This window comes from Pristiophorus japonicus, chromosome 1 (assembly GCF_044704955.1).
Source record: "Pristiophorus japonicus isolate sPriJap1 chromosome 1, sPriJap1.hap1, whole genome shotgun sequence".
Taxonomy (NCBI): Eukaryota; Metazoa; Chordata; class Chondrichthyes; family Pristiophoridae; genus Pristiophorus; species Pristiophorus japonicus.
This window is the reverse complement of record NC_091977.1, coordinates 377458740-377602918: the sequence shown is the minus strand read 5'-3', so window position 1 is coordinate 377602918 and position 144179 is coordinate 377458740. Positions and strand designations below refer to the sequence as shown.

Genomic DNA, 144179 nt, shown 5'->3' with positions numbered 1-144179 from the left:
GCAGAGACGGGATAGGGAAAGCCAATTCCAGTGGTACCCTACTCCTGACAAAATGTCTAGAACATGAACTTGTCATCACCAACATCTTGTTCTGCCAGAGGGACAAATACAGGGCATCGTGGCAACACCCTCGCTCCAAGCACTGGCATCTGCTTGATTATGTCATCGTCCGAGCCAGGGATCGCAAGGATGTGTGCATCACCCGCACCATGACAGGAGTTGACGACTGCTGGATGGACCACCGCCTAATCCAATCTATCATTGGCATCAACATAGCCCCAAAGCGGCAAGGGCAGCAGAAGCAGTGCCACAAAAAAGTCAATGCCAGGGCACTCAAAGACCCAGCGAAGAGAGCCCTATACAGTCAGCACCTCACAGCTAACCTGGTATGTCTTGATGACCGTGAAACGCAGAATGCCCATAGTGCTTGGTCTGCCCTCCTGCCTCTATAACCAGTGCCTGCGAAGAGATGCTCAGTCACTCAACCAGGAAACATCAGGACTGGTTTGATAAGAATGACCAGGAGATCCAAGAGCTAATAGATCGCAAATGCAGGGCATTTCTGAGCCTTAAACAACAACCCAACTCGGGACCAGCAAGGCAGCATTACAGACGACCTAAGGCCGAGGTCCAACAAAAAACTCAGGACCTTAAGAACAGGTGGTGGATGGAGAAAGTACAGGAGATACAGCAGCTGGCCGACAGCCATGATGTGTGAGGATTCTTCATCGCAGTCAAGGCCACCTATAGTCCAAACACCCAAGGCCCCACCCCACTGCTGGCCAAGAACAATGAAACACTCATCAAGGACACCAAGACAATCAAGGCCTGCTGGAAGGAGCACTTCGAAGATCTCCACAATCGAGACTCTGCCTTTGACTTGAGTGTTCTCGACTCCATCCCGCAGCATGCTACCTGCCACCACCTCAGTAAAACCCCAGCACTGCATGAGGTAGAAAAAGCCATAAGACAGCTTTAGAACAACAAGGCTACGAGAGTGGATGGAATCCCCGCTGAGTCACTGAAGTATGGCAGAGAGGCACTGTTGGCGCGAATACACGACCTCATCTCCCTCACCTGGAGGGAGGAGAGTATGCCAGGAGATCTCAGAGATGCAGTAATAATGACCATCTTTAAAAAAGGGGACAAGTCCGACTGCAGCAACTACAGAGCAATCTCCCTGTTATCAACCACTGGGAAAGCCGTCGCTAGAGTCCTCCTCAACCGTCTTCTCCCTGTAGCTGAGGAGCTCCTCCCGGAGTCACAGTGTGGATTTTGTCCCCTACAGGTCACAACGGACTGAATTTTACAGCGCGATAACTGCAGGAAAAATGCAGGGAACAGCACCAACCCTTATACATGGCCTTCTTTGACCGTACAAAGGCCTTTGACACTGTCAACCGTGAGGATCTATGGAGCGTCCTCCTCCGTTTCGGATGCTCCCAAAATTCCATCACCATCCTCCGCCTGCTCCACGACAACATACAGGCCATATTCCTTACCAACGGATCCATTACAGAACCAATCCATGTCCAGACTGGGATCAAACAAGATTGCGTCATCGCCCCAACCCTCTTCTCAATCTTCCTCACTGCCATGCTCCACCTCACAGTCAACAAGCTCCCTGCTGGAGTGGAACCAAACTACAGAACCCATGGGAACCTGTTCAACCTTCAGCGTCTCCAGGCAAGGTCCAGGACCTCTGTCATCGAGCAACAGTATGCGGATGACGCCTGTGTCTGCGCTCATACAGAGGCTCAACTCCAAGTCATAGTCAACGTATTTACTGAGGCGTACGAAAGCATGGGCCTTACGCTGTACATCCGTAAGAAAAAGGGGACCATTTCCCATACCTCGGGAGCCTTTTATCAACAAGAGCAGACATTGACGATGAGATTCAGCACCGCCTTCAGTGCACCAGCGCAGCCTTCGGCCACCTAAGGAAAAGAATGTTTGAAGACCAGGCTCTCAAATCTCACCAAGCTCATGGTCCACAAGTCTGTAATAATACCCGCCCTCCTGTACGACTCAGAGACATGGACCATGTACAGTAGACACCTCAAGTCACTGGAGAAACACCACCAACAATGTCTCTGCAAGATCCTGTAAATCCCCTGGGAGGACAGACGCACCAACATTAGTGTTATGTATGTTAACTGGGTTTTACCTGCCACCAGAGGGTGTGACTGTCGGAGTCCTAATGGTCACTGGCAGACACGTGCAAGCTGTGTATATAATGTTGGCAGCCATGTTGAATCCTCACTTTGAGAATAAATAAACTGGAGTAAGGTCATGCCTGAACTAGCTCACCATACTTAGCCTCGTGGAGTAATTCGACAATTAACAATTGGCGACGAGTTAAAAATACGAACTTTCATGCAACCATGTCTGTTGGAATTTTGGAGAGATTCATGGAAGGGGAAGACTGGGAGGATTTCACTGATCGCCTCGACCAATACTTCATAGCCAACGGATTGGAAGGAACCGATAACGTAATTAAGCACAGGGTGGTTCTCCTCACTGTTTGTGGGTCAAAAATGTATGGACTTATCAAGAATCTACTCTCAGCGACTCGACCAATGGATAAGACACTGATGAATTGTGTACGCTGGTTCGGAACCACTTTAAACCGAAGGAAAGTGTTATGTATATAAACATTGTAACTGTGTAAGACTTTCCACCAGAGGGCGCAACTGTTGGAGGCCCAGGGATCACCTGCACACCTCGTGCAAGGGAGTATAAAAGGTTGTCTGCCATGCTGCTAAGGCACTCTGGAATTGTATTAAAGAGACTAAGGTCACATCAGTTTTAGTTCACAGTACTCAGTCTTGTGGAGTTTTTCCATGCTTAACAGAAAGCATCATCATGGCGAGGTATCGTTTCTATACGCACAATCGCTCCGAGGGCCAGGATGTGGCGGAATTTGTCGCTGACCTGAGACGTCTCGCTGGACCGTGCAACTTCGGAGCTGTGTTGGAGGAAATGCTGCAGGACTTTTTCGTGTTTGGCATTGGCCACGAGGTCATCCTTCGAAAGCTGCTGGCTGCTGAATCTCTAGACCTGAGCAGGGCCATCACAGTCGCCCAGGCATGCATGTCCACAGACGAAAACTCGAAACGGATATTTTCCCAGCATCGAAACTCACCGGCAAGTACTGCGCATAAAATAATATCATCGGCAGGCAGAGCTGCACTTGGTAGGAACTTCTCGTCTGAGTATGTACAAAGTGTAATAAAAAGGCAAGCATGAAAGCTCAGTGCCTCAATGCGAGGAGTATTCGGAACCCAGGAGAGGGCTCTGAGCTAGTTAGAGTGGGTGAGAGCTCAGATGAACAGGACCCCAAGAAAGAATGCAAAAGGCAGGAGGCAACAGAGCAGAGTAGCACTGGGGTAAGTGTAAACCACAAGGTAATAGGAAGGGACAATATGTATGAATATAAAGGGGCTCAGGAAGGGTCAAAACTAAAAATCATGATTTAAAAACTAGTATTAAAACACTCTACCTAAACGCACGCAACATTCGAAATAAAGTAAATGAGTTGACGGCACAAATCATTACAAATGGATATGATTTGGTGACCATTACAGAAACGTGGTTGCAGGGTGGCCAAGACTGAGAATTAAACAAACAGGGGTATCTGACAATTCAGATAGATAGACAAGAAGGGAAAGGAGGTGGGGTAGCTCTGTTAATAAAGGATGATATCAGGGCAGTTGTGAGAGATGATATTGGCACTAATGAACAAAATGTTGAATCATTGTGGGTGGAGATTAGAGATACTAAGGGGAAAAAGTCACTGGTGGGCGTAGTTTATAGGCCCCCAAATAATAATTTCATGGAGGGGCGGACAATAATCAAGGGAATAATGGAGGCATGTGAAAAAGGAACGGCAGTAATCATGGGGGATTTTAACCTATATATCGATTGGTCAAATCAAATCGCACGGGGTAGCCTTGAGGAGGAATTCATAGAATGCATACGGGATTATTTCTTAGAACAGTATGTTACAGAACCTACAAGGGAGCAAGCTATCTTAGATCTGGTCCTGTGTACTAAGACAGGAATAATAAACGATCTCCGAGTAAAAGATCCTCTCGGAATGAGTGATCACAGTATGGTTGAATTTGTAATACAGATTGAGGGTGAGGAATTAGTGTCTCAAACGAGCATACTATGCTTAAACAAAGGGGACTACAGTGGGATGAGGGCAGAGTTGGCTAAAGTAGACTGGAAACACAGACTAAATGGTGGCACAATTGAGGAACAGTGGAGGACTTTTAAGGAGCTCTTTCATAGAGCTCAACAAAAATATATTCCAGTGAAAAAGAAGGGCGGTAAGAGAAGGGATAACTAGCCGTGGATAACCAAGGAAATAAAGGAGAGTATCAAATTAAAAACCAATGCGTATAAGGTGGCCAAGTTAGTGGGAAACTAGAAGATTGGGAAAATTTTAAATGACAGCAAAGAATGACTAAGAAAGCAATAAAGAAAGGAAAGATAGATTACGAAAGTAAACTTGCGCAAAACATAAAAACGGATAGTAAAAGCTTTTACCGATATATAAAACGGAAGAGAGTGACGAAAGTAAATGTTGGTCCCTTAGAAGATAGGAAGGGGGATTTAATAATGGGAAATGTGGAAATAGCTGAGACCTTAAACAATTATTTTGCTTCGGTCTTCACAGTGGAAGACACAAAAACCATGCCAAAAATTGCTGGTCACGAGAATGTGGGAAGGGAGGACCTTGAGATAATCACTAAAACTAGTGGGGTAGTGCTGGACAGGCTAATGGGACTCAAGGTAGGCAAGTCCCCTGGTCCTGATGAAATGCATCCCAGGGTATTAAAAGAGATGGCGGAAGTTATAGCAGATGCATTCATTATAATCTACCAAAATTCTCTGGACTCTGGGGAGGTACCCGCGGATTGGAAAGAAGCTAATGTAACGCCTCTGTTTAAAAAAGGGGGCAGACAAAAGGCAGGTAACTATAGGCCGGTTAGTTTAACATCTGTAGTGGGGAAAATGCTTGAAGCTATCATTAAGGAAGAAATAGCGGGACATCTAGATAGGAATAGTGCAATCAAGCAGACGCAACATGGATTCATGAAGGGGAAATCATGTTTAACTACTTTACTGGAATTCTTTGAGGATATAATGAGCATGGTGGATAGAGGTGTACCAATGGATGTGTGTATTTAGATTTCCAAAAGGCATTTGATAAGGTGCCACACAAAAGGTTACTGCAGAAGATAAAGGTACGCGGAGTCAGAGGAAATGTATTAGCATGGATAGAGAATTGGCTGGCTAACAGAAAGCAGAGAGTCGGGATAAATGGGTCCTTTTCGGGTTGGAAATCAGTGGTTAGTGGTGTGCCACAGGAGTCGGTGCTGGGACCAAAACTGTTTACAATATACATAGATGACCTGGAAGAGGGGACAGAGTGTAGTGTAACAAAATTTGCAGATGACACAAAGATTAGTGGGAAAGCGGGTTGTGTAGAGGACACAGAGAGGCTGCAAAGAGATTTAGATAGGTTAAGCGAATGGGCTAAGGTTTGGCAGATGGAATACAATGTCGGAAAATGTGAGGTCATCCACCTTGGAAAAAAAAACAGTAAAAGGGAATATTATTTGAATGGGGAGAAATTACAACATGCTGTGGTGCAGAGGGACCTGGGGGTCCTTGTGCATGAAACTCTTTTAGAAAATCCCAAAAAGTTAGTTTGCAGGTGCAGCAGGTAATCAGGAAGGCGAATGGAATGTTGGCCTTTATTGCAAGAGGATTGGAGTACAAAAGCAGGGCGGTCCTGCTGCAACTGTACAGGGTATTGGTGAGGCCGCACCTGGAGTACTGCGTGCAGTTTTGGTCACCTTACTTAAAGAAGGATATACTAGCTTTGGAGGGGGTACAGAAACGATTCACTAGGCTGATTCCGGAGATGAGGGGGTTACCTTATGATGATAGATTGAGTAGACTGGGTCTTTATTCATTGGAGTTCAGAAGGATGAGGGGTGATCTTATAGAAACTTTTAAAATAATGAAAGGGATAGACAAGATAGAGGCAGAGAGGTTGTTTCCACTGGTCGGGGAGACTAGAACTAGGGGGCACAGCCTCAAAATACGGGGGAGCCAATTTAAAACCGAGTTGAGAAGGAATTTCTTCTCCCAGAGGGTTGTGAATCTGTGGAATTCTCTGCCCAAGGAAGCAGTTGAGGCTAGCTCATTGAATGTATTCAAGTCACAGATAGATAGATTTTTAACCAATAAGGGAATTAAGGGTTATGGGGAGCGGGCGGGTAAGTGGAGCTGAGTCCACGGCCAGATCAGCTATGATCTTATTGAATGGAGGAGCAGGCTCTAGGGGCTAGATGACCTACTCCTGTTCCTAATTCTTATGTTCTTATGTTCTTATGTTCTTATGACCTGTAACTGCTCAAACTCCGCCATAGAGGTAAATCAAATCTCACCTTGTTGGCATTGCGGGGGCTATCATCGGGCCCATCAATGCCGATTCAAGCAATACGTGTGCAACAATGGGGCACCTTCAGCGAATGTGTCCGCAACCAAGCAAGTGTGCTGCGACACACCACATGGCCGAGAATGATCGATCCAGCATGGATCAAGCGGCACAGGCAACTCAACCCGAGGTACAGGAAGAAGAAGTGTAAGGGGTACATTCTTTAAGCAAAAGTCCTCCGATAATTTTGGAAGTTAAATTAAATGGGGTTCCAGTATCCATGGAATTGGACACGGGTGCGAGTCAGTCAATATTGAGCCAGAGGGCTTTTGAAAAGCTCCGGGACACTAAGGCAAAAAGACCCAAACTGAGCCCAATCAATGCGAAGCCGTGCACCTACACCAAAGTGCTCATACCAGTCATTGGCAGCGCGGCAGTAAAGGTATCGTACGATGGAGCTGTGCATAATTTATCATTGTGGATCATTCCAGGCAATGGCCCAACGTTGTTCGGCAGGAGTTGGCTTGAGAAAATTTAATGGAACTGGTACGATATTAAAGCCTTATCATCAGTGGATGATGCATCATGTGCTCAAGTGCTGAACAAGTTTCCCTCGTTGTTCGAACCAGGCATCGGCAACTTCACAGGAGCCAAGGTGCAGATACACCTCGGCCCGGATGCAAGACCCATCCATCACAAGGCTCGGGCGGTTCCATAAATGATGAGGGAGAAAGTCGAGATCGAACTGGACAGACTTCAATGGGAAGGAATCATATCACCGGTCGAGTTCAGTGAATGGGCCAGTCCAATTGTCCCGGTGTTGGAAAGTGATGTCACGGCCAGGATCTGTGGTGACTTGAAAGTAACTATCAACCGAGTCTCGATAAAGGATCAGTACCTGTTACCCAAGGCTGACGACCTGTTTGCAACGTTAGTGGGGGGGAAGTCATTCACCAAATTGGACCTGACCTCCGTTTACATGACAGAGGAATCTTCGAAAAAGCTGACGTGCATCAACACGCACTAAGGACTGTTTATATGCCACAGATGCCCTTTCGGAATTCGCTCGGCGGCAGCCATATTTCAGAGAAACATGGAGAGTTTGCTGACGTCCGTCCCGAGAACCGTCATGTTCCAAGATGACATCCTGATCACAGGTCGCGATGTCACTGAACACCTGCACAACCTGGAAGAGGTTTTACATCGTCTGGACAGAGTGGGACTCAGGCTAAAACACTCCAAGTGTGTTTTCATGGCACCAGATGTCAAAGTACTGGGGAGAAAGATTGCATCAGATGGCATCAGGCCTATGGGCTCAAAGACAGAGGCCATCAAGAATGCACCCAGACCCCAGAGTGTGACGGAGCTGTGCTCGTTCCTGGGTCTTCTCAACTATTTCGGAAACTTTCTACCTAGTTTGAGCACATTGCTAGAGCCCTTGCACATGTTGCTGAGAAAGGGTAATGACTGGGTTTGGGGAAAATCTCAAGACAGAGCCTTTGAGAAGGCCAGGAGCCTGCTATGTTCCAATAAATTACTGGTACACTATGACCCATGTAAGCAGTTAGTGCTGGCCTTCGATGCCTCATCATATTGGGTCGGTTGTGTGCTCCAGCAAGCCAATGTATCAGGCAAACTCCAACCAGTTGCATACGCATTCAGAAGTCTGTCTAAGGCTGAAAGAACCTATTGTATGGTCGAGAAAGAGGCTTTAGCATGCGTATATGGGGTTTGGAAAATGCACCAATACCTATTTGGGCCTCGGTTTGAGCTTGAAACAGACCACAAGCCACTCATTTAATCGTTTTCTGAGAATAAAGGTATAAACACCAATGCGTCGTCCCGCATCCAAAGATGGGCACTGACATTATCCGCTTATGATTATGTCATCCGCCACAGACCAGGCACTGAAAACTGTGCTGATGCGCTTAGCCGTCTACCATTGCCCACAACCGGGGTGGAAATGCCGCAGCCCGCAGCCTTGCTGCTGGTCATGAATGCATTCAAGAGTGAGGGGTCACCCGTCATGGCACGCCAAATTAGGACCTGAACCAGCCAGGATCCTGCACTGTCAAGCGTAAAAAGGTGTGTCCTAAATGGAAATTGGTCTGCCATTCCCAGGGAAATGCAAGATGAAATTAAGCCTTATAGCCGCCGCAAAGATGAATTGTCTATTCAGTCTGATTGTCTGTTATGGGGTAATCGTGTTGTTATGCCAAAAAAAGGCAAGGAAACTTTTGTGTGAGATTTACACAGTACCCACCCAGGCATTGTCATGATGAAGGCCATTGCCAGGTCTCACATTTGAACCGGCATTGACTCTGTCATGTTTGTAACCTTCACATAACTGTAACCAATATGTAACAACACTGTACACTGTATACAACTGTGAAATACACACCTTGATCACAGGGGGTGAACTTGTGGGAGACACTCCTCACCTGGTCAGCCAGGTACTTAAAGGGAGGTTCCACGCAGGCTCAGCTCTCCTTGGTCCTGGGAATAAAGGTGTAGGTCATGAGTGACCTTGTCTGCAGTATATGCCTCGTGTGACTTTATAATAGTGCAGAGACACTACATTTGGCGACGGGAAACGGGAATCAACGACTCACGAGAATGGCCACCGTTAGCACAGATGAAAGGTACTGTGTTGGTGAGGACTGGGACGATTTCGTTGAGAGGCTCCAGCAGAGCTTTGTCATGAAGGACTGGCTGAGAGAGGCAGCAGCCGACAAGCGAAGGGCGCACCTGCTGACCAGCTGTGGGCCTAAGACGTACGTGCTGATGAAAGACCTGCTCGCACCTGAGAAGCCAGTGGACAAAACCTTTGAGGAGCTCAGTAAACTGATCGGTGAGCACCTCAAACCGGCGACACCGATTCTATTCACACAGACGTCGGGAGGGACAAAGCATACCGGACTTCGTTGCGGACCTTCGGCGTTTGGCCAGCCTCTGTAAATTCACAGATGCCTGCAGGGGGGAGATGTTAAGGAATTTCTTCATTGAGGGCATTGGTCATGCCGGGATTTTCAGGAAGCTTATTGAGACCAAGGAAGCTTATTGAGACTTTGGAAAGGGCAGCTTTGATAGCTCAGACCTTCTTGGCAGGGGAAGAGGAGACCAAGATAATTTACGCACGCAGCCCTGGTTTCAACGTGGTGATGAACCAGGGAGTTAATGTTGTAAAAGCGATACAGAATCCCGCAGGCAGGCAAGGGCAATTCGACACCGCCCAGGCAGCAACAGGTTCCAGGGTGGGCCAGCAACAGAGACAATGGCAGGAGGATCGGCAATTCACACCATCACAAGGGACAATGCGTCCCGGGATGGGACCATTGACACACAGCAACAGAGTGCTCAGGAGTAATCAAATAGACAATCAGAGAGGAATGCCTGCTAACAGTCCCTTTGTCTACAACATTCTCAGCTCATGCTGGAGATGCGGGCGCAGACACAATGCGAAAGCCTGCAGGGTTCAACAATTTATCTGCAGAACCTACCATTTCAAGGGACATTTGGCCAGAATATGCATAAAACCCATAGCGAGGTTAATTTACGAGGCAGAGGAACCAGACGAAGAGTCTGCAAGGCAGTTGGATGCTTGGGCACAGCCATGGACGCTAAAGTCCAACGGGTTCACGTGGCAGACATCCACAGTTCATACATTAAAACGTCGCCTATGATGATGCAAGTTCCATTAAATGGCATCCCGGTACGCATGGTGCTGGACACAGGAGCTAACCAGTCACTTATGAGTGTCCAACAAATCAAAAGACTATGGCCACTCAAAGCTAGCAGACCCAAACTAGAACGCATTGAGACGCAATTTCAAACGTACACCAAAGAGATCATCCCAGTGCTCGGCAGTGCAAATTTGGTGGTCACACATAATGGATCAGAGAACTGGCTGTCACTCTGGATTGTCCCAGGGAATGGTCCCGTGCTTTTGGGGAGGAGCTGGCTAGCCGAGATGAACTGGAAATGGGGGGATGTGCACGCCATTTCATCTGTGGAGTGAAGTTCATGCTCACAGGTCCTACAGAAATTCGAATCACTATTTCAACCTGGGGTCAGGACTTTCAAGGGCACCAAAGTAGTGATACGCATCACCCCGGATGCCAGACCAGTGCACAACAAAGCCAGAGCCATGCCGTATGTGATGTGTGAGAAAATTGAGAGTAAGTTAGACAGGCTGCTAAGAGAGGGCATAATATTGCCTGTTGAATTCAGTGACTGGGTAAGCCCCATCGTTCCTGTCCTTAAAGCGGATGGCTCGGTCAGGATTTGTGTCGACTACAACCGAGTGTCACTACAGGACCAATACCCGCTTCCGAGAGCGGAGGACCTTTTTGCCACGCTGGCAGGTGGCAAGCTGTTCACCAAGTTGGACCTCACTTCGGCCTACATGACCCAGGAACTGGCCGAAGAATCCAAGCTACTAACCACCATCACTACATACAAGGGGCTATTTGTTTACAACAGGTGTCCGTTTGGCATTCGTTCAGCGGCCACTATCTTCCAGAGGAACATGGAAAGCTTGCTTAAATCCATTCCTGGCACAATCGTATTCCAAGATGACATCCTAATCGGGGGTCGAGACACCGAGGAACACCTCCACAACCTGGAGGAGATGTTATGCCGACTGGACCCAGTAGGCTTGCGACTAAAGAAGCCCAAGTGTGTGTTTTTGGCCCCAGAGGTTGAGTTTTTGGGCAGGAGAGTTGCCGCAGACGGGATCCGGCCTACCGAATCCAAAACTGAGGCGATCCGTTGTGCACCCCGGCCCGGCAACACATCGGAGTTGTGGTCATTCCTGGGACTCTTAAACTACTTCAGGAACTTTCTGCCGAACTTAAGTACATTGTTGGAGCCACTACACGTGCTCTTGCATAAGGGTTGTGAATGGTTTTGGGGGACTGTCAAGAACGGGCTTTCAATCAGGTGCGGAACCTGCTTTGTTCTAATAAGCTGTTGACCTTGTACAACCCCTGTAAGAAATTGGTTTTAACATGTGATGCATCATCCTATGGGGTTGGGTGTGTGTTGCAGCAGAGTACTGATGAGGGCCAACTTCAACCTGTGGCCTATACCTCCAGGTCGCTCTCCCTGAGAACGGGGATATGGGATGGTTGAAAAGGAAGCACTCGCATGTGTCTATGGGGTAAAAAAGATGCACCAGCACCTTTTTGGCAGAAGGTTTGAGTTAGAAACGGACCACAAGCGTTAACATCCATGTTGTCCGACAGCAAGGCTGTCAATGCCAATGCGTCAGCTCGCATACAGCGATGGGCTCTTACGCTGGCTGCGTACCATACGGCACCGGCCAGGCACCGAAAATTGCTCTCCCTTGTACACCCAGATCTCAATGATCACATCGAAACCACGAGGCAACGGCAGCAATGGTACGACGATCACATGGCCGTATCATGTGACATTGCTGTTCATGACCCTGTGTTTGTCCTGAATTATGGTCATGGTCCAAAGTGGGATGCTGGCACGGTTTTGGTCAAGAAGGGGAACAGGGTGTTTGTCGTCAAACTGTTAAATGGCCACATGTGCAAGAAGCACATCGACCAACCAAACTGCGATTCGCAGACAACCCAGAATAAATTGAAGATTACATCATCATCGACCAACCAACACACATCCAACCATCAGTTGACCTGCGTGTCATTCACGAAGACGAACCTACGGTCCTGTCAGACCGACTGCTCCGCAATGCAGCAATGGTCGTACTAACTCACCCAAGCTTGGGTTTGAACTGAGAAGATCAACCAGGGAGCGGAAGGCCCCGGACCGTCTTAACTTGTAAATACAACCTATACCAAGGAATTTTGGGGGGAATGATGTTATGTATGTTAACTGGGTTTTACCTGCCGCCGGAGGGCGCAACTGTTGGAGTCCTAATGATCACTGGCAGACACGTGCAAGCCATGTATATATAATGTTGGCAGCCATGTTGAATCCTCACTTTGAGAATAAATAAACTGGAGTAAGGTCATGCCTGAACTAGCTCACCGTACTTAGCCTCGTGGAGTTAATCGATATTTAACAGTTAGCGTCCTTGACCAGGCCAACATTCTCAGCATTGAAGCATTGTCCACACTTAATCAGCTCTGCTGGGCAGGTCACACTGTTCGCATGCCAGACACAAGACTCCCTGAGCAAGCGCTCTACTTGGAACTCCTTCATGGCAAATGAACCAAAGGTAGGCAGAGAAAACATTACAAGGACACCCTCAAAGCCTCCCTGATAAAGTGCAACATCCCCACTGACACCTGGGAGTCCCTGACCAAAGATCTCCCTAAGTGGAGGAAGTGCATCCAGGAGCACCTTGAGTCTCATCGCCGAGAGCATGCAGAAATCAAGCGCGGGCAGCGGAAAGAGCGTGCGGCAAACCTGTCCCACCCACCCCTTCCCTCAAAGACTATCTGTCCCACCTGTGACAGGGACTATGGTTCTCGTATTGGACTGTTCAGCCACCTAAGGACTCATTTTTAGAGTGGAAGCAAGTCTTCCTCGATTCCGAGGGACTGCCTATGATGATGATAAATAAATCAGTTTGTTGAGTTACATTAACGCTTTTTGTGCTAATGTGTTAATCAGTTCATCTTTCAGCAGATTGGAGGCACGTGTGAGATTACAGTATTCAGTTAGTATGATTAGGGGTTTTCATTTTTACAACCCCCTGGTTATGAGCAGATATTGCGAAGTAAAAGTAAACTCCTGATCATACAGGACGTGGGATCCACTTATCGGAGACTGAAGAGGCTGAATATCTATGTAGACTAATTAGTTGGGGGGGAGTGGGGGAGAGTTCAGTTGAGCGAAAATTTAAAAAGTTGAAGAATAAGGAGAAGACAAAAGAGCAGGGTAGCACTGGGGGAAATGAAAACCAGAGCGTGCCAGGAAGGGACAGAACGTATAAACATAAAGGTGAATCAGAATGTGGGGTCAACGCAGGAAAAAATGGTAAAATAATAAATTTAAAAGCTTTTTATCTGAATGCACGCAGCATTCGTAATGAAATAGATGAGTTGATGGCACAAATAACTACAAATGAGTATGATCTGATAGCCATTACAGAGACGTGGTTGCAAGGTGACCAAGACTGGGAGCTAAATATTCAGGATTATTTGACAATTCGGAAGGGAAGACAGAAACGAAAAGGAGGTGGGGTACCACTGTTAATAAAGGATGAGATCAGTGCATTAATGAGAAACGATATTGGCTTAGAGGATCAAGATGTTGAATCAGTTTGGGTAGAAATAAGGAATAATAAAGAGAAAAAGTCGCTGGTGGGCGCAGTCTATAGGCCCCCTAACAAAAGCTGCACTGCTGGATGGAGTATAAATCAAGAAATAATGGAGGCTTGTGAAAGGATTCAAAATTCACAAGAAACCCCCCCCCCCAGTGTTTGGGCTCATTCGAAAGGAAATTTAACTTGGGACCATCTACCGGAAAGTTTGGAACTCTAAAGTGCTTATGGAAGAAACTACGAACTTTAATCGAATTTTGGACTTTTAAAACACAAATTCAAGGCTGTGGGGGGGCCTAGAAACATAGACACACAGAAACATAGAAAATAGGTGCAGGAGTAGGCCATTCGGTCCTTCGAGCCTGCACCACCATTTCAATACGATTATGGCTGATCATTCCCTCAGTACCCCTAAAGAACTAACAGGAGACAACTTGATTATTGAGGCTGTCTGGGTGTTGGGACTAACGTAACTTGTCTGAAGAAATGGGTATTCGAGAATCCTTCTCCAGAAGAGACATTAACATTACAACAAATAACCCAGAGATAGCCAACCATCAACCTGAATCTGGAAAACCGTTTCAGCATATTCATCACAAAGAGGCCCAATCCAGCCTGTATGCGAAAAACTAAGCACAAAAGAACATTGCGATTACCAAGTTAATATTTCCATCAGGAAACAGTTTTCAAAAATAAACCCACCCAAATATATCAACTTTTAACGAGCCTGCCAAAATATTACAAAGAGAAGTCAAGTCCGCCAAACAAAGAATCCTGAGCTGATTTGGCGCAAAGATTAGAACAGCTTAAACCGTATAACTGGCCCCTGTTTTTAACAGAGGTTAGGTTGCTAGGTAGCTACAAGGTTGCTACCATCTCAGGTGACATACTTTGCCATACAACCGAGACCAAGCTTGTGTCATCAAGAACGGAGAGATACCAACACGACAGTTGTAAACCAACTTCTCCAGTCTCGAAGTCCTGAAGTGCTGAAGGAAGGAAGAACATCACCATTGTGGCAGCAACCAACCACTACCAATGTGGTACCAACGAAAAACCACCGCGATCGACCAAACTCGAAACAAAACTTCCAACAGGAAGAAACCAAAGAATCGAAAAGTTTCCACTCTACAATCTAAGGCCTGACTACCAACAGGTGAAAACGTTACCTAAAGAGACTTTGAACCTATTTCTAACAAAGAAAACCGGGTACTTACCCCATAGATCCAAAACGCGCCTTACCACATCAGCGGACTCAACCCAACTGAAGGTTGCGCAGCTAGAAGTCTTCTCCGACGTTCGGGGTACGGCAAGGAGAACCTACAGATTTCAACGAATCCCGAAATTGCGAACAACTGCTAACTGACCAGAAAGGATTGGTAAGCATAGTCCCTGTCTGCCCTGGAGTCTAACCTAGCTAGAATTAGGTATTGGGAGATGGGAGGTGTAATTTTTACTGTAACCCCCTTTGAATGTGTAATGTATTCTTTATTAGAGTGATTATAAGTTTTGACATTATATTTTCTTGTCTTTAATAAAATCAAAGTTCTTTTGCACCAAACTAGTTGTCCTTTGCACTTTATCACATCCCCCAAATAAACCCAGAATCCAGAACCCAAGGGAGTGGGAGCGATTCGAACCGCTCACGTAGGTCAGAGGTGAACCTGACCCCGGGACCACCACTCCCTTACATTTGTAAAAAAAGGAACGCCGATAATCATGGGCGATTTTAACCTTCATTTTGATTGGACAAAGCAAATTGGCAGGGTAGCCTTGAGGAAGAGTTCATAGAGTGTGTCCTGAATTGTTTCCTTGAACATACGTTGCGGAATCAACCAGGCAGCAGGCTATCTTAGATTTAGTACTGTGTAATGAGACAGGATTAATAAACGATCTCCTAGTAAAGGATCCTCTAGGAATGAGTGACCATAGCATGGTTGAATTTCAAATTCAGTTGGAGGGTGAGAAAGTTGGATCTCAAACCAGTGTCCGAAGCTTAAATAAAGGAGACTACAAAGATTTGAAGGCAGAGTTGGCTAAAGTGGCCTCGGAAAATAGAATAAAGTGTGGAACGATTGATGAGCAGTAGCAAACATTTAAGGAGCATTTTCATAACTTTCAACTAAAATACGAAAGGACCATGGGTGGGGTGCTCAATAGAGCACAGTTACGGGGGGGGGGGGGGCAAGAAACCATTGGCTCAGGACTCTCATTGGCAAACAGTTTGCCACGAATAAGGGTAAAAGCGGAGGCCTGGTTTGACTCTGAGGACCTCGCGAATATAGAGGCCGGAGTGCTCCATCACCTGAGCCTGGCCTTTAAAACCGGCTCAGAAGTCAAACCAAGTAAGGGCAAGGTACATGAAATGAAGGCCAGTGAGGCTAGTAAAAAGGAATGGCATCAGGAAGGGTTTAGCGCAGGGAAGGCTAGGACGTGTTTCGGGTGTGGGAAGACAGGACACTAGAGGAAAGACTGCCCGGCCTCGAGGAGGGGGCAAGGTAAAGGGGATCCTCCAGTGCCTAAGACAAAACCTGTCGAGGCGAAGGGACCGATCGCGGAACAATTTGATGTTCTGGTGGCTGCCTTTCGGATAGTTTTTGTGCCAGAGCAGGGAAGGGTAGACGTTGTCGTGAGCAGGGAAATCCCGACTGCTCCCGTAATCCCACCACCCTGACTACCACGTACCCAGCCTGAGTACCTGTGTTCGCTCACGTATGATGAATGGAGTAGAGCATGTGTGAGGATGGAAGTGGAGAAGGTAGAGGAGAAGTACTTGGTGGACATTGGGGCTTCGAGCATGGTGATCCATGCGAGTAACCCGACCGATTCACCTTGGTCCAGCAAGGTTCCATTCAGTCTAGTGGGGTTCACCGGGAACGAGCAGGCGGGGGCAATGTCCAGGCCGTTAGCCATAGATTTAGGATCCCTCCACACCAGGTGGAAATGCGTCCTAATAAAGTGGGAACTGCCACGGTCAGAAGTCCTAGGGGCCGACTTTATGTTAGCCCACAGGATTATAGTGGATTTGAGGAATCATTACCTTTGGGGAGCAGTGGCTTCCGATAAGGAGAGAGAAGTTGTAGTGATCCCAAGGAAAGAGGAAGGAAAAGGCAACATGTGTACCATGAAGCCGAATGGGAGTTACGACCTAGAGCAATTGGTCAATACTACACCGGCCGAGTACCAAGCGTACATGCGGGACAACCTCGCATCGTTCGCCACACACAATCACGACTGTGGTAAGGTGACAGGGGTGGAAGTCCGAGTACAGTGTGGACCCCATGTCACTGCCACAGAAGCAGTACAGTTTCCCCAGAGAGGCAGAGGCTGACTTGGAGACGGCACTGGGATCCCTTGTAGCACAGGAAGTGTTGAGGCCCATAGCCACACACGTGAACTCACCACTTTGGCCAGTTAGGAAGCCGGACCAGTCGTAGAGAGCCACTGTAGACTATCGGGTGCTCAACAAAAACATCTCAGCCTGCGCGCCCACTGTCATGGCTGTAGCCGATCTGATGAACCTGTGGAATTCTCTACCACAGAAAGTTGTTGAGGCCAATTCACTAAATATATTCAAAAAGGAGTTAGATGAGGTCCTTACTGCTAGGGGGATCAAGGGGTATGGCGAGAAAGCAGGAATGGGGTACTGAAGTTGAATGTTCAGCCATGAACTCATTGAATGGCGGTGCAGGCTAGAAGGGCCGAATGGCCTACTCCTGCACCTATTTTCTATGTTTCTATGTTTCTATTCCAGCAACCGCAACCACATTTACGGTGCTACGGGGACTCCGGGAAGTCATTACATTCACAAAGTAAAGGCTCACTCTAAGACAAAGCCCAGAGGGGAAGGCAACCAATGGTCAGATGAATTAGCAAAAGAGGGAGCCAGGGAAGGAGCTTTTTGGGATCCACACGGGCCCAGCCCATTAGCAGCGATCCGGGACACAAGGGTGTGCAGGGGTAGAATAGGCTCCGGACTTGAGGCAAGTCCAGGCACAGGATCCCGTCCTCAAGGTCGTCCTGGAGCAGCTAGCTAAGGGCGAGAAGGTAGAAGGTCCGTTCGGTGTAGCGGGCATCACCGTAAAGGAGGGGATGCTCTTTAAGGGGGAATCGGTGGATAGTTCCTGACGTGCAGCAGAGGGAATTCCTCCAGTTCGCCCATGGGGGCCCAAGAGCAGGACACCCAGGGCCGGAGACTACCTGGCAAAGGGTAGGACAGGCAGGGTGGTGGCCGCAACTGAGGGAGGATGTCCGCGATTTTTGCGCGGACTGTCTGGTGTGTGTGCTGAACAACCCCGATCTGCAATGTAGGAAGGTTCCCATGGGGCACACGAGAAGGGTAGGGGGACCATGGCAGTCGGAATAGATCGGTTACATCGGGCCATTGCCCACCACAAAGTGGGGTTACAAGTACTGTTTGTTCCTGTAGGCGTGTTCTCCAAGTGGGTGGAAGCCTTCCCTTGCCGATCAGCCACAGCTTTGGCGATGGCAAGGATTTTGGTAAGGGAAGTATTGTCCAGGTGGGAACTGCCACAGATCATGGAGTCCGACCAAGGGAGCCACTTCATGGGGCAAGTCATGCAGGCCACCTTGAAGGTTCTGGGGATAGAGGGTAAATGGCATGTGGCTCACAACCCACAGTCATCGGGAGTTGTGGAGCGACTTAATCGGACCATCAAAGAGAGGCTGCAGAAGGAAACAGGGCCATCCCTGAAAAAGTGGGATGAGGTCCTGCCGTTAGTTTTGAAGGGGATCCGAGCCAGCCTCTCCTGGAGCACAGGGTATTCCCCGCATGGGCTCATGACCGGGATGATCATGCGTACCCACCCATGTTCTGGCACCAGTTCTCACCGAAGGTCAAGTGAGAGAAGTAAACCGGGATAAGTTTGTCAAGAATCTGTACGAGAAGTTGAAGCAGATTCATTGGCAGGCAGCCAGTAACATGGGGAAGCAGCACCGGAGTAATCGGTTGCTGCACAAGCCCCAAGAGAATGCATGAGTGGAAGGTAAGGGACCAGGTGATGGTACGAAACTACGCTTGTGTAGGGACGTTTGAGCCACTGTATATGGGACCTTACAGTATAATGGATAAGGCAAGCCCCATGGTTTACGCGGTTAAACTTCCAAGACGCACAAAGTAGTTCCACGTGAACCAGTATAAGTTGTTTAACACGCGGGAAAGGGTAAGGAAAGAAACACCAAGGCTCTGTAAACAGCATGGTGGATATAGTGTCCCCTGCACCTTACTACAGACTCACACGAGGCATGGATATATCAGACACAGTCACTCTGTGACCTTCATCTTTATTGCCAGGACCAAGGAGTGCTGACCTTAGGTGGAAACTCCCCTTTTATACCTGGAAACCCAGGTGAGGAGTGTCTACCGCAAGTTCACCCCCTGTGGTCAGGGTGTGCATTTCTAGGGTACAGGTACAGTGTACATGAGTTACAGTTACATGACTATGTCATTGCAAGATGGTTAAATACATGACATCACCTCCCCCCTTAAGTCTTTTTGTTTCAGAGGTTAAGTCTGTCAAGTGGTCGACACTCTCTCGTGGAGCGCTGCAGTTGTGGCTCTGGTGGCTGAGCCTCGGCACGCGTCTCTGTCACTTGAGGTGATTCCGGCCTGCCCGGGCTGGCCGCAGGGACTGTGCATACTGAGGGCTGTCTTTGTTGCTCGTCCGCTGGCAGTGGTGTGGGTGCCATCTCATGCTCTTCTTCAGGTTCCTCCGTGTCTATGATGAACCTTTTCTTTACTTGGTCTAAGTGTTTGCGGAATATCTGCCCATTGTTTAGTCGGACCACCATGACTTTATTTCCTTCTTTGCCAATTACGGTACTTGGGTCCCAAAGCATGGTTAAGAACAAATACCGGGCCAGCTATTTCTATACACCTCCCCCTTGAATTTCGATCATGGAGCTCGGTTTGGGACTGGCACTTGCCCTCAACAATGTCTGCCAGGGCTGGGTGAATGAGGGACAGCCGCGTCTTGAGCGTGCGTTTCATGAGGAGTTCCGCTGGCGGGACTCCCGTGTGCGAGTGCGGCCGGGACCTGTAGGCCAGCAGGAGGCGCAATAGGCAGTACTGAAGGGAGGGTCCTTGGATGCGTAGCATGCCCTGTTTTATGACTTGGACCGCCCGTTCTGCCTGGCCATTGGAGGCCGGCTTCAACGGCGCTGTCCGGACGTGCGTGATCCCATTGCCCGACATAAACTCTTGGAATTCATGGCTGGTGAAACACGGGCCATTGTCGCTGATCAGGATGTCCGGCAATCCATGGGTCGCGAAAATCGTACGCAGACTCTCCACGGTGATGGATGTCGTGCACGAGTTCAATATGATGCACCCGATCCACTTCGAGTATGCATCGACAATGATCAGGAACATTTTCCCCATGAACGGGCCGGCATAGTCTACATGAATACGTGACCATGGTCTGGTGGGCCAGGGCCACTGGCTGAGCGGGGCCTCCCTGGGGGCATTGCCCAGCTGCGCACACGTCGTGCACCTGCGAACCCAGTGTTCCAGGTCTGAGTCAATCCCCGGCCACCATACATGTGACCGGGCAATGGCCTTCATTAACACGATGCCAGTGTGCTCGTTCTGGAGTTCCCTGATGAACGCTTCCCTTCCTTTCTGAGGCATGACTACCCAGCTGCCCCATAGCAGGCAGTCGGCTTGGATGGAGAGCTCATCCATCCGTCTCTGAAACAGTCTGACTTCCTCGGGGCACGCCCTGTGTGCGGGCACCCAATCCCCAGTCAGGACACATTTCTTTAGCATGGATAGGAGGGGGTCCCTGTTGGTCCAGAGTTTGATCTGGTGGGCTGTGATGGGGGAGCCCGCAATGTCAAAAGCCTCAACGGCCATGATCATCTCGGCGCTCTGCTCCGACGTCCCCACGGTGGTGTCCAGTGGGAGTCTGCTGAGCACGTCAGCGCAATTTTCAGTGCCTGGCCGGTGCCGTATGATGTAGTCATACGCAGCCAGCGTGAGGGCCCAGCGCTGTATGCGAGCTGACGCATTGGGATTGACAGCCTTGCTGTCGGACAACAAGGACGTTAACGGCTTGTGGTCCGTCTCTAGCTCGAATTGTCTACCAAAAAGGTACTGGTGCATCTTTTTCACACCGTAAACACACGCGAGTGCTCCCTTCTCGACCATGCCGTATCCACGCTCTGCCTGGGAGAGCGACCTGGAGGCATAAGCAACCGGTTGGAGTCAGCCGTCATCATTACCCTGCTGCAACACACACCCAATCCCGTAGGATGACGCATCGCATGTTAAGACCAGTTTTTTTTACAGGGGTCATACAAAGTCAACAGTTTGTTGGAACACAACAGGTTCCTCGCCTTATTGAAAGCCCGTTCTTGACAGTCCCCCCAGACCATTCACAACCTTTACGGAGGAGCATGTGTAACAGCTCCAACAATGTGCTTAAGTTCGGCAGAAAGTTCCCAAAATAGTTCAAAAGTCCCAGGAATGATCACAACTCCGACGTGTTGTCCGGCCTGGGCGCCCGGCGGATTGCCTCAGTTTTTGATTCAATGGTCCGAATCCTGTCTGCGGCAACCCTCCTGCCCAAAAACTCGACCTCTGGGGCCAAAAACACACACTTGGCCTTTTTCAGCCGCAGGCCTACCCAACCCAATCGGCGTAGCACCGCCTCCAGGTTATGGAGTTGTTCTTCGGTGTCTCGACCCGTTATGAGAATGTCATCTTGGAACACGATCGTTCCAGGAATGGATTTGAGCAAGCTTTCCATGTTCCTCTGAAAGATAGCTGCTGCCGAACGAATGCCGAACGGACACCTGTTGTAGATAAATAATCCTTTGTGCGTCGTGATGGTGGTCAGAAACTTGGATTCTTCAGCCAGTTCCTGAGTCGTGTAGGCCGAAGTGAGGTCCAACTTCGTGAACAGCTTGCCACCTGCCAGCGTGGCAAAAAGGTCCTCCGCTCTCGGGAGCAGGTATTGGTCTTGCAGCGATACTCGGTTGATGGTGGTTTTGTAGTCGCCACAAATCCTAACCGAGCCATCTGCTTTGAGGACAGGAACAATGGGACTTGCCCAGTCGCTGAATTCAACGGGTGAAATTATGCCCTCTCTGAGCAACCTGTCCAGTTCACTTTCAATTTTCTCATGCATCACATATGGCACCGCTCTGGCTTTGTGGTGCACTGGTCTGGCGTCCGGAGTGATACGTATCACTACTTTAGTGCCCATGAACGTTCCGACTCCAGGTTGAAACAGTGACCCGAATTTTTGCAATATCTGCGAGCGTGAACTTCGCTCCACGGATGAAATGGCGTGCACATCCCTCCATTTCCAATTCATCTCAGCTAGCCAACTCCTCCCCAAAAGCGTGGGGCCATTTCCCGGAACGATCCAGAGTGGCAGCCGGTTCTGTGATCCATTATGTGTTACCACCAAATTTGCACTGCCCTGCACTGGGATGATCTCTTTGGTGTACGTCCGTAGCTGCGTCTCAATGCATTCCAGTTTGGGCCTGCTAGCTCTGTGTGGCCATAGTCTCTCAAATTGTTGGGCGCTCATGAGTGACTGGCGAGCTCCCATATCCAGCTCCATGTGCACAGGGATGCCATTCAGTAAGACTTTCATCATCATGGGTGGCGTTTTAGTGTATGAGCTGTGGACGTCAGCTACATGAACCTGCTGAACTTCAGCATCCATGGCTTTTCCCCAGGCCTCATCCTGCATTGCAGACCCCTCATCTGGTTCCTCTGTCTCGCAGATTGGCCTCGCTACTGCCTTTTTGCACATCCTGGTCAAGTGTCCACTGACATTACAAATCCTACAGGTATATTGCTGGAACCTGCAGCTTTTCGCAGTGTGTCTACCCCCCCACCTCCAGCATGAGCTGAGATTGAGATTGCTGTTAACAAAAGGACTATTACCAGGCATTCCTCTCTGATTGCCCATTTGGCTGTTTCTAAGCACTCTGATGGCGAGTGTTAATGGTCCCATCGCGGGACGCATTGTTCCTCGAGATGGCGTGAATTGCCAATCCCCTTTCCATTGTCCTTGTTGCGGGCCCACCCTAGAGCCTGTTGCTGCCTGGGTGGTTTCAAAATGCCCTTGCCTGCCTGCGGGGTCCTGAGCCGCGTTCACCATGTTAACTCCCTGGTCCATCGCCACGTTTGGACCAGGGCTGCGCGTGTAAATTAGCTTGGTCTCCTCTTCCCCTGCCATAAAGGTCTGACCTATCAATGCCGCCCCTTCTAAAGTCAAATCCTTAGTCTTTATGAGCTTCCTGAAAATGCCGGCATGATTAATGTACTCGATGAAAAAGTCCCTTAACATTTCCCCCCTGCAGGCGTCTGTGAACTTACAGAGACTGGCCAAATGCCGCAGTTCCACCACGAAGTCCGAGACGTTTTGTCCCTCCCGACGCCGGTGAGAGTAGAACCGGTGCCGGGCTATGTGTACGCTACTCGCCGGCTTGAGATGCTCACTGATCAGCTGGCTGAGCTCTTCAAAGGACTTGCCCGCCGGCTTTTGGGGTGCGAGCAGGTCTTTCATCAGCGCATACATCTGTGGACCACAGCTGGTCAGTAGATGCGCCCTCCGCTTGTCAGCCGCTGCCACTCCCAGCCAGTCATTTGTGACAAAGCTCTGCTGGAGTCTTTCCACGAAGTCGTCCCAGTCCTCACCCACACAATAACGTTCCTCTGTGCCACCGGTGGCCATCCTCGTGGTTCATTGATTCCCGTTTCTCATCGCCAAATGTAGTGTCCCTGCACCTTACTACAAACTCACACGAGGCATAGATATATCAGACATGGTCACTCTATGATCTTCACCTTTATCGCCAGGACCAAGGAGTGCTGACCCTAGGTGGGACCTCCCCTTTTATACCTGGAAACCCAGATGAGGACTGTCTCCCGCAAGTTCACCCCCTGTGGTCAGGGTATGCATTTCTAGGGTACAGGTACAGTGTACATGAGTTACAGTTACATGACTATGTCATTGCAAGATGGTTAAATACATGACATCACATTGCAAGATGGTTAAATACATGACAGTGGATGTGGGTCTTTCTCCCATAGTTTGGGACAGCGAGGATCCCGTGGTGGGGAATGTAAGAAGGAGCAGCCAGGATCCCATGGCCAAGGGCAGCTCCTTACACACCGACCAGGAGCCGTAAAAGGCCCAGGCAAGAGGCGCCCTAGCGGGGCCACCCGGCAGCATGGGTGGTATTGTACATAATTTTCTTTTAAAGTGTTTTGGTTAGTTGTAATGAAGCCAGACCTATGGAGGTAGACCCTCTCACAGCAAGGTGCTTGTTAGTTTTGTTTTGCAGGAAGCCGAGGACGGAATGGAGACAGCCCTGAGACTGAGCCTGATTTGGATGCTGGCCAGAATGGGACACAGCAGGAGAGGAGACACTGAGTTGTCCTTCCTCTACCACTGTACTGGGGGGAACAGACCCACCATGGCACAGGGGGGTAAGACAGGGGACACGGATGGGATGGCAGCCTACTTCCACGTGGGAAGGTGGCCAGGGTGGCTGGGGTCAATTCGACGAAATACTCCAGCCACGCCGGGTTCACATACGGGGAGGCTTCCATACCATGTCCCAGACTGAAGGTCACAGTCATATGGGTTAGGGTGACTGAGGGCAAGCGTATGTGTTTGAAGTGCAAGGGACACATTCCCCTGGGACGTTGGTGGTGGCTCAGGAAATTGAGTCAGTACACGGGGAACCAGACAGCAGAATAGATAGACTAGGGAACGATACGTACTGACAGATTACCGGACACAGGGGGGAGTGGAAGTCTGCTGGGACAAGTGGTGGAAGAAGGAACAGGGAATTTATGTGTGTATGTGGGGGTCTGCCCATCGGGTGTGTCGATTGCCTTTTCATGGCAATGGCAGGACGCCGGGGCTGGGATCAGATGGGATCGGAGTATGGACTCCTGCATGATCCCAAACCCCCCCAATACAATAACTTCCACGGAGCTTGTAGCACACAAGAGAAAGCCCCTGCCCACAGCCCCACTGGTACAGTCGACAGAAGTTAGGTGTCTCGCCACCACACCAGGCCCAGGGAATGGTTTAGTTTTAGTCCCGACCGGGAAAGTTTTATTCCAGGGGCTGCATTACGCGGTCGCGTCGGTCATTTTAAACTTGACCGGGATACATCTGCCCGAGTGGTGTCCAAAAGAAACTGAGCAGCTGTATGACGCCCACATTAAAGAAATGTTCCTCCAGTCCTTTGAACTCAGTTACGGGGATGTGAGTCAGGTAAAGTTGTACGACATGGGAGCGTACGATAACGTTGGTCCGGGGAGGCAGAGGCGTTTAGTGCGGGTACATCTCTCGTCAATAGTATGGACGACGTGCAGCTGCAGATGCAGGTTCGTGGTTTAAAGGACCAGCAGCGGAGGATCCTGGGGGAAGGGAATGAAGTGGTAGGGTCGGAGCTAAAGGAGGACCAGGCGAATACTAGTCACTTAAAGGAGGTGATCGCGGAGCTGGAGACACATGCTAAAACGGTTAATGAATTAATACAGGAGGATAGGAATGCCTCGGCACAGGCAGCCATGAATGAAGTGTGCATGTTGTATGGCGCCTGGTTGCTAGGCGAGGGATGTAGTAATTTGGAGGACCTCCAACAAGGTCGCGTCCCATTGTGGGTCAGCAACCGGCACCTTGCAGCGCTCAGCCCGTATCATAATTCGATGAGTCCGTGTCAGCTCCGTTTAGCTTCCAAAGCCTACCCAGTCCCAGTGGATTGCGATCGGTCCAACCACTCGTTTATGGGGATTGTGTTGTGTATACCGGTGATGGGCGGGACACCACAGCCAGCGCCGGTATACAGAGTGGAGAACATTGGCGTCTTACGGGAGCGGGTGCACGTGCAGTACCATGGGGCCCCACCGTTTGTAATAAAGTGGGAGCATGCCATGACCGGCACTGACCTCAAGGGGTGCCAGAGCAGGGGCGCACACGTCATATTGTGTTCCCAGTACTTGAATGTGTTTGATCGGCCAGAGTGCGGGTTTGAATCAGAGAGTGCTGAGCCTATTAATTGTACCATGGAGGTGATGGCCCAGAGCCACGTTCCACCTCAGGTAGCACATGCGGGCAACAGGACGTACTGCGTCATGACGAGCATGGACCAGTACCGGGTGCACCGCGACACTTGGTGTCCGGTCACCGACATGACTTTCTGCTTCAAACCCCACACCAAAGTTCAATTGGCCCAAGAGCGCATCCTTCCAATCCCAGAGCCTTCCATGGTACACGTCACGGTGAACAACACAATCCATATTCTGCAGCAGTACGTCACACAGTTCGGATATCAGATTCCTTTTCTGCCCGAACACCTCACAACGTTAATAAAAGCTGTCGCGCTCTCGCAGAAACATTAGTTTACATTGGAACAGACAAACCGGAAAACAGGGGAGGCCTTCATTAAAGAAATAAATTCCCCGCCCTGGTGGGACATTGGTTTGAATGTAGAAGTTCCTCCGTGGATTCGGATTTGCTCGCATACTCTTGTAATTACATAGTTTCTCATTGAAATGTATTTGTTGGGGCTGTCGTGCAAAAGGCGAAGCAAGGCGCTCCGAAGTCAGTGGGAGGCCTTGGTTAAAGGTTGAACCTGAATGGTTTTCTCTATAAATATGTTGTACGAATGTGTTTCATGTTGTATTTTAAGGGATGCATTCAGGGTGTTTAAAAGTAAAGTATATAGGGCTAGATTTTACACTTTTGTGCTTATCGCCCAAAAATGAGCATTATTTCCGGCGTGGGCGGTAAAAATGGGTTTTCAGATCGTCGACTTTTTGCCTATTCTCAAAGCACGTAGTCTCCATTTTTGAAATTGGGCATTACCGCGAGCAATATGAAATGGGCGGTAGCATTAAATCTCGCTGACCTTCTGCCATAAAGTGTCGCTGTCCTTAGCAATGGCATGGCAACGCTCGATTTCCACGATTCAGGAGGTCAAGGGTCATTATGGCATATGCAGAAGAGGAGACAGAAAGACAGGGAGCTGAGAGGGACTGAAAGCGTGTGTGGCTGTGGTGTGTGCTTGTTTGTCTGTTGTGGAGGCAGGAGGGAGATTCACCAGCAGCAAAATGCCTACTAAGCACCAAGAACATAGTTGGCACCGAGTTTTTGTCCAACAAATTATATAACATGGAAGGGATGGTGCAGGCCCTGGAGCTGGTAGCCAGGAACACTGGTGGCAGAGAGCTCCCAGTGGTCTGGGAGCACGGCACTGCACCCCAAGGTGCTGCACCCCCATTGCCAACCACACATGAGAGCCAGGAGCAATATCTTGCTTCTGGCTCAGAGCACGTTCCCATCCCAGGACCATCCTCTCCCGTATCTGTCCAAGCAGCGGTTCGGCCATCATCCCCGCCACCCCGCCCCACCCCCAACCCCAATGAAGCTCCTCGGCCAGGCGGCTTGGAGTCAGGAGGGGAAGGGAAGGAGTAGAGGTGGGGAGAAAAAGCAGGAGGGGAAGGATTGGTTCTACAGAAATAGTGATGTTTTCAGACAAATGTTTGGTTTAAATGTTTTTTATTTCACAAAACCTTGTTGCGCATTGGCTCAGATGCATGCTGGTGATTCCTTAAGATCAAAGGGTACAATTACATTTAACTTCAATCAACTTAAACTTTGACTTTCACCAAGGTGATGCCCATCATTGATGTATGACCTGCACACCCAGCAGTGTGTCAGCCTTGTAAATAGCACCAACGTTCTTTCAGGTAAAGTGCTCATTGATGAGCTCCTGATGTAAGAGTCTTGCAGTTATCATGCCACTACGGGTCCTTTCATGCAGTTTACAGGGGGACGGGGGCATGACTTCAGCATCAGCCTGATTGCGTGGGCCGATGTCAGCGTCTGTCTCCTCGTCCTCCTCTTCCTCTCTCTGTTGAGGTGGACTGTCAGACTCATCAGGTACTTCTTGTCTTCTCCTGATAGCCAAGTTGTGCAGCATGGAGCACACCACCACGAATTGAGCTACCTGCTCAGGGTGGTATTGGAGCTCACCTCCTGAGTGGTCCAAGCATCTAAAGTGCCGCTTAAGCACTCCAATGGTTTTCTCCACGATATTGTGAGTGGCTCTGTGGCTTTCATTTTATCGCCTCTCGGCTTCAGTGTAGGTGTCACACAGGGGGGTCTTCAGCCGGGTGGCGAGGCCATATCCTTTGTCACCAAGCATCCAGCATTGACCTTGTGTATGATTGTTAAACAAGTCAGATACAGTGCTCTTACGCAGGATGTGAGCATCATGGATGCTGCCCGGAAATTTTGCATTCAGTATAATTTGCTGTTGGTCGACGAGTTGCACATTCAGGGAGTGGAATCCCTTGCGGTTCCTGAAAACCTCAGCATCCTGAAAAGGTGGCCGCATAGCAATGTGCGTCCAGTCTATTGCTCCCTGCACCTTGGGGAAATTTGCAATTCTGGAGAATCCTAGAGTCCTCTCACTCTGTGCCTCCCTAGTCATAGGGAAGCTGATCAAGTCCCTCCTGCGTGCGTACAGGGTTTCAGTGACCTGTCTAATGCAGCAATGTGTGGCATGCTGAGACAGACCGCAAATGTCGTCAGCTGAGGCCTGAAAAGAACCCGATGCATAGAATGACAGTGCCACGGTGACGTTGACCTCGACGGACAGTGCAGTGCTGATGGTGCTGGCAGGCTGCAGGTCTCCCCTTATGAGCTGGCATAGCTCAGTGATAACCTCTTTGTGGAAGCGCAGTCTCCGAAGGCAGGTGGTGTCGGGCAAGTCGATGTAAGACTGCTTATCCCTGTACTTGCGGGGGTTGTAACGTCTGGTCCCCTTCATCAGTCTGGCACTGCTTACAGTGGGCACAAAATGCTGTGGAGCGGACCTTCGGCCATCTCAAGTCTGCAGCATTTAATTAGTCATCAAGAGAGAGTGAGAAAATACAGGCCCCATTGCAATAGCTCTCTGTTTTCCACCGAATGGTCACAAACAATGAATGTCCCGATGAAGACACCTATTAAATTCCAATCAGTCACAGTATGGTCAAGATGTTTGTACAGATGTTCACATGAACTCCAACGGCCTCCAGAGTACATCCGAACTCCCCCGAGGTTGAAGCAGAGCAGCCTTTTAAAGGATGCAACATGTGATATAGAACATGGCGTCCATAACGCTGTGATTCCGTCAGAACAGTTCCACTTTTTCTGGGCAGTTTTTTGGGCGAGCGATATTGTGGGCGATATGTGTGCGAGGTGGTGAAAGTGACGGTGGGCGGTCTCCTGGGCGTTAGTTTCACCAAATGTGCTCTTAAATGACAAAAAAAAATGGGCGGGCGGTATTATTGAATCTCGGCGTTAATTCCGTGCGGAAAGTAACGCTGGGCGATATTATGGCCGTTGATTTCGCCCAATCTCATGATTCCACCCCAAAGAAGCGGGCGGGCGGTATTATTTTTTCCCAACGTTACGCATATGGGGAAAGTAATGCTCGGCAATAAGTTTTCAAAAAAATGCCCGTCAGTTTCCATTTTGTGGCTAAATGGGCGATATAGCTGCGATATTTGTCATTTCAACGGTAAAATAGACGTTAAGTGGGCGTTAAGCATGCAAAAAACAAGAAAACTCTAGCCCCGTTTGGTTGGAGACAACGATGTTTTTCCACCAGTGGACGTTTGATATTCCAGCGGGATTCCTGAAATATCAAAGGTGGGACTGTAAGCATCAGCGTAAACATCGACACAGACTTCAGGATTTTGGACTTTAAGTTTTGGACATTGCTTTTCCATATTTAATTTACTGCAGTATAGCTGACAGCATGACTGGGATAGGCCCAGGCATGTTCCATAGGAATACACATCACATGGGCAGGGATAGTCTGGGATGGGTCAATGGGTGAAAGCAAGAACAGCATGACTGGGATAGGCCCAGGCATGTTCCATCGGCATACACATCACGTGGCAGGGATAGGTCAATGGCTGAAAGCAAGAACCTCATTGCAGGTAGATGGTTGTTGGAGGACCCTTTTGTCACTGTAATGGGAACCCATCAGTGAGTTATCAGGTAGACTGGTCAGTGCTCAGCTATCATCTTGGAATGAGATAATCCCGGAGCGCGGGAACCTCAGGACAAAGGAAGCTATTGGCCACCCAGACTCGTTAGAGCCTTTAACCCCAGGAAGAGCCCAGTAACAAAGGCACAGGCCGGAGATGTGATTTCATGCTCTTTAGTTGGACTGCCTCAGGCAAAGGACTGGTTTTTGGTGCGAGGATTCAGCAAGCATTTTTCAGCTTTAAGAGAAAGGCAGTTTGCTGCCATCTCTCTCTCTCTCCTCTTCTTCACTTGCTTGCTTTGTTCAATGCATTCAAGGACCGAACACTCCGTCTGGGGCAGAGAGAAGAAACCATTATCTAGGAGCAAAGAGAGCCTCGCTATTTCGACTGGGAAGCTGACCTTGAGACTGGGACTTGGATACCACAGATTTGTACGAAACCAGAAGATACACCTCATCGGGAGAAGCAGCGGGTAAGCCAATGCGGTAACTGGTGAGCATTATCCCAGCCCACACATCCTTTAGACCACCGCATAGTGTGAAGGGGTGTCATGTGTCCCAACCAAGCCTTAGGGGTTTAGTGGGGAGGTTCTGCGCGGATCATAGGTGTACACATAGTCTGTTGGACAGATTCAGTGGTGCACTATTGATCCAAGCAGGGATGGTTTTAGTCATGGGTACTTCATGATAGGAGCCTGTTCAGATGGGCCAGTGTTATGCGTTGTACTGTTTTTTTTATGCCACCAGGGTGTGTTTTACTGGAAGCAGATGTGTGCTTTAACTTGAATTAAAGCATTGTGATGGTTGAGACCGAAAGATCTGTCTATAATTGAGTATTCTGTTCACTACTATAATTCTCGGGTCTAGAACTGTTGTAAGGGGCGGGGGGGGTGCTGGTAATTCAAAACCACCAAAGACAAAACCACTTACACCTCGAGTACTGCGTGTAGTTTTGGTCTCCGTATTTAAGGAAGGATATACTTGCATTGGAGGCAGTTCAGAGAAGGTGCACTAGGTTGATTCCGGAGATGAGGGGGTTGACTTATGAAGATAGGTTGAGTAGATTGGGCCTGTACTTATTGGAGTTCAGAAGGATAAGAGGTGATCTTATCGAAACATATACGATAATGAGTGGGCTCGACAAGGTGGATGCAGAGAGGATATTTTCACGCATAGGGGAAACAAGAACTAGGGGACATAGTCTCAGAATAAGGGTCCACCCATTTAAAACTGAGATGAGGAGTAATTTCTTCTCTCAGAAGGTTGTAAATCTGTGGATTTCTCTGCCCCAGAGAGCTGTGGAGGCTGGGCCATTGAATATATTTAAGGGGGAGATAGACAGATGTTTGAGCAATGAGGGAATACAGGATTATGGGGAACAGGTAGGGAAGTGAAGCTGAGTCCATGATCAGATCGGCCATGATCTTATTAAATGGCGATGCAGGCTCGAGGGGCCAAATGGCCTACTCCTGCTCCTATTTCTTATGTTCTCATTTTCACCCTTCAGGCAGTGCATTCCAGACCTCACCACCCTCTGGGTGACTAATTTCTCCTCAACTCCCTTCTATTCCTTGTACCAATTAATTTAAATCTATGCTCCCTGGTTATTGACCTCTCTGCAAAGGGAAAAGGGTTCTTCCTATCTTGGCCCCTCATTATTTTATACACCTCAATTAAGACCAGAACTGTCTCTTGTACCCATTCATACTGTTTGCTTCAATTGCTTTAGTAGTAACTTATTCCAGAACTCAGATACTTTTTGTATAAAAAGTTCCACTGGACTATCCTTATTACTACTAATTTCTTAATTTCTCTTTTAAATTACTTTTAATTAGTGTGGAAGCAAGTCAACCTCGATTCCGAGGGATTGCCCAAGAAGAAGAATTTCTTAATTTTTAACTTGTGTTCCTTGATGTTTGAATCCTTCACCAAGGTTATAATTTCCTTTGACCAATTTCAACAAGTCATTGAATCTTAGAATGGCTGCAGCACAGAAGGCGGCCATTTGGCCCATCGAGCTTATGCTGGCTCTCTGCAAGATCACTTCAAGAGTCCCACTTCCCCGCAATTTCCCCGTAGCCCTGCAAATTTTGTTCCTTCAGGCACTTATCCAATTCCCTTTTGAAAACCATGATTGAGTCTGCCTCTACCACCCTTTCAGGCAGTGCATTCCAGATCCTAATCACTTGCTGCGTAAAAATGTTTTTCCTTGTGTCGCCTTTGGTTCTTTTGCCAATCACCTTAAATCGGTGCCCTCTGGTTCTCGACCCTTCCGCCAATGGGAATAGTTTCTCTCTATTTACTCTGTCTAGACCTCTCATGATTTTGAATACCAATGTCAGCTGTGGCTCAGTGGGTAGCATTCTCACCTCTAGAGTCAGAAGGTTGTGGGTTCAAGTCCCTGGAGTGGAACTTGAAGCACAAAAATCTAGGCTGACACTCCAGTGGAGTGCTGCACTGTTGAAGGTGCTGTCTTTCAGATGAGACATTAAATTAAGACCCTGTCTGCTTTCTCATGAAGATGTAAAATATCCCATGGCATTATTTTGAAGAAGAGCAGGGGAGTTATCCCTGTTGTCCTGACCAATACTTATCCCTCAACCAACATAACAAAAAAAAGATTATCTGTTCATTATCACATTGCTGTTTGTGGGAGCTTGCTTGAGCGCAAATTGGCTGCCGTGTTCCTACATTCCAACAGTGACTACACTCCAAAAGTACTTCATTGGCTGTAAAGGGCTTTGAGACATCCGGCGTTCCTGAAAAGCTCTATATAAATCCAAGTCCTTCTTTCTTTTTTACCTCTATCAAATCTCTTCTCAATCTTCTCTGCTCTTAGGAGAACAACCTCAGTTTCTCTAATCTATCCATGTAATTGAAGTTTCTCATCCCTGAAATCATTCCTGTAAATCTCTTCTGCATCATCTCTCAGGCCTTCACATCCTTCCTAAAGTGTGGCATCCAGAATACTCCAATTGAGGCTGAACCAGTGTTTTGCAAAGGTTCATCATAACTTCCTGGCTTTTGTATTCTATGCCTCTATTTATGAAGCCCAGGATCTCGTATGCTTTATTAACCACTTTCTCAACTTGCCCTGCCACCTTCAATGATTTGCACACATATACCCCCAGGTCTCTCTGTTCATGCACCCCTTTATGATTGTACCTGTTAGTTTATATTGCCTTCCCTCGCTCTTCTTACCAAAATGTATCACTTCGCACTTTTCTGCGTTAAATTTCATCTGCCATGTGTCCGTCCATTTCATCAGCCTGTCTATGTCTTCTTGAAGTCTATCACTATCCTCCTCACTATTCACTATACTTGCAAGTTTTGTGTCATCTGCAAATTTTGAAATTGTGCCCTGTACTCCCAAGTCCAAGTCATTAATATATATCAAGAAAAGCAGTGATCCTAGTACCGACCCCTGGGGAACACCACTGTGTACCTTCCTCCAGTCCAAAAAACAACCATTCACCACTACTCTCTGTTTCCTGTCACTTAGCCAATTTCACATCCATGCTGCCACTGTCCCTTTTATTCCATGGGCTTCACCTATGCTGGCAAGCCTATTATGTGGTACATTATCAAACACCTTTTGGAAATCCATGTGCATCACATCAACCGCATTGCCGTCATCAACCTTCTCTGTTACCTCAACAAAAATGTTGATTGTTAGATAAACATGATTTGCCTTTAACAAATCTATGGTGGCATTCCTTAATTAATCCACACTTGTCCAAGTGACTGTTAACTTTGTCCTTGATTATCATTTCTAAAAGCTTCATTGGCAGTAAAACGCTTTGAGACATTCAGTGGTCGTGAAAGGAGCTATATAAATCCGTCTTTCTTTTTTTCCCCATTACCGAGGTCAAATTGTAGTTGCTGGGTTTATCCTTACACCCTTTTCTGAACAAGGGTGTAACATTTGCAGTTCCCAAGTCCTCTGGCACCACTCCCAGCATCTAAGAAGGACTGGAAGATTATGGCCAGTGCCTCTGCAATTTCCACCTTCAGCATCCTAAGATGCATCCCATTTGATCCAGGTGATTTATCAACTTTAAATACAGACAGCCTTTCTAGTACCTCCTGTTTATCAACTTTTATCTCATGCAATATCTTCAAGTCTCTCCATAACTCTCAAAAATGAATGATCCTGAAGCTTTCTACTCTTGCACTACATTGAAGGCTCTCTAAATGCAAGTTGTTGTTTTGCAGGAGATTGGAGGGAATCCCCGACGGCTGACGTCACAACGAGGGGCTGATGGTCAGTTCCAGGGCCGGGGAGCGTGCGCGCGCGACCGTTAGGTGAACGGGGAACGAGAGTCTGAACTACAACAGATTAAACCTAACGAATATATCTATAAAAATGCATCGGAAACAGAATCTTTTTAATGCAAAATTGAAGCGACTCTGGTGCGCATGCTCTGCGCTGAGCCGTGAGCCAATCAGGCTGCTCGATGTTGTTGTGTGCGGACGCAGTTTGTGTTGCTAATGAGACGAAGATGGAGGAGGCGTTGGGGAGGCAAGGTGAGTGAGTGAGGCGGGCAAGCGGCGCTCAACGCCCGCACCGATCTCCTCCCAGGCAGCTGTCACTAACCGCTTGTGGCCACTGATGTGGCGCAGGATGCCGCCAGCCTGCGGTCCCGCTCCTGTCCTCTCCGTGTGAGGGGACCGCGAGGATGCACATCTCCCGGCTCCAGGGATGCAGAGGCTGGGGGCCCAGGCTGATCATCTCTCCGCTCTGCTGTTTGGGGAATGATTCCCTCACACCCGTCTCCGGTGTCGATATAATGACTCCTGCTGGAGTTTATTTTGCTGCAAATTAAAAATGTATGTACACAAACGTAAATTCCATTTTTGAAAATGTTTGCAGCTTTTATCGGCGACGATGCCTCCTCCCTCTCCGCCCTTGCTGCATCGAGTCATTTGATGAGATTTACATGGACCTTTTGATTTGGTGGTCGGTTTATAAAACCAAATTAGAAATTACTGATTTGTATACAAGCAACTAAGTAAAGTCAAATATATATGTCTGTGATTCTCAAAACTATTATAAATCGTGTGAGGCAAATTTCAGTAAATTAGTTTAGTTATCCGAACTGTGTTGTCATTGAGTTAAGAGCCTTCTCATTTGTAGTTATTGCATTAATGGGCAATATGACCGTGTTATTATGAGAATTAATTGTCATGTGAGAATATTGTCATTATAGATATGTATAGTATTTTAGTTGATTGGATCCAAGAAAATAAAAACATGGCACATACTTGCATGAACCTCTTGCGGTTGCAAACGTGTTAGACGTTGATGGTGTGGAAGCCCGTGTTGTTAGTGGGCTCCTGGGTGGTCGGGCGTGCTCTGATGACTCTGCAGTCTATTGTACCCTACATTTGTGGAAAGCCAGCAGAGCTGCACGCACTAATGTACTTTCTGTTTGACTGACTGTTGTCATCAGTTGGAAATTAGATATATTGGCTGGCCCTGCCAAGTAACATATTTGTTTAATTTGCCTGCTGCATTTTGCTGTCTGGGTGGCTGACTGCAACACCCTGTGGCAGTTTGGAAGGATCCAGAGCCATAAAGGTTGAGGGTGGGACACTTTCACTACCACAGGCATAGCATGGCCACCTGGTCCAACTGACAGCTAGTCGTCTTCCAGGAGCCTACAGAGGATCATGACTACCTGCCATGATAATGTGAGTCCCCTGAAGCACTGCTCCTCAGAAAGGCCATGAATGTTGAGCCTTTTTTGGACCCAGTGAGATTAGCTATAGATGCACCCATAATCAGCTTTTTATTTAGTAAGATTCTCCAGATTACAAACCAAGGCAAACTGTGATTACTGAATCACAGCTGACAATGAAGTGGAAGAGCACCTGTGGATGTTGCAGCTTTATTCACATCGTAGCCCCTTTACATTCAGGGGCTACGATTTAGTCAGGGCCCAATCCCATCCGGCTTCTAATGATCTTGCCAGCCTGCGTGAAACCCACTCTGCACTAGTTAAAATCACAACTATCTTCACTCAGAAGTGCCGAGTGGATGGTCCATCTTGGCCTTCTCCTGAGGTCCCAACCATCACGGAAGCCAGTCTTCAGCCAATTCGATTCATGCCATGTGATATCAAGAAACAGCTGAGCGCACTGGATACAACAAAGGCTATGGGCCCTGACAACATCCCGGCTAATATGCTGAAGACTTGTGCTCCAGAACTAGCCGTGCCTCTAGCCAAGCTGTTCCACTAGTGCTTCAACACTGGCATCTACCTGACAATGTTGAAAATTGACCAGGTATGCCCTGTCCATAAAGCAGGACAAATCCAATCTGACAGTTAATGCCCCATCACTCTACTCAATGATCAAGTGATGGAAGGTGTCGTCGACAGTGTTATCAAGTGGCACGTCCCAATAACCTGCTCACCAATGTTCAGTTTGGTTTTGCCAGGACCACTTGCTCCAGACCTCATTCCAACCTTGTTCCAAACATGGACAAAAGAGCTGAATTCCAGAGGTGAGGTGAGAGTGACTACCATTGACATCAAGTTACCATTTGACCAAGGGTGGCATCAAGGAGCCCTAGTAAAATTGAAGTCAATAGGGATCGGGGGGAAAAACTCTACTGGCTGGAGTCAAGCCTAGCACAAAGGAGGGTTGTTGGTTGCCGGTTGCCAATCATCTCAGCCCCAGGACTTCGCACAAGGAGTTCCGCGGGGCAGCTCCTAGGTCCAACCATCTTCAGCTGCTTCATCAATAAGAACATAAAAACATAATGGGAGCAGGAGTAGGTCATACGGTCCCTTGAGCCTGCTCCACCATTCAATAAGATCATGGCTGATCATCGACATCGATTCCACTTCCCTGCCTGATCTCCACTATGCCTTGATTCCCCTAGACTCCTAAAATCTGTCCATCTCGGCCTTGAATATATTCAATGCCAAAGATTTACAACTTGAGAAAAAAATCCTCCTCATCTCTGCCTTAGAAGTCCTATCTGTTATCTTGAGACAATGTCCCTTAGTTCTAGACTCTCCAGCCAGAGGAAACAACCTCTCAGCATCCACCCTGTCAATCCCCTTCAGAATCTTTTATGTTTCAATGAGATCACCTCTCATTCTTCTAAACCCCAGAGAGTATAGGCCCATTCTACACAATCGCTCAGCATAAGACAGCCCCCTCATCCCAGGAATCAATCTATTGAATCTTTGTTGCACTGCCTCCAAGGCAAGTATATCCTTCCTTGGATAAGGAGACCTAAACTGTGCACAGTACTCCAGGTGTAATCTCACCAAGGCCCTGAACAATTGTAGCAAGACTTCCTTACTCTTATACTCCAACCCTCTTGTAATAAAGGACAACATGCCATTTGCCTTCCTTATTGCTTGCTGTACCTGTATGCTAGCTTTCTGTGTTTCTAGCACAAGGACACCCAAATCTCTCTCAACCCCAACATTTAAAAGTTTCTCACCATTTTAAAAATAGTCTACCAAAGTGAATAACCTACATTATACTTCATCTGCCACCTTACTGCCCACTCACTTAATCTATCTATATCCCTTTGCAGACACTTTGTGTTCTCCTCACAGCTTACTGTCCCACCTAGCTTTGTATCGTCCGCAAACTTGGATACATTACACTCGGTCCCTTCATCTAGGTCATTAATATAGATTGTAAATAGCTGAGGCCCTAGCACTGATCTTTGTGTCACCCACTAGTTACAGCCTGCCAACCTGAAAATGACCCGTTTATCCCTACTCTCTGTTTTCTGTCCAATAACCAAACCTCTATCCATGCTAATACATTACCTCCAATCCTATGATCCCTTATCTTGCAATAACCTTTTATGTGGCACCTTCTCAAATGCCTTTTGGAAATCCAAATATACTACATCCACTGGTTCCCATTTGTCTACCCTGCTAGTTACATCCTTAAAAAAACTAATACATTTGTCAAACATGATTTCCCTTTCATAAAACCATGTTGACTCTGCGTAATCATGTTATGATTTTGTAAGTGCCCTGATACCACTTCCTTAACAATGGATTCCAGCATTTTCATGACACTGATATCAGGCTAACTGGCCTGTAGTTCCCTGTTTTATATCTCCCTCCTTTCTTCAGTTACATTTTCTACCTTCCAATCTGCTGGAACCGTTTCTAGAATCTAGGCAATTTTGAAAGAACAAAACCAATGCATTCACTATCTGCAGCCACCTCTTTTAGAACCCGAGGATGTAGGCTGTCCGGTCCAGGGGATTTGTCGGCTTTTAGTCCCATTAGTTTCTCCAGTACTTTAATTACGTTAAGTTCCTCACCCTCAATAGACCCTTGGTTCACCACCATTTTAGGTATGCTTTTTGCATCTTCGACTGTGAAGACATACACAATATTTGTTTAACGTTTCTGCCATTTCCTTATTCCCCATAATAATTTCTCCTGCCTCAGCCCCTAAGGGACCAATGTTTACTTTTGCTACTCCCTTCTTACATACTTGTAGAAGCTTACAATCTGTTTTTATATTTCTTACTAGTTTTCTCTCATAGTCTATCTTTTCCCTTTTTATCAGTTTTTTGGTCATCCTTTGCTGGTTTCTGAAACTCTCCCAATCTTCAGGCTTACTACTATCCTTTGCAACATTATAAGCTGCTTCTTTTAATCTAATGCTATCCTTAACTTCGTTAGCCACGGATGTGGCGTTTTTGTTTCTCAATGGAATGTTTTTTTGTTGAGAATTATGAAATATTTCTTTAAATGCTAGCCATTGCTTATCGACTGCCATTCCTTTTTAATCTATTTTTCCAATCTACCTTAGCCAACTCTCCCTATGTAATTGGCTTTATTTAAGTTTAAGACTCTAGTTTTGGATTTAGGCAAATCACTCAAATGTAATGTGAAATTCTATCATATTATTATCACTTTGCCCCAGAGGTGAGATTGCTGATTAACCCTATTTGATTACACAATGCAAGATCTACAGTAGTCTCTTCCCTGGTTGGTTCCATGACATATTGTACATGACCAGCAAGACCTGGATGACATAAGTGGCAAGGAATATTTGTGTCACGCAAGTTCCAGGCAGTGACCATATCCAACAAGAAAGAGTCGAAACAGCACCCCTTGACATTCAACGGCAATATCATTGCCAAATCCCCCACCATCAACAACCTGAGGGTCTCCATGCCCAAAAACTTAACTGGATCAGCCACATAAATACTATGGCTAGAAGATCAGATCGGAAGCTGGATATTCTGTGAGTGTCTCACCTCCTGACTCCCAAAGAATTGTCTCCACTTGTCTGGATGTGTGCAGCTCCAACAGCACTCGAGAAGCCTGACACCATCCAGGACAAAGCAGCCCGCTTGATTGGCACCCCATCCACCACCTTAAACATTCACTCCCTCCATCACCAGTACAATGAGTCTAGTGTGTACCATCTACAAGACGCACTGCGGCAACTCGCTCAGGCTTCTTCGATAGCATCTCCCAAACTTGTGATCTCTACCACCTAGAAGGACAAGGACAGCCATGGCATGGAAACACCATCATCTCTAAGTTCCCCTTCCAGTCACACACTATCCTGACTTGGAACTATATTGCCGTTCCTTCATCGTCGCTGGGTCAAAATTTTGGAACTCCCTCCCTAATAGCACTGTGGGAGTACCTTCACCACACGGACTGCAGCATTTCACTTTCTTAAGGGCAATTAGGGATGAGCAATAAATGCTGGCCTTGCTATGAATGAATATTTTTTTTAAATCACGGTGTTAATTGTATCAAAGAATCCCAATTTACATATATTCATGAGCCTCCCTCTTTGCAGCAGACTTGTCGACCCCCATATTCACTGCCATTAATATTGTGCCGGCTGGGAACACGGTGGGTTGGAAACGGGTTTGTTATTTCCGATATTTTAACCCCTTGTCCAACCCTTTCATACCCGTCGGGTGGAGGGATTTTAAATTGAGAACATGCACATTGTTAACTTTTTGCCCCATTTTTCTTTTCTCTCCATCTCTGATGAATTATTTCATAGACTGCAATACTTCATCTGATAAAGCGTTTTTATAGAATGGTGTTTTTATTTCATTGTGATTTTTAGTCAAATAAATGAAGCTACAGCCACATAGTTAGTGTGTAGTTGCAATAAACTGTAAATACGCTTTTCTCACATCTAACTGTTCCTAGATGGTCACTGTTCTCTAGGTGCAACATAGCACCTGTTCATTTGAAACAATTGCCTCTTATGATGAACTGACAGTTATAATGCTTCTGTCAGCTTTACAATCCTTGATTTTTTTTTTTGTAGCAATGTGACCTGGCAGAATCAAGTTCTGCTGCCTTCTCTGCACAGCTCTCAAGTCAGGAAACCAGTCTGCACATGCGTATCTAAACTCGTGTATCTTTGCTTTTTTTGTATGAAAACCATGAGATTTTAATAAGAAAAGGCCGAGGGGGAGAAATTGGCCAGCCTCGTGCACATTTTTTCGGTGATATTTCACCTTTTTTGCCGCTAAAAGGTACGCGCCTAAATTGGGCAAAGTTAACGAATGACGGTTTCGAAATATCGCCGAAAAGCGGATCGACCACGTGCAATGGCAAAAAAAACCCGCACCGCTTAAAGTTGGCCATTCGGGGAACCCGTACTCTGGGTGGAAAAAAAAACGCCTGAAAAAAGCCTGCATTGAAGCCCCAGAAACAGCGGTAGGTATGAAGACCTACAAAAGAGGTAAGTTGAAGTTTTTATTAATTTTTTTCAGCGATTCAATAGTTAAGTGTATAGTAAATGTTTTCTGATTTTGTTTTTTGATTTTTGCTATTTTTTTTTGTGTTTTCTTCCCGCCTGTATGTTTGGTGGTGATAGGCCTTGGGCTAAAGTTGGCGAAGACTGAGTGCAATGACTATTTTTACCGTCGGGCGCATTTCTTTTGCCAATTTTACCCCCTTAAAAAATGGCGACGTTTTTAGTAGTATTTTTGCCGTAAAATAACTGGGGAGAAAAAACGATATCGCCAAAAACTGAATTTCTAGCCCCGAATGTCTTGTTAGCTTTTTAGTAACTTTAAAGGCTGTACAGCAGACTACTTGGATATTTTTAAAGTTTTAAAATGTTTGTACTGGTTACAGTTATTCTACAGTCACTGTGAGATCACTATTGCATCCAGTTCCAAATCCCAAATTGATGCTGGTTTACCTATTGTCATAGTGTGCATTTTGTATTGCTGTATAGCTAAAACCACTTTGCAGTAATATCAAATGTGCAGCACAGCTGCCCCGTTAGACTAAACCTTCTTAGTGAACCAGTTAATTATATAATAATCAACTGCAAAAAATAAAGTGAGTGAAATATATACTAGCTATAATCAAAGTACTTCAGGGCATGGTGAGAAAACCTGAGTTGGAAGATTAGTTAGTTTGAAGAGCTGTTTTTTTTTCGATTTTGTTTTCATTTAAATGGATATGAAATAGCATGAGCTTCCAGAAATAAAGACAATAGAAGAAAGAGCATGTAGGGTGAGGTTTTCTGGCTATTTATCGATATCGATATCGACATCGACATCGCCATCCTGAGCGAGACAAGGTGGGCAGGAGCTGGTCAGCTCAAGGAACAAGGTGGTGGATACACTTTGTTCTGGAAAGGCAAACCAGAAGAAGAACACCGTCTCCATGGGGTTGCCATCAAAAATGAGTTAGCTTGGTGTCTTAAGAGATTCCCCCTACGGGATAAACGAACACCTCATGACCCTTTCGGCTCACTCTAACCCAGAACCAGTATGCTGCGGTCATCAGTGTGTACACCCCAACCCTGGAAGCTAGGGACGAGGCCAAAGAGGAATTCTACTCCGGCCTTGAATAATCGCTGTCCCAAATCCCAATGGGCGACGAGCTGATTCTCGTTGGCGACCTTCATGCCAGAGTTGGAAAGGACACCGACCTCTGGAGAGGGATGATTGGCAGGGAAGGGATAGGGAAAACCAACTCCAATGGTATCCTCCTCCTGATGAAATGCCCAGAACATGGTCTTGTCATAACCAACACCTTGTTTCGCCAGAAAGACAAGTACAAGGCCGCTTGGCAACACCCTCGCTCCAAGCACTGGCATCTGCTAGACTATATCATCGTCCGATCGAGGGACCGCAAGGACGTCTGCATCACTTGTGCCATGACTGGAGTTGACGACTGCTGGACTGACCAATGCCTAATCCACTCTGTTATCTCAATCAACGTAGCCTCAAAACAGCAGGGGCAACAGCAATGCTGCCGCAAAAAAATCATCGCTGAAGCACTCAAAGAAAGCTCTATTCAGTCAATGCCTCACAGCCAACCAATGATGACTACCAATGAACTGGAGCCAGAGAGTGTGCATAGTGCCTGGTCTGCCCTCAAGTCCACCATAATTAGCACCTGTGACTCTTGGTTACTGCACCAGAAAATGTCAAGACTGGTTCGATTAGAATGACTAGGAGATCCAGGAGCTAATAAACCGCAAATCCAAGGCATTTTTAACTGGAAACAACACCACAGTTCGAGCGAAAGAAAGCAGAGCTACAGGCAACTGAAGGCCGAGGCCCAACAAAAAACCGCGAGACCTAAAGAACAGATGGTGGGTGAAAAAAGCGAAGGAGATCCAGCAACTAGCTGACAATAACGATGTACGTGGATTTTTTAGCGCAGTCAACACCATCTGCGGCCTAAGCACTCGGTGTCCTATTCCACAGAGAGCCAAGAGTGGAGAGGTGCTCATCAAGGACAGAGAGGCAGTCAGTACCCGCTGGAAGGAACACTTCGAGGATCTCCTCAACCAAGACTCTGTCTTTGATGTGAGTGTCCTCGACTCCATCCCACAGCATGCTACCCGTCACCACTTTGGCACAATCCCAACCCGGCATGAGGTTGAAAAGACCATCCGACAACTGACAAACAAGAAGGCCTCAGGAGCAGATAGAATCCCCGCCGAAGTAATAAAGCATGCGGAGAAGTACTCTTGGCGCAAATCCACGACCTCGTCTCTCTTATCTCTCATCTGGAAGGAGGCGAGCATGCCAGGGGATCTCCCAGACACCGTAATCATGACCATCGTCAAGAAAAGTGACCAGTCCGACTGCGGTAATTACAGAGGTGTTTCGCTGCTTTGTGCCGCAAGGAAAATCATCTCAAGAATCCTCCTCAATCGTCTCTTCCCAGTGGCTGAAGAGCTCCTTCCAGAGTCGCAATGTGGAATCTGCCCACTAAGGGGCACAATGGACATGATCTTCACCGCGTGACAAATCCAAGAAAAATGTAGGGAGCAGCATCAACCTCTGTGCATAGCTTTCTTTGACCTCAAAAAGGCCTTTGACTCTGTCAATCACGAGGAATTCTCAAATTCGGCTGTCCTCAAAAATTTGGCACCATCCTCCACCTGCTTCACGATAACATGCAAGCCATGAATCTTACCAAGGGATCCACCACAGACCTAATACAAGTGAAGACTGGGGTCAAGCAAGGCTGTGTCATCGCACCAACGCTCTGCTCAATCTTCCTCGCTGCAATGCTTCATCTCACCTTTACCAAGCTCCTCGCTGGAGTGGAGTTAATCTACAGGACAAGTGGAAATTTCCGATGCCGCCAATCCAGATCCAAGGTTGTTCCAACCTCTCGTTAAATTACAATATGCAGATGGCACTTGCGTTTGTATGTACTTGGAGTCTGAACTCCAAACCATTGTTGACACCTTCACTGAAGGGTACAAGAGTCTGGGCCTTGCATTAGCAGTAAGAAAAAGATTCTCTACCAACCTGCCTCCGCCACACAGTAGTGCTCCTCTATTATCAAGATCCATGATGAGACCTTGGACAATGTGGACCGTTTCTCATACCTTGGGAGCCTACTATCGGCAAGGACAGCCATCGATTACTAAGTCCAACACTGTCTTCAGTGTTCCAGGGTGGCCTGAGGAAAAGAATGTTCGAAGACCAGAATCTCAAACCCGGCACCAAGCTCATGGTCTACAGAGAAGTAGTGATACCTGCCTTCCTATATGTTTCAGAGACATGAACTATGTACAGTAGGCACCTCAAGCACTGGAGAAGTACCACCAACCACCATCCTGCAAATTCATTGGCAGGACACGCGCACCAACGTCAGCATTGTCGCCAACACCCCCAGCATCGAGGCATTAACCACACTCGATCAGCTTCGATGGGTGGGTATGCCCGTACAAGACTCCCAAAACAAGCATTCTGCTCTGAACTACGCCATGTCAGGTGAGCCCCAGGAGGGCAGAGCAAATGCTTCAAGGTCATCCTCAAAGCCTCCTTGAAAAAATGTAACATCCCCGCCGACTCTTGGGAATTCCTGGGCCAAGACCGCTCAAAATGGAGGAGAAGCATCCGAGAAGGCGCCGAACACTTCGAGTCTCTTCGCTGGGAGCACACTGTACAAACAGCGGAATGAGCGTACGACAAATCAAGAAACCCATCCACACGTCCCTCCAGCCACCATCTGCCCCACCTGTGACAGAGAGACTGTAGATCCCGCATTGGTCTCATCAGTCACCTTCGAACTCATTTTCGTGTGGAAGCAAGTTATCCTAGACTCCAGGGGACGGCCTATGAAGTAGCAGAAGATGATTGGGTATGAATGGTTAGAAATCCAGCCCCAAATGAATATTCCTCAAAACTGCTGTCTGGGGGGAAAAAAGAGCATTTCAATGTGTCACAAAATCTATATCTGATCAGTGATGGAATATTGCAGCTCTATACATGCCCAACAAAAATCTTTTGACAGTCTTCAGAAAAAAATGTTTCTTCCTACACTTACGCAGTTCAAAGCCATACAGAGTGCAGGAGGCTGGTGTAACCTTCATCACAGAGTCCAAAACTGTACAGCATTGCGAGGGATGACATGAGGCCGGATGTGCTGCGGCTTTGGAAAATGTTCATGCAAAATGAGCACCGTCATTTCTGCCATCTGTGGAAATCTCTGACCGTCATCATCAAAGTACTGTCGCTTGTAATTTCAAATGCAGTTGACTTGCTGATCCAGAATGCTCGAGCATGAAAATAGCTTGCTTACCTGTTGATAGTGTCCACCGCAGTTTCTCCAAGCCTTTGCTTACAGTAACCATGAGTTTCAGATTCCTGAGACAATTGTCCTCATTAGAATTGCTTGTTCTGCCACCAGTTGATTTTTTTTTAGCACAAAACCTGTTGCATGAGTTTGGACAAAAAAAATTCTAGAGAGCATAAACCAACACTACTGTAGTTTTCATGTGATACTTCAAAGTTTCAGTAACAATTTTAAAATGTCATATAGGGCCCAAGTTTCGGGCCGTACCGAGAACGGCACAGCCCCGACCTGGACACCCGTTTTTCGCGCCACAAAGTGTGCCTAAAAAAAACTTACGTATTCTCCGGCTCCCTGCTGGTCCTCTGGAGCCGGGCGTGGCGCAGCACGTCCTGGGGGGAGCGGAGCTAGGTCCCTGCGCTGAAAACAGTGCCGGGACCTCTGCACATGCGCGCTACAGTGGGCGCGCATGTGCAGTAGCTCCAGGCGCCCAAAACTGTGTGGGCGGGGCCCGAATCACACAGCCCCGAGTCCTGGCCGAATGGCCTCACTGGGGCTGCGTGCATAAGGCTGCCTCCCACGCCCAGCTCCTGCTTCCTCCCGACACCGACCCGACTCCCGCCCATCCCTTCCCCTTCTCCGCCCCCCTTCTCCTCCTCCCCCTCCCCTTGCTGTCAGAAACACAGACACTGACAGACAGAGAGTGAGAGACACACACAGACAGACAGAGAGTGAGAGACACTGACAAACACACTGGGAGGGCATCCCAGCACACTGTTGGAGGGCTCCCGGTCCTGCAGTTGGTAAGTAGAAAATGTTTTATTTATTGATTTAAAAAAAAAATTCTTCCTTAATTTTTTTTTGATTTATTGATGTTTTTATCATTTATTATTGATGATGTCTCTTTATTTGTAAAACTGAAGTGTTTAATGTTTGTAAACTTCCCTTTAACCCCCTACGCCTGATTTGTAACCTACGCCTGATTTTCTAAAGTGTAGACACTTTTTTCGAGCGTACAAAAATCTTCACTTACTCCATTCTAAGTTAGTTTGGAGTAAGTTTTCACTGCCGAAACTTTGAAAACAGGCGTAAGTGGCCGGACACGTCCCCTTTTGAAAAAGAAATTCTGTTCCAAAGTGAAACTGTTCTAACTGACTAGAACTGGAGCAAACTAAATGCCGAGAATTTGAATTTCTGAGATACTCCGTTCTACACCAGTTGCTCCAAAAAATCAAGAGCAACTGAGGCCGAAACTTGGGCCCATAAAGACTAGGAATCTAATCATGAAAATAATTAAGTGTTTATAAGATGCAAGTTGGACTTTGTGTCATACTGTAGTAAGAAATAGTAACGGAGGTAAGCATGCGTACATTGGGCTGGTAAGAGGATTGGAAATTACTTCATGCAATGAACGGCATGAAAAGAACCCACACAAGCAGGTGCAAACAGTCAAAAATAATAGTCTAGAAATAGGAAGTAAAAGATCATGTTTTTTTTAAACTAGAAATATTTTTTGCTTCATTTGATAATTCAAAACATAGTGAAGGAGAGTTATCTGGTCACCACATTCTGGCACTGCAATTGAATACAAGCAGATTTCTTGTTAAAGTACAGACAGCAATCTAGTTCCTTCATTAAATTCACTTCAGTTGTAAATCGGTTCATAGACAAATGTTGCTCAATGGCTCACTAGCTTTCTGATTTTAAAGGTAAAATTACAAACTTTTAAGTTGGTATTGATATTTTGGAAATCACGGATATCCAAGTGTGTGTTATTTGGCAGAAACCCTCGACAGCAGCTATCTAATATACATCAAAGACTAATAGCTCTTCAATAGTGTACCTCCTGTAAATGAGTACTGTAATCATTAATTTGTATTTTAATGTTGGCATTCTGTTTGCGAAGGTGAAGCAGCTGAAGGCAGTCTGACACCTTGCAGAATTTGTGGAAGAACTTTTTTGTCAGCAACACGGGTAAGTGTATGGTATCAACTGAACACTCACCACCTTCCCTACCGCCTCCACAATTATGTTGGCCAGAGATGATCAAATTGTATTTTTTTTCAGGATTAAGAAACGGATGCTATCATTAGTAGTAGGAACATTCAAATCTTGAATGGACCAGAATCATGTGAAGCATAATTTTAAACCTATTTTGGGGAAAGTATTTCAAAGAGGTTGAATTTTTATATTTAAACAAGAAAAATCTAAATTGCTCGATTTACAAATACATTTTATGCAAACAAATGATCATTTATATAACTGCATTATTCTTCAGTATTGAACAGAATCTTTAAGTAATGCATGCCTTTAATCCCACAATATAAATTTTCAGTTTATCGGGGAATACATTAAAAGAAAACCTGCTGTAGCAGTTTGTAATATGCCCACATAAATTGCAATGATCTGCTTAAAACTCATATTTGACTAGCAGCAAGAGCTCTGGAGTTTTACAAACTAAGCTGGTCCTGGCTATGGGGAAGCTTGCAATATTGTGCTCAAATAATTTTGGAGGCAGTGCAGAATTAATCAGCAGATTTGTACTGCATGTGCCTCATTGAGCTAATTCAACCCACTGTCCATCTTGACTGTCATTTTTTTAAATATAGTATTAAACCCGTTTTTTAACCCGGTCAGTCTAGGCTCAGGATACAATGCTGAGGATGTCGGGAATAGCACATTTAGTGAGTTGGTCACACCGCAGGCAAAGATTACTCAGGCACATAAGGAATGGGTGACCATCAGGCAGAGCAGTGGAAGGAAGGTAGTACAGAGGGTCCCCTGCGGTCATCCCCCTCCAAAACAGATACAGCGTTTTGGGTACTGTTGGGGGAAGGCAGCAGCAGCCAAGTTCATGGCACCATGGGTGGCTCTGCTACACAGGCGGGCAGGAAGAAGAGTGGGAGAGCTATAGTGGTAGGGGATTCTATTGTAAGGGGAATAGATAGGGGTTTCTGCGCCCGCAATTGAGACAGGATGCTATGTTGCCTCCCTGGTGCAAGGGTCAAGGATGTCTCGGAGTGGTTGCAGGACATTTTTGAGGGGGAGAGCGAACAGCCAGTTGCTGTGGTGCATATAGGTACCAATGATGTAGGTAAAAAACGGGATGAGGTCCTACAAGCTGAATTTAGGGAGCTAGAAGGTAAATTAAAAAGCAGGACCTCAAAGTTAGTAATCTCCGGATTGCTACCAGTGCTAGTCAGAGTAGGAATTGCAGGATAGCTAAGATGAATACATGGCTTGAGGAGTGGTGCAGGAGGGAGGGATTCAAATTCTCTGGGTCATTGGAACCGGTTCTGGGGGAGGTGAGACCAGTACAAACCTGGCGGTCTGCACCTGGGCAGGACCGGAACCAATGTCCTAGGGGGAGTGTTTACTAGTGCTGTTGGGGAGGGGTTAGACTAATATGGCAGGGGGATGGGAACCTATGCAGGGAGACAGTGAGAAATAGAATGGGGGCAGAAGCAAATTAAAAAGCAGGACCTCAAAGTTAGTAATCTCCAGATTGCTACCAGTGCTAGTCAGAGTAGGAATTGCAGGATAGCTAAGATGAATACATGGCTTGAGGAGTGGTGCAGGAGGGAGGGATTCAAATTCCTGGGACATTGGAACCGGTTCTGGGGGAGGTGAGACCAGTACAAACCTGGCGGTCTGCACCTGGGCAGGACCGGAACCAATGTCCTAGGGGGAGTGTTTACTAGTGCTGTTGGGGAGGGGTTAGACTAATATGGCAGGGGGATGGGAACCTATGCAGGGAGACAGTGAGAAATAGAATGGGGGCAGAAGCAAAAGATAGAAAGAAGAAAAGTAAAAGTGGTGGGCAGAGAAACCCAAGGCAAAAATCAAAAAGGGCCACATTACAGCAAAAGTCTAAAGGGACAAAGTGTGTTAAAAAGACAAGCCTGAAGGCTTCGTCCCTCAATGCGAGGAGTATTCGTAATAAGGTGGACGAATTAACTGCGCAGGCAGCTATTAACGAATATTATATAATTGGCATCACTGAGACATGGCTCCAGAGTGACCAAGGCTGGGAACTCAACATCCAGGGCTATTTAACATTCAGAAAGGATAGACGGAAACAAAAAGGAGGTGGGGTAGTGTTGCTGGTTAGAGAAGAAATTAACGCAATAGTAAGGAAGGACATTAGCTTGGATGATGTGGAATCTGTATGGATAGAGCTGTGGAATACCAAAGGGCAGAAAACGCTAGTGGGAGTTGTGTACAGGTCACCAAACAGTAGTAGTGAGGTTGGGGACAGCATCAAACAAGAAACGTACAGCAGTTATCATGGGCAACTTTAATCTACATATAGATTGGGCTAAACAAACTGGTAGCAGTACGGTGGAGGAGGATTTCCTGGAGTGTATTAGGGATGGTTTTCTAGACCAATATGTCGAGGAACCAACTAGAAGGCTGGCCATCCTAGACTGGGTGATGTGTAACAAGAAAGGACTAATTAGCAATCTTGTTGTGCGTGGCCCCTTGGGGAAGAGTGACCATAATATGGTAGAATTCTTTATTAAGATACAGAGCGACATAGTTAATTCAGAGACTAGGGTCCTGAACTTAAGGAAAGAAAACTTCGATGGTATGAGACGTGACTTGGTTAGAATAGACTGGCGAATGATACTTAAAGGGATGATGGTGGATAGGCAATGGCAAACATTTAAAGGGCACATGGATGAACTTTAATTGTACATCTTTGTCTGGAGTAAAAATAAAACAGGGAATGTGGCTCAGCCGTGGCTAGCAAGAGAAATTAGGGATAGTGTTAAATCCAAGGAAGAGGCATATAAATTGGCCAAATAAAGCAGCAAACCTGAGGACTGGGAGAAATTTAGAATTCAGCAGAGGAGGACAAAGGGTTTAATTAGGAGGGGGAAAATAGAGTATGAGAGGAAGCTTGCTGGGAACATAAAAACTGACTGCAAAAGCTTTTATAGATATGGGAAGGCAAACGTAGGTCCTTTGCAGTCAGAATCAGGTGAATTTATACTGGGGAACAAAGAAATGGCAGACCAATTGAACAAATACTTTGGTTCTGTCTTCATGAAGGAAGACACAAATAACCTTCCGGAAATACTGGGGGACCAAAGGTCCAGCGAGAAGCAGGAACTGAAGGAAATCCTTATTAGTCAGGAAATTGTGTTAGGGAAATTGATGGATTTGAAGGCCGATAAATCTCCAGGGCCTGATAATCTGCATCCCAGAGCAAGTAAAGAAGTGGCCCTAGAAATAGTGAATGCATTGGTGATCATTTTCCAACATTGTACAGACTCTGGATCGGTTCCTATGGATTGGAGGGTGGCTAATGTAACACAACTTTATATGAAAAAGGAGGGAGAGAGAAAACGGGTAATTGTAGCGTGCCATCAGTAGTGGGGAAAATGTTGGAATCAATTATTAAAGATGAAATAGCAGTGCATTTGGAAAGCAGTGACAGGATCGGTCCAAGTCAGCATGGATTTATGAAGGGGAAATCATGCTTGACAAATCTTCTAGAATTTTTTGAGGACGTAACCAGTAGAGTGGACAAGGGAGAACGAGTGGATGCGGTGTATTTGGACTTTCAAAAGGCTTTTGACAAAGTCCCACACAACAGATTAGTGAGCAAAATTATAGCACATGGTATTGGGGGTAATGTATTGACGTGGATAGAGAACTGGTTGGCAGACAGGAAACAGAGAGTCGAGATAAACAGGTCCTTTTCAGAATGGCAGGCAGTGACTAGTGGGATGCCGCAGGGCTCCGTGCTGGGACCCCAGCTATTTACAATATACATCAATGATTTAGATGAAGGAATTGAGAGTAATATCTCCAAGTTTGCAGATGACACTAAGCTGAGTGGCGGTGTGAGCTATGAGAAGGATGCTGAGAGGCTGCAGGGTGACGTGGGCAAATGCATAGCAGATGCAATATAATGTGGATAAATGTGAGGTTATCCACTTTGGGAGCAAAAACACGAAGGCAGAATGTTATCTGAATGGTGGCAGATTAGGAAAAGGGGAGGTGCAGCGAGACCTGGGTGTCATGGTACATCAGTCATTGAAGGTTGGCATGCTGGTGCAGCAGGCGGTGAAGAAGGCAAATGGCATGTTGGCCTTCATAGCTAGGGGATTTGAGTATAGGAGCAGGGAGGTCTTGTTGCAGCTGTACAGGGCCTTGGTGAGGCCTCACCTGGAATATTGTGTTCAATTTTGGTCGTCTAATCTGAGGAAGGACGTTCTTGCTATTGAGGGAGTGCAACGAAGGTTCACCAGACTGATTCCCGGGATGGCAGGAGTGACGTATGAGGAGAGACTGGATCGACTGGGCCTGTATTCACTGGAATTTAGAAGAATGAGAGGGGATCTCATCGAAACATATAAAATTCTGGCGGGACTGGACAGGTTAGATGCAGGAAGAATGTTCCTGATGTTGGGGGAGTCCAGAACCAGGGGTCACAGTCTAAGGATAAGGGGTAAGCCATTTAGGACCCAGATGAGGAGAAACTTCTTCACTCAGAGTGCTGTTAACCTGTGGAATTCTCTTCCGCAGAAAGTTGTTGATGCCAGTTCGTTAGAGATATTCAAGTGGGAGTTGGATATGGCCCTTGCGGCTAAAGGGATCAAGGAGTATGGAGAGAAAGCAGGAAAGGGGTACTGAGGTGAATGATCAGCCATGATCTTGAAGGGCCGAATGGCTTACTCCACCTATTTTTCTATGTTTCTAAATTCACATCAACAATTTTTAAAGACCAAGCCTAGAATGAAATGTGGGAACAGTCTGGCATTACTTAGCTGTACAATATCGCTAGTAGAGTAAACAATGAGCCTGAATACAACATTGAGATAGTCTAGTTCTTTTTTTAAAATTGGACTTGCAAAAGATTTTAATCTCTAATATTAATGAAGTTTGTGGATGACTGCAGTTTTGCAGCCGTAGACTATTCAGAGGATTCTGATAGAACAGCATGCTGTTCTATCACCTCTGGCATCTGGGTTTGAATTCAGCCCAGGCTAATGGGATGAATTCTGCTGGCTGTCCTACATAAATGGGTTTGGGCAGACTCAATCCAACTCCAGTGGACATGGGCCCACATCATAAACTATTATTTATTTGGTTCAGTTTAGTACTGAATTGCCATTTTCATTGTGAAGACCTAGGGAGGCTGGTGAAGGAATGGAAAAGATTCACACTGGTGCAATAGCAGATACTTCTGAGGTTGGGGTTGAGGCATATTATTGGGAAAGAGTAGAATTTTTGTCCTATATATGTCTGCTTGATGCTCACTGGGTGATTAAAATAGGAATTTATTTCCATTATCAGCACTACCATCCTTCACCGTGAACACACACATTCACCAAAATAAGTCTCATCAATAGGTGATTTAAACAGTGTGGCCAATGAACTTAACAGGTGCCATATAGTGAACATTCAACATGAATTAGATTCAATATGGAGTTTGTTGAATGCATTCACATTATCCAGAAACTAAAATGAAAACAAATTGCTCACTATACTTAGCATGTCTGCCAAAATGTGAAAAGGAGTATATATTAACATTTGCATAGAAACATAGAAAATAGGAGCAGTAGTAGGCCATTCGGCCCTTCGAGTCTGCACCGCCATTCAATATGATCATGGCTGATCCTCTATCTCAACACCATATTCCTGCTTTTTCCTCATTCCCCTTGATGCCTTTTGTTTCTAGAAATCTTCTATCTCTCTCTTAAATATATTCAGTAACTTGGCCTCCACAGCCTTCTGTGGTAGAGAATTCCACAGGTTCACCACTCTCTGAAAAAATTTCTCCTCATCTCGGTCCTAAATTTCCTACCCCGTATCCTGAGACTTTGATCCCTTGCTCTAGACTTCCCAGCCAGGGGAAACATCCTCCCTTCTTCCAGTCTATCCAACCCTGTCAGAATTTTATACATTTCAATGAGATCCCCTCTCATTCTTCTAAACTCTAGTGAATACAGGCCTAGTCGACCCAATCTCCTTGTACGACAGTCCTGCCATCCTAGGAATCAGTCTGGTGAACCTTTGTTGCACTCCCTCTATGGCAAGTATATCCTTTCTTAGGTAAGGAAACCAAAACTGCACACAATACTCCAGGTGTGGTCTCACCAAAGCCCTGTATAACTGTAGTAAGACATCCTTGCTTCTGTACTCAAATCCTCTTGCAATGAAGGCCAACATGCCATTTGCCTTCCTAACTGCTTGCTGCTGCACCTGCATGTTTGCTTTCAATGACTGGTGTACAAGGATACCCAGGTCCCTCTGTACATTGACGCTTCCCAAGCCATCACCATTTAAATAATACTCTGTCCTTATGTTTTTCCTACCAAAGTGGATAACTTCACATTTATCCACGTTATACTGCATCTGCCATGTGTTTGCCCACTCACTCAACCTATGTAAATCGCCTTGCAGTGTCTTTGCATCCTCCTCACAACTCACAATCCCACCTAGTTTTGTCATCAGCAAACTTGGAAATATTACATTTGGTTCCCTCATCCAAATCATATATATTGTGAATAGCTGGGGCCCAAGCACTGATCCCTGTGGTATCCCACTAGTCACTGCCCGCCACCCCGAAAAAGACCCATTTATTCCTACTCTCTGTTTCTTGTCAGTTAACCAATTTTCAATCCATGCCAATACATTACCCCCAATCCTATGTGCTTTAATTTTGCACACTAACCTCTTATGTGGGACATCATCAATGGCCTTCTGAAAATCCAAATACATTACATCCACTGGTTCTCCCGTATCTATTTTATTGGTTACATCTTCAAAAAACTCCAGTAGGTTTGTCAAACATGATTTCCCTTTCATAAATCCATGTTCAATACAATGTAATTCTGTTAGTTCCTATTTTGTGTTTTTTTTTGTAGATAAACTACATTCTAACACAACTTTGAGGTTGTATTTTTGAAATTTTGTTTGCAGTTAAAGCATGAACCCATCTGCCAAAAAAATGCTAACAAGAAAAGGAAGACCTTTGACTCCAGTAGGCAGAGAGCTGAAGGAACTGATATTCCTGTTTTAAAACCTCTAAAGCCCAGGGTAGGTAAATAAAACTTCAGATATTTTTGATTGTTGTCCTTGCTTTCAAAATGATCATTGTATGTACAGTAAACTAGTCTGCTTGATCTGCTACTGCTTGTTTTACACCCCTGCTGAAGTTGAAAGTTCTATTTTGCCCAATATGTTAAGAACATAAGTACAGATGTGTGCCATCTATCAGGTTTCTTTTGTCTTGCTTCCCATAGCTAAGGTAAGCAATCTAGCTGAGAAAGCTGGAGGATGCGTTGCCTTTCTATGACGTGTAACCGCTGCTCATTACACTTTATTTTTCTTTCTTTTGGCATAGTAGTTGAAATTTGCTTTACTGTTGGGCTCTAATTTATAATCTTGCATTTAGTAATTCTGTCAGCAAGACTGAAAAACATGGTGTGCTCAGATGCAAAAGTCAAATAGTATGATAATTTAAATTAACAACTTGTATTTCTATAGCGGCTTTAAAGTAGTGAAACATACCAAGTTGCTTCACAGAAATAACATAAGTCAAAAATTTGACACCGAACCACATAAGGCTGGTCAACGAAGTAGGTTTTTAAAAAAACATCTTGAAGGAGGAAAGAGATGTATTGAGACGGAGAGGTTTAGGCAGGGTGTTCCAGAGCTTGGGGCCGAGTGAACAGAAGGCATGGCAACCAATGATTGAGTTATTATACAGGGATGCTCAAGAGGACAAAATTAGGAGGGGGGGGCGGGGGGGCAGAGATAGGGAGGAGTGAGGCCATGGAGAAATTTGAAAACAAGGAAGAGAGTTTTGATATCCGGGAGCCAATGTAGGCCAGTGAGCACGGGTGATGGGTGAACCTGACTTGGTGCGAGTTAGGACATGGGCAGCCGAGCTTTGAATGACCTCATGTTTATGTAGGGTAGAATGTGGGAGGCCAGCCAGGAGTGCGTTGGAATAGTCCAGTCTAGAGGTGAAGGCATGGATGAGGGTTTCAGCAGCGGATGAGCTGAGGCAAGGGTGGAGACGGGCGATGTTACGGACTAGTCGGCTCCAGACCTCATTACAGCCTTGGTCCAAACATGAACAAAAGAGCTGAATTCCAGAGAGGTGAGAGTGACTTCCCTTGACATCAAGGCAGCATTTGACGGAATATGGCATCAAGGAGCCCAAGTAAAATTGAAGTCAATGCAAATCAGGTAGAAAACTCTCCACTGGCTGGAGTCATACCAAGCACAAAAGAAGATGGTTGTGGTTGTTGGAGGTCAATCATCCTTGCCCCAGGAGTTCCTCAGGGCAGTGTCCTGGGTCCAACCATCTTCAGCTGCTGCTTCAATGACCTTCCCTCCATCATAAGGTCAGAAGTGGGGATGTTCGCTAATGATTGCAGTGTTCTGTTCCATTCGCAACTCCTCTGAAGATGTAGTCCATACCCACATGCTGCAAGACCTTGTCGATTATCAGGCTTGGGCTGATAAGTGGTAAGTAATGTTCACACTAGGCAATGACCATCTCCAACAAGTGACAGTCTAACTATCTCCCCACGATATTCAACAGCATTACCATTGCCGAATCCCCTACCAGAAACATCTTGGGGGGGGGGGGGGTCAACATTGACCAGAAACTTAATGGGACCAGCCACAAATATTTTGGCAACAAGAGTGGGTCTGAGGCTGGGTATTCTGCGGCGAGTGTCTCACCTCCTGACTCCCTAAAGCCTTTCCACAATCTACAAGGCACAAGGCCGGAGTGTGATGGAATACTCTCCTCTTGCCTGGATGAGTGCAGCTCCAACAACACTCAAGAAGCTCGACACCATCCAAGACAAAGCAGCCCGCTTGATTGCCACCCCATCCACCACCTTCAACAATCACTCCCACTACTGGCGCACCATGGCTGCAGTGTGTACCATCTACAAAATGCACTGAAGCAATTCGCCAAGGCTTTTTTGGCAGCAACTCCCAATCCTGCGACCTCTACCACCTAGAAGGACAAGGGCAGCAGGCGCATGGGAGCATCATCACCTGCAACGTCCCCTCCAAGTTACAACATCATCTGCACTTCAAAATATATCACTGTTCCTTCATCGTCGCTTGTTCAAAATTCTGGAAATCCCTCCCTAACAGCGCTATGGGAACACCTTCACCACAAGGACTGCCATGGTTCAAGGCGGTGGCTCACCACCACCTTCTCGAGGGCAATTAGGGATTGGCAATAAATGCTAGCCTTGCCAGCGATGCCCAGATCCCGGAACAAATTTTTTAAAAGGTGGAAATAGGCGGTCTAAGTTATGCTGTGGATATGTGATCGGAAGCTCATTTCGGGGTCAAATATGACACCAAGGTTGCGAACAGTGTGGTTCAGCCTCAGACAGATGTTCAGATGTTAGGGAGAAGGATGGAGCCAGTGGCTAGGGAACAGAGTTTGTGGCGGGGACCAAAAACAATGACTTCGGTCTTCCCAATATTTGATTGGAGAACATTTCTGCTCATCCAGAGCTGGATGTCGGACAAGCAGTTTAAGATCTGATTTAATGGATGAATTATGCACTACCACAAAATGGGGTAAATGCAGTTTTGTGCAACAACACAAGCCATGTCTTTGGTAAGTCTGCAAGTTGAGAATATTCCAATGTTGACTCTCGAGTATCAATGTTGTTTGCCTTTATTAATGCTATAGATAAATCACGAGAAGATGCCATTTAACCAATCAAGCCTATTACAAAATGTACAGTTTACTTCATCATTGACTGCCCCATTGTTTAATGACCGAGCATTTTTTTTTAGGCCTGTGATCTATCTCCCCTGTAATGTCGTGCTGTCTGCCTCAATTCACCTGTTTTCCTCTTCATAAGAACATATACAGGGCATTGGTGAGGCCACACCTGGAGTACTGTGTCTAATTCTGGTCTCCTTAGCTAAGGAAAGACATACTTTGCTTAGAGGGAGTGCAATGAAGATTCACTAAACTGGTTCCTGGGATGAGAGGATTGTCCTATGAGGAGAGATTGAGTAGACTAGGCCTATATTCCCTAGAGTTTAGAAGAATGAGAGGTGATCTAATTGAAACACACAAAGTTCTTAAGCAGCTTGACTGAGTTAATGCTGAGAAAATGTTTCCCCTGGCTGGGGAATCTCGAACACGGGGTCACAGTTTCAGAATAAGAAGTTGGCATTTCGGACTGAGATGAGGAGAACTTTCTTCATTCAAAGGGTTATGAATCTTTGGAATTCTCTACCCCAGAGAGCTGTGGATGCTCAGGCATTGAGTATATTCAAGACACGGGTCGATTTATATTTTTGAGAATTAAGGGATATGGGCAAAAATATCAAGTCTAACCCAAGACTGTAAGAGGCTGATGCATTTAAGTAAAATATTAATGAAGGTATCAAAATACACCGGGACATTTTAGTGGATACAATTTAATTGTGATTGTGAGATTGAAATTTTGTTTTTGTTTTATTTTCTTTAAAACAATGTCCTGCGAAAAAATGTCACAAAATAGTTTTTTTTTCAAAAACAAGTTTTCAAATTGATTGGTTTATCAGCAATCTATGGCCGTTGACATCATTTCCCATTATGAAATGTTGACATTTCCATTGTGGCCTGTTGACATACCAGTTTTCTATTATAAAGCGTAACACAGGAAATAGGGATAATAACTTATTATATAGCGCCTTAAACGTGGTAAAACGTCCAAGGCACTTCACAACAATTTTACAACATGTTAGATATTAACCATTAAGGGAAAAAGAGAAAAGGCCTGAGAAGGAAGTGTAAAAAGATGTTAAAAGCTCTGGTCCGAAGCGGCAGCCAAAATGCGCACACAGATAGACACAGGTGAAAAAAACTTGAATAAAATCAAATTACATTGTAAATAATACAATAAGGAGTATACAGTAGTAAAACCAGTATAATAAAGATTAATTATAATTAAACAATATTAAATAATATATACCATAATTATAAATTACGTTAAAATTAGAAAATCAGCAACTGAAGCAAATTAAATCAGTTATTAGCTGCCTTTAAGATTCATTCCCTGTCCAGTGATTCAATTAATCTGGAAGAACCAATCACCGTCCTCCATCCTTGTGATGTCATAATTTATGTATACAGAATGTATGTGGCATATATATATGTAATATACAAAAATAAATGACTTACTATGTTATTTTAATTTGATGATTTTAGCCTGAACTTCCCAAAAAACAGTCAAACTGGAGAAGAAAACATGACAATTTTATTGCTACCATCAGAGCAGCCAAAAAGATTTCTCAAACGACGACGGAAGGGGGAACACCCCCAAAACCACCTCCACCTTTATACGATCCAGGTACGGCATGCACAAATAGGATTTTCACTTCTTTAGTTTGAAGAAGACTTCATAATTTATATTTAAATTTAAAAATCCATAATCTTAACTTATTTGGTCAGCAGTGCTAACATATTGTTCCCTGTTCTAATTTCAATGTGGGTAAATCCAAATGGTAGAATATTGGTACTTTTTAAATTGTTTTTTGCTCCACAGGGTGCTGCCTGTGCTACTGAGTTTTTCCAGCATTTTCCATTTATTTCAGATTTCTAGCATCTGCAATATTTTGCTTTTGTTCCACCATTTAAATGACTGGTAGTGTTCAATACCTGCAAAACATTTGAAAAGTGCTAAAATTGCACTGTTTAGATTTACCCATTTATTAAATGCATATGTTCTTTGTTAAAATCTATATTTACTAAAATAGCAGACTTAATGCTGGAGGAACCATATCCTAAATTTTAAAGTGCAATTTCATATTAGGTCTTATGAAATTCACATTTTCATTACATAATATCCTAATTAGTATAACCAGATTATTCAATGTATGGTGATTTTCCTTGCAAATACACTAATTTTAAGTTAACTTACATTTCTATCGTACTCACTACGTGAAAAGTTGTCAACGTTTTACAGAGCAGCAGATAATGAATGGATGTTGGGATCAAAGGGGTAGAGGATCAGGAGGACACAAAAGCATGATACAAGAGAGATGAATTGATGGCACTAATAGAAATAAATGGGTCTGATCTGAGATGTGGTTGCAAGGTGACCAAGACTGGGAACTAAATATGCACGGGTATTTGACATTTCAGAAGGATAGGCAGAAAGGAAAAGGAAGTGTTGTAGCTCTGTTAATAAAGGATGAGATCAGTGGAGGAAGAGGGTGTTTGAAGACCAGGACCTCAAATCTGGCACCAAGCTTATGGTCTACAGGGCAGTAGTGATATTTGCCCTCCTATATGGCTCAGAGACGTGAACCATATACAGTAGTCACCTTAAATCGCTGGAGAAGTAGCACTAACACTGCCTCCGCAAGATCCTACAAATCCATGTGGAGGATAAGACGCATCAACGTCAGTGTTCTCGCTAAGGCTAACATCCCCAGTATCGAAGCACTAACCACGCTCGACCAGCTCCGTTGGGCGGGCCACATTATTCGCATGCCTGACACGAGACTCCCTAAGCAAGCGCTCTACTCGGACTCCTACACGGCAAGCGAGCCCCAGGTGAGCAGAGAAAACGTTTCAAGGACACCCTCAAAGCCTCCTTGATAAAGTGCAACATTCCCACCGGCATCTGGGAATCCTTGGCCCAAGACCACCCAAAATGGAGGAAGAGCATCCGGGAGGGCGCTGAGCACCTCTAGTCTCGTCGCCGAGAGCATGCAGAAATCAAGCGCAGACAGCGGAAGGAGCGTGCGGCAAACCTGGCTCCCCACCCACCCTTTCCTTCAACCACTGTCTACCCCATCTGTGACAGAGACTGTAATTCGCGCTTTGGACTGTACAGCCACCTGAGAACTCACTTTTAGAGTGGAAGCAAGTCTTCCTCGATTCCGAGGGACTGCCTATGATATGATGAGATAGAAATGATATTGGCTCAGAGATCAAGATGTCGAATCAGTTTGGATGGAGATAAGAAATAAGGGCAATAAGTAACTGGTGGGAGTAGTCTCTAGACCTCCTAACAGTAGCTACACTGTAGGACAGAGTATAAATCAACAAATAATGGAGGCTTGTAAGAAAGGTACGGCAATAATCATGGGTGATTTTAATCTTCTTATAGATTGGACAAATCAAATTGGCCAAGGGAGCCCTGAGGACGAGTTCATAGACGGTATTTGGGATGATTTCTTAGAACAATACTTTGTGGAACCAACCAGGGAGCAGGCTATTTTAGATCTGGTAATGTGTAATGAGATAGAATTAATTAACGATCTCATAGTAAAGGATCCTCTAGGAAAGAGTGACGATAGCATGTTAGAATTTCAAATTCAGTTTGAGGGTGAGAAACTTGAGTCTCAAACTAGTATCCTGAACTTACTTAAAGGCAATTACACAGGTATGAAGACAGAGTTGACTAAAGTGGACTGGGAAAATAGATTAAAGGGTAAGACGATAGAAAAGCAGTGGCAGACATTTAAGGAGAAATTTCATAACTCTCAGCAAAGCTACATTCGAGTGAGAAAGAAAGACTAAGAAGGATGAACCATCCATGGCTGACTAAGGAAGTTAAGGATGGCATCAAATTAAAAGCAAAGGCATAGAATACTGCAAAGATTAATGGAAGGCCAGAGGATTGGGAACTTTTTAGAAACCAGCAAAGGAGGAAAAAAAAGCGAGAGAAGATAGATTGAAAGTAAACTAGCAAGAAATATAAAATCAGCCAGTAAGAGCTTCTACAGGTATAAGGAAGAGAGTAGCTAAAGTAAATGTTGGTCCCTTAAAGGATGAGACTGGGGAATTAATAATGAGAAACAGGGAAACATCGAAACATAGAAAATAGGTGTAGGAGTAGGCCATTCGGCCCTTTGAGCCTGCACCACCATTCAATAAGATCATGGCTGATCATTCCCCTCAGTATCCCTTTCCTGCTTTCTCTCCATACCCCTTGATCCCTTTAGCCGTACGGGCCATATACTCCCTCTTGAATATATCCAACGAACTGGCATCAACAATTCTCTGCGGTAGACAATTCCAAAGGTTAACAACTCTGAGTGAAGAAGTTTCTCCTCATCTCAGTCCTAAATGGCTTACCCCTTATCCTTAGACCTGAGGGTCCTTGTGCATGAATCCTAAAAAGTTAGTTTGCAGGTGCAGCAGGTAATCAGGAAGGCGAATGGAATGTTGGCCTTCATTGCGAGAGGGATGGAGTACAAAAGCAGGGAGGTCCTGCTGCAACTGTACAGGGTATTGGTAAGGCCGCACCTGGAGTACTGCGTGCAGTTTTGGTCACCTTACTTAAGGAAGGATATACTGGCTTTGGAGGGGGTACAGAGACGATTCACTAGGCTGATTCCGGAGATGAGGGGGTTACCTTATGATGATGGATTGAGTAGACTGGGTCTTTACTCGTTGGAGTTCAGAAGGATGAGGGGTGATCTTAGAAACGTTTAAAATAATGAAAGGGATAGACAAGATAGAGGCGGAGAGGTTGTTTCCACTGGTTGGGGAGACTAGAACTCGGGGGCACAGCCTCAAAATACGGGGGAGCCAATTTAAAACCGAGGTTGAGAAGGAATTTCTTCTCCCAGAGGGTTGTGAATCTGTGGAATTCTCTGCCCAAGGAAGCAGTTGAGGCTAGCTCATTGAATGTATTCAAGTCACAGATAGATTTTTAACCAATAAGGGAATTAAGGGTTACGGGGAGCGGGCGGGTAAGTGGAGCTGAGTCCACGGCCAGATCAGGCATGATCTTATTGAATGGCGGAGCAGGCTCGAGGGGCTAGATGGCCTACTCCTGTTCCTAATTCTTATGTTCTTATGTGTCCCCTGGTTCTGGACTTCTCCAACATCGGGAACATTTTACCTGCATCTAACCTGTCCAGTCCTGTTAGAATTTTACATGTTTATATGAGATTCCCTCTCATCCTTCTGAACTCCAGTGAATACAGGCCCAGTCGATCCAGTCTCTCCTCATATGTCAGTCCTGCCATCCCAGGAATCAGTCTGGTGAACCTTCGCTGCACTCCCTCAATAGCAAGAACGTCCTTCCTCAGATTAGGAGACCAAAACTGAACACACTATTCCAGGTGAGGCCTCACCAAGGCCCTGTACAATTGCAGTAAGACCTCCCTGCTCCTATACTCAAATCCTCCAGCTGTGAAGGTCAACATGCCATTTGCCGCCTTCACCGCCTGCTGTACCTGCACGCCAACTTTCAATGACTGATGTACCATGACACCCAGGTCTCGTTGCACCTCCCCTTTTCCTAATCTTTCGCCAATCAGATAATCTGCCTTCGTGTTTTTGCCACCAAAGTGGACAGCCTCACATTTATCTACATTATACTGCATCTGCCCACTCACCTAACCTGTCCAAGTGACCCTGCAATCTCTTAGCATCCTCCTCACAGCTCACACCGCCAACCAGCTTAGTGTCATCTGCAAACTTGGAGATATTACACTCAATTCCTTCATATAAATCATTGATGTGTAATGTAAATAACTGGGGTCCCATCACTGAGCCCTGCAGCATTGCACTAGTCACTGCCTGCCATTTTGAAAAGGACCTGTTTATCCCGACTCTCTGCTTCCTGTCTGCCAATCAGTTCTCTATCCACGTCAGTACATTACCCCCAATACCATGTGTTTTAATTTTGCACACCAATTTCTTGTGTGGGACTTTGTCAAAAGCCTTTTGAAAGTCTAAATACACCACATCCACTGGTTCTCCCTTGTCCACGCTACTAGTTACATCCTCAAAAAATTCCAGAAGATTTGTCAAGCATGATTTCCCTTTCATAAATCCATGCTGACTTGGACTGATCCTGTCACTGCTTTCTAAATGCGTTGCCATTTCATCTTTAATAATTGATTTTCATCATTTTCTCCACTACTGATGTCAGGCTATAACCGGTCTATAATTCCCTGTTTTCTCTCTTCCCTCCTTTTTTAAAAAAAATGGTGTTACATTAGCAGAGACTTTGAACAAATATTTTGCATCGGTCTTCACGGTAGAAGACACTACAGCATCCCAATAATAATAATCAAGGGGCTATATGGAGGGGGGGGAACTTAAAACAATCACTATCACTGGAGAAAAAATACTAGGCAAACTAATGGGACTAAAGGTGGACAAGTCCCCTGGACCTGATGGCCTGCATCCTAGGGTCTTAAAAGAAGTGGCTGCAGAGATAGTGGATGCATTGGTTGTAATCTACCAAAATTCCTTGGATCCTGAAGAGATCCCTGCGGATTGGAAAACTGCAAAGGTAACGTCCTTATTCAAGAAAGGAAGGAGACAGAAAGCAGGAAACTATAGACCAGTTAGCCTAGCATCTGTCATTGGGAAAATGCTGGAGTCCATTATTAAGGAAGTAATAGGACATTTAGAAAATCATAATACAATCAAGCAGAGTCAGCATGGTTTTATGAAAGGGAAATCATGTTTGACAAATTTGCTGGAGTTCTTTGAGGCTGTAATGAGCATTGTGGATAAAGGGGAACCGGTGGATGTAGTGTATTTGAATTTCAAGAAGGCATTCAATAAGGTGCCACATAAAAGGTTACTACACAAGATAAGAGCTCATGGGGTTGGGGGTAATATATTAGCATGGATAGAGGATTAGCTAACTAACAGAAAACAGAGTGTTGGGATAAATGGGTAATTATCAGGTTGGCAAACTGCAACTGACAGGGTGCCACAGGGATCAGTGCTGGGGCCTCAACTATTTACAATCTATATTAATGACTTGAATGTAGGGACCGAATGTAATGTAACCAAATTTGCTGATGATACAAAGGTAGGTGGGAAAACAAGTTGTGAAGAGGACACAAAGAATCTTCAAACTGAGATAGATAGGCTAAGTGAGTGGATAAAAATTTGGCAGATGGAGTAAAATGTGAGGTTCCTATTTGGTAGGAAGAATAAAAAAGAAAATTACTATTTAAATGGAGAGAGACTGCAAAATCATCATCATCATAGGCAGTCCCTTGGAATCGAGGAAGACTTGCTTCCACTCCTGAAGTGAGTTCTTTGGTGGCTGAACAGTCCAATACAAGAGCCACAGTGTCTCTCTCAGGTGGGACAGATAGTCGTTGAGGGGAGGGGTGGGTGGGACTAGTTTGCTGCACGCTCTTTTCCGCTGTCTGTGTTTGATTTCTGCATGCTCTCAGCGTTGAGACTGTGGCACAGAGTGATCTGGGGGTCTTTGTGCTTGGAACACAAAGTTAGTATGCAGGTACAGCAAGTAATTAGGAAGGCAAGTGGAATGTTGGCCTTTAGTGCAAGGGGGATGGAGTATAAAAGTAGGAAAGTCCTGCTACAACTGTACAGGGTGTTGGTGAGCGCACACCTGGAGTACTGAGTACAATTTTGGTCTCCTTGCAAGAGGTATACTTGCATTGGAGCCAGGCAGGGAAGATTCACTCGGTTGATTCCTGAGATGAAGGGGTTTTCTTATGAAAAAGGTTGAGCAGTTTATTTGAGTTTGGAAGAATGAGAGGTGATCTTATTGAAACATTGATTCTGAGGGGGCTTGACAGTGTAGATGCAGAGAGGATGTTTCCCCTGTGGAGGAATCGAGAACTAGGCATAGTTTCAGAATAAGGGGTTGCCCATTTAAAATGGAGATGAGAAATTTCTTCTCTGAGGGTCGTGAATCTTTGGAATTTGAGAGCTGTGGAGGCTGGGTCATTGAATGTACTAAGGTGGAGATAGACAGATTTTTGAACTATAGGGGAGTCGAGCGTTATGGGGAGCAGGCAGAAAAGTGGAGTTGAGGCCAAGACAGATCAGCTCATGATCTTATTGAATGGCGGAGCAGGCTCGAGGGGCCAAATGGCCTACTCCTGCTCTTATTTCTTATGTTATGTTTAATGAGGAAGCTATGAAGGCGGTTTTTGAAAGCTGGAAGAGAGATGGCAAGGCTGAGGTACTGAGTAAGGGAGTTGTAGATGGCCGGGATAATGTGGCTGAAGGAATGTCACCAGTGGTGCAGCAGGAGAAGAATGCAAGAAATAGGTCAGTATTTGAGGAATGAATTTCTGTGGCAATTTGAATGAGCAAATAAGAATCTTAAATCAATTCACTGTGGCACGGGAAGTCAGTGGTGCTTGGTGAGGACAGGAGTGATGGAGATGCCTGTGAGGACATTGGATTCTGATCGTGATCTTCTGGATGACTTGTAGTTGATAGATGTTAGAAGCAGTGAGGATGGGAAAGAGGCTAGTGATGTTTTTAAGAAGTGAAAGAAAGTGGCATTTGGTGATGTATCAGATATGAAGGAGGAAACTGAACTTGTAGTTCAGCAATATAGTACGATTCCATATATCTAGGCTAAGCCTGAGTTGGCTGCTGGGGAAGAAGATAGAGTCGAGACTGGAGATGCAGAGAGGTTTGCAAGAGCCGGAGAGGATGTCTTCAGTTTTGCTGACATTAAGCTGAAGGAAGATTTGGCTCATGCAAATTTAATGTCATTGGTAGTTGAAGATGCTGGTTATTGGAGGAGATGATGAGGTAAACTTGGGAGTCATTAGCCTATGTGTGCAAGCTGACACAATTCTTCCAGGTAACATTGTTAAATGTAGTCCCCTTTTTATTTAATTTATATTGTATTGAGTGCACCTTGCTTTGGATACTTTTGGAATTGGTTCCTTATGGCCATCCTACTGATTTGCTGGATGTACTGCAAGTGTCTCCTCTTGTGCCCTGCATTGTTTTCTGCCACTGTTTAGCGAAAGCTTAAAAACTTTTTCAAAGCATCTCTGCATTATATTTGCTGTCATTCAGTTTGTACTGGTAAAGCAAAGCATTTTGTCAAAATGGCATTTCATTTGGTTTTTAATTATGTTTCAGCCTTGTAATTATTCTTGGTTCACCATGCAAGTGCAGTACCTATCCCAGAAAATATGGTACATCTATACAAGCACTCTGTTATATTTTGCCATTCTGTTCAGTCAATTATATCTGGAGGAAAAATGTGTGTAAGCAATGTGGTATTTTAGTTAGCTAAGCAAATTTCTCTTCCAACATATTGCAGACATTTCATGCAGACCAGCCACAAGTATTGAGGTTACAAGAGCAGGTTAGAGGCTGGGTATTCTGAGGCAAGTGACTCACCTCCTGGCTTCCCAAAGCCTTTTCACCATCTAAAGGCACAAGTCAGGAATGTGGATTACTCTCTACTTGCCTGGATGAGTGCAGCTTCAACAACATTCGAGGTTTAATACCATACAGGACAAAGCAATCCGCTTGGATGGCATCCCATCCACCATCTGAACTATTCACTCCCTCCACCACGGCGCACTGTGGCTGCAGTGTGTACCATCTGCAAGATGCACTGCAGGAACTCAGTAAGGATTCTTCAACAGCAAATTCCAAACCCGCGACCTCGACTGGCTAGAACGACAAGGGCAGCAGGCGCATAGGAACACGACCACTCCAAGTCACACACCATCCTGATTTGAAAATATATCTCTGTTCCTTCGGGCTCAATTTTCCACAGTCATTTGCGCCTTTTTTCTGGCGTATTTTCTTTTCCAAGTTTCCCCCTGTGATCTGCGCCTGACTTAGTTACGATTTTTCTAGGCCAGTTTTTTTTGACAACCTAGTTTTTTCAATTGTTCACAGTTTGGACAACATTTTTTCTCTTGAGTTGGCTTATCTGGCCACTTCCGAAAAACCTTCTGATTTAAGAAAACCAGCGCGCATTCACAAATCTGCGCTGAAAGACGCCATTGTTTTTAAATCGAAGATTTTCGAGGGAGTTAAGAACACTGTCAAAATCAATAATAAAAGTTCAACTTTTTTTTAAACCTGTCAATGTAGAAGTATAAATTTGTTGGATTTCGGAAGTTTTCTGATTTATTACTCACTTACGCCACCAGCGAACGTCTTGAATCAGGGCTGGAGTTGTAGGTTTGGCCGGCAGAATCTGCCTCGTGCCCGGACACAGCGGCTCTTGGTTACAAAATATAGAGAGAGAGAGACCGATCGGAAGGCTTGGAGTCCAGGGAGGGAGAGGGGACAGAGAAGTCACAAGACCCGAGAAGGAGGAGGAGAAGTAACCAGACCTTTGGGTGTGGTCGATCCATACAGACCTGGAGAGAGACAACTGCGAAGCTGTGCTGCCTGCTTTTCTGTTTAAGCTTCTTTCAAAGGTAATATTTAAGTATGGGGGCAATATTGACAATGCCATACCTTGTGCGAACCTTCTGCATCACGGTGCTATGTCGGAGACAATTGATTTGACTTCATCGCATCAGGGACATCAGTGCCCGTAGGGTGCTGGGCAGGAGGCCTTACCCACCTCGGATATATCGAGACGATTGTTCGTGCCGCCACCTGAATGATGCAGACTGTGTCAGAAGGCTGTGTTTCCACAAAGAAGTGAGATCTGTGAGTTGGTCAAAGCAGATCTGCAACCTAGAAGCATCAGGAGGACTGCTTTTTTAGTCGAAGTGAAGATTACAGCTGCACTTTCATTGTATGCCTCCAATCGTTTCAAGTAGCGATGTGTGCGACATCTCTCAACATGCAACACATGTCTCCATTCGCCAGGTCACGGCTGCACTGTACGCTTGGAGGAATGACTTCATAAAGTTCCCATGACCACCCAAGCAATCTATGACAGGACTGTGGGCTTCTCCAGGATTTCTGGCTTCCCAAAGGTACAGGGCTGCATTGACTGTACCCACATTGCCTTGCGAGCACCTTTAGAAACAGAAACATAGAAAATAGGTGCAGGAGTAGGCCATTCGGCCCTTCGAGCCTGCACCGCCATTCAATGAGTTCATGGCTGAACATGCAACTTCAGTACCCCACTCCTGCTTTCTCGCCATACCCCTTGATCCCCCTAGTAGTAAGGACTACATCTAACTCCTTTTTGAATATATTTAGTGAATTGGCCTCAACAACTTTCTGTGGTAGAGAAGTCCACAGGTTCACCACTCTCTGGGTGAAGAAGTTTCTCCTCATCTCGATCCTAAATGGCTTACCCCTTATCCTTAGACTGTGACCCCTGGTTCTGACTTCCCCAACATTGGGAACATTCATTCTGCATCTAACCTGTCTAAACCCATCAGAATTTTAAACGTTTCTGAGATCCCCTCATTCTTCTGAACTCCAGTGAATACAAGCCCAGTTGATCCAGTCTTTCTTGATATGTCAGTCCCGCCATCCCGGGAATCAGTCTGGTGAACCTTCGCTGCACTCCCTCAATAGCAAGAATGTCCTTGCTCAAGTTAGGAGACCAAAACTCTACACAATACTCCAGGTGTGGCCTCACCAAGGCCCTGTACAACTGTAGTAACACCTCCCTGCCCTTGTACTCACATCCCCTTTGCTATGAAGGCCAACATGCCATTTGCTTTCTTAACCGCCTGCTGTACCTGCATGCCAACCTTCAATGACTGATGTACCATGACACCCAGGTCTTGTTGCACCTCACCTTTTCCTAATCTGTCACCATTCAGATAATAGTCTGTGTCTCTGTTTTTACCACCAAAGTGGATAACCTCACATTTATCCACATTATACTTCATCTGCCATGCATTTGCCCACTCACCTATCCTATCCAAGTCACTCTGCAGCCTCAAAGCATCCTCCTCGCAGCTCACACTGCCACCCAACTTAGTGTCATCCGCAAATTTGGAGATACTACATTTAATCCCCTCGTCTAAATCATTAATGTACAATGTAAACAGCTGGGGCCCCAGCACAGAACCTTGTGGTACCCCACTAGTCACTGCCTGCCATTCTGAAAAGTGCCCATTTACTCCTACTCTTTGCTTCCTGTCTGCCAACCAGTTCTCAATCCACGTCAGCACAATACCCCCAATCCCATGTGCTTTAACTTTGCACATTAATCTCTTGTGTGGGACCTTGTCAAAAGCCTTCTGAAAGTCCAAATACACCACATCAACTGGTTCTTCCTTGTCCACTCTGCTGGAAACATCCTCAAAAAATTCCAGAAGATTTGTCAAGCATGATTTCCCTTTCACAAATCCATGCTGATTTGGACCTATCATGTCACCTCTTTCCAAATGTGCTGCTATGACATCCTTAATAATTGATTCCATCATTTTACCCACTACCGATGACAGGCTGACCGGTCTATAATTCCCTGTTTTCTCTCCTTTTTTTTAAAATGTGGGGTTACATTGGCTACCCTCCACTCCATAGGAACTGATCCAGAGTCTATGGAATGTTGGAAAATGACTGTCAGTGCATCCGCTATTTCCAAGGCCACCTCCTTAAGTACTCTGGGATGCAAACCATCAGGCACTGGGGATTTATCGGCCTTCAATCCCATCAATTTCCCCAACACAATTTGCCGACTAATAAGGATTTCCCTCAGTTCCTCCTTCTTACTCGACCCTCTGACCCCTTTTATATCCGGAAGGTTGTTTGTGTCCTCCTTAGCGAACCAAAGTACTTGTTCAATTGGTCTGCCATTTCTTTGTTTCCCGTTATGACTTCCCCTGATTCTGACTGCAGGGGACCTACGTTTGTCTTTACTAACCTTTTTCTCTTTACATATCTATAGAAACTTTTGCAATCCGTCTTAATGTTCCCTGCAAGCTTCCTCTCGTACTCTATTTTCCCTGCCCTAATCAAACCCTCTGTCCTCCTCTGCTGAGTTCTAAATTTCTCCCAGTCCCCGGGTTCACTGCTATTTCTGGCCAATTTGTATGCCACTTCCTTGGCTTTAATACTATCCCTGATTTCCCTTGATAGCCACGGTTGAGCCACCTTCCCTTTTTTATTTTTACGCCAGACAGGAATGTACAATTGTTGTAGTTCATCCATGTGATCTCTAAATGTCTACCATTGCCCATCCACAGTCAACCCCTTCAGTATCATTCGCCAATCTATCCTAGCCAATTCACGCCTCATACCTTCAAAGTTAGCCTCCTTTAAGTTCTGGACCATGGTCTCTGAATTAACTGTTTCATTCTCCGTCCTAATGTAGAATTGCACCATATTATGGTCACTCTTTCCCAATGGGCCTTGCACAACGAGATTGCTAATTAATCCTCTCTCATTACACAACACCCAGTCTAAGATGGTCTCCCCCCTAGTTGGTTCCTCGACATATTGGTCTAGAAAACCATCCCTTATGCACTCCAGGAAATCCTCCTCCACTGTATTGCTTCCAATTTGGTTAGCCCAATCCATATGCATATTAAAGTCACCCATGATAACTGCTGCACCTTTATTGCATGCACCCCTAATTTCCTGTTTGATGCCCTCCCCAACATCACTACTACTGTTTGGAGATCTGTACACAATTCCCACTAACGTTCTTTGCCCTTTGGTGTTCTGCAGCTCTACCCATATAGATTCCATATCATCCAAGCTAATGTCCTTCCTAACTATTGCATTAATCTCCTCTTTAACCAGCAATGCTACCCCACCTCCTTTTCTTTTTTTCTATCCTTCCTGAATGTTGAATACCCATGGATGCTGAGTTCCCAGCCCTGATCATCCTAGAGCCACGTCTCTGTAATCCCATTCACATCATATCTGTTAACATCTATTTGCACAGTTAATTCATCCACCTTATTACGGATACTCCTTGCATTAAGACACAAAGCCTTCAGGCTTGTTTTTTTAACACCCTTTGTCCTTTTAGAATTATGATGTAGTGTGGTCCTTTTTATTTCTTGCCTTTGTTTACTCGGCCTTCCACTATTGCTTTTTACCTTTCTACCATCTGTTTCTGACTCCATATTACTCCAGCCTATCTCGCTGCATAGGTTCCCATCGCCCTGCCATATTAGTTTAAACACTCCCGAACTGCATTAGCAAATGTTGCCCCCAGGACATCAGTTCCAGTCCTGCCCAAGTGCAGGTCCCTTTTGTACAGGTCCCACTTCCCCCAGAACTGGTTCCAATGTCCCAGGAATTTGAATCCCTCCCTCTTGCACCACTGCTCAAGCCACGTATTTATTCTAACTATCCTGCTCCCTCTGCTCTGATTAGCACGTGGCACTGGTAGCAATCCAGAGATTACTACCTTTGAGGTCCTACTTTTTAATTTTAACCTACATGTACCACGACAACTGGCTGTTCACCCTCCCTCTCCAGAATGCTCTGCAGCCGCTCCGAGACATCCTTGACCCTTGCACCAGGAAGGCAACATATCATCCTGGAGTCTCGGTTGCGGCCGCAGAAACTCTTATTTATTCCCCTTACAATAGAGTACCCTATCACTATAGCTCTCCCACTCTTTTTTTTTTTTTCCCACCCTTCTGTGCAGCAGAGCCACCCACGGTGCCATGGACCTGGCTGCTGGTGCCTTTCCCTGGTAAGTCATCTCCCCCAACAGTATCCAAAATGGTATATCTGTGTTGAAGGAAGATGACCGCAGGGGATTCCTGCACTACCTTCCTGCTCTTGCCTTGTCTCTTGGTCACCCATTCACTATCTGTCCTAACCCTTACCTGTGGTGTGACCAACTCACTAAATGTGCTATCCACAACATTCTCAGCGTCACGCATGCTCCAGAGTGAGTCCATCCGCAGCTCCAGTGCCGTCATGCGGTCTGTCAGGAGTTGCAGCTGGACACACTTTCCGCACACCAAGTAGTCAGGGACACTGGAAGCATCCCTGACTTCCCACATAGCACAGGAGGAGCATGACATGGGTCCGAGCTCTCCTGCCATGACTTAACCCTTAAATTAATTTACTTACTAAAATTTACTTAAACACCAAACAGCTACTTAGTAGTTCGCTGTCAATTAAACCAATCTAAAAGTCAGTCTAAAAGAGAATTATACTTACCAGTCGAACAGCCAACCACTTACTAGCTTGGCTGTGACGTCATCTCTCGATTTCGCACCCCTCTATCTTTGCCTGCAACTGGTTGGACTGGTCTCTGGGCCTCCGTCTCCTACTCTCGCACTCCTTATCAGCTGCTCTAGTGTCAGCACTGGTAGGAAAAACAAGACAAAATGGCACCTGCCACCCCCGCTTGCCCAAACTCACCCACTTATCAAACTCACAAATGCCACTCTATGCTATTGCACTCCATGCTCTGCACGAGCTGCCTCTTTTTAAAACTGTATCTAGGTCAGATGACTCACTACTGGTCAGTCGTTTACAGAACTGGTTTTAACTAGCTGCTAATTGCCTCCTACTGGAGAGTTACCTTGTTTTTCTCTGCCTAAACCTGAAAGATTCCCAACTATTTAACTTTTCCCCTTTAAATTAAACTGCTACTTACTTAGAAGCTACTGGCAATTGCCACTAACAATTTACTCCAGCCTCCAAATGGTTTAAAGAGAATAACCCTTAAAACTCACCCACTTACCAAACTCACAAATGCCAATCTATGCTGTTGCACTCCGTGCTCTGCACGAGCTGCCTCTTTGAAGGATTCTGAGATGCAGAGGAATAGAAAAGGCTTCCATTCCATTAATGTGCAGCTCATGTGTGACGACATGCATCATATCATGTCAGTCGATGCAAGATACCCTGACAGCACCCATGATGCGTTTATCCTATGCGACAGCGTTATATCTGCCATTTTCAGCAGAAGCCAGAAGGGCAGAGATAAAGGGTACGGCCTCGCCACCTGGCTCATGATGCCCCTATGCGTAACCCGGACGGAAGCTGACAGTCAATACTACATGTCGCACATTGCGACGCGCAACATCATTGAGAGGACCATTGGTATCTTGAAACAGCGTTTCCGATGCGTGGACCATTCCGGATGCTACTTGCTGTACTCCCCTGAGATTGTCGGTCAGTTCACTGTTGTGTGCTGTACGCTGCATAACTTAGCCATCATAAAGCAGCAACACCTGGTAGTGGAAGACCCACCTGCGGTCAGAGTGGTGATAATGATGTGGAAGATGCAGGTGACGAGCAGGAGGAGGAGGACAATGAGGATGAGGAAGCCATGCAAGTGCCTGAGGCCGGAGCACAACGGCGGAGGTGGGCAGGTCATTGTGCTCCTTTAACGATTGCTCGAGCCTTGCGTCAGCAGCTCATCCGTGAACGCTTTACTGATGCCTGAGGGCTCAGCGACAACTATTCCACATGGACATGTTTACTGTTTGGAGCTGTTCCGTTGTGTTGTGTTAATGGAACATGATTCAGTTTTAATGTAAAATATATTCTATTCAAAAGTTTACAATGTACTTAACTGTAATAAAATTATTCTTGTATCAAACTTTACTTTAATATCACTCTTTAAGATCACTTTAAAAACTTGTAAATTTACATAACTTACAAAAAACTCTTAATTTGAGAACAGTTACAACAGTAATAATAACAACAACAAAGAAAGGCTGCACCCATCTCTCCTCCCCCTTATTCTAAGACCACCCGCTGCACTTGGTCTTGGATGCTTCATCGCCCCTGCCCGCAGACGGTGACGCAGTGTTTCTGGGCTTGATACCAAGCTTATTCTTTCTAACATCTCGGCTACTGTGCATCTCTTGAGGGTGGGGAGCATCAGATGGCAAGTTGGAGGGTCCAGACGGCAAGTTGGAGGGCCCAGCTCAACGACCTGCAACATTCCCTCCCTCATGGTCAGTGACATGCATTGCACTACCTCTGACATTCCCTCCCTCATGGCCACTATTCCCTCACTGATGGTCCTGGATATAGTTCCCATTTCTCGTGTTATTGCTGTTACTTCTCCCGACAGTCCCGCTACCTCATCACTCACTCCACTGATGGCATCCAGGAGTGATCTGGTAAGGTCAGTGTTCTCCGCACTCAATGACATAGAAACATAGAAAATAGGTGCAGGAGTAGGCCATTCGGCCCTTCGAGCCTGCACCGCCATTCAATGAGTTAATGGCTGAACATGCAACTTCAGTACCCCATCCCTGCTTTCTCGCCATACCCCTTGATCCCCCTCATAGTAAGGACCACATCTAACTCCTTTTTTAATATATTGAGTGAATTGGCCTCAACAACTTCTTCCTGTGGTAGAGAATTCCACAGGTTCACCACCCTCTGGGTGAAGAAGTTTCTCCTCATCTCGGTCCTAAATGGCTTACCCCTTATCCTTAGACTGTGACCCCTGGTTCTGGACTTCCCCAACATTGGGAGCATTCTTCCTGCATCTAACCTGTCTAAACCCGTCAGAATTTTAAACGTTTCTATGAGATCCCTTCTCATTCTTCTGAACTCCAATGAATACAAGCCCAGTTGATCCAGTCTTTCTTGATAGGTCAGTCTTGCCATCCCGGAAATCAGTCTGGTGAACCTTCGCTGCACTCCCTCAATTGCAAGAATGTCCTTCCTCAAGTTAGGAAACCAAAACTCTACACGATACTCCAGATGTGGCCTCACTGTACTCTGTAGTAACACCTCCCTGCCCCTGTACTCACATCCCCTCGCTATGAAGGCCAACCTGCCATTTGCTTTCTTAACCGCCTGCTGTACCTGCATGCCAACCTGACGTACCATCACATCTGTTACATCCTGCAGCTCAGGAGAGCGAGATCGAGCTCTACCTCCCCTCCTCCCCATGGGTGTGGCTCGCACCACACCACTGGGACCCGCAGCTTGGGATGGTCAGGCCCTGGGTGTGCCTTGCTGCACCACACCACTGGGACACGCAACCTCGGAAGGTGTGAAACCATGGAATGTCCCACCAACACTCAGCCCCTTCCGTGGTTTATCACCTCCATGAGCGGCACCTCCTCCAAAGTCGGTACAACAGTGGGAGCTTCATCCAGCTCTATCCCCTCCCCCTCACCCCATGGATGGATTGGAAGATGTTCTCTTCAGGCTCGTCCGCATCTGAATCTTCTGCATCGTCCGGGTTGGCCTCAAGTTCTGCAAAATATAACAGAACAGTCAAATGGTTAGCAGCAGAGGAGGGAGCAGGATGGGTGGCATGAGTAGGCTCTCACATCGCAGGCCAGGCAGCAGGTTGATTTGAAGGACCTACCCACTCCCTCAAGTGTGGGCCCAGCTTGGGCAGAACTGATTACTTTTTTCCAGGCAGGACCCATCAAAACAGCGACTCTCTCTTCCAAGGGTGTCAGTGGGTACAGATTTGCCGGGCCTCCTCCTTTTCGAGTTCTTTCCCTTTTATTATGTGCCACTTTCCTCTGCAAAGATGAAAATGCAGCTTTTTAGAGAGGGTGTCTTTTTGCTAGGTGGGACATACAGATGGTCACATTTACAATTGCAATTCCATTGAATAAATGAAAATATTACTTACACTAACTACTTGACCAAGGTCCTGCCACTTCTTTTTACACTGGACTCCAGATCTCGTGGTGGTCACCATTGCACAGTAATATTCTGCAACTTGGTTCCGGTGTTTCTTCTTTTCTTTTGGTGGAACTTTTATGTGACCTCTGCTGGTGTCCAGCTCCTGCCATCTGTTCTCAATCACAGTAACTAATGCCTCCACTTCTTCTTGTAAGAAATTCTTGGTCCGTGCACTGCGTTGCAGCTTGTATAGCTGCAGCTGCGATTTTTCCAATGCTCTCACGCAGCACTTGTAACACACACAATTGGCTATTTAAAAAGGCCGATTGCAAAATCCGAGCTGTACTGAGCATGTGTGTCCATTGGAATGATGTCAAAAACGTAACCTTTTTACTGCACAAGTGCAGAGTGTGTGGCTTTGTTTTTTGGCGCAGACAGCAGGCTCCACCCCCCCGAGGCGGCTGGACATGCTACGCGGCGCCAAATTTGAATTATACTTTGGGGAAACTTTGGCAAAATATTTCTAGCGCACTTGTGGCCTCGAAAAATGGGCGTAACTCTGGCAATATGCCAGAAAACGGGCTTGGGGAAAATTGAGCCCAATATTGTCGCTGGGTTAAACACCTGGAACATCATTCCTAACAGCACTATGGGAGTACCTTCACCACACAGACTGCAGTGGTTCAAGAAGGCGGCTCACCACCACCTTCTCGAGGGCAGTTCGGGATAGGAAATAAATACTGGCCTTGCATACGACGTACACATCCCATGAATGAGTAAATTAAAAAAAGAAACATCATTAGCTTTGATTTCACACCTGAAAAGTTTACAGGAATGTAATTATCTAGGTTGACAAATACGAACCGAATCTCAATTCTCTTAATGCATTTATCAAATTTCCATTTTTAGATTACATCCAATGCCCATATTGCCAGAGAAGATTTAATGAGAATGCTGCAGACAGACACATTTCTTTCTGCAAAGAACAGGCTGCTCGTATTGCTAAAACCAAACATGCTGGTGTCAAAGGGAAACAAAGCACTCCAACACAGGTAAAGCGCACATTATGTTTTGTTTACTGATGATGCAATTCCTCTTGGTAGATTTTGGGAATATGGAAAATGCTTATTTGGATGGCACAAACGCATTTACTAATGGCCCGTATTTTGCAGTCAGCGGCGGATGAGCGCGCTCACTGTTCAATGCGCTTATACTTGTGCTCCAGCAGCGTGGAGGCCCGCACCTGCGGGAAACCACCAGCCGCAAGTCGGGGCCATAAAAGGAGCGGAGGTGTGGTGGCCCGGGAGCATCGTGGAGGCCACTTCAGGGAGCAGCGCGAGCCGGTGCAGGAGGATGACGTCTTGGAGAAGGGCGATTGGATTGAACATCATCAAAATCCAGGTCGCTGATTGGAACGTGGGCAGGAAAGGCGGCAAACAGCAGAGGAGCGGTGAGGTCAGAGCGAAGGAGTGGCAAAAGATTGTAGCTTGACGTGATCGGGACCCAGGAGAAGCGTGAGGTCGAGGTCCCAGGGGCAACACGGGCCAGCCTACACTGCGATATGTGTGCCCACTAGGTCCATGCAACAGAGCTGGTCTCCAGTCATCTTGGTTAATCCTTGCTACTGGAACAAGACCGAGCTCTGTCAAGCCCGTGTGGTGGCTTGTGTGCAATGGCCACCACATGTTTTTTAAAAAAAAATCCATGCACAGGCATCTTCCACCTTCAATATGTAATTCGGGACCTGGAATGTCATCGAGGTGTACAAAATATTGAGGGGCCTGGACATAGTGGATAGCAAGGGTCTATTTTCATTGGTGGAGGGGTCTATTACAAGGGCCATAGTTTTAAGGTGGTTGGTGAGGGGGGGGGGGGGGGGCTTTATACAGAGGGTTGTGGGGATCTGGAACTTGCTGCCTGGAAGAGTGGTGGATGCAGAAACCCTCACCACTTTTAAGAGATGGTTGGATGGGCACTTAAAGTGCAGTAACCTGTAAGGACCTAGAGCTGGTAATTGGGATTAAACTGGATGACTTTTTGTTGGACGCCGCAGATATAATGGTAAGTACTGCAGGGAATAGAATACGGCCAGGGTGGTGATCTGGACAAGTGTCGATCGCCTGGATGGGTCGGAGAGGAATTTTCCCAGATTTTTTCTCCTTAAATTGGCCTGGGTTTTTATCTGCTTTTTGCCTCTTCCAGGAGATCACATGGCTCCAGATGGGGTGGAGTGTAGAAAGTTTCAGTGTAAGGGGTGTCGCAGTTGCATGAGGTGGACTGGTTGGGCTAGGTGCCCTTTGCCTTTCCGTCATTGTTCATAAGTTTATATGTAACCTTTAGGGCTGCTGACCAAGGGCCGTGCAGCTGTTTGTTGGCCGGTGCGGACACGATAGGCCGAAATGGCCGCCTCCTGCGCTGTAAATTTCTATGTTTCTATGTCCTTCATTGAAACACTTGTGAACCCCTCCCTTTTTGGTGTGGAAGCAAGTCATTCTCGATACGAGGGACTGCGTAAGAAAGAACTTGTCCACATATGCTGCGATTTGCGGTTATCAAACTGTCAAAGCAGCACGTGTTGTCTACAGGGTATCTGGGACCTGTGTGAACATGTGTAAGTAAGCAACAACATGTCTCTTCAACTAATCAGATTGAATAATCCTTACTGAGACACGCAGGGGCCGAAATTCAGGTGCACCAGAAAGCTGGCGTACCTGAGTTTTTAATCTGGTACTCACCGCTAGAACTCTTGGTGCGGTGAGTAGATCCATTTTCAGGACTTTGAATTTTTTTCTCCCTTGTCCACTCTACTAGTTACATCCTCAAAAAATTCTAGATTTGTCAAGCATAATTTCCCTTTCATAAATCCATGCTGACTTGGACCGATCCTGTCACTGCTTTCCAAATGCGCTGCTATTACATCTTTAATAATTGATTCCAACATTCTCCCCACTACCGATGTCAGGCTAACCTGTCTATAATTCCCTGTTTTCTCTCTCCCTCCTTTTTTAAAAAGTCGGGTTACATTAGCTACCCTCCAATCCATAGGAATTGATCCAGAGACCATAGAATGTTGGAAAATGACCACCAATGCATCCACTACTTCTAGGGCCACTCTGTGATGCAGACTATCAGGCCCTGGGGATTTATTGGCTTTCAATTCCATCAATTTCCCTAACACAATTTCCTGACTAATGAGGATTTCCTTCAGTTCCTCCTTCTCGCTAGACCCTCGGTCCTCTATTATTTTCGGCAGGTTATTCGTGTCTTCCTAAGTGAAGACAGAACCAAAGTATATGTTCAATTGGTCTGCCGTTTCCTTGTTCACCATTATGTATTCATTTGATTTTTGACTGCAAGGGACCTACATTTGTCTTCACTAACCTTTTTCTCTTCACATATCTATAGAAGTTTTTGTAGTCAGTTTTTAAGTTCCCTGCAAGCTTACACTCATACTCTATTTTCCTCCTCCTAATTAAACCCTTTGTCCTCCTCTGCTGAATACTAAATTTCACCCAGTCCTCAGGTTTGCTGCTTTTTCTGGCCAATTTATATGCCTTTTCCTTGGATTTAACACTATCCCTAATTTCCCTTGTTAGCCACGGTCGAGGCATCTCCCCCATTTTATTTTTACTCCAGACAGGGATGTACACTTGTTGAAGTTCATCCATGTGATCTTTAAATGTCTGCCATTGCCTATCCACCGTCAACCCTTTAAGTATCATTCGCCAGTCTATCCTAGTCAATTCACGTCTCATACCATCGAAGTTACCTTTCTTTAAGTTCAGGACCCTAGTCTCTGAATTAACTGTGTCGCTCTCCATCTTAATGAAGAATTCCAGCATATTATGGTTGCTCTTCCCCAAGGGGCCTCGCACAACAAGACTGCTAATTAATCCTCTCTCATTACACAACACCCAGTCTTGGATGGCCAGCTCTCTAGTTGGTTCCTTGACATATTGGTCTAGAAAACCATCCCTTATACACTCCAGGAAATCCTCCTCCAACATTATGGCCCCAAGTTTCCACATGATTTGCTCCTGATTTTTAGGAGCAACTGGTGTAGAACGGAGTATCTTAGAAATCGGAATTCTCCACATTTAGTTTTCTGCAGTTCTAGTCAGGTAGAACAGTTTTACTTTGGAACTGAATTTTTTTTTCAAAAGGGGGCGTGTCCGGCCACTGACGCCTGATTTGAAAGTTTCCACAGTGAAAACGTACTCCAAACTAACTTAGAATGGAGCAAGTGAAGATTTTTGTACGCTTGAAAAAACCTTGTCTACACTTTAAAAAATCAGGCGCAGGTTACAAATTAGGCGTCTGGAACGAGGTGGGGGGGAAGGGAAGTCATTAAATTCTACAATCAATCCTTAGTTGTACTTATACAAATATTATACAAATAAATCCAACCTGAATAAAAATTTATAAGCAAAGAAAAGATTAAATAAACCATGTTCTTACCTGTGTGAAAGTGCTTCAGGCAGGCCTTTCAGGCAGCGGTGTGGCGTCGGTCTCGGGGGCAGGCAGCAAGCAGCCTTGGTGCTGAGCTTCAGTGCCTGAGGCAACGGTGTGGCGTCGGTCTCTGGGGCAGGCAGCAAGCAGCCTTGGTGCTGAGCTTTCAGTGCCTGAGGCAGCGGTGTGGAGTCGGTCTCGGGGGCAGGCGTCAAGCAGCCTTGGTGCTGAGCTTCAGTGCTTGAGGCAGCGGTGTGGCGTTGGTCTCGACGGCAGGGGCAGGCAGCAAGCAGCCTTGGTGCTTGAGGCAGGCCTTCATTCCCCGCGAAGATGCAGCACCCGGACGGACTTGAGGCCATTCGGCCATGGGATTGCAGCGGCGTCAGTGCCAATGTTTACTTCAGACTGTGCGTGCGCGAACGTTCCAACGCGCCCGCACAGGGTTGCCGGCACCTAGAAGCCTCATTTAAATTGTACCCGCCCCCTCCTACTTACAAAATCGGCCTGAGTGGTAGGCTCCGCCCCCTGTGCGCCGCGCCAAGCAGACATCGAGCTCCAAGAAGCTCGAGAATACCGTGTTTTTTTTTCAGGTGCCGTTTTCGGCGCGAAAACCAGGCGCCCAGCTCTGAGGGGCGCCTTTTTCGCCGCGTGTGGAAACTTGGGGCCAATGTTACCAGTTTGGTTAGCCCAATCTGTATGTAGATTAAAGTCACCCATGATAACTGCTGTACCTTTATTGCTTACATCCCTAATTTCCTGTTTGATGCCATCCCCAACCTCACTACTACTGTTTGGTGATCTGTACACAACTCCTACTAGCGTTTTCTGCCCTTTGGTGTTCCGCAGCTCTACCCATACGATTCCACATCATCCAAGCTAATGTCCTTCCTTACTATTGCGTTAATCTCCTCTTTAACCAGCAACACTACCCCACCTCCTTTTCCTTTCTGTCTATCCTTCCTGAATATTGAATACCCCTAGATGTTGAGTTCTCAGCCTTGGTCACCTTGGAGCCATGTCTCCGTAATCCCAATTATATCATATCCGTTAACAGCTGTTTGCGCAGTTAATTCCTCCACCTTATTACGAATGCTTCTCGCATTGAGACAGAACCTTCAGGCTTGTTTTTTTTAACACTCTTTGTCCCTTTAGAATTATGTTGTAATGTGGCCCTTTTTGACTTTTGCCTTTGATTTCTCTGCCCTCCACTTTTCCTTGTTTGCTTTCTACCTTTTGCTTCTGCCCCCATTTTACTTCCCTCTGTCTCCCTGCATAGATTCCCATCCCCCTGCCATATTAGTTTAAACCCTCCCCAAAAGTACGAGCAAACACTCCCACTAGGGCATCGGTTCCTGTCCTGTCCAGGTGCAGACCGTCCAGTTTGTACTGGTCCCACTTCCCCCAGAACCGGTTCCAATGTCCCAGGAATTTGCTGAGCTACAGAGGAAAAAGAGCAGGGATGTGGGACAAATTGGATAGCTCTTTCAAAGAGCTGGCCCAGTCACGATGGGCCAAAAGGCCCCTCGCGCTGTATCATTCTACGATTCTATGATTTGTGAATAACTAATTCTTTGACATGTATTTATCAATATATAGCAGAAGTCTCCAGTGCTGAAGAAGACTAACTCACCTGGTGCATTGACACGGATTCCCCAGCCTTCTGTTGGTGGCAAAAGTGTAGCTGGTATGTGGATTTTTCTTCCATTTCATTTAAACAGATGCTTCTGCTTTATTTTAGTGCAGGGTACAGAGATCCAACTTTTCTGAATGACGTTGGAGGGGGTGGTCCGTAAGACTTAGCTGTTGCCAATTTATGTCTAAGGTCTCTGGGCTTGGGTAGGTGGGTTGTTTCGACATGGGACGTACAGAAACTTTGCCTGTGTGAATAACACAATTGAAATCAAGTAACTTAGCAGAGACTAGGATCATTATATGGGACCCTTCTGGTTTCAGCAAAGCTTACTGTGAAACAAAAAACAAGTCATGAAAGTTTGGAGATGAAAGCATGCTTTTGCTTTCACAAAATACAACTTTTCTAAAGTTCGAAATGACGCCTGTATCTTGTGAAAATCATAACCAGTTTGTCACTTGCTGTAATTTTCAAATGGGTTATTTTATTTTTTCTGCACATTGGATCTTAGTTAACTGCTTGTGTCTGATAGAAATTATGTTCCTTGAATTCTATGCTTTGAGCATCCATTTTGCTTCTGAACCTCATATGGCATCAAATTCTCATTGACAGTGAATGATTCATTATTTTATGTATACCTTCTTTGTAATGTTTAATAGTCATTGATAATAGTTATGTTTACTCTATTAGCTGTCCTCTTCATACAAACCTTGCTGACTAGGCATTGTAGCCAATGTACCGAAATTGAGAAACCTGTATAGAAATTTTAAATAATGCTCTGGTGTTCTTTGAGATCAGTTAACAAATAGTAACACTTACAAAATTAGAAGATTTTTAGAAAATACTTTAACTCAAATGTGTACAATTAATATGGAAAATGATAATCCAATGTGTCCTTGTTATATACTAAGTATAGAAATTTTATTGCTGTGATTTAGCTGTCTGTCTTCAATCTACAGACATCCAGTCATTCCTTCTCGTGCATGTTCGGAAAACAGTTTTACTTGTATGGTCAGTTTCTATTAATGGTGCTAGAATTCTGGGAATTATTTTATCCTTTGCAGCTTAAACTATCTATAGGTTTCATGTCAAAGATTGAAAGTTTTAATCAATCTCCTAACAGACGCCTTGAAATGTTCTACACGGATTATGAAAATGTCATCATCAGTCCGGATCTTGTACTACGATAGGGAAAAACATTGTGGTACTTCAGTGTAAGCCATTCATCAAAAGCACTGAACTTGATTAAAATTAATAATTTAACAAAAAAACACACAATGTTTCAATGTTTTGTTGACAGGCTTTTCTACCACCAAAGGTAATCTATTGCTAACCAATGAAAATAAACTTCGAGATGGGTCACCGACAAAACGAAGTTCACCTGGTGTTGGTAATGTGTCTGGAGTAGTAAGCCAACCAACTGGGTGAGGATGAATAGAGATTTATATATATATGAATATGGAATAGCCTCTAATTTAAGTTTGTCGATTTATTTTAAATTGATGGCCGACCTGGGCATTTAAATATTCCAAAAATTTAAATCAAATGGGGTGGAACATTGGGCTACAACACTGCCCTTTTGCTCCTGGAATGGAGGTTTGAATTGGACAGGGCTTAATGAGATGAAAACTATCTCTGCCAAGTGTAGGGTTCTTGCGTGAGTTTGGACAGATGCAGCCTTGTTACCATGGACTTGGGTCCTCGGCACAGCAATGCCCATAATTTTGTACTGATTTGGTAGTTTTAGTCAGGCCATCAGCACTACTAGTGTTTAAAATGGGAATGCCACTCTGGTGCAGTAAATGAGGTTGGTTGGGGCCAACATTCCCGCTAAGCTGTGCGGCCATGCAGCAATCTGGAGGTCCTGTGCAGGCCACTCATCAGTTTTACAATGGAAATAACCGTGCATGCGCAAAAAATTGAATGGAACCACAAAGAATTACAGGGAACATTAGTTGAGATCCAGCAGGGCAACTTACTGGTCGCTATCTAATGCTTACCATACCTGACCTTGGAATGATTTATGTTGATAATGAGTACAAAGAAAACTTGCACTTTCCTCTCCTTGACGAGCACAAAATGATATTTTCTGTCCCAGATTTTTTCTCTCAATTTATCTCATGCTTTGCTCTGGTAAGCTGCTTTCCTAGAGTTCTATCTCGAGCTAGTCGCTAACATACAATAATCGTTAATTTACATAATTTATATGCATTTGGTCTATGAATTCTAATCAGTTCGACATTTGTGAAATTGCTCAAATTTTCCATAAGTTATGAAAGAAATTTAAAGGTGTAAATATGTTGTAGAACCGTTGCTGAACTCTAGCAGTAAAAGGAAATTTCTTTGATCTCCTCAAATATTTCCGTTAGATAAAAATTGATATTTAAAGACTCAAGCTAATTGTTTGTTAGTACAGGTTGAACCTTTCTTATCCGGGGCTCCCTTATCCGGCACCACCCGTTGTTCGGGACTATTCCCGGCTGCCGAGGCGCATGCGCACAACGTGGCCGGTCAAAATCCTCGCAAAATATCGATGTAAAAAAAACGTGGCCATTTACCCTTGCACGCCACATTTCAATCTCAATTGTCCCATAATAAATTTACCTAACTTCAAGCGGACACCTCGGGGGCCCGCCGACTTCCCTCCCTGCCCGGACCGCGGGCCATGTGTGAAAACAGCAGGAGCTGCTGCAGTGTCGAATGTGGGATGGCTGGTAATCCGGAGAATCAGTGCCGGCCTCCCTCACGGACCTCCCCTCACCCACACCCACAGCCCCTGGGCATGGCAACCTACATTGCAAAATGCCCAATGCAGAGATACACACCCCAAGAGAGAGACAGCCTGATGCTCACACAGCGAGCTGCAGCCATCGAGCTCCCCATCTGACTGACAGTTGTTCCAGCCAATCGGCACACACACACACACACACTGACCACAGCAGCACCCCAGCCCAGCATCAGCACTTCAAGGCGCAGTCCACCCAAACATGTGACCCCCTCCCCCCATTCCAGCAAAATCCCTCATTCAGAACAGGCCGGGTCCCAAGGGTGCTGGATAAGGGAGGTTCAACCTGTAGTTGTGTTTGATTTGGAAAAATATTTTTCTCAGTCTTAAAATCAAAATGTTAATTTTATCTATCCAGGTGGTGACATTTATCTGAATTGCATTTATCTTGAATATTACATTTTACGACTTGTGTGGTACCTTATCAAGAGATTTTTGAAAGTCCATATTAATCGTATCCACAGCATTCTTTATCGTTTCTTATTTCTACAAAGATTTTTCTGAAGTTGGTCGAGCATGACTTGTCTAGTTTTGCCATGGGTCTGCAATTGTACAATTGCACTAGCCCACTTATCGTTGATGCTGGTCATATCATCTGTATATGTATATATCATCTCTGGTGTTTTTCTCCACACGAACTACGTAGTTTAATCCCAGTCTACTCATTCCCCATGTAATGCGTATAAGGTGGCCAAGGTTAGTGGGAAACTAGAGGATTGGGAAAATTTTAAACAACAGCAAAGAATGACTAAAAAAGCAAAAAAGAAAGGAAAGATAGATTACGAAGGTAAACTTGCGCAAAACATAAAAACAGATAGTAAAAGCATTTACAGATATATAAAATGGAAAAGAGTGACTAAAGTAAATGTTGGTCCCTTAGAAGATGAGAGGGGGATTTAATAATGGGAAATGTGGAAATGGCTGAGACCTTAAACAATTATTTTGCTTCGGTCTTCACAGTGGAAGACACAAAAACCATGCCAAAAATTGCTGGTCACAGGAATGTGGGAAGGGAGGACCTTGAGACAATCACTATCACTAGGGGGGGTAATGCTGGACAGGCTAATGGGACTCAAGGTAGACAAGTCCCCTGGTCCTGATGAAATGCATCCCAGGGTATTAAAAGAGATGGCGGAAGTTATAGCAGATGCATTCGTTATAATCTACCAAAATTCTCTGGACTCTGGGGAGGTACCAGCGGATTGGAAAGCAGCTAATGTAACGCCTCTGTTTAAAAAAAGGGGGCAGACAAAAGGCAGGTAACTATAGGCCGGTTAGTTTAACATCTGTAGTGGGGAAAATGCTTGAAGCTATCAATAAGGAAGAAATAGCGGGACATCTAGATAGGAATAGTGCAATCAAGCAGACGCAGCATGGATTCATGAAGGGGAAATCATGTTTAACTAATTTACTGGAATTCTTTGAGGATATAACGAGCATGGTGGATAGATGGATGTGGTGTATTTAGATTTCCAAAAGGCATTCGATAAGGTGCCACACAAAAGGTTACTGCAGAAGATAAAGGTACGCGGAGTTAGAGGAAATGTATTAGCATGGATAGAGAATTGGCTGGCGAACAGAAAGCAGAGAGTCGGGATAAATGGGTCCTTTTCGGGTTGGAAATCGGTGGTTAGTGGTATGCCACAGGAATCGGTGCTGGGACCACAACTGTTTACAATATACATAGATGACCTGGAAGAGGGGACAGAGTGTAGTGTAACAAAATTTGCAGATGACACAAAGATTAGTGGGAAAGCGGGTTGTGTAGAGGACACAGAGACTGCAAAGAGATTTAGATAGGTTAAGCGAATGGGCTAAGGTTTGGCAGATGGAATACAATGTCGGAAAGTGTGAGGTCATCCACCTTGGGGGGAAAAAAAAACAATAAAAGGGAATATTATTTGAATGGGGAGAAATTACAACATGCTGAGGTGCAGAGGGACCTGGGGGTCCTTGTGCATGAATCCCAAAAAGTTAGTTTGCAGGTGCAGCAGGTAATCAGGAAGGTGAATGGAATGTTGGCCTTCATTGCGAGAGGGATGGAGTACAAAAGCAGGGAGGTCCTGCTGCAACTGTATAGGGTATTGGTAAGGCCGCACCTGGAGTACTGCGTGCAGTTTTGGTCACCTTAAGGAAGGATATACTGGCTTTGGAGGGGGTACAGAGACGATTCACTAGGCTGATTCCGGAGATGAGGGGGTTACCTTATGATGATAGATTGAGTAGACTGGGTCTTTACTCGTTGGAGTTCAGAAGGATGGGTGATCTAATAGAAACATTTAAATAATGAAAGGGATCGACAAGATAGAGGCAGAGAGGTTGTTTCCACTGGTCGGGGAGACTAGAACTAGGGGGCACAGCCTCAAAATACGGGGGAGCCAATTTAAAACCGAGTTGAGAAGGAATTTCTTCTCCCAGAGGGTTGTGAATCTGTGGAATTCTCTGCCCAAGGAAGCAGTTGAGGCTAGCTCATTGAATGTATTCAAGTCACAGATAGATAGATTTTTAACCAATAAGGGAATTAAGGGTTATGGGGAGCGGGCGGTTAAGTGGAGCTGAGTCCACGGCCAGATCAGCCATGATCTTATTGAATGGCGGAGCAGGCTCGAGGGGCTAGATGGCCTACTCCTGTTCCTAATTCTTATGTTTATCCTTTAATAGTTCCCTTTTAAACATAATCCTAGACTCTCTTTCAACAATAGTTCAGCAGAGAATTCCAGATTCTACCACCCTCCAATCATTTTCCTACACTTCCCTTTAATTCATTTTGGCTTGTCTTAAATTGGTGCCCTTTCTTACTATTTTGCCAAATATAATGTTTCTACTCAAGTGAGCATGTTGGCTTGGAGGTTAAATGGCAGCTCCTTTTGTTGGATATACAAAGTTTTGGACATGTTTTTGTAATTTTTCCCCTCATCCCCAGATGCAGTAGACGGTCTCAGCAGAATGAGTGAAAATGATCTAGAGACCCTTTACTGTCTGTACAAATCACAGTCCTCGGATATCGTAGCATTGAGCAATGCCCACAGTAGGGGTTTCTTCTCAACTCTAGGTTATATCTTATACTCAGATCCATGGAGGTTCCTGTGAAGTCTTGGCTGTTGAGAGGGATGGCTTTTGGATGGAAGCCTACCCTTTTTTGTAGTTGGCACAGTACTTCAGGTAAGTCTCTGCTATTGGAGCCTAGAATGCCAAATGGGAACAGTTCAATTGGTTAACCCCATCTCATGGCGTGTAATCGATCTCATTTGTCTGACCAAGTGTTAAAGCCCAGTTCCATTTTTGTGTGCGTGTGTATATCTCAGAATTAAAAAAAAAAAAAATTGCTCCATCTGAACTTCTCCGACTGTAATCTTCGGTTTCTGTCATGGAATATTGTGTTGTTAGGCACCCTGATTTCAGCTTGCGGGGCTAGCTTTAGTTATTTGATCGCCTTATTTGATTTAATACTCTGATTTAGCGGTTCTTGGACGTGCCATGATTTTCTGCCTAAAATATTTTCTCCATTTAATTTAGGACAAAATACTGTATTTTCCTGCCTATCTGACTGCAACCAAATCAGAATTGGAGCATAATTATGCTATACGAACTCTAAAAGCTAGGCAGTTAATTTGTTTATTATTAGTCCTCGCACCCAGAGCAAATTAGTCATCAGATCACAAAGGTCACTCTTAATCTATGGACATTACTGGGGAATCACAAAAATAGATCCTAATCAATAGCATATGCACACAGCTGCTACATGGAGTAATCCCCATTTGTTGTTAGGCCATCATGCTTTTTCAGTAACATGTTTAACAATTTCCCATACGGTTCAAGTATTTATATCATATGGAGAAAATGCACAGTATATTTATACCCGCAGTACTGCATGCAAGTCCCTGGCCCAAGTGGAGGAAGTGCATCCAAGAGGACGCCGAGAGCATGCAGAAATCAAGCGCAGACAGCGGAACGAGCGTGCGGCGAACCAGTCCCACCCACCCCTTCCCTGAACGATTATCTGTCCCACCTGTGACAGAGTCTGTGGCTCTCGTATTGGACTGTTCAGCCACCAAAGGGCTCACTTCAGGAATGGAAGCAAGTCTTCCTTGATTCCGAAGGACTGCCTATGATGATGACTGCATGCAATAGATTCCTGTCGTGTTGCTCTGTGTATTCTCTCTATAAAAAGTTTGGTAAAGGAGACCTAATTTAAAGACTTTTAAGTTTGTGCTTATGATATTGTTTGACTAATGCTGCAGAGGTGCATTCAAACTCAAAGAATAGCATAATTCAAGGGCTTGAATTGTAACTCCTAAAAAAAACTAAAAAATCAGAAGATTATTGTCTAGATTTGGCAACAATGATATGTCTTTGGTAAAATGCCCTTCTGACTGGGGTTTCTGTTCTATAAGAACCTCCCTCCCTCCTACTTATTGTGCTACTTCGCCAGTCTCCTGCATTGTCTGTCGAGCATAATGAATGAAGATGAAAAATAGATTTATATGCTTTGCCCAGCTGTCTTAATTCTCTAAATCATAGAAGTTATCTCCCAAGGTTTGCAGGCAATTAGTCAAGACCAGTTTGAATTTTTCAGTCGAGCAGAGTTAGAGGCTGGTGATACAAATAAAAAATGCTGGAAACACTCAGCAGGTCAGGCAGCATCTGTGGAGAGAGAAATAGAGTCAACATTTCAGGTCGCTGACCTTTCATTGTAAACTGGGAATTGAAGCAGATAGGGTTAGCCTGAGAGGGCAAAAACTGCAGCCATTGAGGAGGAGGGATTGGAAAGGGCAGCCAGCGAAGATGGGAATAAAGGGCCAAAATCTTGGTCCACATGGTGGGATGGAGGGGCTGGATCATGCTCATAGAGGTGGGGCAGTTGAAAGCTGAAATCTTGCTCAATGCTTGGGGGGGTGGGGGGACAACATGATAACCTAACATCTGAAGGTAGTGCTTACTTTGCTTTTACTTGCCGAACATCAAGTAATGTTAGGTCACATTACATTGTAAATAATTGGTCTCGTAACATTACTTGCAGCAATATCATTTGAATCTTGAGACCACTCACCTTTTTTTAATGTATTGTAAATATATTGTCTATCCACTGTTCTCCCTCTTGGCCATCCCCTCAGATATATCTGGGAGTGCAGGTTTTGTGCTTTCAGGATTTTGATTCTTGGCTTAGATTAATTGTATGACAAAACAAGCTGCTGTTACATTGCATGAGCAGGGATTTTTTTAATACAAACCAGAAGTGGGATGTCATGCAGTGAAGTCTCTCACATCAAAAAGTAATTATTAGGCCCAATCTACCAGTGGGTTTGTCCAGAACAAATCCAGGTCCGTATTAATACTTGTGGTTTGCAGAAGATGCATATCATTGCAGAATTAAGAAAACTACAAGATAGGTAACCTAATCTTAAAGTATTTTTTTTTACTTATACCTGGCTATAACCAACATCATGCTACTTGTGTAGTCTTTCATACTTTGCAATTGAAGTAGTAGTTTTGAAAATATTTTACAGTTACTCTGTTTCATGGGGTAATTTAAAAGTATTGCTGGAACAGCTCCATATATCCTAGTTAAACATCACAGAACCTTGGACCAGAGAGGTGGTTGTAACAGGCGGCATGAATGGCCTGCTGACTCATTCAACTGAGACTGTATGTTGTACCTGATTCTTGGGGGCCAGGCCATCTATAGATGAGAAACTGATGTTTGAACACTGCCTGTCTGACACCCCTTCAAATATTACTTCCATGGCAATATCCTGTGCATCATGCAGTTGCACTTAAATGTATGTCGAGATGACTAGGCAGAATAGAAAGAGCATGAGAAGAATTTAATAAAGAATATTCAGCACAGATTTCAAAAGGGAAGGTCGTAATTGACCAACTTTATTGATATTGTTGAAGAAATAATGGAAATAGTAGACAAAGGTAATGCAGTATATGTAACATATTTGGATATTCAAAAGGCCTTCAATATAGTAGACTCCTGACTAAGGTCAGAGCATGTGGAGTCAGGGGACAAGTAACAGAATGGATAGCAAGCTGGCTTTAAAACAGAAAAGATTGTAGGGGTTAAGCATGGCTACTCAGACTGGAAAAAGGTGGGAAGTGGTATTCCACAAGGCTCGGTGCTGAGGCAACTGTTGTTCACCATTTACATAATTGAGCTCTGGAATCAGAAATGCAATTTAAAAATTTACAGACGGGCACCACATTGGGGTAGTAAAACATCCTAAGGTGCTTCACAGGGATATTATGACATAACAAATTTGACACTGAGCCACACAATGAGACAGGGTTAATTAATAACCTTGTAATAAAGGACCCTCTGGGGAAGAGTGATCATAATATGATACTTTTATCATGAGTTTGAGAGTGATTTAGTTAAGTCCAAAACTAGGGTCTTAAAATGAACAAAGCAAACTTTGTAGGTATGAAGGGGAGAGTTGGCTAAGGTAAATTGGGAAACTAGATTAAAAGATATGGTATATGAAGAAACAATTCATAATTCGCAACGAATATACATTCCATTAAAGAATAAAAAACCCACAGGAAAATTGGTCCAATGTGGCTAACGAGGTTAAAGACAGTATTGAATTAAAGGAAGAGGTTTATAATGTTGCCAAAAAGAACAATAAGTCTGAGGATTGGGAGGATTTTAGAATTCAGCAAAGAACTACCAATAAATTGATAAAGAATTGAATAAGAGTAAACTAGCATGAGACATTAAAAACAAATTGTAAAAGCTTCTATACCTGTAAAAAGGAAGAGATTAGCAAACGTAAGAGGCAGAATCGGGGGAAATTATAATGGGGAATAAGGAAATGGCAGAGAGATTAATACTATGGGCTAGATTTTCCACTTTTTTTTGCATGCTTAACGCCCACTTAACGTCCATTTTACTGCTGAAATGACATAACGGCCATATATCGCCCATTTAGCCACATAATGGAAACTGACGGGCATTTTTCGGAAACTTGTCACCGAGTGTTACTTTCCCCATGTGCGTAACGCCGGGAAAAAATAATACCCTGCCCAGTTTTTTTGGGTGCAATCGTCAGAATGGGCGAAATCAACGGGCATAATATCGCCCAGCGTTACAATCCGCACAGAATTAACGCCGAGATTCAATAATACCGCCCGCTCACTTTTTTTGGTCGTAAAGATCATATTTGCCGAAACAAGCGGCCATGAGATCACTTTCACCACCTCGCACACATATCGCCCACAATATCGTTCGCCCAAAAAACCGCCCGGAAAAAGTGGAACTAACCGGAACTAATCACAGCGTTATGGACGCCATGTTCTACATCACATGTCGCATCCTTTAAAAGGCTGCTGTTCTTCAACCTCGGGAGTTCGGATGTACTCTGGAGGTCATTGGAGTTGATGTGAACATCTGTACAAACATCTTGACCATAATGTGACCGAATGGAATGTTAATAGGTGTCTTCGTCGGGACAGTCATTGTTTGTGACCAGTCGGTGGAAAACAGAGAGCTATTGTAATGGGGTCTGTCCTTCCTCACCCTCTTCATGATCAGTTACATGCTGCATACTCAAGATGGCCGAAGATACGCTCCACAGCATTATGTGCCCAATGTAAAACGTGCCAGATTGATGAGGACCAGACGTTACACCCCCAGCAAGTACAGGGACAAGCGGTCTTACCTCAATTTGCCCGACACCACCTGCCTTCGGAGACTGCGCTTCCACAAAGAGGTTATCACTGAGGTATGCCAGCTGATAAGGGGAGATCTGCAGCCTGCCAGCACCATCAGTACTGTACTCTTGTCGAGATCAAAGTCACCGTGGCACTGTCGTTCGACATGTCGGGTTCTTTTCAGACCTCAGCTGGCGACATTTGCGGTCTGTCTCAGCATGCCACACATTGCTGCATTAGACATGTCACTGAAGCCTTGTGCGCACGCAGAAGGGACTTGATCAGCTTCCCTATGACCAGGGAGGCACAGAGTGAGAGGGCTCTAGGACTCTCCAGAATTGCATACTTCCCCAAGGTGCAGGGAGCAATAGATCGTACGCATATCGCGATGCGGGCACCTTTTCAGGATGCAGAGGTTTTCAGGAACCACAAGGGATTCCACATTCTGAATGTCCAACTCGTTGTCGTCCACCAGCAAATTATACTGGCAGTGAATGCTAAATTTCCTGGCAGCATCCATGATGCTCTCATCCTGCATGAGAGCACTGTATCTGACTTGTTTAACAATCAGCCACAAGGTCAATGCTTATTGAAGCATATGGCCTCGCCACCTGGCTGATGACCCCCCTGCGTGACACCCACACCGAAGCCGAGAGATGATACAACGAGAGACACAGCCACTCGCAATATCGTGAAGAAAACCATTTGAGTACTTAAGCAGCGCTTTAGATGCCTGGACCACTCAGGAAGCGAGCTCCATTACCACCCTGAACAAGTAGCTCAATTTGTGGTGATGTGCTCCATGCTGCATAACTTGGCTATCAGGAGGGGACAAGAATTGCCTGATGAGTCTGACAGTTCACCTCACCAGAGAGAGGACGAGGAGGCGGATGCTGACATCGGCCCAGACAATCAGGCTGACGCTGAAGCCATGTCCCTGCCCCCCTGTAGACCGCATGAAAGGGCCCATGGTGGCATGATAGCTGCAAGAGCCTTACATCAGGAGCTCATCAATGAGCGCTTTGCCTGAAAGAATGTTGGTGTTATTTACAAGCCTGATGCACTGCTGGGTGTACATCAATGGTGGGCATCACCTTGGTGACAGTTAAAGTTTATAAATCGATTGAAGTTAAGTGTAATTATACCCTTTGATAAGGAATCACCAGCGTGTAACGGTGCAGCTATCTGAGCCAATGCGCAACAAATAAAAAACATTTCAACCGAACATTTGTCTGAAATCATTAGTATTTCTGTAAAAACCAACCCTCCTGACTCCAAGCTGCCTGGCCGGGGAGCTCCTCAGGCGATGCTTCATTGGGGTGGGGGGGGCGGGGGATGTGGGGGAGAGATGACGGCCGAACTGCTGCTTGGACAGATACGGGAGAGGACGGTCCCGAGGTGGGAACGTGCTCTGAGCCAGAAGCAAGATGTTGCTCTTGCCTCTCGTGTGATTGGCAATGGGGGTGTGGCACCTTTGGGTGCAGTGCCGTGCTCCGGGACCACTGGGAGCCCTCTGCCACCAGTGTTCCTGGCTACCAGCTCCAGGGCCTCCACCATCCCTTCCATGTTATATATTATTTGTTGGACAAAAACTCGGTGCCAACTATGTTCTTGGTGCTTAGTAGGCTTTTTGCTGCTGGTGAATCTCCCTTGTGCCTCCCACAACAGCCAAACAAGCACACACAATAGCCACACACGCTTTCAGCCCCTCTCTCTCTCTGTCTCCTCTTCTGCGCATGTCATGATGATCCTTGGCCTCCTGCATCGCGGGAATCGAGCGTTGCCATGCCATTGCTAAGGACGGCAACACTTTACGGCAGAACGAGAAAGTCAACGAGATTTAACGCTACTTCCCATTTCATATTGCTCGTGGTAATGCCCAATTTAAAAAATGGAGACTAGGTACTTTGGGCGAGAAGCTGGCGATATGAAAACCCATTTTTACTGCCCACGCCGGATATAATGCCCATTTTTGGGCGATGTGCACAAAAGTGTAAAATCTAGCCCTTTGTATCTGTCTTTACAGAAGAAGACACAAAAAATTCTGGAAATAGTGGGGGAAACCAAGGGTCTAGTGAGAATGAGGAACTTAAAAGAAATTAGTATTAGCAAAGAAATATTACTGGAGAAATTAATGAGACTTAAAGCCAACCAATCCCCTAGACCAGATGGCCTATATCCTAGCATCTTAAATGAGGTGGCTACAGAGATAGTAGATGCATTGGTTTTGATCTTCCAGAATTGCCAAATTCTAGAACGGTCCCCGTAAATTGGAAGGTAGCAAATGTAACATCGCTATCCAAGAAAGGAGGGAGAGAAAACAGGGAACTATAGACCAGTTAGCCAGGCACCAGTACTGGTAAAATGCTAGAATCCATTATTAGGGACGTAGTAACAGGGCAGTTAGAAAATCATAATGCAGGTACAGTGTCTCAAATCCGGAGTTCCAAAATTCATGATGTTCTGGAATCCGGACACCGGGCCGATCCTTGGCGGGGTCGGCCAGAAACAGGAAAGTGTTCCGAAATCCGGACTCGGCCGCCCGACCTCCTTTTGCCTCGGCCAGCCGCCCAACCTCCCCTTCCCCCCCCCCCCCCCCCCCCCCCCGCTACCGACCTTGGTCCAGGCGTTTCCGGAATCGGGAGGTCGGAAAGATGTTCCTAATTCCGGTAACACCTGAACCTGGGTTCGGGTGTTTCCGGATTCGGGACGTCAGAAAGATGTTTCAAAATCCGGTAATACGCAGAATCCGGAATGGCCTCAGTCCCAAGGCTTCTGGATTTTCGATATTGTACATGTATGATTGGGCAAAGTCCACACGGATTTATGAAAAGGAAATCGTGTTTGACAAATTTAATCGTCTTTTGAGGTTGTACCCTAGCAGCGTAGATAAGTGGGGACCAGTGGATATGGTGTATTTGGATTTTCAGAAAGCATTCGATAAGTTGTCACGAGGTTAAAAACAAAATTAGGGCTCATGGCATTGGAGTTAATGTATTAACATGGATTATGCATTGGTTAAAGGAGAGAAAACAGAGTAGGAATAAATGGGTCATTTATGGGTTGACAGGTTGTAATCAGTGCGGTGTACCACAAGGGTCAGTGCTTGGGCCTCAGTTATTTAAAATCTATATTAATGACCTAGATGAGGAAACTGAGTGTAATGTATCCAAGTTTACTGCCTATACAAAGCTAGGTGGGAAAGAAAGTTGTGACGAGAGTGCAAAGCAGCTAAGAGGTTGTGTCTCCTGGCTGGAGAGTCTAGAACTAGGGGGCCATTTAAGACAGAGATGAGGAGGAATTTTTACACTCAGAGGGTTGCGATTCTTTGCCATTCTCTATCCCAAATGGCTGTGGATGCTGAATCGTTGAGTATATTCAAGGCCGAGATAGAAAAATTTTTTGATTCTAGGGAATCGGATTTGGAGATTGGGCGGGAAAGTTGAGGTCGAAGATCAGCCATGATCTTATTGAATGGCAAAGCAGGCTCGAGGAGCTGTATGGCCTACTCATTTTCCCAATTCTTATATTCTTAAAATCCATAGAATTGAGACTGGTTAGATAAGCTAAAGACAGATGGTTTTCCCAAGTGCAGAACAGGTTGAGCGTCTGAAATCCTGAGTTCCGAAATTCGGAATGTTCCGGAATCAGGACATCGGGCCGATCCGTGGTGGGGTCGTTCGGAATCTGGAAAATGTTCCGAAATCTGGACCCGGCGCTTCACTTCCCTGCTCCGCCGCTGGACCTCGCCCACCTCGGGGCTTGCCTTGGGACCTCACCGGACCTTGTCCGCCTCGGGACCTCGCCGAAAAGCAGAACCACAAAGGTAATAATCTCTGGATTACTACCTGAGCCACGAGCAAATTTAAATAGGGTAAATAAGATCAGAGAGTTAAACATGTGGCTCAAAGACTGATGTGGGAGAAATGGGTTTTGGTTCGTGGGACACTGGCACCAGTACTGGGGTAAGATACTGCAGGTGGATTCACTCTGGAGCATGCACGATGCTGAGAATGACGTGAATAGCACGTTTAGTGAGTTGGTCTTACTGCAGGAAAAGGGTACACAGCCAGATAGGGAATGGGTGACCAACAGGAAGAGCAGTGCAAGGGTCCCCTGCGGTCATCCCCCTGCAAAACAGATACACCACTTTGGGTACTGTTGAGGGGGATGACTCACCAGGGGAGGGCAGCAGCAGCCAAGTTCATGGCACCGCTGCACAGGAGGGCAAGAAAAAGAGTGGGCGAGCTATATTGATAGGGGATTCAATTGTAAGGGGAATAGATAGACGTTTCTGCGGCTGCAGCAGAGATTCCAGGATGTTTTGTTGCCTCCCTGGTGCAAGGGTCAAGGATGTCTCGGAGCGGGTGCAGGGCATTCTGAAAAGGGAGGATGAACAGCCAGTTGTCGTGGTGCATATAGGTACCAACGATAAAGGTTAAAAAAAAGGGATGAGGTCCTACAAGACGAATTTAGGGTAGGACCTCAAAAGTAGTAATCTCAGGATTGCTACCAGTACCACGTCCTAGTCAGTAGGAATCGCAGGATAGCTCCGATGAATACGTGGCTTGAGGAGTGGTGCAGCAGGGAGGGATTCAATTTCTTGGGACATCGGAACCAGTTCTGGGGGAGGTGGGACCAGTACAAACCGGACGGTCCGAGGGCTAGTGCTGTTGGGGAGGGGTTAAACTAATATGGCAAGGAGATGGGAGCCTATGCAGGGAGATAGAGGGAAGTAGAATGGGGGCAGAAGCAAAAGATAGAAAGAAAAGTAAAAGTGGAGGGCAGAGAAACCTAAGGCAAAAAGGGCCACATTACAGCAAAATTCTAAAGGGGCAAAAAGTGTGTTAGAAAGACAAGCCCTGAAGGCTCTGTGCCTCAATGCGAGGAGTATTCGGAATGAGGTAGACGAATTAACTGCGCAGATAGCAGTTAACGGATATGATGTAATTGGCATCACAGAGACATGGTTCCAGGGTGACCAAAGCTGGGAACTCAACATCCAGGGGTATTCAACATTTAGGAAGGATAGACAGAAAGGAAAAGGAAGTGGGGTGGCATTGCTGGTTAAAGAGGAAATTAATGCAATAGTAAGAAAGGACGTTAGCTTGGATAATGTGGAATCGGTATGGGTGGAGCTGCGGAATACCAAAGGGCAGAAAACGCTAGTGGGAGTTATGTACAGACCACCAAACAGTAGTAGTAAGGTTGGGGACAGCATCAAACAAGAAATAAGGGATGCATGCAATAAAGTACAGTTATCATGGGTGACTTAATCTACATATAGATTGGGCTAACCAAACTGGTAGCAATGCGGTGGAGGAGGATTTCCTGGAGTGTATTAGTGATGGTTTTCTAGACCAATATGTCAAGGAATCAACCAGGTAGCTGGCCATCCTAGACTGGATGATGTGTAATGAGAAAGGACTAATTAGCAATCTTGTTGTGCGAGACCCCTTGGGGAAGCATGACCATAACATGGTAGAATTCTTTATTAGGATGGAGAGTGACACAGTTCATTCAGAAACTAGGGTCCTGAACGTAAGGAAAGGTAACTTCGATGGTATGAGACGTGAATTGGCTAGAATAGACTGGCAAATGATACTTAAAGGGATGATGGTGGATAGGCAATGGCAAACATTTAAAGATCACATGGATGAACTTCAGTAATGTACATCCCTGTCTGGAGTAAAAATAAAACTGGGAAGGTGGCTCAACTGTGGCAAACAAGGGAAATTAAGGATAGTATTAAATCCAAGGAAGTGGCATATAAATTGGCCAGAAAAAGCAGGACTGGGAGAAATTTAGAATTCAGCAGAGGAGGACAATGGTTTCATTAAGATGGGGAAAATAGAGTACGAGAAGAAGCTTGCCGGGCACATAAAAACTGACTGCAAAAGCTTCTATAGATATGTGAAGAGAAAAAGATTAGTGAAGACAAACGTAGGTCCCTTGCAGTCGGATTCAGGTGAAGTTATAATGGGGAACAAAGAAATGGCAGCCCAATTGAACAAATACTTTGGTTCTGTCTTCCCAAAGGAAGACACAAATAACCTTCCGGAAGTACTAGGGGACCGAGGGTCTAGTGAGAAGGAGGAACTGAAGGATATCCTTATTAGGCGGGAAATTGATGGGATTGAAGGACGATAGCTCCCTGGGGCCTGGTAGTCTGCATCCCAGAGTACTTAAGGAAGTGGCCCTCGAAATAGTGGCTGCATTGGTGATCATTTTCCAACAGTCTATCGACTCGGGATCAGTTCCTATGGACTGGAGGGTAGCTAATGTAACACCACTTTTTAAAAAGGGAGGGAGAGAGAAAGCGGGTAATTATAGACCGGTTAGCCTGACATCAGTGGTTGGGAAAATGTTGGAATCAATTATTAAGGATGAAATAGCGCATTTGGAAAGCAGTGACAGGATCGGTCCAAGTCAGCATGGATTTATGATGGGGAAATCATGCTTGACAAATCTGGAATTTTTTGAGGATGTGACTAGTAGAGTGGACAAGGGAGAACCACTGGATGTGGTGTATTTGGACTTTCAAAAGGCTTTTGTCAAGATCCCACACAAGAGATTGGTGTGAAAAATCAAAGCACATGGTATTGGGGGTAATATACTGACGTGGATCGAGAACTGGTTGGCATACAGGAAGCAGAGAGTCGGGATAAACGGATCCTTTTCAGAATGGCAGGCAGGGCTCAGTGCTGGGATCCCAGCTCTTTACAATAACATTAATGATTTGGATGAAGGAATTGAGTGTATTATCTCCCAAGTTTACAGATGCCACTAAACTGGGTGGCTGTGTGAGCTGTGAGGGGGATGCTAAGAGGCTGCAGGGTGACTTAGACAGGTTAGGTGAGTGGACAAATGCATGGCAGATGCAGTATAATGTGGATAAATGTGAGGTTATCCACTTTGGGGGCAAAAATGCGAAGACAGAATATTATCTGAATAGTGGCAGCTTAGGAAAAGGGGAGGTGCAACAAGACTTTGATGTCATGGTTCTTCAGTCATTGAAAGTTGGCATACAGGTGCAGCAGGCGGTGAAGAAGGCAAATGGTATGTTGGCCTTTATAGCTAGGGGATTTGACTATAGGAGCAGGGAGGTCTTACTGCAGTTGTACAGGGCCTTGGTGAGGCCTCACCTGGAATATTGTGTTCAATTTTGGTCTCCTAATCTGAGGACGGACGTTTTTGCTATTGAGGGAGTGCAGCGAAGGTTCACCAGACTGATTCCCGGGATGGCAGGACTGACATATGAGGAGAGACTGGATCAACTGGGCCTTTATACATTGGAGTTTAGAAGGATGAGAGGGGATCTCATAGAAACATACAAGATTCTGATGGGACGGGGCAGGTTAGATGCGGGTAGATTGTTCCCGATGTTGAGGAAGTCCAGAACCAGGGGACACAGGATAAGGGATAGGCCATTTAGGACTGAGATGAGGAGAAACTTCTTCACTCAGAGTTGTTAACCTGTGGAATTCCCTGCCGCAGAGAGTTATTGATGCCAGTTCATTGGATATATTCAAGAGGGAGTTAGATATGGCCCTTACAGCTAAGGGGATCAAGGGGTATGGAGAGAAAGCAGGAAAGAGGTACTGAGGGAATGATCAGCCATGATCTTATCGAATGGTGGTGCAGGCTCGAAGGGCCGAATGGCCTACTCCTGCACTTATTTTCTATGTTTCGAAGACGGAGCTGTTCCGTTCGGACGGGCTCCACTTAGATCGTGCAGGGACTAGGATCCTGGCAAATCAAATAACCAGGGCTCTGGAGAGGGCTTTAAAATAATTAGTGGGCGGGGAGGGTTCAGGTGAGTGAAAATTTAAAAAGTCACCGAATAAGGAGAAGGCAATAGAGCAGGGTAGCACTAGGGAAAATGAAAACCAGAGCGTGCCAGAAAGGGACGGAATGTATAAATATAACGATGAATCATAAAGTGGGGTCAAAGCAGGGAAAAATGGTTAAAAATAACAAATTTAAAAGCTCTTTATCTGAATGCACGTAGCATTCATAACAAAATAGATGAGTTGACGACGCAAATAGATACAAATGGGTATAATCTGATAGCCATTACAGAGACATATTTGTGAGGTGATCTGGACTGGGAACTAAATATTCTGGGGTATTTGACAATCCGGAAGGACAGACAGAAAGAAAAAGTTGATGAGGTAGTACTGTTAATGAAGGATGAGATCAGTGTGTTCGTGAGAAACGATATTGGCTCAGAAGATCAAAATGTTGAATCAGTTTGGGTGGAGATAAGGAATAATAAGGGGAAAAAGTCGCTGGTGGGTGTAGTCTATAGGCCCCCTAACAGAGTAGCTACACTGTTGAACGGAGTATAAATCAAGAAATAATGGAGGCTTGTAAAAAAGGAATGGCAATAATGAGCGATTTTATCCTTCATATTGATTGGAAGCAAATTGGCCAGCGTAGACTTGAGGAAGAGTTCATAGTGTATCCGGGATAGTTTCCTTAAACATTACGTTGCGGAACCAACCGGGGAGCAGGCTATCTTAGATCTGGTACTGTGTAATGAGGCAGGAATAATAAATGATCTCCTAGTAAAGGATCCTCTAGGAATAAATGACCATAACATGTTTAAATGTCAAATTCAGTTGGAGGGTGAGAAAGTTGGGTCTCAAACCAGTGTCCTAAACTTAAATAAAGGAGACTACAAAGGTATGAGGGCAGAGTTGGCTAATGTGGACTGGGAAAATAGATTAAAGTATGGGGACAGTTCATGAGCAGTGGCAGACATTTAAGGAGATATTTCATAACTCGCAACAAAAATATATCCCAATGAGAAGGAAAGACTAAAAGAGTAACCATCTGTGGCTAACTAAGGAAATAAGGGATGGTATGAAATTGAAAACAAGGGCATACAATGTGACCAAGACTAGTGGGAGGACAGAGGATTGGGAAACTTTTAAAAGCCAGCAAAGAACAACTAAAAAAATGATAGAGAGGGAAGATAGATTATGAGAGTAAACTAGCACGAAATATCAAAACAGATAGTGAGAGTTTCTACAGGTACATAAAAAGGAAAAGAGTGGCTAAAGTAAATGTTGGTCCCCTCGAGGATGAGACTGGGGAATTAATAATGGAGAACAGGGAAATGGCAGAGATGTTGAACAAATATTTTGTATCAGTCTTCACGGTAAAAGACACTAAAAACATTCCAATATTGGATAATCAAGGGGCTATAGGGAGGGAGGAACTTAATACAATCATCATTACTAAAGAAGTAGTACTCTATAAAATAATAGGACTAAAAGCAGATAAGTGCCCTGGACCTGATGGCAGGTCTTAAAAGAAGTGGCTGCGAAGATAGAGGATGCATTGGCTGTGATCTACCAAAATTCCCTGGATTCTGGGGCAGTCCCAGCGGATTGAAAAACCGCAAATGTAACGTTCCTATTTAAAAAAGGAGGCAGACACAAAGCAGGAAACTATAGACCAGTTAGCCTAACATCTGTTGTTAGAAAAATGCTGGAGTCCATTATTAAGGAAGCAATAGCGGGACATTTGGAAAAGCATAATTCACTTAAGCAGAGTCAGCATGGTTTTATGAAAGAGAAATCATGTTTGACAAATTTGCTGGAGTTCTTTGAGGATGTAATGAGCAGGATGGAGAAGAGGGGACAAGTGGATGTGGTGTATTTGGATTTCGAGAAGGCATTCAGTAAGGTGCCACATAAAAGGTTACTGCACGAGATAAAAGTTCACGGGGTTGGGAGTACGATATTAGCATAGATAAGGCATTGGCTAACTAACAGAAAACAGAGAATCGGGATAAATAGGTCATTTTCCAATTGGCAAACAGTAACAGTGGGGTGCCGCAGAGATCGGTGCTGGGATCTCAACTATTTAAAATCAACATTAATGACTTAGATAAAGGTGGATGCAGAGAGGATGTTTCCACTGATAGGAGAGACTAGAACTAGGGGGCATAATCTTAGAATAAGGGGCCACCCATTTTAAACTGCGATGCGGAGGAATTTCTTCTCTGAGGGTTGTAAATCTGTGGAATTCACTGCCTCGGAGAGCTGTGGAAGTTGTCATTGAATAAATTTAAGACAGATAGACAGTTTCTTAACCGATAAGGGAATAAGGGGTTATGGGGAGCGGGCAGGAAAGTGGACCTGATCGGATCAGCCATGATCGTATTAAATGGCAGAGCAGGCTCGAGGGGCTATATGGCCTACTTCTGCTCCTATTTCTTATGTTCTTATGTAGGGACCGAATGTAAAGTTGCCAAGTTTGCTGATGATACAAAAATGGGTGGGAAAGCAAATTGTGAGGAGGACACAAAAAATCTGTAAAGGGATATAGACAAGTTAAATGAGTGGGCAAAAATTTGGCAGATGGAGTATAATGTGGGAAAATATGAGGTTATCCACTTTGGCAGAAAAAAATAGAAAAGCAAATTATAATTTAAATGGAGAAAAATTGCAAAGTGTAGCAGTAGAGAGGAACCTGGGGGTCCTTGTGCATGAAACACAAAAAGTGAGTATGCAGGTATAGCAAGTAATCAGGAAGGCAAATGGAATGTTGGCCTTAATTGCAAAGGGGATAGACTATAAAAGCAGAGAAGTCATACTACAACTGTACAGGGTATTGGTGAGGCCACACCTGGGGTACTGCATACAGTTTTCGTCTCCGTATTTAAGGAAGGATATACTTACATTGGAGGCTGTTCAGAGAAGGTTTACTAAGTTGATTCCGGAGCTGAGGGGGTTGACTTATGAAGATAGGTTGAGTAGGTTGGGCCTATACGCATTGGAGTTCAGAAGAATTAGAGATGATCTTATTGAAACATATAAGATAATGAGGGGGCTAGACAAGATGGATGCAGAGAAGATATTTCCACTCAAAGGGGAAATTAAAACTAGGGGACATGGGGCCTAAATTTGGCCCTCCGGTTATTTCTGCGCACGTCCGAGCCCCCCCGCTGACATTTTACCTCAGAAGCAGCGCCGAAAAAACTCCCTGCGCTCATGGCCGATTTTCGGGCCATCTGTGGAGCTGGCGTGGTGTACAATGAAGAGAGGGGGCCGGAGCTCGGTCCCGGCGCTGAAAACAGAGCCGTGACTTCTGCCCATGGTCTCAGAATAAGGGGCTGCCCATTTAAAACTGAGATGAGGAGGAATTTCTTCACTGAGGGTTGTAAATCTATGGAATTCTCTGCCCCAGAGAGCTCTGGAGTCTGGGTCATTGAATATATTTAAGGCTGAGATAGACAGATTTTTGAGCAATAAGGGAATAAAGTGTTATGGGGAGAGTGCACGGAAGTGGAGCTGAGTCCATGATCAGATCATCCATAATCTTATTGAATAGCAGAGCAGACTCGAGGGGCCAGGTGGCCTACTCCTAATATATCTTTCCGAAGTATTTTAGTCCTTTAGATATAAAGGCCAGCATTCCATTAGCCTTTTTGATTATTTTCTGTACTTGTTGATGACATTTTAATGATTTATGTCCCTGGACCACCAAGTCTCTTTGGACCTCCACTGTTTTTAGCTTTTCACCATTTAGAAAGTGCCCTGTTCTATCCATTTTAGATCCAAAGTGAATGACCTCACATTTACCTACATTGATAGATACCCTTTTGCCACAATTTGCCCTGTCGATATCCCTTTGTAATTTTATGCTTTCACCTACAATGTTGCCTATATTTGTGTCATCTGCAAATTTGGATATGACTTTCTATGCTATCATCTAAGTCATTGATAAATACTGTAAATATTTGAAGCCCCAACACAGAACCTGCAGGACACCACTAGTCACATCTTGTCAATTTGAGTGCCTATCCATTATCCCTGTCTCCTGCCACTCAGCCAATTTCCTAACCAGGTCAATAATTAAGCCCTCAATTCCGTGGGCTTCTACCTTAGCAACAGTCTCTCGTGGGAATTTATCAAATGCCTTCTGGAAGTCCATGGGCCAGAAATTGATCAGCCTGCCACAGGGTTTTTCGGCAGTATTTCCTTGTTTTGGGCAGTCTTTCATTCGTTGGGAAATTCATTGCAGTCTTCCGCCAGTGGTTTTGAAATACCGCTGGGGAGTGGACCACTGGCGTTCAATGCTGGGAAAACCTCTCCTGCCTGAGTTTGGTGGGAGCGGTGATCCTTCAAAAAAAAAACGGCAGTCAGAGACCAGCCTTTTGATGGACGGTAGATATGAAACCTTGCAAAAAAAGGTACGTGAACTGTTTTTAAAAAATTCTTTTGCAGCGATTCAGTGGAAAGGGGTCCTCAAAGTTTTCTGATTTATTTTTAAAAAAAAATATTTTTCGTGTTTTTCCCCCCTCCCTAGGCCGAATCTAGTCTTGGACATAATTTGACCAGGGGCCGCCCAGAATCCATGTGCAATGCCCATTTTTCCCGCCGGGCATTTTCTTTTCTATTTTTTGATCAATTTTCCGCCGGCATTAATTGCAGAATCTTAGCGGTATTTTGGGCAGTAAATGGGTGATGGCGGCCTTTAATCAATTTCTAGCCCCATATAAATAACATCCATAGACATTCCCTGTCTACTACTTTAGCCACCACTTCAAAAAATTCAATCAGGTTTGTGAGGCATGACCTACCTTTCACACATTCATGCTGGCTCTCACTGATCAGCTGACAATTTTTGAGGTGTTCAATTACCCTATCCATAATTATAGGATTTCAGGATCTTGTGGAGACATCCTTGGTGATATTTCTCCAGTGTTTTGAAGTGTCTACTGTATATGGTCCACATCTCTAAGCCATACAGGAGGGCAGGTATCACTACAAATTCCCTGGGAGGACAGACGCAACAAACATCAGTGTTCTCGATCAGGCCGCCATCACCAGCATTGAAGCACTGACCACACTTGCCCAGCTCCGTTGGGCGGGCCACATTGTTCGCATGCCCGATACAAGACTCCCAAAGCAAGCGCTCCACTCGGATCTCCTACACGGCAAGCGAGCCCCAGGTGGGCAGAGGAAACGTTTCAAGGACACCCTCAAAGCCTCCTTGATAAAATGCAACATTCCCACTGACACCTGGGAGTCCCTGGCCAAAGATTGTCCTAAGTGGAGGAAGAGCATCCGGGAGGGTGCTGAGCACCTCGCGTCTTGTCGCTGAGAGCATGCAGAAAACAAGCGCAGGCAGTGAAAGGAGCATGCGGCAATCAGACTCCCCACCCACCCTTTCCTCCAACGACTGTCCCATCTGTGACAGAAACTGTATTTCCCGTATTGGACTGTTCAGTCACCTGAGAACTCATTTTTGGATTGGAAGTAAGTCTTCCTCGATTTCGAGGGATTGCCTATGATGATGATGAATTATAGACTAGCAGTTTTCCGACAACAGATATTCGGCAAACTGGTCTATAATTCCCTGGTTCCCCTTTCTTGCCATTCTTAAATAGCGGAGTGACATGCACAGTTTTTCCAATCTAAAGGAATGGTTCCTAAATCAAGAGAACTTTTTAAGATTATAGTTAGGGCATCGGCAATGTGCTCATCTACATCCTTTAAAACCCTGGCATGGAAACCATCTGGTCCAGGGGATTTGTCATTCTTTAGTGCCATTATTTTCTTCATTACTGTTATTTCACTTTTATGTTCATTTTATTGAGTCCCTGTCTCCGATTTAATACTTTCCTTGGAATTTCTGGCATGTTATCCTCTTCCTCTACTGTAAATACTGGCGCAAAATAATTATTCAGCATGTCCACCATTTCTTTATTATCATTGACAATATTTCCGCTTTCAGTTTTTAAAGGGCCAACATTGCTCCTGACCACCCTCTTTTTCTAAATATAATTGTAAAAATTCTTTGTTGATTTTGATGGTCTTTAATACTCTCTTTTTGTAGCCCTTACTGTCTGTTTTGTGACCGTTTACTGTTCTTCGTATCTTTCACATTCGCCAGTATCTGTGCTATTTTTTGCATTTCTTTGTTTTATACTGTCCCTCACCTCTTCGTTGTCCATAGCTGTGTTTTTTTTGGCAAGTATAAACTGGTTCTGTCTCACCTTGAATTATTTTTTGAACATCACCCACTGATCTTCTGTCGTTTTACCAATTAGTAGATTTGCCCAGTTTACTGTCAACTCTCTCTGTCTCATCCCATTGAAATCTAGAATCTTAGCTGTTTTAAGTTTCTCCCTTTCAAATGCTACGTTGAACTCGATTATGTTATGATTTCTATTGGATAAATGTTGATGTGCAGTTAGGCTGTTAACTAAATCTAGCTCATTACTCATTACTAAATCTAATATGGCATGTACTCTTGTTGCCTCTGAGACATATGTTGCCTCTGGGACATGTATTGTAGAAAACTATCCTGGACACACTCAAAAAATTCACTACCTTTCTGACAGATGCTAGTTTGCTTATCCCAATCCAAATGAAAGTTAAAATCCACTCTGCCTTTACTACACACTTGTCTAATCTCTGCATTTATACAATCTAGCACTTCACAGCTGCTACCAGGGGACCTATACACAACTCCCACTACAGTCTTAAATCCTTTCCCATACCTTAACTCTACCCATAAAATCTCCACTGCCTGCTAACCTCTCGTTTTATCCTTCCGCCATTGAAGTGATGTATTCCTTAATCACTAAAGCTAGTCCTCCCCCTCTACCATTTTCCTATCTTTCCTGTAGACCTTATAACCTGGTATATTTAGTTCCCAGTCCTGACAGTCTTACAGCCATGTCTCAGTAATGGCTGCCATGTTTTATTCGGTTGAATTAATGCCTGCAGTTCATTCAATTATTGTTTATACTCTGTGCATTTGTATAAAAAATGCTTTTTTGTGGCTACACACCCTAGTCTGTCCTTCAGCTCTAATGGTTTACTCACTTGTTTCTTATTTCTCTCTCCTGATTTAATCACTTTACATTTTTTAGTTTTCCTTTACGTGTAGTGCCTAAAGCACAATTTCTGACTGTTACATTCCTCTATTCCCTTTCCTTTGTTTTTGAACTAGTTACCACCCGAACCTTAGTTTAAAGTCCTTGTGACTGCCCTATTTATCCTTTCCGCTAGGACCCTGGTCCCAGACCAGTGCAAAAACTATAGAGCTGTAATAGTGGGGGATTTCAACTATCCTAATATTAACTGGGAAAAAGGTCGTGCGAATGGTACAGAGGGTGCGGAATTCCTAAAATGCATTCAGGAGAACTTCTTTAGCCAGTATATAACAAGCCCAACAAGGGAGGGGGCGGCTCTGGATTTGATTTTGGAAAATGAAGAGGAGCAGGTGGAAGGGGTATCAGTGGGGGGAGCATTTTGGTGCTTGTGATCATCATTTAGTAAGGTATAAGGTAGTTATGGAAAAGGACAAAGGTGAACCAGGAAAAAAAGTTGCCAATTGGGGTAAGGCCAGTTTTGCTGAGCTGAGATGGGATTTGGCCAAAGTGGACTGGATACGGCTATTTGATGGTTAAATCAGTGTCAGAGCAGTGGTAGGCATTCAAGGAGGAGATCGTGAGGGTACAGAGCAAGTATGTTCCCTTTTTTAAAAAAAAAAAAGAGTGTGGCTAACAAATCTAGAGCCCCCTAGATGTCAAGGCACATACAGGGTAAGATAAAGAATAAAAAGGGGAAGCTTGTGACAGATACCAGGAACTCAACACTGCAGAAACTCTGAGTATAAGTAGTGCAGGGCTGCAATTAAAAAAGATATCAGGAAAGCAAAGAGAGAGCATGAAAGCATGTTGGCAAGTAACATCAGGGAAAACCCAAAGATGTTTTATAATACATTATGAACAAGAGGATAACTTGAGAAAGAGTGGGGCCTATTGGAGACCATAAAGGAAATCTGTGTGTGGAGGCAGAAGACGTGCCTAGAATTCTTAATGAATACTTTGCATCCGTTTTCACAAGAGAGCGGCGGTGCAGACTTTGCAATGAGGGAGGAGTATGAAATATTAGACGAGATAAACATTGTGAAAGAGGAAGTATTAAGGGGCTTAGCAGCTTTGAACGTGGATAAATCCCCAGGCCCGGATGAAATGTATCCCAGGCTGTTAAGAGAAGCAATGGAGGAAATAGCAGAGGCTCTGACCATCATTTTCCAATCCTCTCTGGTTACAGGCACGGTAACAGAGGACTGGAGTACTGCTAATGTTGTACCTTTGTTTAAAAGGGAAGAAAGGGATAGATTGAGTAATTACAGGCCAGTCAGCCTAACCTCGTTGGTGGGAAAATTATTGGAAAAACTCCTGAGGGACAGGATACATCTTCATTTGGAAAGACATGGATTAATCAAGGACAATCAGCATGGATTTGTCAAGAGAAGGTCGTGTCTGACTAACTTGATTGAATTTTTTGAGGAGGTAAACAGGAGGGTCGATGAGAGCAGTGCATGTGATGTCATGTGTATGGATTTTAGCAAAGTTTTTGATAAGGCCCTACATGGCAGACTGGTCACGAAAGAGTACGACACTGAAAAGAGTAGAGGAATAAAGGGACCTTGGTGTACATGTCCACAGATTCCTGAAGGTAGCAGGCCATGTAGATAAGGTGGTTAAGAAGGCATATGGAATACTTGCCTTTGTTAGTCAAGGCATGGAATACAAGAGCAAGGAGGTTATGCTTGAACTATAAAACACTGATTAGACCGCAGCTGGTGTACTGTGTGCAGTTCTGGTCACCACATTACAGGAAAGATGTGATTGCACGGGAAAGGGTGCAGAGGAATTTTACAAGAATGTTGCCTGGATTGGAGAATTTTGGTTATGAGGAAAGATTGGAGATACTGGGTCTGTTTTCTTTGGAACAGAGGAGACTAAGGGGAGACCCGATTGAGGTGTATAAAATGATGGGGGAGACTGGATAAAGTGGATAGGAAGGATCTGTTTCCCTTGGCAAAGGGGTCAACAACCAGGGGGCATAGATTTAAAGGTTTAGAAGAGATATGAGGGGATATTTCTTCACCGAGGGTGGTGGGGATCTAGAACTCACTGTCTGAAAAGGTGGTAGAGGCAAGAACCCTCACCACATTTAAAAGATACTTGGATGTGCACTTAATGTGCTGTAACCTACAGGGCTACGGACCAAGAGCTGGAAAATGGGATTAGACTGGATAGCTCTTGGTCGGCCAGCGCAGACACAATGGGCCGAAATGACCTCCTTCCATGATTCTAGGTGGAGCCCGTCCCAACAGTACAGTTCCTTCCTGTCCTAATACTGGCGCCAGTACCCCATGAACTGGAACCTCTCTTTCCCACATCACTCCTTTAGCCACATGTTCACTTCCCTAATCGGCTTATTCCTACGCCAATTTGCACGTGGCTCAGGGAAAATATCAAAAATCTTTTCCTGAACACTATACTTTTGTAAATAAAGATCTGGCAGGGTGCTTTGACCATCTAATTCTGACATGTCAGAGACTGCACTACCACTACTCTTTTTTTTGGAGGATAGCTGGGACATTGACTGCTTCCCAATGAATCATTCAGCCGCAATCCTCTGTCTAAGCATTTGCAAGTTTTCAAAAATCTGTTGATGGAGCAGTTGTTTTCCCTATGTTGAACTCTTCTAACTATGATGTAACAGTGCATTTCATGAGCCAGAATTGATGATCCTGCAGTGCATGTCTAATATGGCTGCTGTTGCTCAGTTCCTTTCAACTTTTCCTCTCACTTAATCCTCTGACACTAGGCCTTATGACCTTCTCTGTAGCACTTGCTTATGTGATTAGACCTGAATGCTGTAGTCAACGTGTGGTCAGACCAGATCACTATACAGCTTCAGCCTGATTACCTCAGCTCAGGCTTATACTCTACTTATTTGGTAATGTGTCTTTAGTTTTCTATTTGCTTAGTTATTGATATTTTGCAATGCCTGTACATTGTGATTGTTGAGTCTTGTATCACTTCTAAATCATTCTCACATTCATCACTTGTATCTGAGCTGTTAATTCAAGTATGTAACATTCAAATATCAAAATATCATATTGCAAGCTGAAGGGTTTTATCTTTGGCCCAGTATTTATCTTTATTGACTTTTGACATTGAAAGATGATTTGTTTTTCTTCTTACTGATGCCTGCTGCGAAAGATTGGCTTTGTTGGCTGCCTGTCTCTCTTCCATAAGGTGCTACTAGTTAAATAATATCTTGTTGATATTAGCATTTAAGCAATCTTGGGTCAGATGGGAAAAGTTGGCATAAAATCTGGTCGCTAAATAGAAATTTTGCCCATTTTTGTCACTCAGCGGTATTCAACAGCCTATATCTGCCCAATAATGCAATATTATAGGTCTTTTGAACAGGCTACACAGCACATTCATCTCTTTCTTATAACTGTAGTGCCAGACGCTAACAACACCTTTAGTGTATGTGAAGAGTTGGCCTACTATCCAAGTCCATTCTCTGCAGCATCACGGAGCTGTGATCAGACTGTCAGTTATCTACATCATCATAGGCAATCGCTCGGAATCGAGGAAGACTTGCTTCCACTCTTAAAATGAGTCCTTAGATGGCTGAACAGTCCAATATGAGAGCCACAGTCCCTGTCACAGGTGGGACAGATAGTCGTTGAGGGTAAGGGAGGGTGGGACAGATTTGCCGCACGCTCTTTCCGCTGCCTGCGCTTGATTTGTGCATGCTCTCGGCGATGTAACTCGAGGTGCTCAGCGCCCTCCCGGATGCACTTCCTCCACTTAGGGCGGTCTTTGGCCAGGGACTCCCAGGTGTCAGTGGGGATGTTGCACTTTATCAGGGAGGTTTTGAGGGTGTCCTTGTAAAGTTTCCTCTGCCCACCTTTGGCTCGTTTGCCGTGAAGGAGTTCCGAGTACAGAACTTGCTTTGGGAATATCGTGTCTGGCATGCAAACAATGTGACCTGCCCAGCGGAGCTGAACAAGTGTGGTCAGCGCTTCAATGCTGGGGATGTTGGCCTGGTCGAGGACGCTACTGTTGGTGCGTCTGTCCTCCCAGAGGATTTGTAGGATCTTGTGGAGTCATCGTTGGTGGTATTTCTCCAGCGACTTGAGGTGTCTACTGTACATGGTCCATGTCTCTGAGCCATACAGGAGGGCGGGTATTACTACAGCCCTGTATACCATGAGCTTGGTGGTAGATTTGAGGGCCTGGGCTTTGAACACTCTTTTCCTCAGGCGGTCGAAGGCTGCACTGGCGCACTGGAGGCGGTGCTGAATCTCGTCATCAATGTTTGCTCTTGCTGATGAGGTATGGGAAATGGTCCACGTTTTCCAGGGCCTGCCGTGGATCTTGATGACTGGGGGGCAGCGCTGTGCGGCGAGGACAGGCTGGTGGAGGATCTTTGTCTTACGGATGTTTAGCGTAAGACCCATGCCTTCATATGCCTCAGTAAATACGTCGACTATGTGCTGAAGTTCAGCCTCAGAATGTGCGCAGACGCAGGCGTCGTTTGCATACTGTAGCTTGACGACAGAGGTTTGGGTAGTCTTGGACCTGGCCTGGCCTGGAGAGGTTGAACAGCTTCCTACTGGTTCTGTAGTTCCACTCCAGCGGGGAACCTGTTGACTGAGGTGGAGCATGGCAGCGAGGAAGATTGAAAAGAGGGTTGGGGCGAGACGCAGCCCTGTTTGACCCCGGTCCAGACGTGGATCTGTAATGGATCTGTTGGTAAGGATCATGGCCTGCGTGTCGTCGTGGAGCAGGCGGAGGATGGTGACGAACATTTTGGATGCCCCCAAAAATTTGTATGTACAAAATACTGGCTGTTAGTTATTTGCACTTAACTCAGAATTTTATTGTGCTCTAAGTGCAAGAATATTAAGTTGGCTGGAATTCTGTACCTTGTAAACAGAATGGTGCTTTTAAGCCACTTGTTCTTGTATTGCCCTTTTTAACCACAGCATAAACTTCTGAGCTCTTTTTGTGCTGCAACCAGCCATCAGAGTCCATTTTGAGAGATATCTGCCCTTGTTAGTGTCTTCTGAAGACACAAAAAGTGATGCAGATAGTTACATTTTCTAAGTCAGAACCCTTTCTTTTAAAGTTAGTGTTGGATGGGTAAAGATGCATTAAGAATTGTTTATCAAAACATTTTGTCGTATACATTTATCAATGAGCATAAATAAACCAATTGGCCACATCGTGTGATGCTATATAATACTGTTTTCAGATGTTTTAATGGTGTGGAATTGTTGGGGCCACCACTGCAAACAGGACAAAATTTTCAAGGAAAGCCACAAGTTCATGGTAAAACAGATAATAGCATCAAAAGACCAAATGGTCTAATGCCTGTAAGTAAGTGAGTATTTGCTTAGTTTGTTAGACTGTTCACAACCTCAGCACCCTATTTTTCCCGAAGCTGAGCTTCTGACCCCATGTCCTCTCCATCACAAAGACTGCGTACTTCCACCTCCATAACGTTGCCTGCCTTAACCATCTACTGCTGAAACTCTCATTTGCTGAATGACTGTTCCATTGTTTTCCTCGCAGGGCACCTGTCCTCGACACTGAGCTTCAGTTCATCCAAAAGTACTGCCTGTAATTCCCATTCAAGGATCGTCACTTTTTCTTGCCAATTCCATACTAACTTCCGGTCCCCCAACACCTCCAATTCAAAATTCTCATGGTCTTGTTTAAATCCCTTTTGTGGCCTTGCCCCTCCTTATCTCTGTAGTTTCCTCCGTCCTACACTTCCTACCCCACATCCCAAAATAATTCTTAATTCCTTCAACACCAGCTCTTTGCACATCATAGGAACAGGAGTAGGCCATTTTGCTCCTCGAGCCTGTTCAGCCATTCAATGAGATCATGGCTGATTTGTAATTTAACTCCCTATATATGGATCCCATATATCTTAAACCTTTTGGTTAACAGAAATCTATCAATCTCAGATTTTAAATTAACAATTGATCTAGCATTAACTACTGTTTGCGGAAGAGAGTTCCAAACTTTTACCACCTTTTGCTTGTAGAAGTCTTTGCTAACTTTACTGCTGAAAGGCCTGGCTCCAATTTTTAGGTGATGTCCCCTAGTCTTAGATTCCCGAAACATAGAATAGATAGAGAGAAACTATTTCCAATCAGTTCCCCTTAATATCTTGAAAACTTCGATCAAATTGGCCCTTAATCTTTTAAATTCCAGGGAATGCAACCCTAGTTTTTGCCCAGAACTGAACACAGTACTCCAAGTGTGGTCTAACCAGGAATGGAGTTGGTGGCTAGGGAATGGAATATGTGGCGGGGACCGAAGACAATGGCTTCGGTCTTCCCAATATTTAGTTGGAGGAAATTTTTGCTCATCCAGTACTGGATGTTGGACAAGTAGTCTGATAATTTAGAGACGTTGGAGGCGCCGAGAGAAGTGGTGGTGAGGTAGACCTGGGTGTCGTCAGCGTACACGTGGAAACTGACGCTGTTTTTTTCACCAAGGGGCAGTATGTCGATGAGAAATAGGAAGGGGCCAAGGATAGATCCTTGGGGGATACCAGTGGTAACGATGTGGGAGTGGGAAGAGAAGCCATTGCAGGTGATTCTCTGGCTACAATTGGATAGATAAGAATGGAACCAAGCAAGTGCAGTCCCACCCAGCTGGATGTTGGAGAGGTGTTGGAAGAGGATGGATTGGTCAACCCTGTCAAAAGCTGCAGACAGGTCAAGAAGGACAAGGAGGGATAATTTACCTTTGTCACAGTCACATAGGATGTAATTTGTGACTTTGATGAGAGCTGTTTTGGTACTGTGGCAGGGGCGGAAATCTGATTGGAGGGATTTAACATGGCGTCCCTGGAAAGGCACGGATTTGGGAGGCGACAACACATTCAAGGACTTTGGAGAGGAAAGAGAGGTTGGAGATGGGGCGGTAGTTTGCAAGGACGGAGTGGTCAATGTTTTTTTTTGAGGAGAGGAGTGATGACGATGGATTTGAAGGAGAGGGGGGCAGTAACTGAGGAGAGAGAACGGTTAACAATATCAGTTAACATGGGATCCAGAAAAGGAAGTAGAGTGGTCAGCAGGTTGGTGGGAATAGGGTTGAGGGAGCAGGAAGTGGGTCTCATGGACAAGGTGAGCTTGGTGGGGAAATCAGTGAGAAACTGGAGAAAGATGTCCGCTCAGGCCTAGGGCAGGGGGGAACCTTAGTTTGGTCCAGTGATCTGGTGGAAGGAAGGGAAGTGGCAGAGGCAGCTGATTGGATGGTCTCAATCTTAAGAGACAAAAGTCCATGAGCTCCTTGCACTTGTTGTTGGAATTGAGGGTGGAGGAGACGGGGCAAAGGTGTTTAAGAAGATGGTTAGCAGTAGAGAAAAGAAGCCGGTGGTTATCTTTCCATTCCAGAATGATCCTTGAATAGTGAATAGTTTTGGCAGAGGAGAGCAGGACCAAATAATGCTTTATGTGGTCTAGCCAGATTTGGCAGTGAGTGGATAAACCAGTTATCCGCCATATCCGTTCAAGAAACATAGAAACATAGAAAATAGGTGCAGGAGTAGTCCATTCGACCCTTTGAGCCTGCACCGCCATTCAATGAATTCATGGCTGAATATGCAACTTCAGTACCCCATTCCTGCTTTCTCGCCATACCCCTTGATCCCCCTAGTAGTAAGGACTGAATCTAACTCCTTTTTGAATATATTTAGTGAATTGGCCTCAACAACTTTCTGTGGTAGAGAATTCCACAGATTCACCACTCTCTGGGTGAAGAAGTTTCTCCTCATCTCGGTCCTAAATGGCTTACCCCTTATCCTTAGACTGTGACCCCTGGTTCTGGACTTCCCCAACATTGGGAACATTCTTCCTGCATCTAACCTGTCTAAACCCGTCAGAATTTTAAACGTTTCTATGAGATCCCCTCTCATTCTTAACTCCAGTGAATACAAGCCCAGTTGATCCAGTCTTTCTTGATATGTCAGTCCCGCTATCCCGGGAATCAGACTAGTGAACCTTCGCTGCACTCCCTCAATAGCAAGAATGTCCATCCTCAAGTTAGGAGACCAAAACTCTACACAATACTCCAGGTGTGTCCTCACCAAGGCCCTGTACAACTGTAGCAACACCTCCCTGCCCCTGTACTCGCATCCCCTCGCTATGAAGGCCAACATGCCATTTGCTTTCTTAACCGCCTGCTGTACCTGCATGCCAACCTTCAATGACTGATGTACCATGACACCCAGGTCTCGTTGCACCTCCCCTTTTCCTGATCTGTCACTATTCAGATAATAGTCTGTCTCTCTGTTTTTACCACCAAAGTGGATAACCTCACATTTATCCACATTATACTTCATCTGCCATGCATTTGCCCACTCACCTAACCTATCCAAGTCACTCTGCAACCTCATAGCATCCTCCTCGCAGCTCACACTGCCACCCATCTTAGTGTCATCCGCAAATTTGGAGATACTACATTTAATCCCCTCATCCAAGTCATTAATGTACAATGTAAACAGCTGGGGCCCCAGCACAGAACCTTGCGGTACCCCACTAGTCACTGCCTGCCATTCTGAAAAGTACCCATTTACTCCTACTCTTTGCTTCCTGTCTGCCAACCAGTTCTCAATCCACGTCAGCACACTACCCCCAATCCCATGTGCTTTAACTTTGCACGTTAATCTCTTGTGTGGACCTTGTCGAAAGCCTTCTGAAAGTCCAAATACACCACATCAACTGGTTCTCCCTTGTCCACTCTACTGGAAACATCCTCAAAAAATTCCAGAAGATTTGTCAAGCATGATTTTCCTTTCACAAATCCATGCTGACTTGGACCTATCATGTCACCTCTTTCCAAATGCGCTGCTGTGACATCCTTAATAATTGATTCCATCATTTTACCCACTACCGATGTCAGGCTGACCGGTCTATAATTCCCTGTTTTCTCTCCCTCCTTTTTTTAAAAGTGGGGTTACATTGGCTACCGTCCACTCCATAGGAACTGATCCAGAGTCTATGGAATGTTGAAAAATGACTGTCAATGCATCCGCTATTTCCAAGGCCACCTCCTTAAGTACTCTGGGATGCAGACCATCAGGCCCTGAGGATTTATCGGCCTTCAATCCCATCAATTTCCCCAACACAATTTCCCGACTAATATGGATTTCCCTCAGTTCCTCCTTCTTACTAGACCCTCTGACCCCTTTTATATCTGGAAGGTTGTTTGTGTCTTCCTTAGTGAATACCGACCCAAAGTACTTGTTCAATTGGTCTGCCATTTCTTTGAATATATTATGGCTATGAATATTGGGTGATTAGTTTAATTAAATATTGACGCTATGGAAGAAAGGCTAATGGATACCATATTTGTAAAGTATGTGTTATAGAGCTGTGCACAGTTGACTTCTCATTATGTACACGTATATTTTGAACACAAAAGTATAGTATCTTTAAATTAAATGTATTTAAACTTTTTTAATGGATTACTATAGATGTGAGTTTTGATGAAATAAAACTGAATTTTCTCATTAATCTATTTCATTATTTTGAAAAAAAATGAAATGCAACTATTTAGCTATGGGAAATTAATATTACTGAATCATACTGAATTCAAATTTAGCAAGTTTATTTTTTTCACTTACAGCTTGGTGCCAAATGTCCATCATCAAAAAATCATTGATATGGATTTTCGAATCACCGTCAAATATTTGTCAGAAAAGCATTATTTTCTATTATCTCTTTTTTGTGCTGTTCAAGATAAAGGATGTTAATACTGGGAAATGAAATACTTTTCCATTCCAGGTACCCAATATAAACATAATCTATTCCAAAAACAGCTCCTTGTACTTTGCCCAGAAACGTGCTGTTCCTATAGCCTCGCCGAGGAAAATGTTTGTTGGCTATGGCAGCTCTATCTTTAATCCTACCCTTCTCCATAAATACGCATCTGCCTTTTAAACACTTCTATTCATTCTACATATATGGTAGAATTCCACATTCTCAATTTTTTTCTTTCCTTTTTTCTTTTAACTGGTTTAGTTCTTATTTTTACATTGTCACCTTGTTCTGGTTTCCCCTACTAGTGGAAAGAATCATTCCATATCTGCCACTGTCAATTCACTTCATTATTTATCTCTGGTGGGAATATTACCCAAGTTTACCCAGGCTCTTACCTGGAATTAAGAGGCTTGCCTTTGATATCCTCCTGATAACCACTAGACTTTCTTCAAGGCCAGTACAATTTTCCTAAGGTGAGGCAACGAAAACTAAACACTACTTCAAATAAGATCTAACTAGTACTCTCCATTAATTGCCAATTGAGCAACAAACTGTGAGTCAAGTCTTCTGCTTTAGGTCCATCTCATTTACCTAAGAACAGGACTGCAACTGCCCACACCTATTTCACATAAGATTCATACATTTTATGCAAACATTTAAAATTTGATAGAAGCTCCAGAAAAGTGAAGAAAAAATAAGATGTGCAGATGGGCAATTTGAGGTTTCTTGAGGTGTATAAGTTGGAACACTAGAGCTTAACCAGTGTTCTTTGTAATTAGTATTTTGCGATGCAGATGGGTAAACGGGACTCTGGTTGCTATACTGTCAATACAGGAACACTTTTATTTGTAAATCTCCACTCCAGAATGCCCTTATTACATGGAAGCTAAAATGATGGCTTACTGGGGCATTGTAACAATGTTCCCTCTAAGCTGTGCGCATTACGTTCCTCAAAAGATTGTCCTTAATTTTGAGAAAAATGGAAATCTGCTGGGCTTTAAATATTTTTATTCATAAATACTTAGGCCCTGAACTTGGTGCACTGCCGCCGAGTTTTTTGGGCGGTCTCCCCTCGGTGCCAGTTTCCTCTAGGCCTCCCGCCGGCAGGAGGGGAGGACCGCTGGGAACCGCCCGCTGGCGTCCGCTATCGCGTAAGTGTCCTCCCGCCTGCCGAGCTGCCAGATTCTTCAGGGTGGGAGTCGGCGACAGCAGGGGAAAGGACCGTTGCGTGGAGGCAGGTCTAACCTCAACGGTAAGTATGAAGACCTGCAAAAAAAGGTTAGTAAACTTTTTTTTTTTTTTTTTTTACAGCGATTCAGGTTGATGGGGTCCCCTGAAGGTTTTCCAGTGTTTTTTTTTTTGTGTAAATTTTTATTTTTATGTGTCTCCCCTCCCTGGGCCTGACTCAATCCTTGGCGGCACTTTGACGAGGATTGCATTTGCCGCCGAGATTGGGAGCTCCCGCCTGCTGCCGCCCACATTCAGGGCGTAAGTTTTTTTTTGCCGCTGAGTGGTCTTTGCAGATCTTTTTGAGGAATCTCCCCGCCAAAGTACAGCCAGGTCTCTCGCCGTTCCTTTCGGCGGGCCTTAGCATTGACCAAGTTCAGGCCCTTAATGTTTACTGTTTTTGATATTTTATTTTCAGAGGTTTGTCAAGTAGCATCAGGTCTCGAACACTAACACCACCCAGTGGAACTAGGAATGTTGCTGCAACAGTCTCGGTGAACAAAAAGACCTACAGTGCTGAGAATTATATAAGGTAGCATAGTGTTTAATATTCTGTAACTTGAAAGGAAGGAATCTGTTCTATTGAAACTAGTTTTTTAATATCCCGAATAAAGTATAGTGAGAATTCACCTTTAGCTGATGGTTTTTACTTGGGATTCAATGTGAAGCTTATAGTCTTTTTTTTTAATAAAATGAGTTGCTGATATTTTGAAATTTTTGGAGGTTTAAAGAAAGAGAATAAAGTGTGTACCTTTTGTGTCTTTATAATTTGTATGCTTCAAAGAAATGCTATAATTTGTTGTAGTTGAAAATTTCTAGGATTCTTTTCATTTGTTGATTTTGAGATGTGTATATCCCTGGCAAGACTGGCATTTATTGCCCATCCCAGGTTGCCCTGAGAAGGCCTTATTGAACTGCTGCTCCCACAATGATTTTCAGCTTAGGTATTGGGTAGGAAAATCCAAAATTTGTACCCAGCAACAATTAAGGAACAGCACTATGGCCCCAAGTTTCCACACGCAGCAAAACAGGCGCCCCTCCGAGCTGGGCGCCCGTTTTTCGTGCCGAAAACCGCGCTATTCTCGAGCGCTTTGCAGCTCGATGTCAGCTTGGCGTGGCGCCCAGGGGGGCGGAACCTACCACTCGCGCCGATTTGTAAGTAGGAGGGGGCGGGTACAATTTAAATGAGTTTTTTTCGTGCCGGCAACCCTGCGCGTGCGCGTTGGAGCATTCGTGCACGCGCAGTGTGAAGGAAACATTGGCACTCAGCCATTTTTGTAGTTCTTTGCAGCTGTTCATTTTTTAATAAAAGCACATTGCCCTTCCATGATCAGCACTGAGGCTTCTTGCAGCAGTGAGAAGGCTGCAGGAAGCCTCAAAATTTGAGGCAGCAGTTTCCCAACGGGCCCGACCGACGGCAGGGGGGGCCTTCCCCTGCTGCCGTCGGGAATGGCTGCCTCAACTTCTGAGGCTTCCTGCAGCCTTCCCCCCCCTCCCTCCGCCGGAGGGAAAGGCTGTTGCCGTCGGTTGGGCAGGCCCTCACTGCGTTTCCCCCCCCCCGGGGGAACAGCTGTTGCCGTCGGTCGGTCGGGCCCTCACTGCGTATTCCCCCCCCCGCGGGAACAGCTGTTGCCGTCGGTCGGTCGGGCCCTCACTGCGTTCCCCCCCCCCCCGCGGGAACGGCTGTTGCCGTCGGTCGGTCGGGCCCTCACTGCGTTCCCCCCCCCCCGCGGGAACGGCTGTTGCCGTCGGTCGGTCGGGCCCTCACTGCGTTCCCCCCCCCCCCCCCCCCCGCGGGAACGGCTGTTGCCGTCGGTCGGTCGGGCCCTCACTGCGTTTCCCCCCCCCCCCCCCCCCCCCCCCCCCACGGGAACGACTGCTGCCGTCGGTCGGGCAGGCCCTCACTGCGTTTCCCCCCCCGCGGGAACGACTGTTGCCGTCGGTCGGTCGGGCCCTCACTGCGTTTCCCCCCCCCCCCCCCCCCCCCCCCCGCGGGAACGACTGTTGCCGTCGGTCGGTCGGGCCCTCACTGCGTTTCCCCCCCCGCGGGAACGACTGTTGCCGTCGGTCGGTCGGTCGGGCCCTCACTGCGTTTCCCCCCCCCCCTACCCCCGCGGGAACGACTGTTGCCGTCGGTCGGTCGGTCGGGCCCTCACTGCGTTTCCCCCCCCCCCCCTACCCCCGCGGGAACGACTGCTGCCGTCGGTCGGTCGGTCGGGCCCTCACTGCGTTTCCCCCCCCCCTACCCCCGCGGGAACGACTGCTGCCGTCGGTCGGTCGGGCCCTCACTGCGTTTCCCCCCCGGCGGGAACGGCTGCCTCCTCCCTGCCTTTCTCCCCCCCCCCCCCCCCCCTTGCGGGAACGGCTGCCTCAACTTGTGAGGCTTCCTGCAGCATTCTCCCTGCCTGAAGCACTTTCACACAGGTAGGAACATGGTTTATTTAATCTTTTCTTTGCTTATAAATTTTTATTCAGGTTGGATTTATTTGTATAAGTATAACTAAGGATTTATTGTAGAATTTAATGACTTCCCTTCTTCCCCCCCCCCCCCCCCCCCCCTCGTTCCCGACGCCTAATTTGTAACCTGCGCCTGATTTTTTAATGTGTAGACAAGGTTTTTTCAGGCCTACAAAAATCTTCACTTGCTCCATTCTAAGTTAGTTTGGAGTACGTTTTCACTGTGGAAACTTTCAAATCAGGCGTCAGTGGCCGGACACGCCCCCTTTTGGAAAAAAAAATTCTGTTCAAAAGTGAAACTGTTCTAAATGACTAGAACTGCAGAAAACTTAAATGTAGAGAATTGCGATTTCTAAGATACTCCGTTCTCCACCAGTTGCTCCTAAAAATCAGGAGCAAATCATGTGGAAACTTGGACCCTATATGTTTAAGTCAGGATGGCATATGACTTGGAAGTGTCCCCATAACCTTGCTGCTCTTGCCACTTCTTAAATTGTTAGACTTGTCATGAATCTGTTTTGAAATTTGCACCTCAGATTTGAAAAAAATGTATAGGAGAAGCACATTTTCCAAGTTTCTAAGGAAAACGTTGATTTACAGCCATTACAGTGCATTTTAAATTCAGCGTGGGCAGAGCATGGTGTTAGTTGTGCTATGACCAGAAAGGAATACAGTTGAAGGTACTGAGGAACTAAGTCTTAGCATTAACAGTGCATGATATTGGAATGCAGTTATACCCATGGGGATTGTGAATGAATTAAGGATGAACCTTGCTTCAGATACTTTGAAAATATATTGAAGTTAATATTGGCTGTTCTGAACTATTTTTGAAACATTGCTATTTGTTGAAGCTTGAAATCCTGCTATTTCATTCAGATAAATTACACTTTTCTTTTTCAGGAACAGTATGAAATCTGGTTTAGATACCAGGGATCATTCCCTGAGTTTTAATGATGGGATCATGAAAGGCAATGTTAGAAGTTCAGCTGGTCAACAACTGCCGAGATTTTGTCATGAATGTGGAACCAAGTATCCTGTGGAGTGCGCAAAGTTCTGTTGCGAATGTGGAGTGAGAAGGGTGACCCTTTGATCATGCAGTATAAATATTTCCAAGCAAAATATGTTAATGCAATTTTCAAAGTTCATCATATATAAGCATTGCACTGCTCAATACATTAGCAGGGTAAGCAGCTGTTGTATGAACATTAACACAAAAAACTCAATGCATTTTGTAAATAAAAATTACCACTAAGTAATCTTGGAACTTTAGGTTGTGCAATATAGCAAACATGAAATAGCAAGGAACACTAATTTTGTTACAAATCCTTCATTTCTGCATTGATTGTTTAAAAATGGCAATGTCATTATAGCAGAGTTCTTAGATTTTTTTTTAAGTTGCCTGCAATGCGCTAAAATTGAAAATTGCAGAGAATCAGACTGGTGCCTTCATCATGAATGTTATTTATAAGGTGGGAGAGGCAAAGCATTTAGTGAATGAGTGTCCACTGTATGTAATATAGAGAAAATTCCTCTAGTAGCTAGGTAAAAGCAAAATTCAGCATTTTCCTGTTTGTGTTTGGTGATTTAAATAATGATGGAGTATAATGAACTCCATCAGTTTAATTGGGAAAAACTTTCCCTAACCTTTATGTTGTGGCTCAGCAGTGAGCTTTTGATCCAAATATAATAGCCAACCTGCCATTCATTGAGTACAAAATGAATTTGGTAACACAAATGGAAATGTTATGTTGGGCAATGAATGATTTGAACTAAAAATACTATGAACATAACAGAAGAGTAAATTGAGTTAAATGAGCTTCCTCACAAATGAAATTTGAAATCAGACAAATAATTTATCAAGGTCAAAGTATTAACTTTACCTCGTGTAACTATTCATTAATTTATATCTAGTGTACACATATGCCACTTTATCGTAGAGATTGATAAAAAAATACATGTGTGGCTACTGCAAATTATGCAAATACAAAATGAAGTGTTTATAGAAGATGCCACTATAAAGCCGATCGTGTTGGTAAATGTCTACAGCTGGCCTTTTAGGTTGATAAACAAATATTTTGTCAGTTAGCAGAGTGTATCTAAACTGCTGACTGCTTCTGTAATAATCTGAAATAATTAAGCATGTAGGTGGTATACTGTTAAAGGAAAGTACTTATTACTAGTACTTTGCAGATTATTTTGACAACACAGAACTGTAAAGATAAACTTTGCAGGCCACAGATGCAAGTTATACAATGCTGGAAAACTGACATATACTAGCTTATTGCTGTTGAAATTTTTTTTTCTTATAATCTTACCTGAAGTATTGATGTGTTATGTCTTAATGGTCTATTAGTACCCATTGTGCTACTGTGTTTATTTCACATGAGTAAAAGATGCTTCATGTGAATTATCTGATGTTTCTAATGAGCAAAGTAAATCCAATAATATATTATGTTCAAGCATTCAACTCTTTGGATTTTCTTGAATAAAATAAAAGGTAAGACAATTTTTCTGGAACTCTTAAACTTCGTTGACTTTTCCCACATAGAAGGTAGCCAGTGTAGATGTTTCCTAATCAGGATGTGCATGCTTATTCATTGATTTATTATCTCAATATCACAAGTGTTGTGCTGAAAATGAAAGGATAGTTATTTTCACATTTGTGTAAAGTAATTACTTAAGGTGCCAACCGCAACACTGGTAGCACACTCACTACTGAATCAGAAGGTTGTGGGTTCACACATCACTCCAAGGCTTGAGCATGTAATCTAGGCTGACATGTCAATGCAGTACTGAGGTAGTGCTGCACTTTCAGAGGTGCCACCTTTCACATGCGATATTGAATCAAGGACCTGTCTGTCCTTTTAGGTGAAATTTAAGGATGCCATGCCACTATTTGCAGAAGTGCAGGAGATTTCATCTGGTGCCTTGGCCAAAATTTATGCCTCAACCAACATTAAAAAAAACAGGTTATCTGGTCATTTTATCTCATTGCTGTTTAGTGGGTTCTTGCTATATGTCATATTTCGCTACATTACAAATGTACTTCATTGGCTATGAGCACATCCTAAGATTGTGGAAGGTGCTATAGAAATATAATTTCTTTCGATCTTTAATGTGTTTGATGTTTGAGTGGGGAGATTGAAAATAACTCCGTAATAGAATATGCTAAACACCAACACCGTTCTGTCAGTAAATGCATTAAATAATGGCCTGGAAATTGCAGAATGGAATAATGGTATAAGAACGCTTAATGTACTTTAATAACATTCCTTCCTCTATTTTAAATGGTTTCAGACCTTTTTAAAAAGAAGAGAGTTTTATATATATTCCTATGCTGGTATCACATGGAGTAATCTTAAGGCCCCTGTTAAGGACGTGATGGAGATTGAGATGGAAAATAAGCCGCCGTTTACACAAAAATAACTTTTCAGTTTCTCAATTGTTAGGGGAAAATAAAAGCTCTGTGCAGACATTGAATCTTGAATATGTTTGGCAACAATTTACAATGGTTTTTCAATGTTACTATCGGCTAATTGACGTTGCTCTTTCCATCTTAAACTTGTAAGTAGCACTTCTTACATTTTTGTTTAAAAAAGCAGAACAAAATAAGAATAGGTTTTAAATCCTTAAAGGACTGCTTTATCAGCCATTTTATCCATGTACCGGAAAGAGACCTGACCATATAAAGATAAAGGAAATGGAAGGATCTTTGGTAAATCCCAGGATGCGATAATAGATATTAACACCCAAAATCGAGTGGGTTGGGGTCGGGTCAGGTCAGTGATTACCATTTAAAAAAAATCTGAAACCTTACCACAACCCGTCTACTTCTGGCTTTAATGGAGGCGGAGCAAGGAGCGGGCAACCATCCTGCTCCCAGAAGGCAAATTGACAATTTAAAATTTTAATGAGATGCTCAGCCTCTGATTTAACCTGTTTTAAGGTTTAACTGTGGCCTGCGGGGTATCCCAGGCCTCACAAAACCCGGCAGCTGAATGGAGACAAGGACAGCTTTGGGGAGAAGGCAAGTGCCTTTATAGCACTGCTTGTAGGCCAGGAGGAGCAGGAGTGCTTCCCCCTGGGACGGGGGTCGAACATTGTGATATTACACAGAATATACAGCACAGAAACAGGCCATTCAGCCCAACTAGTCTGTTGGTGTTTATCCTCCACATGAGTCTCCTCCCATTTCATCTATCTCATCTCAGTCTTTCAGCATATCTTTTTATTCCCTTTTCTCTCATGTACTCGTCTAGTGTCCTTTTGTAAGCACCCAAGCTATTTGCCTCAACCGTGGCAGTGAGCTGAACATTCTAACCACTCTCTGAGTAAAGAAATGTTTCCTTATTTCCTATTGGATTCATTAGTAACTATCTTGTATTTATGGCCCCTGGTTTTGGATTCTCCCACAATTGGAAACATTCTCTCCACATCTACTCTGTCCAATCCATTCATAATTTTAAAGACCTCCTGTCGGGTTCCTGTTAAGTCTTCTCTTTTCAAAAGAAAATCACCCAAACCTGTTCACTCTTTCTCGATAACTGTCATCTCTGCTACCATCATTGTAAATTTCCTTGCACTTTCTCTCGTGGTTCGAGGTCCATTTGTAGTATTGAGACCAGAACTGTGCAGCCTGACCAGGATCCTACACAAGTTTAACATAGCTTCACTACTGATGAATTCTATACCCCTAGAAGTAAATCCCAGTGCTTTGGTAGCATTTTTATTGTTTTGCTGACCTGCAATGCTGCTTTTAATAATTTGCTCACCTGTATCCCTAGATCCCTTTACTCTTCTACCCCATTCAGTTTCTTATTTTCAACGGTGTAGGCAATGCTTCTATTTTCCGACCAAAGTGCATCACTTCACATTTATCTATGTTAAAGTTCATTTGTTACTAAACTGCCCCCATTCTGCAAGTAATCCTCAGTGTTAGGTTTAACCCCAGTTTAGTATCATCCGCAAATTTTGATATTTAGTTACTTATTCCTAAGTCCAAATCATTAATGTAAATTATGAGTCACAGTGGTCCCAGCACTGATCTTGTGGAACACCTCTTTCTACATTCCTCCAATCTGAAGAACTATGCTTTACCCCTACTCTCTGCATTTTATTTTTTAGCCAATTTGCTATCCATTCAGCTATTTGTTGCCTAGCTCCACATGCCCTAACATATGTCATGAGCCTACCATGTCGTTCCTCATCCAAGGCCTTTTGAAAATCCAAGTACATGACCTCTACCGCATTACTCTTGTCTACTCTTTTCGTTACCGCTTCCAATAATTCCGACAGGTTAGTTAAGCATGACTTAGCCTTTTAGAAACAATGCTGACTATGTTTTACTATATTTTCTATCTCTAGATGCTCTTTTGTCACTTTTAGTATAGATTCCAGTATCTTTCCTATCACTGACATTAAGCTGACTGGTCCATAACTCCCAAATTTTGAGCTACTCTTTATTACTTATTTAATAATGTGTTTATTATTTAATAATTAAATTATTTGTTTAAAAATAGTTGTCAGCCAGTCCTCCTGCCCTCTCCCCTCTTCTATGGAACTTTTATTTACACACTTACAACACACACAGGTTTCCTTCAGAATGCATTGGTGCATACCCTCTGGTTCTAGGGGTTTATCCTCTTTTGGTTTTGCTGGTTTGTCAATTATTTTCCCCCTTTCTATCCCAACTGTATTAATATTTTTAAACTCTTCCTCTAGTGAAGTGTCCTTCTTTAGTAAAAACTGAGGCAAAGTAATTATTCAATACTTCATAAAAACATAGAAAATAGGAGCAGTAGTAGGCCATTTGGCCCTTTGAGTCTGCACCGCCATTCAGCATGATCATGGCTGATCCTCTATCTCAACACCATATTCCTACTTTTTCCCCATACCCTTTGATGTCTTTTGTTTCTAGAAATTTATCTATCTCCCTCTTAAATATATTTAGTAACTTGGCCTCCACAGTCTTCTATGGTAGAGAATTCTATAGATTCACCACCCTCTGAGTGAAAAAATTTCTCCTCATCTCGGTCCTAAATTTCCTACCCCTTAGCCTGAGACTGTGACCCCTTGTTCTAGACTTCCCAGCCAGGGGAAACATCCTCCCTGCACCCAGTCAGAATTTTATACATTTCAATGCGATCCCCTCTCATTCTTCTAAACTCTAGTGAATACAGGCCTAGTCGACCCAATCTCTCCTCAGTTCTGCCATCCCAGGAATCAGTCTGGTGAACCTTCGCTGCACTCCCTCTATGGCAAGTATATCCTTTCTTCAGTAAGGATACTGCACACAATACTCCAGGTGCGGTCTCACTAAGGCCCTGTATAACTGTAGTAAGACATCCTTACTCCTGTACTCAAATCCTCTTGCAATGAAGGCCAACATACCATGTGCCTTCCTAACTGCTTGCTGCACCTGCATGTTTGCTTTTAATGGTGTACAAGGACACCCAGGTCCCTCTGTACATCGACACTTCCCAAGCCATCACCATTGAAATAATACTTATGTTTTTCCTACCAAAGTGGATAACTTCACATTTATCCACATTATACTGCATCTGCCATGTGTTTGCCCACTCACTCAATCTATCAAAATTGCCTTGCAGCAAATTTGCATCCTACTCACAACTCACAATCCCACCTAGTTTTGTGTCGTCAGCAAATACGGAAATATTACATTTGATTCCCTCATCAAAATCTTTTATATTGTGAATAGCTGGGGCCCTGTCATTTCTTTATGATGTTGTTCAAGATGCTTAAGGAAGTCAATAAATTTAACCACAGTCACAGTTTGAGATTGCCACAAACTGTAGAACCTGGTCCTACGTACTCAAGCTTAGAAGAGGGAATGTTCATAGACAGTTTAGATTTAAATCATTTACGTGGATGGTAATGGGTTGCCCAGGAGGGTGTAGAAGCCAGAGAGTGTGGACATATTAAGGTTAAGGTGGAATAAAAAGTACGGTTAGATTTGAGTGGTCAAGGTGACCGGCATTAGTTTCTGATGCTGGTCAGTATTAGTTTTTGGTACTGGCCAGAATAACTGCAGTGTTTTCTGGTCCTGTTGGAATGCAAGTAAACTTTCAGATATAAATGACCAATGATCTTTAAATTTCAAGTTTAACCATTTGAAACATTTAAGATTTCAAATAGAAATGTATTAAATGTCTCGCTATTTCTCCCTTTCTCTTCCCTCCTCTTCTCTCTTCCTTCCCCCCTCCCTTCCCCCCCCCCAAAAAAAAAAAGGACAAAAATGCTTTGGAGTTGATTAGTATCCTGATATTGGGCTATGTTGATTACCTATTTTCAGTACAGAATGACTAATTGTCTTGCATGCAGCAAGGTCAGCATTGTATTAATCAAGATGTTATACTGAATACATTCTCTGTATAGTTTTGTTGTGTTTCTATATTTTACTGCAGTAAAATGATTTACCTTTTTTGTTTCCCAAGTCCACACAAAAGATACTGTCCACTAGCCATCCTACAAGTTCTTCCACAGAGAAGTTCAGCATTGTTTCTGGATTTCAGAAACAAAGTGGGAGCAGAGGCCTCTACTTCAGAGGGAAGGTTGGGCAGAGCTTTCAGCTATAGCATTCTGTTGTATTGCTGCTGCAATCATTTTTCATATTTTCTTTAAATCAAAAAATCTAAATGCAACCCCACAATAATAAAGCTGTAAAGGTACTCTCTAAAGAAAAGAGCAATTTCTTCACCCTGAAATGTTTAACTTAGGCCCAAATTAAGGAATGCTGCTCCTTTTTAAAATACACAACATTTTGTGATTGCTCTGAAGTTGCGTTTGAATCTGTTGTGTATCTCCTACTTTCTCTTCCCTCTCGCAGCATCAGAAAATTCCAACTAAAGTCCTCAATTTGAGTAGAGTAAGGTAGGGGCAGGCAAGGCACTAATCTCAAAATATTGTCATCAACTGAAAATATTGGAAGGGGGTGACTCCTGCAGATGATTTGGTTAAAGCTGGCACAACTCCAGGGTCTCGGTGCCAATGTCTAGCATTTTGGTACCTGGTAATTAACTGCTTATCAAATTGTCTGTTGGAGTGCAATAATTACAGATTTATAAGGAAAATATGGAATCTGCCACCAAAACCTACACCTAAGACATCCTTAAAGATCACTTTTTACCTCCCAAGCTTACATTTGAGAGAAATTTATATAGGGGAACTGTTTGTTTTGAAAATCCTTTTCAAATCCCTCCATGGCCTCGCCTCGCCCTATCTCTGTAATCTCCTCCAGCCCCACAACCCCCCGAGATATCAGCGCTCCTCTAATTCTGCCCTCCTGAGCATCCATAATTGGCTGTGCCTTCAGCTGCCTAGGCCCTAAGCTCTGGAATTCCCTCCCTAAACCTCTCCATCTCTCTACCTCTTTCCTCCTTTAAGATGCTCCTTAAAACTTACCTCTTTGACCAAATCTGCCCTAATTTCTCTTTATGCAACTCGATGTCAAAATATTTTTTATTACACTTCTGTGAAACGCCTTAGGATGTTTTACTATGTTAAAGGTGCTATATAAATACAAGTTGTTGTCTGGTAGGGTGAAGAGGGAGGGAGCCTAACAGAACTAAGCTCAGAACAAACCAAGGAGAGGCAAAGTTGGTGACAAAAGAAGCCAGTGAGCAGGAATGTAACTGAAATAAAAATGTTTTTTATATGCAGCCAGCAGGAAGCAGAGCTATCGACTCAAAGTATTATAAAGAAAATAAAAAATTATGGAGCATGGAGAGTGTAGATGCAAGAGGCAGAGTTGAAGGGGAGTGGGATGGGACAGTATAGAGATTAAAAGGAGCCAGCCTCAGAGAAGAAGGGAGACTGCTGGAACAGGATCCAGTGGACCACATACAGACACAGCATAATAGCAGCCATGTTGAGAGGCCAGTGGTTGTGAGAGATAGGTGGAAACTTCAAACCCAAACATAGCAGCACCTTGGGGGTGGGGGGGGGGGGGGGGTCAAATCCACAGAGCAGATGGTGCTGTACAGAAATTCTGGCACAAGACTCCACAGCACCATGTGATGTTACAGCAGTCTTAAAATTAAGGCGGGAACTCCTTTTAGAGTACCACCTACTGGCGTTAGAATTGGTAAGTATAATAGCTAATTATGGACATTTCAACTTTGAAAATGTCTATAGTAATAACTTTAATATAGATATAAATACATTACTTTTTAAAGAGGTCTTGACTCTCCCAAGTTAATTCTGTCAAGGAGGGGAAATTTATAATAATTTTAAGATTGGGGAAGAATTGTATCTTACAAAGTGAATGGCTTTAATTTGCTCATTTCATATCACTCAAACACTATAATGTAAATTAAAGAAATGCTCAGAGGCTCATCACATTTAGATTTAATAAGTGACTGTTTTCTGTGTTTTTGCACCTCAAACATCCTATATTTTTTGAGATATTGCATACTACGTCCATTGCTCATTGCCAACTGTCTGCTCGCCTGTGTGGTCTCGGTAGTATTTTGGCACTTGCCACTTTTATACAAAAGCAGCTAATTGGAACAAGTACACTTATTTAATTAAGCATGTATTTGGGGAGTAAACTGTGTGTGTCATCCTTGTTGATTTGCGGTCAAACATGTATTTAGTCTCATGTTATTGCATACCTCAAAGGGTTAATCTTTTCAATAGTTATGCAATGTATTTTAACTAGTACATTGTTTGCAGTAAACTGAAGTGTGTAATGTATTTATCTGTATTTTGTGTGATCATTTTTGTTCCAATGATGTGATGTATTTGATTCTCGTTGTAAAGTAGCCGGTAAGAATTTGTTTATTGTAATAAGGTTTAAGCTAAAGTGGGAATTCCTTAACCTAACATAAAATGAAAATTAGAAGCCAGGAGTCAGACAGAAGTTTTCTAATAAATGAACACTAACTGAGAGCCTTATAATAAAGAGAAAGTGTGTAGGAAATATGTGTTGTAATCTTAAACACGTTTACACCCCTTTCCTTAAACCACTTCCCTCAGCGTTCTTAATGGGTTTCTTTATCGTCATGCACATCACTTTATTCTTGCAAGAAATTTGCTGAAATGGAGATGGTGTTTAATTTGTAAACCTTCAACATTACACCATTTAATTGTGTTTTTAAACCAAGCCAATTGCAAGGCAACTACATTTCATTGTAATGAGGACATAAAAGTGTGGTATTTTTTAAATTAATCATACAAAATGTAGTTTACTTTGTGTTTTAATATGTTTCTATCCATTTAAATTTTATTCTGCTATCATTATGTTGTACATTTTTTTATATTTTGACCAGTTAGTAATAAAGTGCATGCTTCAATTGGGATTTACATCCATTTGTGTCTACGATTTTGTTATGGAAAACTCTGCTGCTAAGTCTTGCTGAAACTCGATCTTATATAATTAATTATGCATAAACCACTGTTTACATATTTTAAAAACTGTCAAATGCACCGTTAACATTTAATACATATCTGGCGTTGTGTGTGAGAATAGTAATATGTTAAGTATTTAATTGTATAAACCAATGTATACATTGGATCTTAGTGTATCTTTGTCAGCTCAAGAATGAGATCAAGGCGCAGGCAGTTGTAGAAGCTGCTGACCATGTGTGAACATAAATAGGAGCAGGAGTGGGCCATTTGGCCCCTCGAGCCTGCTCCGCCATTCAGTAAGATCATGGCTGATCTGATTTTGGCCTCAACTACACTTCCCTGCCTACTCCCTATAACCCTTGACTCCCCTATAGTTCAAATTTCCACCTATCTCCACTTTAAATATATTCAGTGACCCAGCGTCCACAGCTCTCTGGGGTAGAGAATTCCAAAGATTTACGACCCTCAGAATAAATTCCTCCTCATCTCCGTTTTAAATGGTCGACCTCCTCTTCTAACACTATGTCCCCTAGTTCTAGATACCCCCACGAGGAGAAACATCCTCTCTCTATCTACCCTGTCAAGCCCCCTCAAAATCTTATGTTTCAATAAGATCACTTCTCATTCTTCTAAACTCCAACAAGTATGGGCTCAACCTTTATTCATAAGACAATCCCTTCATCTTAGGAATCAACCTAGTGAACCTACTCTGAACTGTCTCCAATTCAATTAAATCCCTTTTTAAATGAGACCAAACCTGTATGCAGTACCCCAGGTGTGATCTCACCAACGCACTGTACAGTTGCAGCAAGACTTCCCTAATTTTATACTCCATCCCCCTTGCAATAAAGGCCAACATTCCATTTGCCTTCCTAATTACTTGCTGTACCTGCATGTTAATTTTTTGTGTTTCATGTACAAGGAGGACCCCCAGATCCCTTTGTACCACAGCATTTTAAGTCTCCATTTAAATATTTTTTTTAATTCTTCCTACCAAAGTGAATAACCTCACATTTTCCCACGTTATATTCCATCTGCCAAATTTTTGTCCACTCATTTAACCTGTCTATATCCCTTTGCAGAGTCTTTATGTCCTCTTCACAACTTGCTTTCCCACCCATCTTTGTATCATCAGCAAATTTGGCTACAGAGTACTCAGTCCCTTCATCCAAGTCATTAATATAGATTGTAAATAGTTGAGGCCTCTGGACTGATCCCTGTGACATTCCACTAGTTACTGTTTGCCAACCTGAAAATGACCCATTTATCCTGGCTCTCTGTTTTCTGTTAGTTAGCCCGTCTTGTATCCATGCTAATATATTATTCCCAACCCCATGAGCTCTTATCTTGTGCAGTAACCTTTTATGTGGCACCTTATAGAATGCCTTCTGGAAGTCCAAATACACTACATCTACTGGTTCTGCTTTATCCACTTTGCCCGTTACATCCACAAAGAACTCTAGCAAATTTCTCAAATGCAATTTCCCTTTCATAAAACCATACTGACTGCTTGATTGTATTACGATTTTCTAAATGTCCTATTACTTCCTTAATAATGGACTCCAGCATTTTCCCAATGACATGTTAGGCTAACTGGTCTATGGTTTCTTACTTTCTGTCTACCTCCTTTCTTGAATAGGGGCGTTACATTTGTGGTTTTCCAATCTACTGGGACCTCCAGAATCCAGGAAATTTTGGTAGATGCATCCACTATCTCTGCAGCCACTTCTTTTAAGACCCTGGGATGCAGGCCATCGGGTCCAGGGTCTTGTCCACCTTTAGTCCCATTAGTTTGCCTAGTACTTTTTCTCTAGTGATAGTGATTATTTTAAGTTCCTCCCTCCCTATAGCCCCTTGATTATCTATTTATTATTGGGATGCTTTTAGTGCCTTCTATCGTGAAGACCATTTCAAAATATTTGTTCAAAGTCTCTGCCGTTTCCCTGTTTCCCATTATTTCCCAGTCTCATCCTCTAAGGGACCAATGTTTACTTTAGCTAGTCTCTTCCTTTGTATATACCTGTAGAAGCTCTTACTGTCTGTTTTTATATTTCTTGCTAGTTTACTCATAATCTGTGTTCCTCCTCTTTGTTACTTTTTTAGTCGTCCTTTGCTAGTTTCTAAAAATTTCCCAATCTGGCCTACCAATAATCTTCTCAACATTGTATGCCTTTGTTTTCAATTTGATACCATCCTTAACTTCCTTAGTTAGCCATGGATGGTTCATCCTTCTCTTCGAGTCTTTCTTTCTCACTGGAATATATCTTTGCTGAGAGCTATGAAATATCTCCTTAAATGTCTGCCACTGCTGATCTACCATCTTATCCTTTAATTTATTTTCCCAGTCCACTTTAGTCAACTCTTTCTTCATACCTTTGTAAATGCCTTTATTTAAGTTCAGGACACTAGTATGAGACCCAAGTTTCTCACTCTCAAACAGAATTTGAAATTATAACATGTTATGATCACTCTTCCCTAGAGGATTCTTTACGATGAGATCATTAGTTAATCCTATCTCATTACATATTACCAGATCTAAAATAGCCTGCTCCCTGGTTGGTTCCACAATGTATTGTTCTAAGAAACCTCCCAAATACACATGCTGAACTCGTCTCAAGGCTACCTTTGCCGATTTGATTTGTCCAATCTATATGAAGATTAAAATCGCCCATGATTATTGCTGTACCTTTTTTTACAAGCCCCCATTATTTCTTGATTTGTACTCTGTCCTACAGTGTAGCTAGTGTTAGGGGGCCTATAGACTACTTCCACCAATGACTTCTTTCCATATTAATTCTTATCTCCACCCAAACTGATTCTACTCTTCTGAGCCAATATCATTTCTCACTACTGCACTGATCTCATCTTTTATTAGAGCTACTCCACCTCCTTTTCCTTTTGGTCTATCCTTCCGAAATGTCAAATACCTCTGAATATTCAGTTCCCAGCCTTTGTTACCTTGCAACCTCATCTTTGTAATGGCTATCAGATCATACCCATTTATTTCTATTGGTGCCGTCAACTCATCTATCTTATTACGAATGCTGCGTGCATTCAGATAAAGAGCTTTTAAATTTGTTTTTTTATAATTTTTTTTCCCTACTCTGACTACTTTCTGGTGCATTCATATATTTGTACACTCAATCCCTTCCTGTCACAATCTGATTATCATTACCCCTATCATTGCCCTGCATTTTACTTTCTCCTTTCTCTTTGATTTTTTTAATTTCCCTTCAACTGAACCCTCACCCCCACTATTTAGTTTGAAGCCCGATCTACAGCCCTAGTTATTCGATTCACCAGGAAACTGGTCCCAACATGGTTCAAGTGAAGCCCCTCCCAACGGAAGAGCTCCCTCTTTCCCCAGTACTCGTGCCAGTGCCCCATGAATCGCAACCCATTCATCTCACACCAATCTTTGAGCCACGCATTCATTTCTCTGAAATGTCAATTTGCTCGTGGCTCGGGTAGTAAACCAGAGATTATTACCTTTGTGGTTCTGCTTTTTAATTTAGCCCCTAGCTGCTCATACTCCCTCAGCAGAACCTCTTTGTCCTACCTACGTTGTTGGTACTTACTTGGACCACGACAACTGGCTCTTTCCCCTCCCACTCCAAGTTCCTCTCCAGCCCAGAGGAGATGTCCTTAACCCTGGAACTGGGCAGGCAACACAGGTCCGTTCGCTCTGCTCCCAGCTGTAAGTTTCCCGCTCTCGGTGCTGGACTCGGGCGCTCCTTTTTAATTTCCCTGTTGTAGTAACAGCCTAGGTATGTGATTGTAAAACTACTGTAGAGGGAGAAACATAGAAAATCTCCAGCTTGTAAGAGACCATGGGGCACGTTTTCCTCTTGTGTTTGGGTGTAAAGATTCAGAGAAAATTGGGCCAGGAAATTTACATGCCTGTGATGGAACCTGCCTGATCATCTGTCCGTTTAAATTAATAGACAGAAAATCATGCTCTGTTACAGGCACATGAACCTCCCACCTGATTTTCTTCTTGTGCTGTGTGCAGGGAATTACTTGCGTAGAAGCACAAAAGAAGAAAATCTGTTCCTGCAAGTACATCTAGTCTGCCTTCTGGCTGACCTAGCAATAGTATCCAATAATTTTTTTCCCTTCAATATACTTGTCCAGTTTTACCTTGAGCTCTCAACCCCTACAGCGTCCCTTAGTAAGCTACTTTTTAGCTAAATTAAAAGTGCACTGAATTGAAGGTAATCTAGTGATGTGTGTTGGTAATTGGTTGGGAGGTAGGGGACAGAGTAAGGTTAAAGGGTTCATTCTCTGATTGGTGCAGCTTTTCATATGTTAATGACTTGCATGAAGGAATAGGAGTTGTATATCCAAGTTTGCAAATGAAAAGTTAAGAAGCACGGTAAAGTGTAGATGGGAGCAGGTAGCAAGGGGACATTGACAGATTAAGTGAGTGGGCAAAACTGGCAGATGGAGTTCAATATGGAGAAGTGTGAAAAAGATGATCAGAATATTTTCTAAATGGCGAGACTACGAATTGTGGGTGAGCAAAGGTATTTAGATGTCCAGGTACACATCACTGAAAGCTAGTGAATTGGTACAAAGAGTAATCCATGGTTACTGGAATGTTGACCTTTATCTCAAGGGGACTGGAATACAAAAAGAAGTGATGTGTCAGTTGTATGGAGCCTCTGTCAGACCCTATCTGGAGCATTGCATTCAGTTTTGGGCACATAGGAAATAGGAGCAGGAGTAGGCCATTCGGCCCCTCGAGCCTGCTCCGCCATTTTATAAGATCATGGCTGATCTGATCTTGGGCTCAGCTCCATTTTTCTCTGCCCGCTCCCCATAACCCTTCACTCCCATATCTCAAAAATCTGTATCTCCAGCTTAAATATATTCAGTGACCCAGCCTCCACAGCTCTCTGGGGCAGAGAATTCCACAGATTTACGATCCCATGAAAGAAGAAATTCCTCCTCATCTCAGTTCAAAGGGTAGTGGAAATCTGGAATTCTTTCTTGCAAAAAGCTGTGGACACTGGGTCAACTGAAACTTTAATGGCGGAGATCAACAGATTCTTATTAGGGTATCAAGGAATATGAATCACAGGTGGGTAAATGGAATTGTACAGATCAGCCATGATCCAATTGAATGGTGGAAGAGGTTGGAGGGCTGAATGGTCTACTCCTGTTCTTATGTATTCCAAGAACTGACCATTCTCTCAATAAAGTAATGCTTCCTTGCATTCTACCTGAATCTCTTTCTTTTCAGCTTATGCTCCTATTAAATGTTCTATTCCATACCAAATCAAAAAAACCCTTGCTGATAATCCATATTCCTGAGCCTCATTATTTTTAAAACCTCCAATCAGAATACCCCCAGATTTTTGAATCCAGTATCATATATTTTATTCTCTACTTCCCTAATCAATTTTGTAGCTCTTTCCTGCACCTTGTCAAGCTCAGTAATATCCTTTCTCCGGTGTACGTTTTTGACTCTACACAATACTTCAGTTGTAGCCTGACCAATGTTCTCTATTGTCAGGATTACTTTCTTTGATCTACATCTATTTCTCATGGGCAATGCAGTTGCATGGGGTGGGAGTGGATGTTGGTAGCCATATTTTTGTAGAATCATGAATTTGGCAGTAGAATATGTGTTTATTGTGACTTAAAAAATGCATTTAGAATATTTGGTTTAATCTGAATCCCAATGCTTATATTTGTAATCAGGATTATTGTCGCCCTTTGCTGAAGTGATTCTGCTTTCTATATCTTGTTTATAAATCATAATGTAGCAACTGGATTTCTCCTTTTTAAATGAAATGACCAAACAACACTGTCGCAATGAATCTTAAAATATTTACTAAGAAAGTTGTTACTAAGTTACTAAGAAGGCAAATAAATCCCTAGGGCCTGATGATCTGCATCCCAGAGTACTAAAAGAGGTAGCTATGGAAATAGTAGATGCATTGGTTGTCATTTCCAAAATTCTATAGATTATGGAACAGTCCTTCAGATTGGAGGGTGGCAATTGTAACCCCACTATTTAAAAAAGCAAGGAAAGAGAAAACAGGGAACTACAAACCGGTTAGCCTGACATCAGTAGTAGGGAAAATGCTGGAGTCAAATATAAATGATGTGATAACGGCACACTTCGATAACACCAACGGGATTAAACAAAGTCAACATGGATTTATGAAAGGAAAATCATGTTTGACAAACCTACTGGAGTTTTTTGAGGATGTAAATGATAGAATAGATAAGGGAGAAACAGTGGATGTAGTGTATTTGGATTTTCAGAAGGCCTTTGATAAAGTCCCACATAAGAGGTTAGTGTGCAAAATTAAAGCACATCGGATTGGGGGTAATGTATTGGCATGGATTGAAAATTGGTTAACTGACAGGAAACAGTAGGAGTAAACGGTTCTTTTTCAGGGTGGTGGGCAGTGACTAGTGGGATACCATAGGGATCAGTGCTTGGGCCTCAGCTATTCACAATGTATATAAATGGTTTGGATGAGGGAACCAAATGTAATATTTCCAAGTTTGCTGATGACACAAAACTAGGTGGGATTGTGAGTTGTGAGGAAGATGCAAAGGCACTGCAAGGCGATTTAGATAGGTTGAGTGAGTGGGCAAACACATGGCAGATGCAGTATAACGTGGATAAATATGAAGTGATCCACTTTGGTAGGAAAAACATAAGGACAAAGTATTATTTAAATGGTGATGGCTTGGGAAGTGTCGATGTACAGAGGGACCTGAGTGTCCTTGTACACTAGTCATTGAAAGCAAACATGCAGGTGCAGCAAACAGTTAGGATAGTATGTTGGCATTCATTGCAAGAGGATTTGAGTACAAGAGCAAGGATGTCTTGATGGGAGAGTGGAGAGCACCAGTTCCCACTGTCGCGGGAGAGAGTGTGGAGAGCACCAGTTCCAACTGTCACAGGACGGGAGAGTGGAGAGCACTAGTTCCCACTGTCGCAGGACGGGGGAGTGGAGAGCACCAGTTCAAACTGTCACAGGAGAGAGAGTGGAGATCACCAGTTCCAACTGTCACAGGACGGGTGAGTGGAAAGCACCAGTTCTAACTGTCACAGGAGCATCCAGAACTGCCCCCAAAGGAAGTGGAGTGTGGGAAATTGCACTCCGCTTCCATTGAGGGGTGGTAAGGCCAATTCTGCGGCAGGAGCAGGACTTCCACACTGGGGGCTAAAATTCCCTGCCCCAGAAGGTTACTGCCCCCAAGATGGGAGCCTGTGCGGAGAGACGGGGGCGGGGGATGGAGGGGAGAGTGGTGGAGGTGGGGGGCGGAGAAACCCAGGGTGGGGGACAGGAGCGGCCACATTGCAGCGAAGGTCTGGGGGGGGCGAAGTGTGTTGGAGGGGCGGGCCTCGGGGCTCTGCCTCGGTGCAGGGAGTGTTCGGAGTGGGGTGGACGGGTTGACTGCGCAGATGGCGGTTGGTGGATGTGGTGTGGTTGGCGTCGCGGGGGCATGGCTCCGGGGTGGCCGGGGCTGGGGGCTCGACATCCGGGGGTGTTCGGCATTTGGGAAGGATTCTGACGGGCTGGGACGGGGCGGGTTGGATGCGGGGGGAGTGTTCCCGGTGTTGGGTGTGGGGAGAGTGTTCCCGGTGTTGGATGGGTTCGGAGCCGGTGGGGGGGCACGCTGTTGAGATGGGGGGTGGGCTGTTTGGGGCTGGGATTGGGAGAGACTTCTTCACTCGGGGAGTTGTTGGCCTGTGGGGTTCCCTGCCGCGGGGGGTTGTTGATGCCAGTTCATTAGATGTGTTCAGGAGGGAGTTGGATGTGGTCCTTGCGGTCGGGGGGTGTGGTGGGGGGAGGTGCTGGGGTGGGTGATCAGCCATGATCTTGTTGAATGGCCTACTCCTGCATCTATTTTCTATGTCTATGTTTCTATGTCTTACTACAGTTATACAGGCCCTTGGTGAGACCGCACTTGGACTATTGTGTGCAGTTTTGGTCCCCTTACCTAAGAGAGGATATACTTACCATAGAGGGAGTGCAGCGAAGGTTCGCCAGACAGATTCCTGGGATGGCAGGATTGTCTTACGAAGAGAGATTGGGTGCATTAGAGTTTAGAAGAATGAGAGGGAATCTTATTGAAACGTATAAAATTCTGACTGGGTTGGATAGAGTGGATGTGGGGAGGATGTTTCCCCTGGCTGGGAAGTCTAGAACAAGGGGTCACAGTCTCAGGATACGGAGTAGGAAATTTAGGACCGAGACGAGAAGAAATTTTTTCACTGAGTGTGATGAATCTGTAGAATTCTCTACCACAGAAGGCTGTGGAGGCCAAGTTACTGAATATATTTAAGAGGGAGATAGACAAATTTCTAGAAACAAAAGACATCAAGGGTTATGGGGAAAAAGCAGGAATATGATGTTGAGATAGAGGATCAGCCATGATCATATTGAATGGTGGTGCAGGCTCAAAGGGCCGAATGGCCTACTAATGCTTCTGTTTTATATGTTTAGGCCAAAGATTTTTTTTTCATTTTTTGTCATGAAGATTGTGTACAGTAAATGCTTTAAAATACTAAAGCTTCTGGTAATCTACAGAATGTTCTAGTTTATAGAAAGATAAACAACAAGAAATATTGATTGGAAGCATTGTCTTTCAATAAGGAGTATATTTAATTTTTGATAGTACAGTGAATTTGCTCTATATCTCAATTTATGCCATCATTGTCTTCCCATCCTGATTTTTTGGAATATCATTTTATTAAAGCAATAAAAAAGTTTGAGTCAATATAAGAAGATGACAATTGCAACATAGATTGAATATGATGGACATCTACTAGAAAACTAAAGTCTTTTTGGGTTTGTTCTATATTTTGTGCCAGGCATTGTTGCCCTGGCTTTTGAATTCCCAGAATATGGTGCAATGGGAACAAATACATTTGCTTAATTCATGATATTCACATATACCTTTTAGCAAGGTACCTAATCCAAATAGGAAAATCACTGGCAGGGTGATCCCAGTCATATTTATAAGTAATTGAAACAATAAAATTATTCTCATTCTCTCTTTGGAGTATGTAGAGATAGGTGAATTTCTCTACCCTATATAGGCCCTGAAATTACATTGTGGGATATTAGAATTAGAACACATGATTAATCTGTCTGAAATTCCTCTCGACTTAGGTGGAGGCAATAACCCATTTAAAATAAATTAAAGTAGCCACTAAAATCAGCAATTTGAAAATGTCCTCAATGTAATTTAGTTGAGTAATTAAGGTGAAAGGCCATGGTTCAAAATGCAGAACATCTAGGAAGAAAAGAGTAGGAGAGAAGATGAGGCAAATCAGGAAGTACCGATTAGTGAAATCAACTATTTTAGAGCCTGGAGAATGAAAGGAAGATAATGGAATAAAGAGTTCCAGTTTGAGTCCTGGAAAACAATGAGTAGGAGATGGCGAGACAAGTCTTGATTTCAACGCTGTAATTTTCCACTTTGGTGCACTCGGGATTAATTAAAATAAATGGACAGAAAGTCATAGGTTGGGGGTGTAATTTCCTGATGTGCGCTCCCAACAAAACAGAAAATCTCCTCAGTAGGCTGATTTGATCAAAAAGCTGGTAGTTCTCTACATGTAACACACTGTTTTACCTAATATGCATTAATTTAGCAGAGGCATTATTATTTTGAACGCAAATTAACTATTTTGGTTCAGACTTGTTCTATCCTAAGCTACACTTAAGTCAGTGTTTTCAAGCCACACTTTTATTCAAAAGATACCTATCACATTTCTTCGATAAGTTCCTATTTTTTTGCCTCAAATATCCTTAATGTGCTGCCTCTGTGGTTCTCTTGGGATCACTTTAGGATCATAGAAACATAGAAAATAGATGCAGGAGTAGGCCATTCGGCCTTTCGAGCCTGCACCACCATTCAATAAGATCATGGCTGATCATTCCCTCAGTACCCCTTTCCTGCTTTCACTCCATACTCCTTGATCCCTTTAGCCGCAAGGGCCATATCTAACTCTCTTGAATATATCCAATGAACTGACATCAACAACTCTCTGTGGTAGGAAATTCCACAGGTTAACAACTCTCTTGAGTGAAGAAGTTTCTCCTCATCTCAATCCTAAATGGCCTACCCCTTATCCTTAGACTGTGTCCCCTGGTTCTGGACATCCCCATCATCGGGAACATTCTTCCCGCATCTAACCTGACGAGTCCCATCAGACTCTTGTAAGTTTCTAATAGATCCCCTCTCATCCTTTTAAACTCCAGTGTATAAAGGCCCAGTTGATCCAGTCTCTCCTCATATGTCAGTCCCGCCATCCCAGGAATCAGTCTGGTGAACCTTCGCTGCACTCCCTCAATAGCAAGAATGTCCTTCCTCAGATTAGGAGACCAAAACTGAACACAATATTCCAGGTGAGGCCTCACTAAGGCCCTGTACAACTGCAATACGACCTCCCTGCTCCTATACTTAAGTCCAACATAGCATTTGCCGCCTTCACCGCCTGCTGTACCTACATGCCAACTTTCAATGACTGATGAACCATGACACCCAGGTCTTGTTGCACCTCCCCTTTTCCTAATCTGCCGCCATTCAGATAATATTCTGCCTTCATGTTTTTTCCCCCAAAGTGGATAACCTCATTTATCCACACTATACTGCATCTGCCATGCATTTGCCCACTCATCTAACCTGTCCAAGTCATCCTGCAGCCCCTTAGTGTCCTCCTCACAGCTCACACCGCCACCCAGCTTAGTGTTGTCTGCAAACTTGGAGATATTACTCTCTTCCTTCATCTAAATCATTAATGTATATTGTAAAGAGCTGGGGTCCCAGCACTGAGCCCTGTGGTACTCCACTAGTCACTGCCTGCCATTCTGAAAAAGACCCGTTTATCCCGACTCTCTGCTTCCTGTCTGCCAACCAGTTCTCTCTCCACGTCAGTACATTACATTACCCCCATTGCTTTGATTTTGCACACCAATCTCTTGTGTGGGACCTTGTCAAAAGCCTTTTGAAAGTCCAAATACACCACATCCACTGGTTCTCCCTTGTCCACTCTACTAGTTACATCCTCAAAAAATTCCAGAAGATTTGTCGAGCATGATTTCCCTTTCATAAATCCATGCTGACTTGGACGGATCCTGTCACTGCTTTCCAAATGCGCTGCTATTTCATCTTTAATAATTGATTTCAACATTTTTCCCACTACTGATGTCAGGCTAACCGGTCTATAATTATCCGTTTTCTCTCTCCCTCCTTTTTTTAAACAGTGGTGTTACATTAGCTACCCTCCAGTCCATAGGAACTGATCCAAAGTCGATAGACTGTTGGAAAATGATCACCAATGCATTCACTATTTCTATGGCCACTTCCTTAAGTACTATCAGGCACCGGGGATTTATCAGCCTTAAATTCCATCAATTTCCCTAACACAATTTCCCGCTTTATAAGGATATCCTTCAGTTCCTCCTTCTCACTAGACCCTCGGTCTCCTTGTATTTCCAGAAGGTTATTTGTGTCTTCCTTCGTGAAGACAGAACCGAAGTATTTGTTCAGTTGGTCTGCCATTTCTTTGTTCCCCATTATAAATTCACCTGAATCTGACTGCAAGGGACCTATGTTTGTTTTCACTAATCTTTTTCTCTTCACGTATCTATAGAAGCTTTTGCAGTCAGTTTTTATGTTCCCAGCAAGCTTCTTCGCGTACTATTATTTTTCCCCTCCTAATTAAACCCTTTGGCCTCCTTTGCTGTATTACAAAATTCTCCCATTCATCAGGTTTGCTTCTTTTTCTGGCCAATTTATATGCCTCTTCCTTGGATTTAACACTATCCTTAATTTCCCTTGTTAGCCGCGGTTGAGCCACCTTCCCCGTTTTATTTTTACTCCAGACAGGGATGTACAATTGTTGAAGTTCATCCATGTGATTTTTAAATGTTTACCATTGCCTATCCACCATCAACCCTTTAAGTATCACTCGCCAGTCTATTCTAGCCAAGTCACGTCTCATACCATCGGAGTTACTTTTCCCCAAGTTCAGGACCCTAGTCTCCAGAAGTAAATCTCTGGTCAACAATTTTAAGTGTGGCACTTATTTACAATGACCAAATATGTGATTATAGCATGGTAATCTGGGATTTATAGCAATGTTTTGGGATGAAATTCAGGAACTCTGGTCAATTTTTTGTGATAACCATAAATGAGTACCCTTTATTATATGCTCCTTTCCTTCTGTAATTTTTATTTCTTACCTTTTTTTTTTAAAGTGCATGATACACAGAAAAATGGTGGAAAGAGTTTGAAGTTGAATGTAGGTAGTAAGTGTTTAGTAATAGAGGGGACTAGAAGGAGTGGTCTCATGGGGGTTTGGTAGCAGTGGAGATTGGGATGGTACTGGGTTTGGTAGTACTGGGTGTTGGAGCTGAAGCCTGACTGCACTGTGATGGGAAGGGATGAGCATTCAGCATGGAAACCAGATACAAGAGATTAATGAGTGGCAAAGGTTCAGGATGGGAGCAGCAAAAGGCGATAGGGGAGAATGGGAAGGAAGGCAAGGCTGCTCACAGCAGGAGATGGTTGGAGGAAGCAGGGAAAGCACTTGCATACAAAATGAGCCTGGCCGCTAGATCTCATTTAGATTGCATTGAAAGGATTATGTTTAAATATAAAAGAAAAATAAGTGTATCGGGTTTAGGTTTTTGTAATCCCTTTCCACAACCAGGATGAGAAGGTGGTAAACTACAAGGCATACAGCAACAACTATAGTGCCTTTAACATAATAAAATGTCCCATGTTGCTTCACAGGAACATTATCAAAATAAAAAATTTGACACTGAGCCATGCAAGATGTTAGGCCAGATGAAAAAGAGCTAGGTTTTAGGGCATGTCTTAAAGGAGAAAAGAGACGTGGAGAGGCAGAGAGATTTAGGGAGAGAATTCCAGAGCTTAGGATCTAGGCAGCCGCAGGCACGACTGCCAATGGTGGAGCGATTAAAACAGGAATGATCAAAAAGTCAGAATAGGCAGAACGCAGAGGTCTAGGGGGATTATAAGGCTGGAGGAGATTAGAGATAAGGAGGGGCGAGGCCATGGAGGGATTTGAAAACATGGACGAGAATTTTAAAATCGAGGCGTTGCTTAACTGGGAGCCAATGTAGGTCAGTGAGCACTGGGGAGGTGGGTGAACGGGACTTGGTGCACGTTAGGACGTGGGCAGCAGAGTTTATGCAGGGTAGAGCTCGGGAGGCCGACCGGAAGTGTGTTGGAATAATCCAAGTTTAGAGGTAATAAAGGCATGGATGAGGGTTTCGGCAGAAGATCTGTTGGGGCAAGGACGGAGATAGGCGATGTTACGAAGGTGGACATGGGCGGTCTTCATGATGGAATGGATCTGAGGTAAGAAGCTCAATTCATGATCAGATCTGACAAGGTTGCGAACGACTTCGTCAGCGTCAGACAGTTGCTGGAGAGAGGGGTTCAATTGGTGGCAAGGAACAGAGTTTGTGGCGTGAACCGAAGACGATGACTTTGCTCTTCCTGATATTTAACTGGAGGATGTTTCTATTTATCCAGTGCTGGATGTTGGACAAGCAGTCTGACAGTACAGAAACAGTCGAGGATTCGAGAAAGGTGGAGGAGAGATAGTGCTGGGTATCATCCGCATACAGGTGAAAACTCACTGTCATTGGATCATGTCACCGAGGGGCAGCATGTCGATGAAAAATAGAGGGGCAAGGATAGATCCTTGGGGAACACCAGAGGTCACAGATTCTATGGCTATGGCTGGAAAGATAGGAATGGAACAGACGCGTGCAGGTGGAGAGGCGTTGGAGCAGAATTTTGCGCTCAACTATGTTAAAGACTGCAGACAGTTTGAGAAGGGATAATTTCCCTTTGTCGCAGTAAATTAGGATGTAATTTGTGACCTTGGTTAAGAGCTGTATGTGGCAAGGCCTCAAGCCTGATTGGAGGGATTCAAACGGCGTTCTGGGAAAGATGGGCAAGGATTTGGGAGGCAACA

The 144179-nt window shown here is 44.6% G+C and overlaps 1 protein-coding gene across 2 annotated transcripts; it reads left to right on the top strand.

Moving 5' to 3' along the window:
* The first annotated feature begins 34211 nt into the window (after positions 1–34211).
* zc2hc1a (zinc finger, C2HC-type containing 1A) lies at positions 34212–130128 on the top strand. 2 transcript variants are annotated; one of them, XM_070891059.1, is made up of 9 exons: positions 34212–34286; positions 46704–46771; positions 53735–53851; positions 58005–58146; positions 75885–76027; positions 81021–81108; positions 82355–82478; positions 117777–117890; positions 120716–130128. In XM_070891059.1, exons 1-9 carry the CDS (start codon positions 34217–34219, stop codon positions 120903–120905), a joined length of 1056 nt encoding a protein of 351 aa, XP_070747160.1. In that variant the 5' UTR covers positions 34212–34216; the 3' UTR covers positions 120906–130128. The 2 variants fall into 2 exon arrangements, with proteins under 2 accessions (XP_070747160.1, XP_070747164.1); XM_070891063.1 differs by lacking the exons at positions 117777–117890; positions 120716–130128 and adding an exon at positions 87705–87874.
* Positions 130129–144179: the final 14051 nt, after the last annotated feature.

Excerpts from the sequence above, each read along its gene's own strand:
- zc2hc1a (XM_070891059.1), top strand. The coding sequence starts at position 34,217 with ATGTTGTTGTGTGCGGACGCAGTTTGTGTTGCTAATGAGACGAAGATG. Across the intron at positions 53,852-58,004 it reads TAAAACCTCTAAAGCCCAGG|CCTGAACTTCCCAAAAAACA; the intron begins GTAGGTAAATAA and ends TGATGATTTTAG. Across the intron at positions 117,891-120,715 it reads AGTGCTGAGAATTATATAAG|GAACAGTATGAAATCTGGTT; the intron begins GTAGCATAGTGT and ends TTTCTTTTTCAG.